The sequence below is a fragment of the Girardinichthys multiradiatus genome, chromosome 15 (assembly GCF_021462225.1).
Source record: "Girardinichthys multiradiatus isolate DD_20200921_A chromosome 15, DD_fGirMul_XY1, whole genome shotgun sequence".
NCBI lineage: Eukaryota > Metazoa > Chordata > Actinopteri > Cyprinodontiformes > Goodeidae > Girardinichthys > Girardinichthys multiradiatus.
The window spans coordinates 36,102,046-36,229,499 of record NC_061808.1 but is presented as its reverse complement, the minus strand read 5'-3'; the positions used below and the strand labels follow the sequence as shown (position 1 = coordinate 36,229,499).

Genomic DNA, 127,454 nt, shown 5'->3' with positions numbered 1-127,454 from the left:
GTGGAATCCGGTGAATGAAGCCGGGAAAGAGCATCCGGCTTAACGTTTTTGGAGCCTGGTCTGTAAGAAATGGAAAGATCAAAACGAGAGAAAAACAATAACCAACGTGATTGGCAGGGGTTCAGTCTTTTTGCCGTTTGCAAGTAGGCCAGATTTTTGTGATCGGTCCATACTAAAATGGGATGCTTAGCCCCCTCCAGCCAATGTGTCCACTCTTCGAGAGCAAGCTTAATTGCTAACAGCTCCCTATTTCCCACGTCGTAATTCCTTTCTGTGTTTGTAAGACGACAAGACAAAAAAAGCACATGGGTGGAGTTTTCCATCTGTGGCTGACTGCTGAGATAGTACGGCACCAACACCTGTATCTGAGGTGTCTACCACCAAAATAAACTGTCTGGAAGAATCGGGATGAACTAGAATGGGTGTCTGAGAAAACCTCTCTTTTAATGCTTGGAAGGCCTTGTTAGCTTCGGGTGTCCAGGAAAACACAATGTTTGTTGAGGTCAAGGCAGTGAGTGGTGCGGCGATTAAACTAAAGTTCTTGATGAATCGTCGATAAAAGTTTGCAAATCCAAGGAACCGTTGTAGCTGCTTGCGAGAGTCTGGAACAGGCCACTCCAGCACTGCCTTGATCTTCTCAGGATCCAAGCGAACCTGTCCACCCTCCAGGATGTAACCCAAAAATGTGATTGAAGTTTTGTGAAATTCACACTTTTCAGCCTTTACAAACAGTCTATTTTCCAAAAGTCTTTGTAGAACTAGACGGACGTGACGGGTATGTTCTTTAATGTCTTTAGAGTAGATCAGGATGTCATCCAGGTAGACAAAAACGTTCAAAAAATCCCCAAGTACGTAATTGATGAAGGACTGAAACACTGCAGGTGCGTTACTTAATCCAAATGGCATAACCAGGTATTCAAAATTGCCCAACCGGGTTTTGAAAGCGGTCTTCCACTCATCCCCCTGGCGGATCCTTACTAAATGGTAGGCGTTACGGAGATCTAATTTAGAAAAAATGGTTGAACCGTGTACTGGTTCAAAGGCCGAGGATAGAAGAGGAAGTGGATATTTGTTTTTGACAGTAATTTGGTTTAACCCCCTATAGTCAATACAAGGGCGTAGTGAGCCATCTTTTTTCTCCACAAAGAAAAACCCAGCTCCGAGTGTAGATGAAGAGGGGCGAATTAATCCTGTCACCAGAGATTCATTAATATAATCCTCCATAACTTTTCTTTCTGGTCCTGAGATGTGATAAAGCCTACTGGAAGGCACAGGGGCACCGGGAAGCAAATCTATTGTCATAGGGTCTATGCAGGGTTAAAGACAAAGCTTTGGATTTGCTGAAAACTAACCTGATGTCATGGTACTCTGGAGGAACGTTAGTGAGATCGAACATCTCGTTATCTGCAGGATCTGACTCAGAGGGGAGTGAAGCTACTGCTGATTGTAAACAAGAGGAAAGACAGTTAGTGGACCAGGATTCAATTCGGCTTTCTGCCCAGTTAATGTGAAGGTTATGTTTCTTGAGCCAAGGGAAACCCAAAACTATTGAATTCAACGCTATGGGAAACACAAAAAATGAAATCTCTGCCCTATGATTTCTCGAAAGGATTAAGGTCAACGGTTTGGTTCTATGTGTGATTCGGGGTAATCTTTTCCCATCTAGTGAAGAAACAGACTGAGGTATGGGAAGTGGCTCGGTCTCAATTTTAGCTTCAACAACTAACCTCTGATCAATAAGGTTCTGGTCGCTACCTGAGTCAATGAGCGTGGAAAGATCCTGAAAAGAACAGTGAGAAATTAATGTGGCAGGCAAACTAAATCTGGGGGTAAGAGGACGGTCCATCAGTATCCCCTCATTTACTGACGGACCTGGCCTTTTGGTCCCGAAGGACGAACAGGACAGTCTGCAAGAAAATGATCAGTTGAGCCACAGTAAAAACACTGATTTGATTGGCGGTGTGTCATTCTTTCCTCTGGGGAAAGCTGAGTTCGCCCGATCTGCATAGGTTCAGTTCCAGAATTCTGTGAGGCAGAAATGGAGCGAATAGTTTCTGGTGTAGACCTAGAGAAATGAGTCCCAACTGCATTCCGTTCTCATCAGGATCTTTTTCTCTCTCTCATTCTGTTATATAATCTGACGGCTAGCTTGATTAACCCATTCAACGTTTTAGGCTCATTGACTAATGCTGACTCATCCTTTAATGATTCATTTAACGACTGGAAAAAGGCTGCTCTAAGAGCGCAGTCATTCCATCCAGAAGCTGCAGCCAGGGTGTGAAAATCAATGGAAAACTCAGCAACAGACCGGTCTCTTTGTTTAATTGACCATAGACTTCGAGCCTTAGCGGTTAAGTCTTTCTCACTAGAGAAAACCTGTCAAAACTCCTCAAATTCAGAAAATGTGCAACCAAAATCCAAACAGTTAGAAAAACGGGCCTCTGCCCATTTCAAAGATTTTCCAGAAAGTAACCTAAGTACAAAAGAAATCTTAACAAAATCATGTGGGAAGGATTGTGGGGAGCGATTGAAAACTAGAGTGCATTGTAGAAGAAAACCTCTACAATCTTCTTTCTCACCAGATAATTTTTCAGGATTCGGGGAAGTGACGACATGCGAGTGCGGAAGTTGCTGAGAAACCGGAGAGGCTGAAGCGCCCTCTACTGCCGGGGCGGAGAAATTACTCAAGGTGTGCTGAAACAAGGAGGCTAGATGTTCAATCTGCTGATTGGTCTGTTTCTGCTGTTCAAACAGAGAATGGAGGGAAGAATCATGTGTTATGATTTGGTGATGTTCAGATAAAATTATCCTGAACGTTTCTGCTGGGTCTGGTTGGCTAGAGTGTTCTGTCATATTGTTTTTATCGGATTTGACCCACATGCAGAAAGCAATCCAGGAGACAGTTTTACGGTAAAGTGTTTATTTGCAGGGTAGAGATGTGGGCAGGGAAACTGGAACCGGGAAACCAACTGTAAAAATAAACAGGATGGTAAGCAGAGAATACTCAGGGTCAAAACTAAAGAATGATAATTCAGCCTTACTGGGTTGATGGAATGATCCGTCAGAGGGTGGGGAGCGGAGAGACCAAATAGTTGTTTACCCGTGCCAGGATGATAAGATGGTCCAGGGTTTTCAGAAGTAGGTACAGTGGAAGGAGGAGGGTGGACAGGGTTCTTGAATGGTAATCCAAGGAGCGAAGAATTCAGGAGGCTGCCAACCGGTGTGGTCCGATGAAGTAACGAGAGGTTAGAGTCTTTGCTCATGGAGCTGGACAGCTTCTTTCCAGAAGTTGTTGATCCAGGCAGAGTTCCACACGAAAAGGCAAGGTCAGGTTCTGGTAATCCTGTAAGGTAACACAATTCAAATTACTAAAAGTTCAAGGGAAGAACAAGACAAGGTAACGTGGCTGGAGCTGTACCACTAAGGGACAACACTCTGGCAGTGAGTTGCTGGCAGCCTCCTCCTAATATACTCCTCAGCAGGTGATCAAGGGAATGATGAACACCTGTCACCTCTCCTCCAGTTTCCATGCCATCTAGGGGCTAAGCACAGTAACAGCACAAAACAAACGGACAAAGCACAGATCCTGACAATAACAGCTTCAACCTTGGGAAGGTTTTCAATAAAGTTTAGGAGTGTGTTTATGGGACTTTTTAAAAATTCTTCCAAAGGCCCATTTGTAAGGTCAGACACTGATGTTGATCACGAAGACCTGGCTAACAGTCTCTGCGCTAAAAAGGTATTCTATTGGGTTCCTATCAGGACTTTTTGCAGGCCAGTCAGGTTCTTCCACACCAAATTAGCTCATCCATGTCTCATGGACCTTGCTTTGTGAACTTGTGGACAGTCATGTTGGAACAGGAAGTCTGGAGGCGGTGGGTTACACCCTCTGCACAATGTATGCCTCAGCTTCCACAGACACCACTCTGTGATTTACATGACCTACCACTTCTTGGCTGCGTTGCTATGATTCCCAGTCACTAAGACTCTGTTGTTAACGGCTGACTGTGGAATATTTAGTAGCAAGGAAATTTTAACAACCAGATTTCATGTAAAAGTAGCATTCTGTCACAGTGTCACACTGGAATTTACTGATCTCCTGAGAGTGCACCATTTTTTCAGCAGCTGTATGCATGCCTTGGTGCTGAATGGTATACACCTGTGGCCATGGAAGTGACTGGTGCACCTGAGTTCAATGATTTAGAGGGATGACCTACTTTGGGCACTATAGTATATATTGTGTTCCAGCATGTGAAGCAAATATATGAAAACCTTCCACATGTAAAATGTTTTCCCACATATTTCATGTTACTCCATGATTCTTTTTTAATGAATGGCATAAAAAACAATTAATGTAACATAATTTGAACATGTCTAGATTATTGGATTGATTTGATTGCAATATAAAACATTTCATTGACCTGATATAATTGTCAGTCAGTCAGTCATTTTCTACTGCTTATTCCATAGTGGGTCGCGGGGGAGCTGGTGCCTATCTCCAGCAGTCTATGGGCGAGAGGCAGGGTACACCCTGGACAGGTCGCCAGTCCATCGCAGGGCAACACACAAACAACCATGCACACACTCGTTCACACACCTAAGGTCAATTTTAGAGTGACCAATTAACCTAACAGGCATGTCTTTGGACTGTGGGAGGAAGCCGGAGTATCCGGTGAGAACCCACGCATGCACGGGGAGAACATGCAAACTCCATGCAGAAAGACCCCAGGCCGGGAATCGAACCCAGGACCTTCTTGCTGCAAGGCAACAGTGCTACCAACTGCGCCACCGTGCAGCCCCCCATGTGAAACACCACAGTTAGTTGCCTGCTGATTAGTGAATCAATGTGTGAGTGGTTTTGAGTGTGGTTGGTTGAATGAGAGAATCCCGGCCTGTTTACCCATATTACTGTCATATCCCCAGAGCTCTGTGTAGGTTGGTTCCCATTTCTGTTCGTCTTACCTCCTCTCTGTAGGGTGTGACTGCTAGGTGTGGCACCACTGATGAAGCTAAGTTGGTCGAGTGTATTTCATTTGCAGCACCTTGCTGCTATTTTCTCTGTAAAATCCTTTGGCAGCAGCAGGAATGGACTTTCTATTGGCAGCTTTTCCATTTTGGATTACGTTTATTCACAGTACAGAATCTGTTGTGTGTCTTAAAGTTAGAGCTAAAAATTGTAGACCCAGATATTTTTTTTGTCCAGTTGCTATGACTGCGTACCCTGTACCTAATGATAGTTCAGCTCTTAACTGAGCAATCCCACTTCTTTTTCAGCTTGCAAGTAGAAACCTTTAGAACCAGAACATTTTATTAATCCCACATGCTAAATACGATATTTTGTGTGGTAGTATTTTAAGCTAAGGCATGTGTGACACAGAGTTTTGCTCTATTACCCCTCTACTTTCATACTGATAAAGTGGTCCTGATACATGATAGGTTTCTGAAAAATGGCAAGTTAAGTTGAATCTTGATTTACTAATATAGCCTTTAATTGGGACTTAGAAGCTACAGATAAAAGACAAAAACAGTCAAAAGCAGTGGGATCTCCCACACCATGATTGCAACAAAAATTGTATTGCAGTTGAGACAGACACCCACATCCGCAGCAACACTTAACAATAATACTGCCATACGTGCACACATTAAGAGCAATGAAGGGGAGCTGGTGGTGCGACGGGGGCCTCCTGCCTCTGCACCACTTTGATAGGGGATGTTGGTGTGGAGATGAGTTTGGGGACTGCTGCAGGACCCTGGATTTGAAGGGTGGCTACTATGTCGGGTTGGTGGGCACCAGTCTTGTTTTGTTCCTTTCTGTGGCCTTGTATTGTTCCACGTTAGGTGTATGGCCACCCTGTGGGTATACCTTGGGCCCTGCTGTATTGTTCATGCCAATCTAACTACTATGTACCTCCAGGTGACAAATTCATACACACACACACACACACACACACACACACACACACACATAAAACACGCATATTTAATGCTCACTTTCTACAGATGATCCACATGGCCCTGTCTTTCAGTGTTTAACCCTATTTTTCTCCTAGACATGGCTACTGTCTGAGCTTTTACTGTAACTATGTGCTCTCTTTCAGACTCTAACCTTGAAAACTGGCTCAAAGTTGATCTGTTCTTTCTTTCTAGATGAAACAACTAAAGGAGCTACATCCATTAACATTTACTTTTCCTTCCCATAGAAAGTACTCCTGGATCAGTGCTTCTTTGTTCTCTTTGTGTCTCTGCTCTGTTCTCTCTAACCCCCAGTAGGTCGTGGCAGATGGCCGCTCACACTGAGCCTGGTTCTGCTGGAGTGTTAAAAGGGAGTTTTTCCTCTCCACTGTTGCTACATGCATGCTCAGTATGAGGGATTGCTGCAAAGTCAACGCCAGTGACTGTCCACTGTCTCTACATGCTCATCCAGGAGGAGTGAATGCTACAAGTCTCTGACTGGATGCAATCTGCTGGGTTTCCTTAGATAGAAAAACATTTTATCCAATTTGAATAAATAACTGAATCTGACTGCACTGTTCAATGGTTACGATTAATTGGAATGTATGTACCGGACATGAAATCTATATGATTCAATTGAATTGACATAGCCCATTTCAAAGTTACCCACCTTTCACACAATGCAACAGGAAACGACACTCTCCAATTATTTTTACCTCTGCCTTCCTCCCTCCCTGTTGGTTGGAGTAAGGGGGAGTCAGGTTTAGCCTAAACCGGCTCAGTTATGGTTGAGGTGCAAACACACCCTCCATTTCTGCTACCTGTATGACCCCTTCTTTTTCCAATGGTTATAATCAGTCTGACAGAGAGAGGTATCCCAATCCTTGTGGTTTTTAGTATAACAATGGCCACCAGTGGCTCTAGATGGACAAACTTAATCAGTTTATTATTTTACTTAGTACCCCTACACATAGCTCATTCTAAAATGGCCAAACTCTAACACCTACTAGTTTAATCTAACCTCCCCAACAACCCGGCACGATTCCAAACCCTTTGTGAAGTGCCTTGAGATGACATGTGTTGTGAATTTGCGCTATATAAAAAAACTTAATTGAATATCCCAGTCATACTGGGTTTTGCATGTGTTTTTCTTCTCCACATCGCTGCAGTATGCTGTCTCTGTTGTTGCTCTCCCAGCCCCTCATCACCCCATCCACATTCCCTTTGTTCTCCACCTCTTTCCATTTTGGTTATTTAGTGTTTATATTCCACACCTATCTAATTTGATGCCAGACACAGTCTTTACCTTTTAAAAATGTAGAAGAGGCCCAACTCCATCTGAAGCCACAAGTCTTCAGTGAGTGAATAAAACTTGAGTCGCATGTTTAATTCAATAGTTTTTGTCTATTCAACCCCTCTGCATGGTCCATACATGGGATGGAACCCGACTGACCGATTCAGCCAAATGAACCCCATGCAATGCATGTTACAGAACAAAAACACACAAAATCCTGAAATTATGTAGAAATCATAGAACATTTTATTTCGATTACAGTACCTCAACACCTAAACACAGAAATGAACTCCCTCTGCCTTTTCAAGAACCTAAAACCACAAATCAGTCCAACATAAGGCAAATGTGCAAATAATTTCCTTGTCAGAAGAAGATGTACAGGTACAATCACAACAGTTGTATGCATAAAACATTTTCACACACAGCACAACTAACAGTTCACATTGGATAACCAGTCTCACATCCATGTTTCGTTTTTAGAGACAGAATCTTGTCCCGTTGAAATGTGAAATGATCTTCAAGGAACATGTCCAACATTCTTCTAACTTACGGTCGGTCTCCTTTGTGTATAGCCCACCTTGGCACAGTCACAGATACTGGAATATACCAAACAGAACCTTATTGTGTTTCACATCAATAGTGCAAATGGAGAAAACAAGGTCATAGTGAACAGATGACACCAAATCATCTAAGAGGTGGCAATTATTTTGGCAAGATAGGCGTGACTGATGACCAGCAGTATAACTGCTCATTTGTTGTGGCAATGATACCTGTTATTAGCTGTTTTGCTGTGTCACACTTTACAGGTCCTCTGATTTGTCTTTGCCAACGTACATCAGAATAATGAACATTCATCCCCAATACAAGCAGCTGTGAAATAAACCAACCCCAAAACAGCATGAAAACCTCCTTCCATCAGAAGGCGTCTACTGTATAAAGTTTTTAAATGACAGGCTACTGACCAGAGCTGTATTTTAGGTTTGCAAGCAGCTGGTATGTCTACATTAGGCTTCAGTGGACAAGTGGTGAAATCAAGAGTCTAGTGTTGCAGGTAGTTGGCACATTGTTGTACGGAGTCCATCCAACATATTAGGAGGTTTCTTTATATTCCTACCTGACCTGATGCAAACCCCAAAGGTCCCTCCTATCAAATCCCATCAAGTGCCAGTAAAAATGTCTTAAGTCTCTGTTGTAACTATCAGATGCTCTGGAAACAGCCTGTAACTCATCATTAAACTGTGATGTCCGGGGTGCAATAAGAGCAAAAACACTTTATGATGCGCCGTGTCTGTTTTAATCTGAGAAATATGTTCACCAGCAATATCTGATTCATATATGTTGAGGATTATGTACAGCAACATTGCTTGTAATTTAAGTGCTGATTGCATGTGGGCAGCCAGTATGAAGATCAAGACTGATCAGGACCAGGATCAGCTGATCTTAGTTCTGCTGGATCTCTGGACATCATGCTCAACTATGTTGTTCAGGCTTAGTCTCGAGTCATTCTAATTGTTTCCCATGTGTACTTTGTGTGGTTAAGACTGATTATTAACAGCGACTAACAGACTTCCACAGACTTGAGTCTTCCAAAAGTATTATGGCACAACTTATCAATGCAACGGACATAACACCCATTCAGAAGTCGGTAAAGCATGTGTCAATGTACACACGGATGAAGCACACATAGTTCACATCTCTACATGATCACCCAAGAAGCACATGTCACACTTTGCTTAAATAATGCACAGAATATTTAGCATAGTCTTTATCTTCCATTATTACCATGAAGTGACTTCCATGCACACCCAACATAAAAGGACAGCATTGTGCTAGTTGTGTAGCAACAGTAACCTGCACAGGGCAAGCCTTTACCCTCATGTTAAGGTTACTAAAATATATACATATAACCCATAATTAAAATAGAAAACTTCACAATAACAGTGTTGTACAGAAAAACTAATAATGAATGTGGTTCTGAACGGATGAGTACATCTGTTTAGTTGACAGTATTTTTGAGGTAATCAGTTCACGGTAAGACAGACAAACAGAAGTTCACCTTATTTTAGAGCAGCTGGGAGGATTCAGCTGTTTCAAACAAGAGAGGAACACAGTTATTTTTTTGTATTTCCACAGATTTGGGACACTAAACCACAAATCAACTTTCACATGTAGTTACTGTGGCTTACATTCACATGGTTTCTCTGAATGGGTGGATGAGTGTATGGGCCCTGCGATATTAGGGTCGACTGGGAACTACGGGCAAAAAAACAGAGGCAAGTCCTCTCCTGAGGCAGGGGTTCTAGGGAGGACTTTCTTTCTTTTCCTTATTATTATGTTTTTTTCCCCCTTTTAGGACAGATCCTCACACATCTTCAACACAGAATCCGGAGGCCTGGGGTAGTAGCCGACAGTGCAGGGCTTATCTGGGGAAAACCTGGGGAACTTGTAATCCAGGGGAAGATCTAGACAGAAAAGAAAAAACTAAATTAACTTCAGGTGATTGAGTGGAATGTCTTGATAATGCTTCATTGTTGGTTATTAATTATCAGTTCAAGATTTGGTAGAAAAATTCGCTTTATTTTGTCCAGAAGGCAGCAAATGTTCAGTCCTGCATAAATTAGTTGGAGCTCTCAGCTGTAAAGAAACACCTAACTCCATTTTTAACAGCAACATGTTTTAGCTACACGTGCCCATAGTGTACTGAAGAAAATATCCCACACGTTGGAAAGGCTTTTATTAGCTATAAATCAAGTAATGAGAGAAGTAAAGCTTCCCAGCGTTGATCTCCCTTTAGGTTCTGCAATTCTCTGTAGCTTGTTGGATATCAACTTCTGGGCCAAATCCTAACTAATTAGGGACCCATTCGTGCCCTTACAGTGCTTGATGATGATCCCAGTTTGCTGGTTTCCATTTCTCTACCTGCTTTTTGAAAACTGACCACAGGTTCAAATTTTAGCTTCCTGGGCACACGTGCAAAACATCAGCGATCTAATCCTCCAGCCTCTCAGTTATCCCTTCTCCCCTGTGCTGCATTATGCTGGAAAATTCAGTGATCATTACAAATTGCTTCTGAATTGTTGGAAGTTGTTGTTCTTGGAAAATGTTTTGATCTTTCAGAACTGTTATGTCACCCCTTTAAATGAGAAGAAATCCCACAGATGGACTATACCTGGATGCTTTATTGTTCACCTTTCCTCTAATCACACGTGATTTCCAGATGTCTCAACCAGGAGGAGAACCTATCAGAGAAAATAATGTCGTACCCATGACATTCTAAAGCCCTTTTGCTAGCACTGAACTTCTCACTCCTCGAAGTTGTTGATGGTCTAAGAGTCATTTTTTCCAAGTACAACATTAAGAGCAGTTTTCTACCACGTGAAGCCATTTTAATGGAAAGTGATGATGGCAGGTCAGGGTTGTTAGACTTTAGCTATCGTGGTGTTCTACTCATGAGAGATGAAGTGAGTGACAGATAGATAGATTAGCTCCCTCATTTGCAGTAATCGAGATGTTGCTCCAGTCTGTGGTAATAAACAAAGAGGTGAGCCAAAATGTAAAGCTATGGATTTACTGGGCCAGCTACATCCCACACCTCACCTGTTCATATGATATGCATAATGACTAGAAGAACAGACTGAGATTTTTGAATCAAGTGTTTTAAATAGGCTACCTTCATAGGATGATGCGGGTCAACCTTTGAGATAAGGTTAGAAGCTTGGACATCCATATTGAAAGGAGTCATCTAAGGCTGTTTGGGCATCTGACCAGGATATGTCCCCCTCCTATGGTTTTTGGGTTTCCCCCTTGAACCTCTTACGTTCATGACAAGCACTGATAATGTAAGGATGAATGGACTGATGGATGTGAAAATGATTGCAAACATTTTTTTTTGAGCTAACTATTGCAGGAATAGGTAGATGATGATTTCAAATATTTCTGTCCCTTTCATATAAACCAGTGATTACAGGTGGAGGCTATAGCGCTGTTGCTTTGCAGCAGGTCCTGGGGTCAAGTCCCAGCCAGGGGTCTTTCTGCATGGGTTTTGCATGTTCTCCCCATGCATGAGTGGGTTCTGTCAGAGTACCTCTGCTTCCTCCCACAGTCCAAAAACATGACTATTAGGTTCATTGGTCTCCTTAAAATTGCTCTTAGCTGTGAGTGTGTGCGTATGTGGTTCTCTGTGTTGGCCTGTGATGGATCAGTCCACAGTGTACCCACCTCTCACCTAATGACCGCTGGAGAAAGGCATCTGTGGAGCTGCAAGGATAAGGGGTTTCAGTTGGCCTATTTGACAGCTCCAGGAGTATGGAATCGGGGCCCTTTATTAGGGGCCATCTGGTCCATGTACGAGTGGAGCAGGAGTTTGGTCCGCATTGCCGGCACTAAGTCGGACCTGTTCCCGGTGCATGTTGGACTCTGGCAGGGCTGCCCTTTGTCACCGGTCCTGTTCATAACTTTTATGGACAGGATTTCTAGACGCAGCCAAGGGCTGGAGGGGGTCTGGTTTGGGGACCAGTGGATTTCGTCTCTTCTTTTTGCGGATGACGTGGTCCTGCTGGCCCCCTCTAGCCAAGATCTACAGCATGCACTGTGGTGGTTCGCAGCCGAGTGTGAAGCAGTTGTGATGAAGATCAGCTCCTCCAAGTCCAAGGCCATGGTTCTCGACCGGAAAAGGGTGGCTTGTCCTCTTCAGGTTGGAGGGGAGTTCCTCCCTCAAGTGGAGGAGTTTAAGTATCTCGGGGTCTTGTTCACGAGTGAGGGAAGAATGGAGCAGGAGATCGACAGACGGATCGGTGCGGCTGCCACAGTAATGGGGACGCTGTGCCGGTCCGTTGTGGTGAAGAGAGAGCTGAGCCGAAAAGCAAAGCTCTCTCCATGAACTTTGGGTCATGACCAAAAGAACGAGATCCCGGATACAAGCGGCTGAAATGAGCTTCCTCCGTAGGGTGGCCGGGCACTCCCTTAGAGATAGGGTGAGAAGCTCTGCCATCTGGGAGTGGCTCGGAGTAGAGCTGCTGCTCCTCCACATCAAGAGGAGCCAGTTGAGGTGGCTCGGGCATCAATACCGGATGCCTCCTGGACGCCTTCCTCGGGAGGTGTTCCAGGCACGTCCCACCGGGAGGAGGCCCAGGACACGCTGGAGGGTCTATGTCTCTCGGCTGGCCTGGGAATGCCTTGGGCTCCCCCTGGAGGAGCTGTCTGGAGAGATGGCCGTCTGGGCGTCTCTGCTGAGTCTGCTGCCCCCGCAACCCGATCCCGGATAAGCGGAAGACGACGAGTACGAGTACGAGTATTTGACAGCTTCAACCGTGCTGATGGTTTTGTGTCATCACAAAAACTGTCAAACACATGCCTTGACTTGTTTCATTTTCTAGATTATCTGAAGGTATAATAATTAAATCTGTTGAGAGAACCATTTGTTTGAAAATTTTTCCAAATTTGTCAAAGGTAATTCACTAATTTATTCAAGATAAATATGAGTTCTCAATTTGATGATGTTGCAGGATCACAGAGGTTGCTGTCCTCAACTTCACCAAAAAAAGAAAAAGAAATACAGTTTGTTGTTCATTCACAAGGCAAAGCCAACAGTCAACTAGATCACATGCTTACACATACTCTGTTCTTTGAACAATACATTTTATTCCATATGTTGCAATAACAGCCTGATGATTTCCTGCTCTTATGGGGCATCGCAGACTTCAAGCTCCCTGAGATAGGTATCATGTGTCTAAAGTTTTACTGGAAGAAGTCATCAGAATATCAAGTTGTTTAAACATTTAAGATGTAGTCATGTAAATTATTGACTGCCGATTTCAGAGGGAACGTTTCCTGTGCCTTCATGAAGTTCACAGTTTAACAGTTCATATGGAACTGTTAAATTATTTATGGATTGCGTGAACCTTTCAATCAAGTAGTATCAGTAAATATGGCTGACATGGTAGACTAATGGTGCTGGACTCATGATGGAGATGAAGACCCATGCTGCAGCCCTGTGTTAGGGTTTGGAAGCAATTTTATCTGCGGTTTTACATCTGTGTCTAGCTAAGTTGCTGCTTTGATTTGTGTGAATGTTTATGTGTTGGCAAGGAATGATGGGGAAGCTTAATGTGGCGGTTTGGGAGATTTTCATTTCAACCACTGGATCTTTAACATGAGGCTGTTTTCCTCATGTAACACTACGGGTTCTCATGCATCCTCTTCATACCACATCGGTACATTTACAAGAATTATTACACACACATTTACTCTGTTCTGCTGGAAGAAAATCAGAGGTGATTTGACATTTTTCTAGACTCCTGATAAGTAAAACACAATTTTCACATTTTCTTTAAGTGATCTATTATGACCATTTAATGGTCGCAATTTGAGAACAAAGAAAGGTCTTAGAATTTATTTGAAATGAACATGCTGAAAATACACATTCCTGTATTTTTCTACATACTGCCCATGGATGGTGCCTGTAGGCAATCGTAGCTGATTTCTGCAACAACAATACCTAAGAGGTACATTTTGTGGTTGCTGTTCTGCAAGAAAAATTTGTGGTTTCATGATAGGCTGCGTGGTGTCTCCCACGGTTACCAGCTGAAGGAATTGCTGATGTTGTCAAGTGCTACACAAGCACCTTAAGATTAGGAATATTTTCTAACATGTAGAGCTTTTCAGTGCCAGCTGTGATCTGAACTGCTTGTGTATACTGGAAGTTCCTTCCATCACCGAGAAGAACATGTTCCTCACTTTTCACAAGAGTTGGTTCATATTACAAACATTTGTTTGTGCTACAGGTCTCTTAAGGTCCCACTACATTTTTTTTATCTGACTGAGGTCTGCACTTTGACTAGGCCATTCCAACGCACAAATTCTGCTCTTTATCAGCCTTTCTGTTGCAGATTTGTTGCTGTGTTTGGGATCTTTGTGTTGTCAACAACCTGGTTGGAGCTAGGCATAACTAGTGGGCCAGATGGTCTCACATTTGACTCTAGTATTATTCAGTATACAGATGTATTCATAACTGATGTAGTAACTGCAAGCAAATGTCCAGGCCCATTGGAATGGAAAAAAGCCCAAATTATCAGTCCTCCACCATGGTGCTGGACAGTTGGGTTTGGTTTTCTCCAAATTTGGTTATGTATATAAAGGTCAAACATCCACTATGGTCTCGCCTTGGTGCCTTATCCCAGTTTTTTTTCCTAATTGCTCTGTCACAAACAGTCTCCCATGTACCCACTCCGGTTTCTTGCAGTTCCTTTGATCATGGCAGCATGACATCAATATAAAATCAGTGGGATATTGGACCCCGGGACGATTACTTTCAAAGTTTCTGTGGTTGTTTGTCCATTCTGAATTGTTCAGAAATGGTCTTAAGAGCCTTTCCAGGTTATTGAGTGTCAAACATTGCTTCTCTGAGGTCATTGCTGATGTCTTTCCTTCTCGGCATTGTATTAACACATTTCTGTATGTCTTAGTCTATCTGTTCACACAAATAACATTTGATGTGGAGCAGTAACCATTCTGGGAGTGGGTACAATCACACAGTGGACAACAATTGTGTTTGATAGACTGGCTTTGATTTGCATTGACTGGAGTAAAAACACTTTATATGATGTTTCTCAGATATTTCTGTTTCAACTTGCTTCATTTAACCAAAATTTAATCTTCATGCTTTTTTTGATATGTTTTTCACCCACATACCTGCTATGTGTTCCACACTGGGAATGGCCATGGTGCTGTATGAGTGAATACAGTGACAGCACCACGTCAGTATCTGGTGCTCCTCGTCGCCTCCTCCACTTCTGTGCACGTCAACAAAGTAGGAGCCCCACTGGTTGGACACTGCAGAGGGTGACTTCATGCCCTGCCCCTGCGGAGACAGTTCACACAAACTGAACTGTGCAACTTTGTTTGAAGACTGATTTACAGACACGTTTAGGCCTGTTTAAGGAAGCTGGGAATTCCAGGGAGCACAGACTTCAAGCTGGCTTCAACTCAGATCACAACTCAGATCACTCAGATCAAGTCACTGACTGGATGCAATTTGCTGGGTTTCCTTAGACAGAAAAACATTTGATCCAATTTGAATAAATAACTAACTCTGACTGCACTGTTCAATGGTTAGGACTAATTGTAGTGTATGTATCTGACTGTTGTGAAGTGCCTTGAGACGACATGTGATGTGAAATGGCGCTATATAAATAAAACTGAATTGAATTATTCCAGGTACTCAATGAATTATAATTTCTGAGAAATCCCTCTTGCAACATCAATATCCTTTACTGGCATATACTGAAGTGATGATTAGCTATCAGAGAAAGCAGGATGTGGTGCTTCTAAAAACGGATGTAAAACACATAAATGTTATCAACATAAAAAAAACTATTTGCACAGAGCAGTCAATTTAGTCTGGAACAGTTGCATAACGCAGACTCAGTGGGAGGACCAGGAGTTAAAAAGGTCACATATCATGTTGCCATAGAGACCAATTCCTAAATAGAAATTGAGAAACTTGAGTAAAAAAAAACTGTTGCAGAATGTGGGGAGCAGTCACAGTTACACTAACACTGACAGTAGTCTTTTAATCAATAATCCCAGCAGAAATAGAAGCTTGCATGAACTTATAAAACATGACACTGCCATAAGGATTACCCTCCTGAGAGGCCAAGAGGCAAATTGGTTGCTGTGATACGTTAAACTAGGTTGTAGGGCTGGGTCTGTGCAGAGGTAGAACATTACCAATCCCATTTTCCCATGTTCCTGTCGTTGGGTACTATCTTGGTGTACTTGTACTTTTTGAGCAGTTTTTTAAATCTGTATTTTCCCTCTTAGTATTACTATATGCTCTATTCTTATTATACTGAAAATAAGGCTGACCTAAAACAAATAGCATTAACATGATTTTAACTGATGAGTGTACATGCAATGAATACACAAACAAGCCAGTTAGTTGATCATGACAGGTGTCATGTTGGAAAAGTACATGCTATAAAAATGATTTATTCCATTAAAGACATGTGATGTTTTTGTTTTTTTGTCACATGGTTAGATCAAAAGGTTTTTTTAAATCAGACAAAGAAAATGTTAGTAAATGTAAAACTTTTCAGATGATGACATCATCTGAAAACCATGAGGACAAAAGCCATAAACAGGACACAAAACCATGAACCTGGCTGTAGGTGAAAAAGCAGATGCCCTGGATATTAACTGCCAATGAGTCCACTACATTAGTCTGCTGCAGAGAAATTTAGGCCTTCTCCTTTCTGAATTGCTTTTATTCATTGACACTAGACGGTTTTTAAACATGAATGGCCGTTTTAACGTCATGCACAGCATCTCCACTGGATTTATGTCCAGACTTTTACTAGGGCGCTCCCCATCCTTCAAATTAGCCCATTTTCCACTGAAAGTCCTGGGATAATGTCATACTGAAAACTGTAGAAAATCACAATTTTTTAAATAAAATTCTGTTGATGCATTTGGGTGGTACAATCCACTTTTACCAATATGATAGGATACAGTTTTTTTTATATTTGTGAAGTTTGGAGCATACAGATAGAGAGATTTTTGTCTAATCCTGGGTTCTCTCTTGTCTTCTCCCTAGCCCACAGGTTTTCTGTAGGATGCCGGTCTGGGGATTGAGACAGCCATGGAAGTTGATTTTGTGTCTGGTAAGTCATTTCTGTGTAAATTTGACCCTATGTTTTGGATCAACATCCTGTTGAACAATGACCCATTTTCAGGGACCCGTCCAGTCCATTGGGTTTTTATTGAAATCTCCTGGTATTTCAGAGAATTCATGATGCCATGTGCTTCAACATGATTCACATTATTTTTGGTACTCACAGAGTGACACCTTATACTGTGATGCAGAAAAAAAGTGAAGTGAAATCCTTCTTCGGCCACATTTGTGTTGACTTTTCATGTTGCTTATCGGAACTTACTACTAATTATCCTCCTCTGCTCGGTGAGACAGAAGGCTGCACTCTGTTACGTGTAGTTTCCATTCTATCTCACTTCTACCTGGTTAAGTATCAACTGTTTTACATATTTTCATCAATATTGAGTTTTTGGAAATTTTCAAACACAATAGAGCATCGAGTGACAGTGGGATAGAGTGTGGGAGGTGTGCTCTGGAAGAGCAATGGTTGCTAAAAGGAAACAGCTTCCTCAGTGAACTTACCTCAAACTTTCCTCTCTTCTCCTGCGGCTCCACTTGGGCCTCGTTGGACATTGCCGCGTCACTCTTCGGAACGCCCTCTCCCTCCATTTCCTCCACTATCATCACAGTCTCCCACTTCCCAAAGGTGGTGGCGGGGAATATGTCGGACCTCATGCTATCTCCAAAATACGCAACCTGCAGATTAGGATGGACAAAGAAACCTTTAATTTCACCTGTCCTGAAGACTTTGCAGAACCCTCCTCTCAGCAGCAAGTAAAGCGAATCAGGACGATGTAAAGCAGACAGACTTTACATGTAAAGCAGAGAGACTCTGCAAGTTTTATCACACAATTACAATCTTCGGTGAATGTGGGGATTTACAGTGCCTCGCAAAACTATTCAAACCTCTTTAATGTTTTCACATTTTGTAACATCATGTTACAACCGCAACCTTTAATTAATTTTTTGGGGGATTTTATATGAGTGACAAACATGAAGTAGTGCATACTAGTAAAGTGGAAAGAAACATTTATGATTTAGAAAATGTTTCACGGATATAAACCCAAAAAGTGTGGTGAGCATTTGTATTAAGTCCCCTTGACTCAATAATAACGTCTTTTGGGACATGTCAAGCTTATTCAGATTGGATGGACTGTAACATTACATTTCAGATCTTTCCACAGACCCTCAATTGGATCTAGGTCTTACCTTTGACTAGGTCATTTTAACATGAAAATGATGTGATGTAAATATACCATCTGCTTTGGCTGCATATTTAGGGTCATTCTGTTGTGTAAGTACACACCGCACTTTGTGTGAGAGATGGAACTAACTCCAACCACACCACAGAAGTGAAAGGACCAGGTGGAGGATGTAAGACATTCCAGAAGCTGGGCTGGGATTACCCCCACCCCCACAGGGCTGTACAGGACCCCAGGCTGGTCTTTTCATTTGAAAAAAACAAACTGATGTACAAATCGGGTATCTATGAAGCAATGGCGGCAGGAATCACATTGCCTACAGACTTTCCGGAAACTGCCCACAGCTGGGCTGGAGCTATTATTTGTGCCTACATTTATTTACATTGAGTTAGCCTCAAAGCTAGGTCTGATATAGGTTTGTAATACTGATGAACAACGTCTATCACATTTAAAGTCTGGCAGACTCTCTTGAAGAAGTTGACCACACTTGAAATCTGTATGATCATGTCCTGTCAGGCCTGATGTGACCCCGCCTTTCTTGGCACTGTACTTAGACTGACCCGTAATCTTCCCTGAATGCCTCTATTCAGCCCACCTGCTTTAAGCTCTGTCAGGTGAAAGTGGAGAGAAGTGAAAACACAGAGTGCCTCGTCACCTCAGAGGACTGTTTAAAGAAGCTCTAAGTGCAGGTTGACACCAGATTCCATGAGAGTTTTCTCCACGTGGCTGGAGAACAGAGGGGGCATTGAGCTGAGAGCTGAGGGGAAGCGAGAGGAGGAAGGGACCTATAGAATGACGGTCTTTGCCAGCTCAGCCTGTGCAGGTTTGCATTAGCCTAGTTTCTAATGACACCGTTGGTTTTTTCTATTCTGTTTGCATAAGGCACACAACATTGAGCTAAATTCTAATGTTATTTGCCTCATCACATGCTCTACTGGGATAGTTATCAGGGTGAGCCAAAATAAGGCAATCCCCTCCCCCCAAAAACATGCATGTTAGGTTAACAGGAGACTAGATTCCTTTCTTTGTTTTATGTTTCTCTGTGAGGACCCCCAGATTAACCTGCCTTTAACCTGTTGCCTGCTGGTAACCTAGTCTTTTCTGCCATTCTGATCCTTGAAAACAAATGTACTAATACATCCCTAAGCTAATGTTAGCTTGAGAAGTAGCAATGTAAAATGTAATGAGCCCCTTTACTTTACCAACAGACGTGCAACGCTAGTACCCATTGTTTGTTTCAAAACATTACTGCATTAAAAGATGATGGGTGACAGTCTCTGTTATTGCAGCACTGCTGCTGCAAGAAGTGCCACAATTTGGGCAAATGAGAATGGGTCAGTTTGTATCAATTTTGGTGCGAATGAGAATCTTTTAATAATTTATTCTTATAATATTGATTAAATTGAAATATTATTTTGACATCCCTACTTTCAATAAATGCAAACTTTGTGAATTAAACAGAAACAAAGAACTGCACTCTGAACACTTCTACTAGTAGTGTTGTCATAGTAACTCGGTCTTATGATGAAGTGATTGCTTTCAACATTGGTTGGTACAATGTAGGCCACTGCTGGAGTATTTCGTAAAATGCATAAAGCAGATTTTGCAGTTTATATAAGCATGTGTCTTTGTTCAAAGAGTGCCAGTTGTGGATTGCAGCTGTAGAAGTCTTCATTAAAATTTTTGGGGTTCAAAAACTTAAGGGTAACCAATCTCTAAGAGAAAAGGTCATGGATTTTTTTTTATTTATTTACTGTCTCTTTCTTTAAACGATGTAATCAAATTTTGATTGTTAACGCTGGGCATCACATTACTGGTTAGGTTTAGACTCTAAAATCAGAGCTAAGTTAGAGTTAGGACAAGGACATTAATTAAGCTTAAACACAATGTTGCAACACATACCATGGCATGTTACAAAGTATGTATCATTTGAGGTTTGGCAAGATAACACAACTTGCCAAACCTCAAAACCTTTACATGATAAGTAAAGGTTGCATACAACAGAAATGTTAACGTAGCTATCAGTTGTTTTTAACATGATGATCGGAATGAATCTTTGCAGGGACCAAACCAAAGTACTTTTTAGGCTAAAAATTCTTTATTTGAATCAAAATGTAATGAAATAATCATGGGAGACATTTCTTTCAGTCTGCTGAAGTTGTTTCCAACTGGTGGAACACAATAGAACAATTAGCAACCCCCTGGAAAATGTAAGCTTTTAGATGTTGTATAGGCAGCCGTGATAAAAAATGTCCACATGACGAACATTTTAGAAAACCTGCAAAATGTGCAAAAACAGAATATTGTTACCGGACAAACTCCAAAGAAAATTCAATAGATGTCTTATCTTTTTAGATACACTTCACCTCAAAAACAGCAGACTGAGGGTGGTTAGTGAACACTGTGTTCAATTCGCTGCTTTTGGAATTAAACAAAATATGACAGGACGTAATTTATGCCAGGGTATCTGTCAAAAGAAACAAACATGAAAAATCCTGTAGGTGTCCTGTGTTTGGTATTGAAAAGTAAATATTGCAATGTTGAGTTTATTCACAGAATAAACCCCGAGTATGCTGAGGAAGATCCGGCCTTTCAACAGTCATGCCAAGATCCACGTTCCTCCTCTTCATTATCCCCATGTGAATCTCTCTGAGCTGATTTATCATGGAGCCTCATCCCTCTTATTCTCTGCCAAGCACTAAAGTTGGGAGTCAACCTCAAAGCGAGCCATAGATACCCTTCTACCAGATGCCTGGCATCTTGCTCCTGTAATGGTCAAGGTGGGTGGCTTACCATGGGTTCTTGTTTTCCTGTCATGGTCTTCAGCAGCTCGTGGAGGTGTGGCCAGTTGCCCTGGGAGTACCAGCCGGGCTTGTCCAGCAATGGCAGCCCCTCCACTTCTTCCACATCATTCACTGTTGGATCAAAAACAGGATTAGCCAGCATGCATTACCTCTTTTATATAAAATCTTACTCAATTCTGCATAAAACCATATAAAGTAAGCACTCTCATCAGCTAAGATGCTCAAAAATATGAAGCATGTGTTGAGCTGTGTTTAAGTGGAATAAACGGCTAAACTAGAATTTCTGGGACCTAATCTCTCACTGCAGTATTAGAACAGTGAGCCTATGGATTCATGACATGTTCTGCTATCAAATCCATTTAGTAATGTAGTTATGTCCAGGAGGAATATCACTAAAAATACTGAAAAAATAAAAGGTTTGAATCTTTTAGGTGAACTGATGCTAAATCTGTTAACACTAAATTGTAAATGTGAGGTTTTAAACAGACACACTCACTGGCGACTTAATTACTGTTGTTTTCATAACAGCAGTCCAACTAGACTAAGCTGATCAATTACTGCTTTTCGTAAAAAACATGGTGAATGTCCTTGAAAAGGCAATGACCCGATACCAGTAAGTCAGCAGCATTTTGGTTCCAGACCAACAAAATCAAAGTTCTGGACTGGCCAGTCCAATCCCTGGACCATACTCTGACTGAAAACATGTGGGGTAACATCAAAAAATACAGATTCACAGGAATGATAAACCCTAAAGAGTTTTCAGTTTATACAGTAAATATTTGAGTTTGTAAAGAAAAATGAAGATGTTGTCTTTAGGCGATCGCCTGCCTTCTTTCCCTTGTAGATCTCTGGGTTTCAAATACAATGTGGTACAACATCACAGGCAAAAAATCCAATTGTGCATCATCCATTTGTTTTGTTAACAAATGGCGGGATACAAGCTTCTCAGTTGGGCTTTGCTTGTTTAGCCTTTGGTTTCTTATTACTGCCACCCACTGGACTGGAGGTGTACAGCAGTTTTCTTAAAATGTATCCATACAACATTAGGTGAATTTAAATACATTTCCCATGGCCTTTCAGAGCAGTGGAAACTGAAAGCACACAAATTAGCCGGGATTACTTTTACGCAGGTAAAAAAAAAAACCTGGGGCTATGTGCACTGCATTACTCAGACAAAGTGACAACTCAGCAGCTTGAAACATCCCAAACAACATGCAAAGCAGAATGTTTGAGTTTGAAACCCCCTGTAGCGTGCTAATAAAAGAAAACGAGATGCTAAGGATTAAAACCGATGACCTGGAGGACAGGTCCAGATGCAATAACATTCGCATAACGATCTTACTGGAGAAGGCTGAGGGTTCTCGTCCCACTGTCTTTATCACAGTGTCTGACAGAGTTTTGGATCAGAAGTGTTTGCCACACCGCTAGAGTTCCTAAATATCAGAATAAAATGCTAATCCTTAAACTTGCACAGGAGACAGACCATCTCATTTACCGTGATATAGAAGTCCATATCTTCCACTTCTACAGCCTTGATGTCTCCAAAAGGAAAGTCCCAGCTTAGGAGCGTTGGCTACCCATACAGGATATTTTTCTCCCACCTAGCTTCAAATCTCGGACAAAATCGGACAAATGCTAATATATCTCACTCCTGGAGAAGTGAGATCCTTCTGCAGTTATGACATAATTTCAATTTTATATGCATTTATTTGGCTTTTAGCAGTTTTTTTTTTAGTTTCTCCTTATTTGTGATTTGCTCTTAGCTCCACATTGTATTTCTCAACAAATAGGAATTATACTGTTGCACTTTGAAATGTTTACCTGTATTTTACATGATCATATTATTACTTTTGTCTCATTAAATGTTAAAGGTATTAACAATGCTGGGAAGAGACAAAAATTTGCTCCTATCTCAAAGAGTTAAAAGCCGATGTTGCCGTCCTTCAGGAAACATGTTTGAAACAGGACCAGAACAAACTACTTAAGAGAAGCTGGGTTTGTCAGTTCTTCCAGAACTCAAATGCAGAAATTCCTAAAACTCCCTGCTAGTCAGATAAAGTGATCTCTAAACCAGCATTGCGCTATATCACCCTAACCACTTGTTTTGTACTCTGGTTATTATGGTTTCACTATAAACCCCTAACTGGGATGCTAGGGACTTTTACTAAACAAGTTGCTCAGCCCAAGCACTTTAACTGTGTTCTTAGTTCTACCTTAGATAGATCATCCAATTAATCGGAGCCATTTTCAACATCTGCAAAAGTTATAAACAACTTTATGAGTAGGTCAGATTTATCTGATATTTGGAGATTTAATAATCCCAACAAGAAAATGATTTTGTGGACCATGCAGCTGTCTCATTTTACAATTATTAGACAGTCCTAAGCTCAGACGCAATGTGCTTTTTCTGGTAAAGGAGTAACAAGGTTAATAATGCTAAGTTCAATTATTTATCATGTTCAGTTCAGGAAATAAATCCACAATATTCTCTCACCAGGAAATAAATCCACAATATTCTCTCACCATCCCTCTCCATTTTTCAAGAAAAACTGCAACTACAAACGGACTATGACTTACTATCTAAAGACAGGGCCGCACAAATAGTACTAAAAGCTTGCCACAACAGCTATAAATATGGAGATAAAGCCAGCAGACTACTAGCCCAATAAATAGGTTGCTTAATATTATCCATACATTTCTTTTGTACAAAGATGTATTGATTCGCTTAATGTTATGCTGGTGGCAGCAGGGGGAAAAACAGGGTGAGAGAGAGCAGTAGTGACAGGCATGTTCAGACTAAGCCCTTCCAATACAGTCTCGGACCAACCCCAGCATACAACATACATCTGCCAAAACTGTTTCCAAGACCTAACATTTCCTCTCTGAGCTGATTGCACTCAACCATGCAAAGTGCCAAAGCAGCCAAAGGTCACCATGCAAGGTTTTCCACTGGGTCACTACTAGTTTTATGTTTGCACCAAAGGAAAAAGTCATTCTGCAAAATCCACCTGGGGTGGGTGGGGGTGGAGTTGTATTTTCCTGCAGAGGCACTGTTGTAAATACACAGTCAAACAATTCACTCTATGTGCTGAGAGAGGTGGTGGCACGAGAGTTCACACTATTAAAATTCTACAATATTTCCTTTTTAAATTCAAGTATGTTTCTACTATAAAGTTGCTGTTGTAGTCCGAGCCATTGCTTTAAGCTCCATATGTTACAGGGTGATTGCTTTGAGCCTGACAACCGATATCTATATTTAAAACTCTTATTTTGAAGTAAGACAGGAAGACGTTCTTGAGCAGAGACAGAGTTCGCAAAAATATGAACAATGAACTGGCTAACAATTTACAGGTACATGAACACCTAATATGGCTGATCCCTCAGCCATATTAGTGCTTATGTGAGAAGGTCTGTACCCTGATGTTAGTAAGCCAACATAAACATATGGAAAGTCATAAATTGTGAATTCTGCCAAATAAACTTAAGCTCGTTGCCCACCTCACGGTAGACAAGCATTTTAACATTGTGTAGAAGAAAGCAAAACCAGCAGCCCTCACTAACAGCTGTATTGTTGAAATGGAAAATCAAAGTGCTGGTTTCCAAGAACCAATTTCCAATTTTCTAAATGAGATTGTTGTAAAGTAAAAGCACACAAATAGTGTGTTTGTTAGCCATGCTATGTTATTATCATACCAAGCTTGTAGTCACGTGTGATATAGAATTAACTACAGCATTGATCAAGGATGTCTGTAGGACAAAAGACCACTGCCCACCATCACTGATCTTTCTTGAAACCAAGGCTGTATCCTGCAGATGGCCTTAAAACTTGCAGTCAGTACATGCTTATCATAACTTGTCACAATAAATTAGAAATGGCTAAAACAAATCACCTGGCAAAAATTGATCCAAAAAAAAGTCTTGGTTAATTTTTCAGTGCTTTTTTTTAAAGATGTTTTGGGATGTCGATAGATTGGAAATGTGACCTTAAAATGCCATATACTGAACCAGTCCTTTCAAAATGAGCCTGATTTTAGATTCACTACAGTGATTTCAGAGACATAAAGGCCCACATGAGACGCACCCCACGGAGTACTACCTAAACTCGGCAGGGCGCAGTTTACAGCTACTTGTTTGATGTTTAGAGTTGCTATATGTGAGATATAAGGCTTTGTTATTGATAATTACAGGTAGCTGAATATAAAAACTACTTCTTCGGAGTACATTGTTATGGAAAGAGTTAGTTATGTTGTATGAAGATCTAATGTTCCTGAATGCGGTGGTGCTGCAACACTTATTTTGAAGGACACCGTCTGTCTCTACTATCAGGAAGTAGCATATTTATTAGGTTGACAGCTTGAGCCTGCAACTCTCAAGACAGTATAAGTGCATGTTGACAACTGAGAACAATACTTAAGTGTCTTTTAATAATCAATCAGAGCAGTTTCTATGTTTCTTGTGAAGAAGAAATCCATTTTGTAATTAGGAATGTTCATATACATCTAAGCCACAGCAGTGCACAATAAAATCCCTTTATTGTTTCATGCAAGGTGGTAGAGAGCAACTCCAGCATGGATCCAGTTTCTGGACAGTTCCCAGGTATCTCTCCAGCTTCAGTGTCTCCTCACCTTCTTTTACAATTTAACACTTGTTAATAGGGCTAATATTTTGGTCAAGAATGTTTTTTGTTTTGAACTATTTTATTACATTTCAGTGTTACTATGAACATTTCTTCCCTGTGCTGTCCATTTGTGACTTTACCTGGTGACAAAAATAACAATATAGTAAGAATTCTTAAAAGAGATTGGGTTTGTGTTCATAAGTCTCTTGTAGTTACCTTATACACAGGGGTGAAAGTGAGCCGGTACGGTCCGGTACTGCGTACCACTAAAAGATTCTGCGCCGGTACGCAGTACTGGGAAGAGGGAGGAACGGCTGTCTGCTATGAAGCCGTCATCCAGAACCAGTTACGGGTGCAAAAATTCACGACCTCACAAAGAACATCAGATCCGCTACCAAAAGCCAGTCTAAAACATAAACTGTATTGCACCGACTACGCCAAAACAAATTCCTTGTATGTCCAAAAACGTACTTGGCAATAAAGCTTTTCTGATTCTGATTCTGATTCTGATTCTAAATATAGCTTTTTTCCCCTCATTCCAAATTGTTTCTGCTATGCTGGAGTCTCAGTGCTCTTGCTTTCCTTCTCTTCCCTCGGAGCTCGAGGATTTTGTGAACGGCCAGCCTTTAAAACGAGCACCGCTACATTTAATTTCTGTCTGCTCGCTGCTAAATACCCCAGTTAAAAGCAAAAGGAGAGTAAATAGTTGTGTTTTATGTTATTTTGCTGAATTACAACAACACAGTACAGCTCGAAAACACCGCTTATGACCAGAGATTTCACATACACTACACGAGAGCACATGTGCGCTTACCCCCAAAACAGAACGGTTGCCAAGGAGATTGTTGCGTTCAATTTAATGGACTGGGAAATTTTACACAGGTGGTGCACAGACATACAAAAACGCCCCTTGCATTAGGACAGGACGGACAATAAATCACTTACCTTCTACAGACTTTTAAATAAAAACTGCGAAAACAACCGAACTGTCAAACGTTTTATTTAAATGAAATCAAAACTTGACCACAATGCAGAGAACAATAACGTAAAGTAAAATATTGATACGTTTTAATTAGTTTGAGCTTTGACCTGGACACACACACACACACACACACACATATATATATATATATATATATATATATATATATATTTGCATGCATACATGCCCTCAGTGCCTCCCCAGTCCCCCTCTCTAGCTCCGCCCCTGAGTACCGGCGAGAATTTAAAACTACTTTCACCCCTGCTTATACACCAATTCATTCAGATGAAGGGTCAGATGCAGGTGGGTAAAAACAAAATTTAAGATAGTTTTTTAAACCCTTCCTTCCAATAAATATCATTTGTATTTAGAGACCGAACCAATAAATAGTCATTTGAATTTAACTAAAGCTCTCTCCACACTTTAAAAACAGAAGTTTCTTGAGTAATAGACATCTTAAAAAAATATACACTTGTAAAGTCATGAGAATATGATAATTTGGTCAGACTTAGAAAATGAGACTATACATTTGTTTTCAGTCAGGAAAAAACAACTTACTTCCCTTATTTTTTCTATGTGGTTACAATGATTTATAAGATCTTAAATCATGATCATTGAAGATTTATTTTCCAAAAACATTTATTGACTAACAATGATAATCCACAATTATGCTAATTAGGTTCTGAATCCAGAAGTTTCAGCCATCTTTTTGCTCTTTTAACTCAAAGCAGATCAACCATGGTGGACTTGTTTTCCACCAACACAGGACTGGTCTTTCAGCATGAGGTTTAGGGAATCAGAAGCCATCCATCCATCCATTTTCTATACCGCTCCTTCAATAGTGGGTCACGGGGGAGCTGGTGCCTATCTCCAGCGGTCTACAGGCGAGAGGCGGGGTATACCCTGGACAGGTCGCCAGTCCATCGCAGGACAAATCAGAAGTAATCAGAATCAGAAGCTACTCACTGAATCCGGTAACTACATAACTTACACCCAGAGGAAACCTAGTATTCAGCATAGCAGTTTTCCAATACCGAATTCCTAACTATTAGGTTATGGTGGTTATTGCATGGTGGTGAAGAATTTCCTACCAAAGTCATCAGTTTAAAGCCTACAGAAAGATGTTTTGGCAATTATATATTATTATACTGAGATGACCATGCTCTGTTTAGTTTTTAACCAACAGGTCTGTAAAATAAACTTTATGGGCAGCATTCTTTCAAAAAACCTCTACTGGCTGCTGAACATAGCTGAAAATGTGAAGAGCTCAGACTAACAACTCTTCCCAGCTTCAGAAGGAATGGAATGCAGAGAAAGGACAGAAGTGAATGTTTTTTCCTGCCAGGGTGGCCAGGCTGTGGGTGAAGGGGAAAGGTGAATATTTCAGTGAGTAAATCATCTTGTTTTCACACATAATGCATTCCCAATGTTAGCAGAAAGATGAACCAGATGATGTGAGCATTCCTTCAGGGGCCCCCTGTGCCAGGACACAGCTTTCCCAGCAACATTTAAGATCAGAGGTCTGGCTTACAGAGAAAGGGCCAGACAGCCTGGGAAGGTTAACAGAAGCATGCAGACTGTTAAAGACCAAACACATTTAAAATCTTCACATCACTTTTTTCAACCTGATGAGGTAAAATGCTTCTTTATCATTGGAGGAAACAGTAAACTATAACAGATCTTACTGAAGAGTCTAAACTTCTACTCAGACTCATTAAACTATGGGTCAGAGAAAAAAGGTGAAATAACTAACAGTAAATTAAGCAAGAATGACCTCATTGTCTGTTTTCCCTGCTCGGTGGCCAAATTGGAGGAACCAGGAGCAATAATAGCTCCAAAAGTTCCCTTTCTCGGGTCCTTTATTTAATGATAACAGTTTACTCAGCAAAATAGGAATCCTTCTGTGACTCCACTGTGCAGTGTTTGGTCCAGATATTATAATTATACAATGACTGGTTGGGCATATCAACACAAGATTGTAGCTTTCATTACAAAACTAAAATCTCAAAGACCACCCATGTCAACTATAGTTCTTCGCAGCACTTTCCTTAAAGAACCTCAAAGAACATCCAGAGGACTGAAACAGGAACAGATCTGGGTTTTATCATGGAAAGCCAGGTCCAATCAGAGGATTCAGAGACCCAAAAGTACATCATTTCCTGGGAAGCTCCCAATCCTTATAACCCCTTAAAAAAGCCTAAAGAACCATTTGGCCAAAATAAGCATCTTGATTTCAAAGGGCTAAGAACGTTTTGCTGACACAGCTGGAGATTTATGGATATAAAAATCATTATCTGCTGTTTTGTCAACTTATTTAGCTTCTTTTCTTTGTTGATGCTTATAATCTCCCCTCTATACAACAACTACTCTTTGCTACTTCACAAACCTAAACCAATAGTTCCCTTCATGTCAGTTGGTGAACTTTGTGTGGTAAATAGTTGTTGGTCATGGTGTTAACTCATGTTTGACCAGGCTTTCCATTTAGTGCCTTTTAAAAAGGCATTAGGATTGCAAAGCCAATGGCTAATGTGGCTAGGCTAGCAATATATATCCCTTCAGTTGTTTGATGGGGCTAGCCTGATCGGCGATAGACATGGCCTGGTAACTGGTATCAAGATTAGCCAAAATTTTAAAAGTTACCATTTCAGAACAGCAAAAATTTTGTGTTATATCATTTTTATACCTTTGAGTTAGATGCCAGAGAACCAGCGACCAATTTTCTCTGGCTATATAGAATAACACTAACACACTGCCTGTCATCTGGCTGAAACAAAGGTAACACCTTTCCAATACTTTACAAAAAAGACAAATGTGGTGGTTTAAAATATTTCCAGTCATGAAAAATACAGACAGTTATGGTGCGTAAACTAAAGGAGTGCCACCCATCAACTTTGAAACAGAACACTGCTTTACAACCAGTGGGCAAAAAATGAGTACAGGTACATTTAAAAAGAAATTGAATATTGTAAAATTATTTTTGTGACAAAATTCAGAAAGGGAAACTCACATCATAATATACAGATTCATTACACATACAGTAAAATATTTCAAGCCTCTATTACTTGTAATTTTGGCGATTATGGCTTACAGATAATTAAAACCCAAAATGCAATATCTCAAAATGTTTTTATATTACATAACATAAAAATAGGATATTTTATTTGTTATGAGGGACAAACTGTCTATTTCAACCGAGACTACACAACGGAGGTCCAAAAGAAAAGGAAGCAGTGAGAGACATCATCAAGCAGCTGACGGAGAGGAATGTGAAGATGAGGTCTCCCTATCCAGCCAAACTGAAAGTGTTTTTGGACACGGGAACAAAGACATTCACCACAGTGGAACAAGCGGCGCCTATACTGAAGGAGATGGGCATCAATGTGAAGGGCTGACTGGAGAAAATTTACCAGATGGTGGCGCAGACCACATCGGTAACCGGACATAGGGGAAAACGGAGGCAGCGTGGAATGACAGAGGCGGACCTGAGGGTCCTCCTGAAGTGATGACGTCATCCGCAAAAGTACCATTAAATATCATCTATATTTATTTAGGGAGACAGAGAATTATTGAGGAGTTTACAGAAGCAACTTAAAGTCAAGATAAGAGACAGCAAGGAGGTGTACAAGAAGAAGCTGGAAAGCAAGCTCCAGCAAAACAATATCAGAGATGTGTGGACAGGGATGAAGAAGATCACAGGCTTCAAGCAGAAGGATGATCAGACTGATGGAGGTCTGGACAGAGCCAATGAACTGAACACATTCTTCAATAGGTTCAGTTCAGAAACAAGCTTCGCATCCTCCTCTCCTGCTCACAGCCAAACAGACATTCCACCCTCCTTTGACCCACAGGACCCACAGCTGTCCAGTAACACCTCAAATTTTTTATCTTCCACCTCAGCCCTAGACCCTTCTGCTTCTACATGTTTGCCTTCAACCATATCAGAAGGTGCTGATGCTTCCTTTGCTTCCCCCTTCCACCTGTGAGTCTCAAGATGTCAAGTGAAGACGCAACTGGAGAGACTGAATCGGAATAAGGCTGCAGGTCCATATCATGTGAGCCCTAGAATCCTGAAGGCCTGTGCAGAGCAGCTCTGTGGATTCTGCAGCACCTCTTCAACCTTAGCCTGGCCCAGAAGAAGGTTCCGGTGTTGTGGAAGACCTCCTGTCTTGTTCCAGTACCAAAGAAAACTCACCCATCAGTCCTCAATGACTATAGACCTGTTGACCTGACATCCCACATCATGAAGGTCCTAGAGAGACTCCTGTTGGCCCACCTGAGTAAGCAAACAATAAACCATCAGGACCCCCTTCAGTTCGCTTATCGCTGTGGAGTTGGAGTTGAAGATGCCATCACACACCTGCTTCAACAAACCCACTGTCATCTGGACAAAGCCAGCAGCACTGTGAGGATCATGTTCTTTGATTTCTCCAGTGCATTTAATACAATCCAACCTGATTTGCTTTGTCAGAAACTCCAGAAGACTCAGGTGGAGGCCTCAACAATCTACTGGATCAAAGACTACCTGACAAACAGACCACAGTTTGTGAGACTGAAGGGTTATGAGTCTAACCAGGTAGTCAGCAGCACAGGAGCACCACAGGGGACTGTACTCTCACCATTCCTTTTCACTCTGTACACCTCAGACTTCCAGTACAAGACAGACTCCTGTCATCTGCAGAAATACTCGGATGATTCTGCAGTCGTGGGGTGGATCAGAGATGGACAAGAAGCTGAGTACAGGAAGGTGGTGGACCGCTTTGTGGCATGGTGTGGAAACAATCATCTCATCTTGAAGGTGACTAAAACAAAGGAGATGATTGTAGATTTTAAGAGAAACAGGAATAAGTCAAAAACTATTTCTATCATGGGAGAAGAAGTGGAGGTGGTGGAGGAGTATAAATACCTCGGTGTTCACCTGGACAACAGACTAGAGTGGAGATGCAACTGTGAAGCCACCTACAAGAAGGGACAGAGCAGCCTGTACCTCTTGAGGAAGCTTAGGTCCTTTGGTGTTTGCAGCAAGATGCTGCATATCTTCTATAAGTCTGTTGTGGAAAGTGTGATCTCTTCTGCCATCATCTGCTGGGGAAGCAGCATCAGACCCAGGGACTTAAAAAAGCTCAACAAGCTGATAAAAAAGGCTGGCTCTGTTCTGGGGACTCCTCTGGAACCTCTGGAGATCATTGTGGAAAGACGGATTCTTCATGAAATGTAGAACATTATGGAGAACCCTGAGCATCCTCTTCATGAGACTGTCGTACAACAACAGAGTGTCTTCAGTCAGAGGCTTCTTCAGATCTGCTGTAAGACGGAGCGCTACAGGAGATCCTTCCTGCCCACAGCCATCAGCATCTACAACGGCTCTTTGAGGAAACCTTCATAATATGAGCTATAACAACATTTAATTTCCCTTTGGGATTAATAAAGTATTTTTGAATTGAATTGAATATGTAGGTATGCACAATTGCAGGTATCTATAGAGAGGTTAATTGTCACGAATTGTAAGGAAAGGAGTGGGAAGGAAGGAAGAGAAGAAAAGAAAAAGAGGGAAGAAAAAAAATAAAAAATAAAAACGCTAATGGTTACATAATTCATTAGATTAGAAGAAAAATGTGTTCCTTAAGGAGTAGCATCGAGGATTTTTGAGGAGGCTGAATCTTTAGGACTTTAGACAACTATTAGGAAGTTGTTAATGCACTAAGTGCTTTTCCTTTAGAGAGCAGGCCACAGCTTTCTGATGATGGGACTCTTGGAAAATTTATGTTCAGGCAGTGTTTGGACGTTCCTGTTCTAATAAGTGTGTTTATACTCTGTTTTTGTTTTTTTCTTTTTCTTTGAGGTTATGGTGTGTGTAACGTATTTTTGTTTTCAAAAAGGTGACGGGTCCAACACAACTTTAGACATAATAATAACATGAACAAGCTAAATATAGTATCTTATAACGTCCACGGATTAAATCATCCAATTAAACGTAATACGATTTTGACTCAATGAAAGAACTTACAATGCTCGATAGCTTTATTACAAGAGACACACCTAATCGAGATCGAACACAGAAAACTGAAAAGGGAGTGGGTAGGTTAGGCATTTTATGCTTCATTTGGAAAAAGGAGGGGGGTAGTGATCTTGATCAAAAAAGGGTTATTGTTTGAAGTTGATAAAGAGGTTAAGGATAAAGAAGGAAGGTATGTGATGGTGGTAGGACATATAGGACATATGACAATCTCAGTAATAAATGTATATTTCCCAAATGAGAAGAAAGATACTTTCCTTTATCAAATAGTCAAAATAATAACTAATGATGCAAAAGGACTAATTCTGATGGGGGGTGACTTCAATATGGTTCAAAACAATATATTAGATAGGTACCCTTCAGATTATGGACCGCAGACAAAGAGATCTAGAATGATGAATAATATTACCAAGGAACTTGGTCTTATTGATGCATGGAGAAATATCAACCTCAAGAAAAGAGACTATACATTCTACTCACATCTGCACAAAAATTACTCTGGAATAGATTACCCGTATATATCTCAGCAACATATGCAGAAGGTAATAAAATGTAATATAGAAAGTATAACTATTAGTGATCACGCACCTATTGTGTTAACATTAAATACAGATGATGAATCGTGTTTCAGATATTGGAGAATGAACGTGTCAATTATATCCTATGAAAATATTGTAAAGGAATTAAATTAAGCACTTAAGGATTATTTCGAAATAAATGATAATGGTGAGGTCTTACCAACAATTTTGTGGGAACGAGGCAAAGCGGTGATAAGAGGGAAAATAATAGAAATTTCATCCAGACTCAAAAGGGTTAGAATGAAAGAAGAAAGGGAATTGGAAAATAAAATCAAAGTTCCGGAAATTAAACATAAATTGGGGGATAAAAATATAATGGGCGAGCTTATAAAGACAAAAAATAAATTAGAGGAGGTATTAACTGTTAAAGCAGAAGGATCACTACACTTTACAAATCAAAGATATTGTGAAATGGGAAATAGGGTGAGTCGTCTACTGGCATTTCAACTTAGAAAAGTCCGAATAAATAGATATGTTACTAAAATAAAACATCCCCTCAAGTTTGCAGGATAGGACACAACCCAGAGAAATAGCTGAAGCGTTTGCGGAGTATCATAGAAAACTATATGATGATACAGACACAACAACCCAAGAAAAAGAAATATCCTCTTTTCTCAAAGGAATTAATCTTCCAATGCTGTCAGAAGAAGAAACACCGGAAATGACTCGACCAATAACTTCACAGGAAATTTTGAGTGTCATTAAAAATCTTAAAAATAACAAATGTCCAGGGACAGACGGACTGCCAGGAGAGTTCTACAAAACATTTAAAGAATAATTAACACCAGCCTTAAGTAAGGTATTTAATTATGCACTAACAACAGGGAACCCACCTAAAACGTGGTCTGAAGCCATTATATCAGTAATAAAAAAGGAAAAAAACCCAACTATGTGTGAAGGATATAGACCCCTAGCTTACTATGCAATGACTTAGAAATCTTAACGAGTATAATAGCGCAAAGAATGCAAAAATATATAAACAAATTGATCAATCCAGACCAAATGGGATTTATACCTGGCAGGCAGGGAGCAAATAATATTAGAAGTTAAGATGCGTTTCTTTAGCACTCCAATCATCACATCTAGATACAGTAGTAGGTATTTCTCGGTTTTGCTGGAGAAATTGTGGTGGGGTGGGAGACTTTACTCATATATTTTGGGATTGTCCAAAATTGGTCAAATTCTGGGAAGATGTACAAACAGATATGAAAAACATTGCTTTCTGACTGTGAAGACATGTATTACATCTACCTGGCTGAGTCCACATCCTCCCGGCATTATGCAGTGGAGAGATAGAGTTAAAAAGATTTATACTATGGAAAACACAACAGCTAGACTACAATTTAAGGTGAAGATGTTTGAATCAAAATGGAAACCAACAAGAAGATTCATATTGGAATCCTGACTCCATTATTTACATGCTTGTACATTAGTATAAGGGACTTTGGAATAGAGTGAGTGCCATTACTACTATGTACTATGAAGCTTTTTTGTCATGTCTAATGTTATGACTTTCATTGTAATTATTGGGGATTTAAATGTTCATAGCTGTAGTTAATGTATATTAACCTTTATTAATGGGGGCATTGTTTATCCGAAGGAATTGTATTTGTTAGTCTTTCCCTTCGCAGATAGTCCCCAGATGATTTCAGGCAGAGTCGAAACTAAACAATATGTATAATTAATGCAGATTAAATGTCCATAAGGAAGAATTGTATAAATGTGATGCAAATAAGATGTAAAATGTAAACTGGGATAAGGATGAACCTGTATACATGTTAATATAAGACAATTGCATAATAAATAAAAAGTTCAACAAAAATAAATAGGATATTTTAAACAAAAATGTCAGGCTTCTGAAAAGTATGTTCATTTCTATGCACTCGGTACTTAGTTGGGCTCCTTTTACTTGAATTTCAGCATGGCAGCATGGCATGGAGGTGATAAGCCTGTGGTTCTGCTGATGGAAGTCCAGGTTGCCTTCAGGTCATCTGCATTGTTGAATCTGAGGTCTCTCACCTTCCTCTTGACAATACTCCATAGATTTTCTATAGGGTTCAGGTCAGGACAGTTTGCTGGCCAATCAAGAACAGGAATATCATGGTCGTTGAACTAGCTGTTGGTACCTCGGCAGTGTGGGCCGGTGCCAAGTCCTGCTGGAAAATAAAATCAGCATCTCCATACAGCTTGTCAGCAGAGGGAAGCATGAAGTGATCTAACATTTCCTGGTAGATGGTTTCGTTGATTGTGGACTTCAGAAAACCCAGTGGACCAGCACCAGCAGATGACCCCAAACCATCACAGACTGTGGAAACTTCACACTGGATTTCAAGCAATGTGGATTCTGTGCCTCTCCACTCTTCCTCCAGACTCTGGAACCTTCATTTCCAAATAAAACGCTTCCAACGTCTCTGGTTCAGAAGTAGCTTGACGCGAGGAATGCGACATTTGTAGCCCATGTGTAGGATTCATCTCTGTGGCGTAACTTTTGATGTGCTCCAGCCTCAGTCCACTCCTTGTGAATCTACCTCATATTCTTGAATGAATTTTGTCAGACAATCCTCTCAAGGCTGCGGTTCTCCATGTTGATGGTGTACCTTATCCTACCACACGTTTTCCTACCACTCAACTGTCTATAAATATACTTGGATACAGCACTCTGTGAACAACCAGCTTCTTTAGAAATGACCATTTCTGGCTTACCCTCCCTGTGGAAGGTCTCAGTGTCTTCTGAACATCTGTCCAGTCAGCAGTCTTCCCCATGATTGTGTAGTATGACCCCGACTGAGAAACCATTTAGAGGGTCAGTAAACCTTTGCAGGTGTTTTGAGTTAATTAGCTCATTAGGGTATGACACCATGAATTTCTAGTATTTAACTTTTTCAAAATATTCACATTTTCTGAGACACTAAATTTTGGGTTTTCTTTATCTGAAAGCAATAATCATAGAAAGTACAATAGATAACAGCTTGAAATATTTCACTCTATGTGTAATGAATCTATAGAATATATGAGTTTTACTTTCTGAAATGAGTGACAAAAAAACATTAAACTTTTTTTACAACATTCTCGCTGCTGCAGCCTTTACTGGAGTCCATGGACGCTGTTGCAAGCTTGAATGGAAACTATAGTTTTAAAAGGGACTGGTTTGTAAAATGAACAAAGGTTTGACTGAGCTGTGTCTCGACATGGGGTTAAATCAAAGAGAGGAAAACAGCTGGTTTCTTCACAGAGATACTTTAAAAAAAACTGATATTTAATAATTAAACTGAATAAGCTTGTAGTTCATCATGAATTGACTGCATGGGAGTCTTTGTGAAATGATTTCTTTTGTTTTTAATGAGTTGACTTTGGAATAAAGCAGTTCAAAGCTTTTAATTGAATCTTGTAAAGTGCCTACAGTCGATGTTTTCTTTTGAATTGGTAAATATGAATTGGTCAGTAAAATGAACAAAAAGCCAAGCCAGAAGAAACGGTCCTTTTCACCATCTTACAGTTTCTCAGTAGTCTTAATTTCGTCCATTTGGTTTCCCCACATTCAGCGCCATTAGAGCAAAGGGTAAAAGAAAGATTAAGTCCGAGGATCATGTATATATTGCATACATGATCCTCAAATTTATATATTTGTATATATTGCTTTCTATTTATTCATATCCAGGTCAACGGGATCCAATTCAAGGGATTCTGCATGTTCTCCCATGTATGTGTGAGTTCTCCTTGGTACTCTATATTTCTCCCACAGCCCAAAAACCTGCATAGGAAGTGACCCGGAGTCCGGTGATGGAGTGGTGACCTGTCCAGGGTCTTTCCTACCTCTCACCTAATTATTGTTGAGATCGGTACCAGCTCCCCATGAACATGACTCATCATAATTAGGGGGAAAACAAAATGAATGAATGATGATATTTTAACTTTGTACATTGTATGCTACAGCTCACTTAGCCTACTATATATAATGTAATTGTTACATTTTGTAAGTTTTATTTGTGTAAATAGTTTTTGGTTGTTGTCTGGTTAGCTTTGAAGTGACCTGTGTTTTAGTTTAAGTTTCTTGTTTAACTCTTATTTGTACTCTGTGTTTTTTTCATGAGCTGCTACTTGGTTTGTAGCCTGGTTTTGCCCCTGGTTGAGCTGGATCCTAACAGTTCTCCAGAATACACTGAAGTATAGGCTGAATAAGCACTGTAAAAACTAGTCACTTCAACCATACATACAGTATGTAACTCCTCACAAGGACTCATTCTTCCCATTTTACTTTTTATTCATTCCATACCAGCTATGCATTATGTCTACTGTAAGATGCACTCCCTCATCACCTACTGTACAGACTACAGACATTTTTTTAGACTATAGACATTTTTTTTTACAGAATATAGACATCAAATTTAGGGATGTTTTGTTGATGGAAATTGCATTGATGTGTCTGTATGACTGCACTGTATGTGGGAGCATTTGAGTAAATAAAACGTCCTCATTTCTGATATGTTTTTAAGTGGAAGTAAACTGCTCAGAACACTGTTTCTTCTATTGAAAGGTCCTATTCTTAAAGCAGATGCTTGACTTTTTTAGCTGTATCAGCAACAGTCGCAGAATGACATCAGCTGGGAACGTCTGCTGTGCCACAGATGTCTGAAATCATCTGCGTTAACATCTTGCTGACTTATTTCCAGTACATGACCAAGCGCTGTTCTCTGACACTAAAGCTTTCTTCATGTTCTCTAGTGACATTAGCTCACTAGGCATAAACACACTATTTTTTATTCTGAAAGATGTTTGGTACAATTACCCCACCCACCACCCCCATCTCCTGTTGGTGGCTTCACTGATAATCTGAAGAAAGGAAATTCCAAAAGGCCTATTCTAGACCAAGAGAAACATCTGCAGAGCAGAAAGTAACTGTGAGCACAAAGCAGAAAGCCTAAAGCCACTTAAATCCTGGAATATTTAGTTACTGGTTCGCAAGATTACCCAGTTTAACCAGTGATGGTGGCCTAATAAAATAAATAAGATAGATATCTGTGGAACATTTAAAATTTTTCTTTGGTTGTAGTCAGTTAAATTTCAACAGCGATATGTAGCAAAATCCTCCCATCAGGGACTAAATCAACAAGGTGTAGATAGAATGTAAAGTGTAAAAATATATAAATATATATATATATAAAATATAACCATGTTAGTCACAGTTTGATAAGTCATTCTGTATGGTGATCATAGTTCGGTTTAATTTAATCACAGCAATACTAAGGAGGAATCCTAAAGATAAAGCTTCAGGTATTTAACTTAGCCAGTTAGATGCTTACTCTTTTCCCAGGAAAATAAAGTGCAGGTACACAGATGAATGGAGTGCTACTCACCAAGGGTCCTAAAGGGCCTCTGCTGGGGTACCAAGGAAAAAAAACCAGGCTTCAGGGCGTTTGTGATGATGACGTCAAACAGCTCCTCAAAATCCTTCCTGTAGCATCCAGATAAACAACATGAGCTTAACTGAGACACGCTGGCCGCTGTAGAGAGAAGAATATCTGCATGAGGAGTGAAAAACAGTCTCAACGGGCCCCCAGTCCTGAAGAAAAACACCGAGCATCTAGAGAACCAGACAGTGTCTTCAAGGGAACCTACGGAAGTACAGTTATGAAGCAGAGCAGGTTTCCTACAGTGAATCATAAAAACAAGTTCATTTCTGCAAGAGAAGTAAACTTTAATAGAGTTTCCTAAAGCTTTTGTGAGGAAGAGCAACATGGCAGACAGTATCTTGGCCTTCAACCTGAGATTTATTTGACCTAAACCTCTAAATGAAAGGTTGTGAGCTGTGGTTACATACATGGAACCACTTGTCAAACATTGGATATTGAACTTTACTACACCCAGTTCTGTGACAGGCAGTACAGTAAGAGAGAATGTAAAAATTACCTCATTCGCAGAAAACAAAATTGTCTTTTGTACACATCACTCATCACAGAAACTGCAGAAGCATTCCCAGTTTTTTACAGCTGATGCAGTTTATGCTGACAGAGCTGAGGGAGGTCTTTGGTGAGTTTTTGTGATCCATCAACCTCCACCCATCTCCCCTATGGCTTTCCAGTGCTGCCCGGTTCTCTCCTTGTCTGCTAATGGTTTGTCCTTGAGATAGAGGTGGTTCTACTGCTGTCCAACTTAGACTGCCCCCAGCTATCAACTGAACACTATCTTTGCATGTCTCCCAGTGCCTCCACCTCAAAGCGCTGTCTAGACAGCCTTTAACAAGGGTTAGGGTTTATTTATGGGGCACATGTTAATAGTAGATGCAGGCATGCTTACTGCTTATTTCATGAAACCAGAACACCTGTTAACTGGTTTATTAGCTAATGGTATATACTGGGGTAAGTGAGGTTTGGGAATGTCCTGATTTAACATTTTTGTTCTGTTGTTTTAGAACTATCAGCTCAATAAGCTGTTGGACTGATTCTTGTATTTTAACCAAATCATCCCCCTCCCTCTATCTGCAGCCTTTGCACCAGGGCATGTACTTCCTACTACCTCTCCTTAGGACACGGGACGGTGACTTTTACAACCCCAACAGCCATTTTTGGCACATAAAACTTACTTGACTCTTTTTTAAAGTTTTATAAACACCTACTGTATATATTGTTTAACATTTATAGTTAAATTACAAATAAAACATTTATACACAATTTTAGGTTATAGGACTAAAGAAAATGTCAAACTTTTACAAGAAGACAATAAGACCATTTTTTTGAATGGAATGTTACCTATTCATAGAAATGGAGAAAAAACATGTAGTTTGCAGCTTAATGACAAGATAAAAAAACATAAACAAAGCAAAAACCTTGTATCATTAGTGTTTCTGTTATGGAAATACTATGAAAGTTTTTCATGAAAAACACAGAAATGTCAGAACTTGCCTTTTTAAAAGCTTTATATTTAAAAATATTTCTCATCTTATGAAGAGCCACTCTGGAGGGCCTAAAAACCCTTGCATTAAGTTTTTTGAGTCAGCAGACATGTTATTAATCCAAACAGCAGACATCAACCATGTAGTAGAAGGATACTGATAGCCACACCTCATTGTTTTTCTTTAGTTATTTGAGATTTCGATTCATTCTTAATGAAATAAATATCTTTCAATTTGTCTCTCCTGCGTTTGTCATGGTTGCTGAATCAGTTGGTGACAGCACATAACATATTCTAATGCTTCCTTTCAGAATAATACAGTAAATGTCATTCACATTTTTACAACAGTTGGTTTAATTTACAATTAAACAGCCATGACTGGTAGTAGTTATTAAATGTTTACATCAATAAGTTTATGACAGTCTATCTCAAACCTAAAATAAAGACAGTTGCTTCTACACACTCGGACTTGAGTGACATCCCATTCTTAATCCATAGGGTTAAATATGATGACAACCCACCTATGCAGGTTTATAGCCTCAACCCTTCTGTGAAAGTTTTCCACGAGATTCAGGAGAGATTTTATGAGAATTTCTGATCGTTCTTCCAGAAGCACATTTGTGAGGTCAGACACTGATGTTGGGCAAGAAGGTCTGGTTCAGATTCTCTGCATTTTTATACAGCTAGAAGTAACTGAAATACCTGAATTCAATGATTAAGCGGGGTAGGCACTATAGGTTATACGAACTAAAAATTAAAGATTACATTACATGTTTGTAGGCATATGGTAACATTTAACACTCCTTGGAATAACAAGAGATCAGTGTAAAACAGGGAAAGTCACCATCATGCCATCAAAACCTTACATGTCCATAATACCTGAAGATAACATGAGGAGAGGGAGAAAGCAGGATATCCAGCGATCACTGGTGTTGATATAACATCATGGAAGGGACAACAGCGGAAAAACAGCAGATCCTGATGTCCCAGAGATGTTTCCCACAATGAGCCACTCTTCTTTTTAATGTCTTTATTTCCATTTTCATATATAAACAGTATATCTTAACAACATACATGCGCTTTAAAGGTAAATGAACATCTGGATGTGCTCCTTCTTCATTTCTGACTTTAATCTCTCAGGACTTTTGACTTTTATGTTGCAAATTCCTAAATTAAATCTCAGTATTTGTGAATTCTTTTTCAATTCAAATATTTTTTCTCTGAAAAGTTATTCCTACACAGCCCCTTTCATTTTTCTTATGTTCGTAATGGCCTAAATATGCCATTGTGATATAAAAAGATATTATGACATGTTAAATATTTTTGATGATATTTTAAAACTCCAGATGGTTGGAATTCTGTCATCCTTGGAAACGAAGAACTCTTATGAGAATTTAGCTGAAAACCCGCTGAACCCAGTTTGATACAGCTGAGAAAGAACGTTGGCTCCCAAATAAAGACTTCCATCATTTCTTCACAGCAAAAAAAAGACAACTATGGTCCAACAAAAACGGCTGAATACAGATGTCTGTGTCTGAATTTAGATGTCTGTGACTCAGATCTCCTCAGTGTCCGTCCAGGGACCATGGGGCAGGCCTGTGGGTCCTCACACTCGCTATTGCATGTTTTTGTGGAGAAACCTTGTATACAAAAGCGCGTCCACACTCATACTCACAGGTGTTAAGCTTCCAACCAGAGCTTTAAAGCATTAGCTGTGATGCTCTGCTTGTGAAAGTAAATCTGTTGGGCAATTTCTTGGCACTCAGACAACAATTCTGAGCGATACTCTGCCGGACAGGACACGGTAAAAACAAAAAAAACAACAAAAAAAAAAAACCGGCTGAATACAAAGAGCAGCTTCTCTAGGCCCGTTGCTGTCTTCTTTCTGCACGGCTCTGGCCTAGCTGTGTTATTTCAGACAGCGGTCTGTCACCATCCTGCAGTTGACTCGACACATAAAGCAGCTCCAAGTCAAGGAAAGGATCTTCTTTGACATTTCACATAATTTCTCAACAGTGAACTGACCTAACACTACAGTTAAAAATAAGAGTATTTTATTGTCTTTATCGCAGTTCATGAGTTCTTGGGCTTAACACCAGAAAAAACAGGAAATGTTATTCAGCTGAGGAACCCAATTTAAACAACACAAACCTCTCCATAAAGCAACCATTGGAGGATAAAGCTGGCAATGTTTCCTGTGGAGCTATCACTGCACAAATCTGTATCCTCTGGCTATGTACAGCAGTGACTGGAACATGACGAGCACATACACACACAACCATCACAACCAGTTTCCTGAAAAACAGAGAGCATCCCAGCCACTCACACTCACTGCCTTGTGTATCCCGCAGCACTGGATGTGTGTGTGTGTGTGTGTGTGAGGGCAGTGGGGGGGAGGATCCATAGTTTAAACAGCTTCACCTTCACATGCTTGTCACTTCAGCTTGACTTCTCCAAGTAGATCGGCCGCTGATGCGTAAAACACTGGATTATGTCTGAAAAGGCTGACTGCCTCAACAGGCCACAGAGGTTCATTAAAACATCACTTCTTGAGAAGAAATGTAGGCATGTTTGCGTATGTTCACTGTGGACATTAGACACAGTGATTTATATTATTACGTTTTTTTTTTGTCATAGTTTGACTGAGTGTAAAACAAGGCTCACGTTACAAAAATAAGCTTAAACTACAGGGAGTGCAGTACTGACCAACAGCAGCTCATAGTGAACAGAATAAAGGCATTGCTAATCATAAGACCTAAGACAGTAATGCTTTTCGTGGCACACCTAACGAAAGTTCTGCTTATGTAACAAATTCCGTTAAGCCTTTATCTGCTTTGTAAAGTGATATGTCTGTTTATTTGGCAAACACAAGTATGAAAGTTTACAGTTAAAAAAAATAAAAACTGTTTATTACTGCACCTATTTTACTACATTTCAAGACAGATATATTAGGTTTTCAGGTTGGTGTTGAAGAGAATCCTCCAACTGTTTAGGATAAAATTCTGACTTCTGGAGGCATTCTAGCAGTTTCTTTGCACCAATTTGGAATTCAGAAAATCTGATTTCCAATCACATGGAGCACACCTTAAATCCAGCCTCAGATAACCATCAGATCTTATATTACTATCAACGCACCTTTAGCAATTTTGTCAGGACTTATTACTTATGTTCCCCTTTTGGACGTGTTGTGAATTAGAATAAACCCTGATCCTGTCTGAATACAGCCAATATGGTGTATTTCAACCACATGCATACTGCGTATTGGCCTTCAATCCTCATAGAATTATTTTGTCTCCATCTAGTGGCCAGAATGTGAACTGCACGAAAGTGGAAGCGCATCCTTGACAGATCACATGGATAGTAGCTAATGACCTTGGTAAGTGGTCCAAATCTAGTGTGCAAAAAAGCAACAAAAAACACCAGCCAATTGTTGTCTTCTACTGCCGATATAAATAAAAAATTATTTGTATACATGAATATTTGTATCCGTATATTTGTATGTTTGTTATGTTTTCGTGACATTAGGCAATGATGGAATGCAAATATTCATTTGCATTCCATCATTGCCTAATGTTGCTCATCTACATCACAGCTTTACACTAATTGTTGGTGTGATATTTAAATTACCAATCTGTAAAAGCAGGGCCTCTAAGCCTCTTGTTTCTTTCCCTTGATGCATTAACTCCCTTTTACATCCAAACACATGTAGGTGAGGGGAACTCTTCATTCTAATTAAAAATGGCAAACTTTTACTGGCTGATCCAAATTTACTTTGAGGTCTGACCAGCTAATGCTGATTTTGGCTGAGTTCAATATTCATTTGATGTACTATACCATACAAACTCCCCTGAGTTCATTTTGTTTTAACAACAATTATGTAACAAATAGTCAGTCAGTCATTTTCTACAGCTTCTTCCAGTGGATCGCGGGGAATCTGGTGCCTATCTCCAGCAGTCTGTGAGCGGGAGGTGGTGTACACCCTGGACAGGTCGCCAAACCATGAAAAGGAGCTGCCGGCATTAAATGAAGAAATTCCCTTTTTATCCACCAAATGTCACTGTTATCTGACTTTTATAAAACTCAAAACAAAATGTGCATTACAGAACCTCGTGTTCATTGTTGTGTTCAAAGAAAAAATATCCAATTTTTAGTGTTGATGCTTTTTAAGTACAAGGAAAAATTATTTTGACTGTTTTTGACTGTATTTAAACCGCCAATCTGCAGTCAGAGTCAATCAAGAGAAAACTGGCTGATTTCTGACTGAATGGATTATCCCTTTATTGTTATTTTTTGACTGTAAATGATTGTCAGTGTATTCATGTCCATCCAGTAAAAGATTAAAAACAAGTTGAGCTTTGAATCAGTTTGATCCCTCTTAAGAAGACAAAAGACTGCTTAAATGGAAACTCAACAAACTAAAAGTAAACATGATCCAGCACAACGTAAAATAGAGTGTGATGACACATGAAAGTGTCAGAGTCAGTATTTTTCCAAGAAAGTTGTAGAAAGAGTGAAAGTAAGCCATGTTAAAGAGCGGTTCATTCTCTTACCCCAGGATGTGTTCACAGATGAGCCTGCAATAGTCACTGTGGGAGCTGGTGATGAGGATGAGAACCTTCCCGGCGTTTTTCATGCTGCGCAGCCATGTCTTCACGGAGTCTGAGCAGGGCTGCAAATAACGGCCTGGATCCCTCTTTATGCTGGGGAAATAAGTCCCTGCATCTTCTGTATAGAGAAACAAATTAAGTAAGATAATTGAGTTAGATGTAAGCAAAGTATATCTACCTATTTGAACAATTAAAGTTTCATTTTTTCCCCTTTAACCAACTGAAACTTGTTATCCCGTGAAGAAAGTCTTAAAGTTCAAATCAGAAGCTGAGCCTTGTGTTTGTATTTTGCTGTCCTGAGTTTCAGCTTGTATCCTGTATGACCTCTTCTCTTTTCCAATGGTTATAATCAGTCTGACAGAGAGAGGTATGCCGATCCTTATGGTTTTTAGTATAACAATGACCATCAGTGGGCTCTAGATGGATAAACTTTATCAGCTTATTATTTTACTTATTGCCCCTACACGTGGCCCGTTCTGGGGTGGCCGGGCTCTGGCACTTGCTGGTTTGGTCTGACATCCCCGGCGGCCCCGTGCCGTTCCGGACCCTTTGTGGGGTGCCTTGAGACGACATTGTTGTAAATAAGTGCTATATAAATAAATAAACTGAAACTATCTCTGTAGTTATGCTGCTATAGGCTTAGGCTGCTGGAGGACATAATGACCACTTTCACCCTCTTTGCTACATTCTCACACTACTCTCCAATTCTGCATTATTTGCTGTTATTTCAGTTTTTAACTTTATGTTTTCTCTCTTTTCTCTTCCTAGAAGCTACACCTGGCCTGACTCTGTCTACCTGTGACACCTTTCTGGAGAGGGGCATCGTCCATGTTTCTGCTGGCAACAACTTAATGCTCACCTTCTACAGATGATCCACATAGCCCTGTCTTTCAGTGTTTAACCCTTTCTCTCTCCTAGGTATAGCAATTGACTGAGCTTTTACTGTAACTAATTATATGTGCTCTCTTTCCGACTCTAACTTTGAAAACTGGCTCAGAGTTTATCTGTTCTTTCTTTCTAGGTGAAACGACTAAAGAAGCTACATCCATTAACATTACTTTTCCTTCCCATAGAAAGTACTTCTGGATCAGTGCTTCTTTGTTCTCTTTGTGTCTCTGCTCTGTTCTCTCTAACCCCCAGTCGGTCGTGGCAGATTGCCGCTCACACCGAGCCTGGTTCTACTGGAGGTTTCTTCCTGTTAAAATGGAGTTTTTCCTCTCCACTGTCGCTACATGCATGCTCAGTATGAGGGATTGCTGCAAAGTCAACGTCAGTGACTGTCCACTGTCTCTACATGCTCATCCAGGAGGAGTGAATGCTACAAGTCACTGACTCTATGCAATCTGCTGGGTTTCCTTAGATAGAAAAATTACTTTGTGTAAAAAAGAAAAACAATTTAAACAGACAAACACATTTTATATCGTCAGGAGCAATGGCAGAACATAGGGGTAAGCCGATTGGGGCTTTGCCTGCATAAAGGCAGGTGCTGCTCCGGCCAGTTTGGTCAAGAAAGGAAACACTTTCGATATGGTCCACAACAAGTTCCCAGAACCAAGCAGGTGAAATTAGCTTTCCCTGTAGGGTATACTGGCTTTAAGCCCGGCACACGCCGTGGGATTTCAAAAATCCTACATGACAGGAACATGTCACCCTTTGTGAACGCTATTTTTAAAAATTTTCAAAAAAACTCCTATTACTCTTCTGAAGGAAGAAGCCATATTGTGTGATTTACGGCAGCAGTGAGGAGCTCCGTGCTTCAGAGAAAGCTCAGGGTGGAGCTGCTGCCTCTTTACATCGAAAGGAGTCAGCTCCCTGCCACCAATAAACCAAATAATATGGCTTTTGTTACTTTGCATCACCTCTATGCTCTGACTAGCAATGAATGCCAGGTTACAAGCTAGTGCAGCACTGACTTAGAGGATATGTGATTCATTCCAACCAGGGGGAGATTGTATTTACAGGTCCAAGCTATTTTTGTATCTGGTACTTGGCACACAAACAACCTAAAAAAATCAAGAAAAATCGAACTTCAAATGCATCAATGGAGCTACTGCTGCCTTCAGAAACAGAAAAATAAGGTTTCTGTAAATGCTACTTTTTTCAAGCTAAAGAAGATAAATAGTATGTGAGAAGTGCTATTTTTTTCTTTCACAAACAGAAGAAAAGAGGCCTTAGCAAAATGTGGTAGTGTGTGTATTCAGGAGCAGAAAGGTTTACCTTGGCAGACAACGGTGGCTTCTCAGGAGCATCACTGTCTGCTCAGAGTGACACACAACATTTACCCTGTGGTTCAAATAATGTTAATTCGGTTTTTCTGACTTGACAGAACATGAGGTGGCTCTGCTGTTTTCCTGTTAGTGTGGACATTAAAAAGCTCCATAAACTCATGGAACACTAATGTTATTTTTGAACGACTCTTTAAATTTGCTGTTGTCAATCTGCCTGGAAACAAACTACTCCAAAGACAGAGATGGTAGGGATGTCTGGATTCGAACAGCAGGAAACATATGCACAAAACTAATTGGGAAGAGTAGTCGCCTGGCAATCTGAAAGTTGTGGGTTCCATTCCAGCTTCCTCCTGCTACATGTCGATTTGCCTCTGGGCAAGGCACCTAAGTTGCCTCCTTGCCTGCGTATCGGTGTATGAATGTGGGTGTTTGTGAGTGCGATTGGGTGAATATGGCTTTTGTTTAAACCGCTTTCATTGGTCGGTACCATTTACTAAAACAGTAATGTGACTGCCATTTCTCTTCCTGCTCTTCAGAATTGAGCACAAGTTTTAAGTGGGGTTAGGATCTGGGGAGAATCCGGGCCATGGGTCTAAAATGTCAATGTCCTGATCTTTGATCCACCTCATTATCAACCCTAAGTGCTTCAGTAGAAGGCAGCTGGACTTCTCTTGTTTCCTGAAGATGTCTTATGTCTCAATCAAAAGACTTGTTCAGTTCTGAACGTGGTTGGAAGTTTATCAAATGTAGTCATAACAAGCACAGTTATAGGACCATTAAGGTCAATAATGGGGCAATTAGTCCTGTTAGATCCCCGTGAAGACATCTACAGCATTGTCCTCCCCACGAAGAGCACAGAACTCATCCCACACAGTAGAGATTAAATAGTTCCTCAGAGCTGCTTTAATCTCCTCAGACCATCCCTTCACTGTGCTCGTCACATAGTTTTAATTAGAGCCCATCAGAGAAGGGAGAGGAGATGAGCTGTATGCCTCCTTGGTGTTGGTATACAACAGGTCCAGTGTTTTAGTGTCTCCACATTAGAGACGTTTACCTTGGCAGAAAGCAGCAGCTTCTCAGGAACATCACTGTCTGCTTAGGATGACACACATTTACCATGTGGTTCCAATTCAGTAAATTTAGTTTTTCTGACCTGAGCCACCAGGAAGTGGTTCTGATGTTTTCCTGTTAGTGTGGACAGTAAAAAGCTCTATAACTCAATAAAAATTGCCGTTGACTTCAGCAGAATATACAGAACCCTAATGTTCTTTTCCAAGGACTCAATAAATGTGGAGTCTTCACTCTGCACTGGAAACACACTCTCAACTTGTCTGTCCAACGTCAAAGACAGTGATGGTAGAGATATCTGGGTTCGGACAACAACAGGAAACACTAAATATGCACAAAACAGCGATGTTGCAAGAATGTCAGTTTAGCCACCTTCATGGCAAAAGGTTTGCAAGAAGTTCTAATTAGTTTATGGGTTTTCCTGTTTGTAGATTTGCTTTTTTTTGTTTTTGTTTTTTACCCATTCTTATGGCATACTGAAGAAAAAATGATTAAATCCATCAATATCATGGAAAGAGTTGATATTTGTCATGTTGACCTTCCTTTTATAACTTCTGTGACTGTCTCTGACATGCTGGATATAAACTTCTGGACCACATCCTGACTGACGAGGACACATTCTTGTCTTATTTGTGCTTCGGTAATATTGGTGTGCTGGTGGGGAGGCGGGACAGCGGCGACACGGTGTGTGAGCCGCTGCTCCCTGGCTGGCTGTCTAGACACAAGTAACATCAAAAGAAAAAAACAAAGTCATCCACAAAACAGTCAGATCCATTATGGGTCAAAATAATCATGGACACTGAAAAAACAATGTGAAAAAAGAGATAGCTCAGGACTGAGCCTGAGATGCCAGCTCAGGCAGTGCCATCACCAAATTGTCTTGCAGCAGTTTTCTTCTGTCTATCCTGGGACTTGTTACACATCTTCAGCCTATTCTTGATATTTTTCTTGGTCAGCATAATAACAAAGATTTAAAAACAACCCCACCTAAACAACTGGAGGCAGAATCTTAAAAAGAAGCTTTTCAAATACAAATTCCACATAGTTTGTGCTGTCTTTGATTTTCTAAGGAATTATTTTTTTTCACATCAGTATTTGAAACACAAACATGAATTTTACTAACTTCACACTCTGTGGATAAAATAATAACCAAAGACTGACCTCAGGGGCTAAAAAAGCCCTGAGCAGCCCAAAACATTTTCACATGTCATTCTTCTCTATTCTTGTCCCTATAGTCCATATGGTCTAATCAAGGAAAAGTTATGGCTCACATTCTGCAGGATTTAAAATTGCAACCATCATCTTCAGTGCAATAGCAGATTAAAAGCTGCTCAGTTGTGTTGTCAGCTTTACATTCATATGAAGCTTGAAAAGTATGCACATGCTGCCCTCTGGAGGTAGAACACAGAAGCATTTTAAAAAGCTCAGCTGAGCTCCTAGAACGGCAGTAGAGGTCCCAACCCAAAGATGCGACAAACACAAACCAGCAAAGCTTACTGTTCCCACCGGCAGCCACATCCTCCCAAAATGGAAAGAAAAGACTGATATAAATAAGTGTTTCATGTGTAAATATTTGACAATAAACACATTTCTCTGAAGTCCTAATACTGTCCACAGATCATTAGATCTTCATCTAAACATAAAAGTGGGTCAAGCCAATGAACATTTGACCCTGAGTTTAGGTCTGGCTCCTTGTCTGAGAGCCTGTCCTGCCTCATTACTCACAGCCAGGGAGGTCAGCTGAGAGAGGAGTCTCCAGGTATCAAATCCCATATCGTAGAAAGTATGAGGTTGTAAACAAAAACCGAGCCCACAGGGTCCATTGCGTTATGTTTGACAAATGCTATTTTACAAAGACCCATATCAGCACTTTAATTCTGCTGTGGGAATTTACTGCCCACAAAGATGGCTTCAAGGGGGAAGCAGGGTCCACTCAAAGTTATTGGAATTCAAATCAGAAATGTAAACCAATAGCCTCCTACCTTCACAATCTACTGCATTCTGCTTTATTATGTTTGAAAGCCAGATGTGCAAAGAAGTGCTTGCAGGTAGTTCAGGTTATTTTACCAAGTTTGGACTGAAACTGCCATTTTGTGTTGGGAAAAAACTCACCTTATTTCAATTCCATTAATGCAGTAGATGGCTAAACATCTGAAAGCATGAAATTATGTATTGGAAGTGACAGCTTTATTGCTTTCAGTTATAATGATACGATGAAGAGCGTGTCGGCAAGTTGGAGTGGGTGAAGATTAGTCTTAGGGGAGGTTTGGGACAGAAAGATTAAAAGGGAAGGTTTAAAAGATGATAGTGAGACCTGCTATGATGTTTGACCTGCAGATGGTGGACAAAAAAAACGGCTAAAGATTTGTGGATTTTCATATAAACAAAATTGACACAGGATTTAAAGACGAACTTCAAGCAACACAGTTGGCAAGGCTCAGAAGCTCTGGACATGCAGTACCAACCCTTAGAAGGAGCAGCTATGAGACAGAAGAAAAATGAGGATGAATTTGAACCCATATGGTTCTAATTTTCTGAGGAGCAAAGGAAGATTAATGATACTGAAATTTTACAAACTGTTTAAAAAACTGTGCTCCTAGAACAATAAGTTCAAGAACGATCAACTTTTCTATTTTCAGTACTAAAATAACTGCTGCATGAAACAGCAGTTCCTACCCCTGTTGTCTGTAGACTATCATGAGATGTAACAAGGAACACCAAGAGTTCCTGTTGCTTCTCAGATTTCCCTTTAGCCTGGATCCAAAACAATTTGCAGGAATAAGTTATGGGAATGCTCTGAGGCTAAATGTTTTATGGGTAACTTACCTGTATTGCAGTGATTATGATAGCAAATTAAATGAATAACACAGTTGGCAGTATGTGTACACCTCTGGTACCATGTCAGGTCATAGCGCTGCAAAACCAAGGTCCCACACATCACCATCAAAGGTTACCCAAGGTCACGCTCTATGGCTCCCCACACTATGAGGCCAGGAGTAACATCAGTTTGTCTGTGCACAACATTGGCAGAATAGGTTCTCTTCTCAGTGTTACAGCATTACTTCATACTGCAAAACCCAGATTTATTGGTGAACATCGTGCACCACATTCGTCTTCAGTCTAGACCTCTAGACCACCACATCACTGAAAACACTGCTGTCTCTGGTGTGATAGTAATCCCAGCCAACCACACGGGACAATGAACCCATAGTTTAGCTGATGCAGGATGATTTTCACTGTATGCCACTTTTTCAAGATAGGGTCACACGGAGCCCAGCACCCATCTTCACAGCAACACTCTCGATCTCATCCGGGTGGATTTCAAGGTGTTTCCCAGCCATATGGGATATGCAGTACTTCCAGTGGGTATGGGGTCTGCCATGGGGTCTCCTGTCAGTAGGACCTGGTGCCTGGAAATACCCCCTAAGAGAGGCACTGAAAAGATGCCCAAACAACCTAGATTGACTTATTTTGATGCAGTAGGGCAATGGGTCTTCTTTAAGCTTCCCCCTGAATGACAAAGCTTCTCACCCTATTTCTAAGGCTGAGTACAGCCACCCCTTGGTGAAAACTTATGTCAGTCAATTGAATCCAGGATCTTTTCCTCAACACCCCAGGCATGGTATACATGGGGTCTTGTTTATAGATGAATACTTATTTCAGGGATACCACTATGGTGTCATCTGTTTAGGCAAGCAAAATGCTCTCTAAATATGCAGCTAACTAAGTATCTAATGATTCCAATGTTGAGTCACTGCCTCTCATGCCAGGTAATGTAACATATGACCAATTCCCATGTGAATCCGTAATGCATTTCTGAGCAAATTCCATCAAGTGATTGTAATGGTATCTAATGAATCATCTGGGGGGGTGGTGACAGACACTTGCAGTTGGATCCTCCAGCAACTGCCACTAAACAATCACTAAACTTGATATGTCATCAATTAAGTTTTCTAGCGGCAAATGTGCCAGCCATTTGCAAATTGAGTCACTAGCATACCCGGACCTTCTCTTGATCTGGGTCAGCACCCCCTTCCCAGAAACACAGTCCCTACCCAACCCTCCTGTTCTTTCTGAACAGCTTGTCTCAACATTTAGTGTGCTGGGCCTCTGGAGACAAAATTAACACAGGTCCTGCGGAGAAGCGCCAATCTAAACCGCTGGTGTGTGTGTGTGAGTGTAGTTTTGTGTGTACATGGTGTAGTACAATGTGCTTGGCTGTGAATGTAGGACTGAAGTGCCCTAAGGGCCTGTAGGTCTGTGGCCCGGCACAGTGCCACTCAGGCAAGGCGCCGGGCCTGGATAGCTGGAGTGCTGCCCAGATTCAGTGAGAGAACCACAACTGGCAGCAGCTCAATCTTTCACACACACATCAAAGCAGCCCGACAGGATACACAAATCAACAGCTGCAGCACAAATCTGGGTCAGGCACGAGAGCGTTTCACAAACAGCCACACCAAAAGTGATGAAGGGGCAGAAAGAAGAGGTGGTGTCCTTTTCTTCATCCAACGGTAAATCAGCTTGGAAGATAAATGCCAGGGAAGTAAAAACGAAAAAGAGATGCACTAGATTATTTTCTCATTCTACATAATAAACATCAATCTCTTTAACTGTATGAAGCTCCTGCAGAACCTCTAAGAGGGGACTATAATTTACTGTGTTTAGGGTTGTATGGCGTCCAGACAATATCGCGTTTTCCAACACCTGTCTGAGCAAGTAGAACACACTGGGCAATTTTGTCTGTGGACTTTCCATTTTTAGCAGATACACCACAAATTGCTGCATCATGTCCCTCACTGTGCACATTTTTAGCCTTTGGAAAGTGACAGATCTTATTGTGATAAGAGAGATGTGATAGAACTCAACAGCCACAGAGGTCTGAATTAGTTTAGTTGTTGAACAAAAAGAAGTATTTAGTTATGTTAACACAGGTCCTGCAGAGAATCTATCTTTCCATTCTGGTTGGACTTCTTTTAGTTAAGAAAATCAGTTTCTGCTTGTTTAGATTATTGGACTTGATGAAAAATAAGGATAAAGTTTGACAAAGAAAGTGTGCCTATTTTGCATTTAAAATAATTATAATAACAATATAAGTCATTCCTGTGAAGGCCATCTTATCGTCATACCGGCAAATGAATTAACTAGTGAATATCACTGGTTGCTGTAGACTGTCATTCAGTACAACTCAAGGCTTCTTCCTTCATAACCGAGGGTATATTACAGGAAGACAGCTTGCTAATAGGTAAACATTACATGCATTTTTGGACTTACTGGAAACGTTATCTAATAAGTAAAATTTTTTTGAAAACACAAAGAAAGGTCAAGCGTAGCATCCTACTAAACAATATGTGAATGTTTGTTTTCATCTACAATGAATCAGTACAATGTAGAACCTTTCACTTATCACATCTACAGAGTGAAATCTTTGCAGATAATTCTTTGCAAACTAGCTCGAGCTCAGTCAAATTTGATACAGTGTCTTTAAACATATATTTTCAAGTATTGCCAGAGATTCCGAGATAGATTTTGGTGTGTACTTTGACTGTGCCATTCTAAGAAATTAATATGCTTAGATCTCAACCATTCCACTGTAGCTCTGGCTGTATGATTAGAGTTGTCGTGCCTCTGTAAAATGAACCTCCACTCCAGTCTAAGCTCTTTGGCAGACTCTAGCCGGTTTTCTTCCAGGATTGTGCTGTATGAACTCTGACTAGCTTCACTGTTCCTGTAGAAGAAAAACATCCCCACAGCATGATGTTGACTCCATCATGTTTCTCAATGAGGAGGATGTTTTCAGGGTGATGTGAACCGTTAGTTTTCCTCCACACATACTCTTTTACATGTAGGCCAAAACATTCAATTTTGGTCCCATCGGACCAGAGCAGCTTCTTCCACATGTTTGTTGTGTCCCCTACGTGGCTTATGACAAACTGCAAACAAGACTTCATATTGCTTTCTTTTGGCGATGACTTTACTCTTGCATTACAGTTATTAGTCATACACTTGTGGAGTACACAACCAATAGCTGTCATGTCAACAGGGGTTGGAAGCATTAGGAGATTTAAAAAGAACTTGGAAAAAGGACCCTGAAAAGCACAGGTAGCCAGTGATGTTAAATTAAAGTGGGAGTAATGTGCTCAGATGTTCTTGCGGCAGTCAAAAGACATGTTTCAGCATTTTGCACCTGCAGATGCCTAATTGGCACATTACTAACTAAAGTGTGTTACAGTAATACAGCCTAGATTTAACAAAAGCATCGATTACTGTTTTAAAAATGTGCCTTGATAGAATGGGCTTTGTTGTGGCTAACTGCCTCAAATGAAAAAAGCTAGATCTTACAACAGCTCTAACCTGCCTTTCAAGTTTAAGATTTGCATCCATCTTAACTCCCAGGTTAGTGATGATTGGTTTAACATATTGAGCCTAAAAACCAAGATCTATGGTGGACGTCTCAGACATGCCACCAAAAATCATCCCTTCTGTTTTTGCATCCTTAAATGTAAACAGTTCAAAGCCATCCATGCCTTTATGTCATCAAGACATTTGAACAGTGAGTCTACTAAGAAACCCTTTGTCTTTTAATAGGGAGATAAATCTGGGAGTCATAGCAGTGGAAAGAAACTCCAAATTTCCTGAAAATAGAGCCAAGGGGTAGCAGATATAGAGAAAATAGAAGGGGGGCTAAAACTGAGCCCTGTGGGACACCAAATTGAAAAGAAGCAACACAGGATACAAAATCACAAAGTTTAACAGGGAAAGTTCACTGTGCCAAATAAGATTTGAACCACTGCAATGCAGTGGTCCTGGCCATGGATATAGAGCCAGAGATCAGACAGCTGAAGACAGTGCTGCAGTTTGTCACATGCACCTCCACAGTGTATTTTGATTTGTTCATAATCCTTTAATCCTTTTAAAGGCTGATTTCTCAGTTACTTTTGAAGTTATTGTAATGACCTTTGCACAGTTTTTCTACAAAAGCATGTCTTTTATCAAGATGCGAAAAAAAAAAAGGTTCTCAGTTTTTATTTTGCATGGTTGTAAAGTTGGATATCTTAATAGACGTATATGCAATGCACACTTTGATCCTTTAACACTAGAACTCCCAGATTTCTAACACTACTAGAACTCCCAAGCCCGTCAATTTGATGGCGAGCATTCTGGATGCCATTGCGGTGATAATGTCATCGCATTACATTGGACAGAATGCTACAGGTTTTCTTGCACGCTATAAAATTATGGTTTTGACAAGAATTAATAATAGTATTTGATCAAAACCTATTATGTTTTATTATTATTTATAAATAGTACTGAAAAATAATACAGAGTAGCAGGTACATTTAAAAAAAAAGCTTTACTAATCTGACCACAAGCTGGACAGCTCCATGTTACGCCCCCTTTCACTTTGCGGACATAAACTAGTGCTAAAAATGCCTTCAGCTCATCCACACTCATGTCTGAGGAGGAATCATCTCCTAAAACTCTGCGGGCCTCAGCCACCCTGCAGCCCTGAACGTGGAAAAGCATTTCGGCATCCACAAGGCAGAGGAACGTGGTCTGGGCATCTTGGATCTGGCGCTCTGTCAACACATTCTGGTTCTGACGCCTCCCTCTACTTTCTTCCTCCCCTACCACTGTCCACACAGTGCCATCCTTTCCTATTTCCTCCTTCTTCCCAGGTGTGCGCTCGTCATGTAATGAAAACGCTGTAAAGCGCAGAATAGATTGTTGTTACTGGGCTACTATATATATGACCTAATTTATTATTTATTTCTTTTTCCATTATCAGTACCTTGTTTTTAAGTTTCTCTCCTGCCAGGGAGCTGGTTTGCTAGCTGGGCACCAGGCTCGTCTCCCTGTCTGTACCTGCGCTGATTGTGGCACTGTTGCTATAGTTTATATATTATTAGTTTACTAATCTATAAACTTCCCTGTGATGGACTGGCGACCTGTCCAGGGTGTACCCTGCCTCTCGCCCATAGACTGCTGGAGATAGGCACCAGCTCCCCCGCGACCCACTATGGAATAAGCGGTAGAAAATGACTGACTGACTGATTGACTGACTGACTAATCTATAAACTATAACTTAAAATGATAAAATCGTTACATAAGCTAGTCTTTTACTACCTTGAAATAATGCGCCACAACCTCCTGCTAATGGGACGACTCGTGTTTTTTAGCCGGGGGAGGCTCACTCTCTGACCCGCTGTCACTGGAACTGAATGCTGACCAAGAGCCGTCAGAATCCCTCTCGACCCCAGAATCACAATCATGTAATTTTTGAAGCATTTCTAATGCCTCGAGCAGAAAATATCCTTCTAGAAGCCATCTGTAGGATGCCAACAATCTCCTTCTCAGACTGCGTTCTAGAGTGGTGATTGCTAGGCAACGCTCGCGCGTATACTCAACCGCGGGGAAAAAAAATATCATTGTAAATAATACGGCCGTCAAAATAGCGGCTGTGGTAGTTAGAGGTAGAAAAACTTAGATCTTTTATTTACTTAGTTACACACAAGACACAGGTTTAGAAAAAGTCAGGATGCCAGGAAGATAAGAGTTTTAATAAACCAGTGTTATGGCATGTCAAACTTTCAAAACCATCAAATTGACGGCCCTGGGAAACATCTGTTTCATGAGTATTACAAATATCATTTTCATCAATTAATACAATTTAAATAATAATACAAAATGCTATAAAACTGGTTTTATAGATAGTTTGGATAAAAGTGACCTCTGAAAATCCCTCTAATTTGTTAAAATCTGCCTTCTTCATGCAAATAAGAAAAAGATATATATCACAAATGTTTTATTACAAAAAAAAAACGTTTTTGATCTTCATGTCTTAGCATATCATTGACAAATAAAGATATATGAATAAACATACCTGTATTTAGTCTCTGAGTCTACTGAGACTATATACATTACATATTATACACTAGCGATTGAAGGTTTTGGACTCACCTTACACAGTTACCTTCTGCAATAGAGTGAAACCAGTTCATCCATGTTACACAACATGTTACAAAATGCTTGCTATCAGTAGAAGCATTTGAATTTGAAATAATTACAATTATCATTGTGGCGTTTTGCAAGATAATGCTTAATAACAAACTATGGAAAGTGATTCCCTGCTTTGTTTTGTAAATTTGCTCTGATAGTTGAAACAGTTTTTGACCCAGCATTGTGTCCCTGATGTCCTCGTCTCTCTCATCACATCCTGAGATTTGGCCATTGTTGTCACAACAAATCAACACATCAAAATATACACATGATAAGTGTGATCTGTGTCTCTGTATCTATGGCCCTAACAGAACTGCTGGAACTATCCTGAGATTACACACACATTGAACTCTGACTTGAGAAGGCAATTGGTTGCACTGGGTTTTTAATTGTAAAAACAAAAGATTAAAAAAATGCAAAATTTTCCTTCCTCTTTACAACTATGCAATACTTTGTTGGGTCTGCAACATATAATCAAAATAAAATACTGTGAAGTTTGTGGTATTTTATGTAACAAAAGGTGAATAGACTGAAGGGCTGTGAATACTTTTGCAAGTCACTGTATTTGTTTTGGCTGAATTTGGGTAGGGCTAAATTAAAACTAAACTAAACTAAAAAAGATGTTGATGAATATTTAATGTTTAGATGGTGTCTTCTATTTTGGCAGAAGGTACCCATCTGTGTAGAGCAGCCCCCTGCTATACACTATATAAACTGCTCTTTAAACCTAATATATGCCAAGGAACCATATTAGCCCACCTGTCTAAGTCCTAAATAGACAAATCATACTCAAAACACTCATCTGCATAAGGTTGTGAATGAATGTGTGTGTTTGTGAGGGTGACTGGTTGAATGTGGCTCCAGTGTAAATCGTTTAAGTGGTCAAAATGACTGGAAAAGCACCATTTAAATTCAATGCATTTACCTCAAACACGAGGTTGGTAAAATAGCTTTCACATTTCTCAAAATATGATGGGGCAGTACATTTTCTTTCTCTGTTACAGCAACATACTAAAAATTATGTTTTTTATTTAATTCATTATAAGATCTTATAGAGGCCAGATCATTTTTATTACTGTATCAATGTGGTATGTCTTCCATACGTTGTTAATAATATCTTAACATAGAGCGTTAAAGGCAAACTCCAATCTCCAACATAATGAAGCGACGCAACGGCAGTGGAGATAAAAAGGCAACATCCAGAACAATGGCAGCAGAAGAGAACAGAGACAGTGGTTTTTGGACAACTGTGCACAGATCACTGTGGGGGACAGTGACGCCAGTTGCACAGTCACTCTCCCCTCAGAGCAAACGTGAGGGACAGTGCAATCTGTCATTATACTAAACCAGGGCTATATTTAGTCAGAGCTATCTTAAGAAAACTGTGTGGATTTATACTTTAACGTCTGAACTCAGAAGGAGCATCTTAAAATACCTTAATGGGTGCAGAGGGCTCTAAATAAACTGAAAATGTGCTGATTCCTAAATATGCTTTCATGTTTCAGACTACAATACTCAAGTTAAATTGCCCCTCTACTTTAATTTACTGAGCATAATCCCAATTGCTGCTTTCTGCTGACTCAGTAAACATTGTCAAAACAGCACAGAGAGCAAAATGTGCAAACTCCAGAACAAGTTCAATCAAGCTGGTTCTATTCACAAGGGTTTGAAGCCCCCTGCAGTGATGTGAATGCTGGGTCACAGCTTTGTACTGGACTCTTAGAGGACAGCACATGTGGAGCGTAGAATCCTATATTTCTACCTTCAACTTTGGTGTTTTTAAATATGAACTTGCGAAGTAATATACAATGCTGAAACACACCACAGCTACCAGAAAATACTGTTTAGATGAAGGTGTCAAGATACAATAAAAAAAATGTTCTTCAGCAGAACCCCAAAACACAGCCCCTATAGCTTCCTTCTTTTATCCTGGTGGCCTGTTGTCAGTGATAATGGGGGCCTGACTGTCCTGATTTTAGGATTTTAGGAACAGGATTCATCCACTAAGGCTACTAGGTAACGCCGTCTATCAATGTACAGGTCCTTCTCAAAAAATTAGCATATTGTGATAAATTTCATTATTTTTCATAATGTCATGATGAAAATTTAACATTCATATATTTTAGATTCATTGCACACTAACTGAAATATTTCAGGTGTTTTATTGTCTTAATACGGATGATTTTGGCATACAGCTCATGAAAACCCAAAATTCCTATCTCACAAAATTAGCATATCATTAAAAGGGTCTCTAAACGAGCTATGAACCTAATCATCTGAATCAACGAGTTAACTCTAAACACCTGCAAAAGATTCCTGAGGCCTTTAAAACTCCCAGCCTGGTTCATCACTCTAAACCCCAATCATGGGTAAGACTGCCGACCTGACTGTTGTCCAGAAGGCCACTATTGACACCCTCAAGCAAGAGGGTAAGACACAGAAAGACATTTCTGAACGAATAGGCTGTTCCCAGAGTGCTGTATCAAGGCACCTCAGTGGGAAGTCTGTGGGAAGGAAAAAGTGTGGCAGAAAACGCTGCACAACGAGAAGAGGTGACCGGACCCTGAGGAAGATTGTGGAGAAGGGCCGATTCCAGACCTTGGGGGACCTACGGAAGCAGTGGACTGAGTCTGGAGTAGAAACATCCAGAGCCACCGTGCACAGGCGTGTGCAGGAAATGGGCTACAGGTGCCGCATTCCCCAGGTCAAGCCACTTTTGAACCAGAAACAGCGGCAGAAGCGCCTGACCTGGGCTACAGAGAAGCAGCACTGGACTGTTGCTCAGTGGTCCAAAGTACTTTTTTCGGATGAAAGCAAATTCTGCATGTCATTCGGAAATCAAGGTGCCAGAGTCTGGAGGAAGACTGGGGAGAAGGAAATGCCAAAATGCCAGAAGTCCAGTATCAAGTACCCACAGTCAGTGATGGTCTGGGGCCGTGTCAGCTGCTGGTGTTGGTCCACTGTGTTTTATCAAGGGCAGGGTCAATGCAGCTAGCTATCAGGAGATTTTGGAGCACTTCATGCTTCCATCTGCTGAAGATGGAGATGAAGATTTCATTTTTCAGCACGACCTGGCACCTGCTCACAGTGCCAAAACCACTGGTAAATGGTTTACTGACCATGGTATCACTGTGCTCAATTGGCCTGCCAACTCTCCTGACCTGAACCCCATAGAGAATCTGTGGGATATTGTGAAGAGAACATTGAGAGACTCAAGACCCAACACTCTGGATGAGCTAAAGGCCGCTATCGAAGCATCCTGGGCCTCCATAAGACCTCAGCAGTGCCACAGGCTGATTGCCTCCATGCCACGCCGCATTGAAGCAGTCATTTCTGCCAAAGGATTCCCGACCAAGTATTGAGTGCATAACTGTACATGATTATTTGAAGGTTGACGTTTTTTGTATTAAAAACACTTTTCTTTTATTGGTCGGATGAAATATGCTAATTTTGTGAGATAGGAATTTTGGGTTTTCATGAGCTGTATGCCAAAATCATCTGTATTAAGACAATAAAAGACCTGAAATATTTCAGTTAGTGTGCAATGAATCTAAAATATATGAATGTTAAATTTTCATCATTACATTATAGAAAATAATGAACTTTATCACAATATGCAAATTTTTTTAGAAGGACCTGTATATAAAACATTGAGAGTGGTGCGTTGAAAATAGTTATAACTTTGCCAACAGTGTGCAAATAAGGTGAAACTGTTACTACATTTGTGTAGGAAGAGCGCTTTCTGTAAAGGGGAATGCACATGATGAGCAATGGGGTGCGTATTTTACAGTAATGGTGGTCATATGGCACTTTTACCAAACATGAGGCAAATATGTAGTGAAGTGAAACAAGACAGGACAAGTTACTGAACTCTATCCTTGGAGAGTTCTAACAGAAGTGTTGATGCTTCTAAACACGCCTCGCCTTGGAGTGTGTGCCGCCGACCAGATGCAGCCAGAAAGGGTTGTTAAAGATAACAGGGGTGTATTATTTAAAGTGGGTCTGCCACCGCTGATGTGCACTGGCCTTAAGACTCTTGTTCAGCTGTCATTCCTACTGTTTTCTCTGTAGTGATGTATAATGTTTAGGAGGTAGACTGCAATTAGTATAAAGGACAGGTATAAACACCAGCTCAACTGTTACTGTTACTGCAATGTTTTGCATGCAACCTCTATGAATGGCATAGGACAGACCAATCAACCACTGGAACGTTCCTTGAAACGGCAGCAACCATTAGAACATATTGGATCAAATCGAAGAGGGTCTCTTATCTGTCAAGTAGTCATTGGAGGAACAGAGAAAGCTAATAAGCTCAGAAGCTATTTAAGTTACAGGGTCATCTGTTGGGTCAGTGCAGGATCCCTTTCTACTGCTGTCCTTCTGTCTCTTGCACCATATTACTGGGGTATAACATAAAGACCACCTAACTATTAAAAAGGATAACCCCCACCCTGCCTTCTTTAAATTCTTCATGATCCAGTTTTACTGATCACTAGCCCATCTATGTCCTTCAAAACTGACCTGAAGCTGTCCACTTTAAGAATCAATGTACAGTAAGATGTGATATCACTCTAATCATAATAGGCTGGATGTCAGCCTTTTGATGTAGAGGTGTTTGACTCTGTAGCTGATTCATTTTTTACATAGCCTAGACCACTCTTAGAAGGTCCTCACCCCTGACCTCATCTGATGGGAACATTGTGGAGATGCTATGACCCAACAGTCTAGCCATCATAATTTAGGCCTAGCTAAAGTTAGCCAAATTCAAATAGACATGTTGATTTTACAGTAATATCCCCCATATTGTTGCTGAAGCATGCTGAATAATTCATATTTCTTGAACGTTTTTTTACATTTTATCACATTACAACCACAAACGTCAGTGTATTTTGTTGGGATTTCATGTAATACACTAAAACAAAGTAGTGCATACGGCAAAATGGACGTGGAAGGGGAAAGAAAATGATGGCAAACATTTGTTTTTAGTCCCACTGAGTCAATACTTTTGTTGCAATTCCATCTGCAAGTCATTTGAAAATCTAAACACTGGGAGTCTCGCCCGTTTTCCTTTTGCTAACTGGCTTAATTTCAGTGAGACTGGAAGGAGAGCAGCTGTGAACATCAATTACCCAAATAATCTTCCCACAAATGTTCAACTGGATTTAGGTCTGAACTCTGGTTGAGTGATTCTAACACATAAGTAAGCTTGCATCTAAACCATTCCACTGTAGTTCAGGTTATATTGTTTAGGCCTCTAATAGGTTTTCTTCCAGGATTGCTGTGTAATTATCTCCACAAATCATTCCATCAATTCTGATCAGGAAAACAAATACCCTAAAAGCATGATGCTGCCACCACCATTTTTAACTGTGGAGATAGCAGGTTCAGAGTGATGTCCAGTGTTCATTTTTCTGCCAAACATCTGACCAGAGCATTTGCTTCCACATGGTTGCTATGTCCCCTACATGGCTTTGCTGCAAACTGCAAACATGGCTTCTTATGGCTGTTTTTTAACAATATCTTTCTTGTGATGCCCTTCTTCCACATGAGCTGTGGATCTCTGCAGCTCCTCCACAGCTGCCATGGCCCTGTCAGTTCAGGTGGCCAACCATGTCTTGGCAGGTTTGGAGTAGCGCCGTCTTCTTTCCATGTTCAGATGATGGATTGAACAGAGATCCAAGAGATGCTTTAAACTTCTCCACAACTTCCTCCCTGTCATGTCTACTGAGTTCCCTGGTCTTCATGATGCTGTTTGTTGCCTAATGTTCTCTGACAAACCTCTGAGGCCTTCACAGTACAGCTGGATTAATACTGAGACAAAATTCCATACAGATTTACTTATTAGGTGGGCACTTAAGGGAATGAGTTGTACCGAATTTTATTCAGAGGTATTAGAACAGAAATGTGCACTACATGGATTAGATTTTTTTATTTGTGAAATAAAACATGTATCATTTTCCATCCATATCCCAGTTATGTACAATTTTGTGCTAGTTTATCACATCCAAATAATGTGTCAGCATTAATGTCTGAAATATGCTGATCAGTTTTTAATCCCCAGCAACAGGCATTAAACCTGTGTGAGATACAACTGTGCCATTTGCTGTTTGACTAACAATTGATGAAAATGGAAAGAACAGTTAATCAGGTTTTGTTATTGTTTGTTTGTGACTGTACAGAATGGGCTCTGACTGTTATTGTTGTGGCCAAAACACGTTTAACTTATCTAAAAGGAAATCACTGGCCACATCAAAGCAAAGCCAGCCCTGCAACGTCATTTAGAAAGCCAGTCATAACAGTGTACATCTCCACCCTGGTCACTGACGTCTTCCTGCACAACAAATGTATACATCTGCAGAGCTGTGCCAGAGGGACAAACTGACACAAATAGCAGTTCATTTTAAAGATGGAAACAGGCTGGCATTGACCCCAGCAGAGATAAACTGCCTTGTATATGTTGCTTGTGGATTCATGGTGTTTATATCAGGCTCTGTCCTTAGAGACACAAGGAGGGCAGGTCTTTCCTGAACACACCTTTGCAAACAAACATACATGTTGTCTAAAGGACAGAGTTTGATTTGACCATCCCAATTTTTCCCTCTGATGGTAAAAAGTCTTGCAGAGAGTTCTGGACTGATGTGGTGTGTTGATCGTATTTAAGGTTAATCATGTGACCTGGTTGAACCAACACTTGCCTTGCAAGAGGTCATACCTTATGTACTTGTCCACATTTTGCCACATTACACTCACAAATATCATTTCTTCAGTATCTTATGTGGTAGATCCACACAAACTGTAGCATAATTCTGAAGTGAAATGAAAACAATCAAAGGTTTTCTATTTTTTACTGGTTCATTTTTTAAAGTCTGAAAAATGTGCCATGCATTTATGTCCAGCCCCCTTTACAGGATTCCCCTAAATAAAATCTAGAGATGCAAGTTGCCTTCAGAAGTCACCCAATTAAAAGAGTCCACCTTTGAGTAGTTCACTCTCAGTATAAACACGGGTGTTCTATAAAGAGGTTTGTTGCAGAGGTTTAAATGAGCTCATTAAATAATATCCCAATCTTTGAACATCTCGGAGAGCCCAGTTCAATACATCATCTGAACAGGCAAAGCCTTAAACCTACCAAGACACGGTTGTCCACCTAAACTATCAGGCCTTGCAAGGAGAGCATTAGTCAGAGAAACAACCAAGAGGCCCATAGTGACTGTGGAGGGGCTGCAAATACCCACAGTTCAGATAGAAGAGTCTGTCAAAGGACAGCTATTGGTCAAGCACTCCACAAATATGAATCCTTATGCAAAAATGGGAGGAAAGGCCATTGCTAAAAAAAGCTATGGTAAAGCCCTGCACTAGAATAGCGCTTTATCTAGCTGCTTATTATTTGCAACAAGCCATGTAGTGGGCATAGCAAACATGTTCAGGGAGGTGCTCTGCCCAGATGAGTCTAAAACATAACCTTTTGGTCTACTTGCAAAAAACAAACTATGTCTCGGAACACCAACACTGCACATCACTCTGAATCCACTATCCCCTGGGTGAAACATGGTGGTGGCTGCACCATGCTGAGGGGGTGTTGTTCTTCAGCAGGGACAGTGAAGCTGGTCAGAGCTGATGCTAAGATGGATGGAGTTTAATACTGGGCAAACCTCCTTATACTACTTATATAGTTTATGTCTGTAAACTGTGAGCACTTTAAACCACATTCCTTGTTTGTGCCCATATTCTTGGCCAATAACGGTGATTCTGATTCTGGAAGAAAACCTGTTGGAGGCTGCAGAGGACTTGAAACTGGGCCAGAGGTTCACTTTCCATTCAGATTTTTATTTGCTCAAATGTTGAAAACCATGTATCCTTTTTCTTCCACTTCACAATATGTACTACTTTGTGTTGTTCTGTCCCATAAAATCCCAATAAAATGCACTGAAGGTTGTTTTTGTAATGTAACTAAACGTCGGAAGATTTAGGGAGTGTGAATACACACTGTGTGCAACAGACAAGCAGAGAACCCACTAATCCAACTTAAACTGATCATAACAGATCGTTTTTACTTGATAGTAGTTAACATAAAAAGTGCCAACTTATAGGATGAATCTTGACAAAAGAAGGCGAATGTTACACTGCACTAAGGCTGGATGGTGCTCAGATGGAGGGTTCCAGCTGTAGAAGTTCATTTTAAAGCCAACATTTCTTGTATTTCAAAGGCTGTGCTGTGGCTGCATTTAAGCTGCAAACAAAGGCATCAAATTAACTCAACTTGCCACTTTGCAGACTAATTTAGACCAATGGCTTGTGGCACGGATGACTTCAGTGTCTATTTTAAACATTTATGAAGCCATAAAAACATGGATACAGTTGCTATGTCAACATGCAAAAACCAAGTGCCTGCTCTCTGCTTGACAAGGCCTTCTACGCAGACTGTGGGTGAGCGATGTATAGGCAACACAACAACAACTCAAGTTCGGAACAAAAACACAATAATATAGTTACTAATTAAAAGGTTTTTTCTATGTAGAGCACTGACTGATAATCTGGTAACTAGAAAAGCTAGAAAAACATTTTCAAGGTCTTTATTGCTAGACCGTTTAACGGTCAAGCAATAAACCACAGTTGTTATGGTCTAAAGTGTGAGCACCCAGAATGCAGCCAGGCTATCACATCCAGGGAGCTCTGAGCTACACACAGTCAGAGGGTCATTTAGCAGAGGATGCTGAGGTGAAGTGGTCAGACACATGCTGGATTTGATTTAAGCATTTAGGTATTTTTGCAGCCTAATGGCATGTTTGCAATGGAAGTGCAGTCTTATTTTGGATTTGTTGGATTACCTTGAAAACCAATGCACATGTCCCTTCACCAAGGCAGTCCCATTTTTTTTGTAAAAACAAACAAAAAAAACTGTGGGAATTCATTTTTGTTTTTCAACTAAGAGCTGGAGGATTTAAATAAATGAAATCATCCAACAATTTTAAAACAGACACAATCATCCATACAAACATCCATGCACACACACATTCATATCTAGAGAGTACTATTTTTTATGCATATTTTTATACTGTGGTAGGAGCCTGGAGTACCCAGGGTGAACCCATGCATGCATGTGAGAACATTCTAACTCTGTGTCAGACAGGACTAACCAAGGACCTTCTTGTTGCAAATCAACAGTGCTAACACTTCTACAGCCACAAAACAATCAGATTTCTTTTAATTCCACACCCTATAATGCACATTTCGTACTTAAAGGTTTTGCTCCAAAAAAGCTAACCAGCTGAGAATGGGGCTGACCAGTGGAGCATATATAGGTCAGACCCTAAAATGGGGGCTGATCAGATGAGAATCAGGCAGACCAAATGATTCAAAGGAACACCCAACGGGTGGTGTTGGAATCACAACCTGGTGTTATTTTGACTATACTCCCACTACTGTCTTGATGGCAGCATATTTATATATCACTATATTAAAAAAGTGATTAAATGCAGTTAGTGCATTTCTCTCACTTCCTGCTTTTTGTAAGAGCAGTATTTGTGGGGCTCTGATTGTAGTGACATGCACTCAGTCTTAGAATATATTGCCAAAAACACTGCAAGGGCTCAACTACTTTTTAGTGTCATAATTATCATTAATACAATACAAAATAATTTGATTACAGTTTTAATGCCATATCGCCCATCCCTAATATAAATTATATCCATGACTGTATTGCCATAACCCGCTGATCATTTGGACTGATAAAAACAAAGGAACAGGAGCCAAAAAGTGTAGAAACATTTCATAACAATGCTGAAGCTGTATGTTTAAATCCAGAAGTTGGCTTTCCTGGGATGAAGTTGTCCTACTGTACTCTGCATTTTTCCAAGGGGAGTTCACAGTAGGTCCTATTTAAGCATCTCTAATGGCTGTAATAGTGTTCACTAAATGCACATTTACATCCATTTACACTATCTGTTCATCAGCTGTGGTCTAAATAAAACCAGAGATATTTACACAGCAAGTGAGATAAAAACTATTCATGACCTGCTCAGAGATGCTGGGTTAAACTGGATTTAGAGAGAAAAAAATGAAATTGCCATGAACTTCCACACATTCTTCCCACTGTGCTAAGAATGGTTCAAGGAGACTCTTCTCAGCCCAGTACCTAAAAAAAAATCTTAACCGACAAAAACAACAAACGTGAACAACATGAAGAGCCTGGTGAAGAAAATCTGCCCACATTCTAGTATATTTAGGACATAAACCACCAGGACTGTTCTGCATTTAATTGTCAGTACAATTAAGACCAGATAGGAGCCCATGTGTTTGCCATGACCCAAGACAACAGGGACTTTCAGTTCAGTCACAGTTCTCACACAGAGGTGAAAAATATCATCAATAACAACTGATGTAGGTTCTGTTATGCTGGAAGAAAACACAAAACCATGAGCGTGTGTTTCTGTCACCGGTCAACATGAAGATTTATGTTGCAAAGAACAGTGTTCAGACACAGGTTGGCCAGGTCCCTACTGCGTTCCATCTCTACCATAACAGCCAACTGAAATTGTCTACAGTGTCTTGCAATATACTCTCACCTGTTGAACTTTTTCATGTTTTGGCACCTTACAAGTTTTTAACAAACAAAAATGTTTGCTGCACTTTTCAGATTCAGCCACTGTAAAGCAAACCTCCACCTACGGTCTTTTGTATTTGGCCATTTTCCCCATCAGCTATAACCAGCTTTCCTATCCCTGTGAAAAGGTGAAAGTTTCTGTTTTAGTAAGTTTGGAGAGGTGCAAATAGCTGTTGCATAATTATACATTAGTTCATGTTTCTCTACTGCTTAAAGTCCAATTAAAATACAGTAAAGTTTATGATTATCTTGTGACAAAATGTGAAAGAGTTTGAGAGATGAGAATTTTTACCTCAATGATTGATCTTATTTTCTAGGTTTTGGGAAACATGTTTGCTTGTTCCGCTCTATCAGACTCTACCAGATGGTCATTGCATCTGAGTGAAGAGTCCCTTGGCCTGCATGTACGTTATACGATGAAGAATGTTTGGAGGATCTTCCCTAGAGTCTGAAGAGTTCTCCATAAGAAAGATAAACAGTACTAACACACAGTTGAAACGCTGCCTGTTTATTGATGGCCTGCAGAGACTCCACCATTTAACCAGAAATTAAATTTTATCGCTTTGCAGCGTCTCTAAATTAATTTTAAAAATGAAATGAAACGCAAATTTCTTTGCCAGCTGCTTTCCGTTTTTGTCTGTGTGCACCATAATTATTCTGAGCCCTGCGTAATTTTGTAAACACTTGGCGCTTACTCCACAAAAACACACACATAATAGTGCTGGAGCTGTTTAAGACTGGGTTTGGCCTCTGACACCTTTTCTCACCACTAACACCGCCTCCATAGTGAGTTGGCAGCTGGTTCAACTGTGCATCCCAGAGACACTGTGGACAGAGAGAATGAATGCAAGGGGGCTGGGGATTCTATGGTAACTATGAACATTTGGTGCAACAGACAAAACAGGAGTCTCATAGTGATGGCTGAAGCCCTGCTGCACAACACCTATCATTGTTTCATTGACCTTTACTTGACCACGTTCTGTTTCTTTCCTTTAAACTAGTGGTTCTGACTCTGAGAAGCATGTGGATTTCAGTTTACTGGTATTTTTGGCATTGAAAACAATGATTTATTTGGTCCCATGGGGACTCTTGGCCAGGTAGCCTGCCAGACCTGTTCACGTTTTGGTCAAACTCTGTTTTTAGTTCCCAGTATAGACCTGTGGAAACATGAAACACTGCACAATACAACAAACCAGTTTCCAGTCCTGGGTTAGACCAACAGGATGCAGTAGTTACCAGCTGCTGAGTTGTGAACAAATCTCTGATTGTAAAGCTGTAGCATGTTGTGGGGTCACAATGTTGCCAAATCCAGTTAGAAGGGCCAGGAAAGATTTTCCAATCATTTAAAACATGAATGTAACCAACATCAGTTAACATGGGAACTTCATGTTTACTATTTTGGAAGCTAACATTTAGTTGTTTTGTTGTTTTTATTGTATATATTGTTTATTTAAAAAAAACGTAAAAGATGTTATTGGATTGGATTACAGATTCCACCTTTATTTTATTTTATAGCAGGTCGACATTCACAGGGTGGTCATACACTGTTACAGGACTCACTTCATCTTTATTTTACCTACAACTAAACATCCTATTATTTCTGCTACCACATTACGGATTTAAGTGGTTAAATCAGAGTATTTTCTGTTACAGAGACTTAGTAAAGTGCTTGCATTTTACAAGCAATCCTTTGACAAAAGGAAACAAAGCTCAGTCATATAAAACATGAATATTCAAAAATAAAGAAGTGGTCAATGTGCTATTGTGGTTATTTTGGTAGACAGGTCACTCCTAGGAAGGTTCTCCAATGTTCCATGTTCATGTTTTCTCTATTCGTGAATATGGGTTCTCACTGGTTCTCTACACTGTCTTTGTTACCCATTCCTGACTAGAAGATGTCAGTGACATTGTTTCTTATTATTTGATGCAATGCTTTTTTTAAAGATTTTTTTTGCGGCACTAGTGGCCTTTATCTTTGTCATTTCTTGAAAGTAGGCAAACAGGAAATGGGGTAAATAGAGGGGGAAGACATGCAATACTGGTCACTGTGGCTAGGATTTGAACCAGGGGGACCCCTGCATCGAGGAAGCTCTTTGAGATTTCTTTTTTCTACTTCATGTTATCTTGCAGGTTCTATTTAAGTGACTTTTTAAATCGACAAGTCTGACAATAATCAGATCTGGATATGGTTTGTGACACTGAAATTAGCTTTCCAAAATGGGGTTAATGACAGCTAATTCATGTTTTTTTTTTTTGCTTCCACCTCTCTGCCTGCTCAGATGCTTTTCTCCTAAGCTCCCTGCTTGCTTGCATTCTTTTACTCCTAACTTTTTATCTCTTAGCCAAAATTATGGAAATATTGGACTATTACAACTTCTTACCAGGGACTCCAAAGGATTATTATTATTATTATTTTTTTTCAAAGGACTTTGATGTTTTTATAATCGAACTCGAAAGCAGGACAAGTTGACGCCAGCTAATCAGCACAAAATGCCTCCCTTCACCACAGAGGACTTCGACAAACTTTTACAGAAATTGGCTGTTTTGGAGATGAAAATCCACCGACTAGAAGTGAATGTGGAGGTGAATATGGGGTACAACGATGATTCAACTGTGCCTGTGATCCCAAACAGTGACAGCCAGCTCAACAACTCAGCCGGCAATCAGAACACTGAGAATAAACCTACCGGCAGACCCCCCTGGCATGTTTTAGGGCATGTTTTAGGGGCATGCCCAAAAAATCAAGGTGGACGACTCACTGGAAGATCTCAGCAATTAAATAAATTAGAATGGCCAGAATTACAGAGAAATGTCCCCGTTTCCCCTGGGAAAAGGAGACTTTGACAGCGAGCTGCTGTCACAACAACTGATAGGAGTGAGACAGCTGGAAATAATGGTGTTCTCCTCCAAAACAGATTTGCTCCACTACAGAATGAAAACCAGGAAAATGATCCATCTTCTGAGATCAATAAAAGGTTTGAGAACAACCTTCATTCTAAACAGTCTTCTCCTAAGCTGCCAGAGAAAAAGCGCCCCACCAGACCAAGAACCCTAATAGTGGGCAACACAGCTGTGGATGGGGTTAAAAACGTCTGCAACAAGAAAAACACAGAAGTTATGATTGGTACCAGTAACCTGATGTCTGATATCTCAGAGAATATTCTTGCAATCACAGAAAAGCGCCCGTCTCTAGAAAACCTTATTATACACTGTGGAACCATGGATGACGTAGCTAAGAAAAAATCAGAAAGACTGAAGGAGGATTTCACTCGTCTTCTGAATATTGTTGGAGGTCTCAACATCAAGGTGTTTCTCAGCGGACCCTTTGCACTGATTTTCTGTGGAGATGAGATTTTTTCCAGACTTCTGATGATTAATAAGTGGTTGGAAAAAACATGTGCCACCACACCTGTGAACTTCATCAACAACTTTAATATTTTTTGGGAAAAAAGACAACTCTTCAAGCAAGATGGTTTCTACTTGAACAAGCCAGGAGCCAGACGTCTCACATCTAATCTCTTCTATTCAGTAAATAATCCACCAGCAGCTTTGACCTTCAGCAGAGAACATGGAGTATCAACAACAATGATAACGCTGCCTCCAACAGCTCCAGCAGAGACAACCGGCCTGTTGGCTGAGAAAGAGAGGTCATCACAAAAGGTCTCCCCGTCGAAATCCACAGGAGAAGTGGACACCCCATTAAGCCCCCATCCCCCCAAACCCAGACCCAGACCGACACCCCCGGTAAACCCCCCTCACCCCAGACCCTGAACCAGACCGCACAGAACTCTCCCATCTCCCCACTGAGCCCGCTTTTTGCTTTACTGGATTCTGATAACATGAAAGGAGCTCTTAAAAGCAGGACCCAAATGGCTCTGACATCTTCTCCATTCAACACCCCCCGTGGCCGAGGCCCTGCTACCGAACCAACATCTTCCAAATGCCGCAGAGCCCCACCACCTCCTAATCTATCTCCTCCTAATCAGGACCTTCAAATCACTTCTCTGTGATACAGTCTGGGCCCCAGTGGTAACTCTATCAGAAATGAGCATGTCCAGGAAAAACATGGGCCCCTAATAGGAGATAGTTGTAAAATCTCTGTGATTATACGTGACAGAAAGAGCAAAGCCAAAAGGATAAGAGACAGTAATAAACAATCAACAAAAGCCATAAACTGTCAGGTACAACCAGACACAGAGTTAATATCAGCAACTAAGTCATATAAACTGGCGTTATTGAACATTAGATCTCTGTCAGGAAAATAATTTTTAATTAATGACTTCATTACTGACCACAATCTTGATGTTATGTTTTTAACAGAAACATGGTTACATTAATTTAATGAAGCTCCCATTCTGATAGAGGCGACGCCTCCCAACTCTCTTTGTGAGAGAAGACAATAAAGAAAAGGTGGAGGGGTGGCCACTTTGTTTAAAGATTTACTAAAATGTAAAAAAGTATTTCTGGGCAAATTTGACTCTTTTGAATATTTGGCTCTCCAGGTAAAGAGTCCGGTCCGAACCATGTTCTTGAATATTTACAGGCCTCCTAAGTCCAAAACAAACTATATCAGTGATTTTAATGAGCTTTTATTTGTGATATGTGTTTATTATGACTGTTTAATTATTGTGGGAGACTTCAACATTCACATGGACAATCCTGAAGACAGAAGTACAATAGATCTATGTGACACTCTTAGAAATGTTGGTTTGACTCAACATGTTAAACAGCAAACGCACAAACAGGGACATATTTTGGACTTGATCATCACTAAGGGTCTAAACATTTCCAAGGTGTCTGTAACTGATGTTGCTCTATCTGACCACTTTTCTGTTATTTTTGAAAGCATCATCTCCAATGACTCAGTTTGCTAAATAGACATAAGAAAACGCATCTTTAAGGACGGTGCTGCTGAAACCTTTAACCAGATTTACTCTTCTACCTCCACTTTGCCCTGTAACACTGTAGATGAGCTGGTAGAAAACTTTCATTCTAAAATATCAGAAATCATTGATTCAATTGCTCCAATTAAAGTGAAAGTCATTTCTGGGAAGAAAATGTCTCTGTGGAGAAGTGCTCCACCAGTCAGAAGTGAAAAAAAAAGAAGTGTCGAAAAGCTGAACGCAGGTGGCAAAAGACTGGACTCCAGGTTCACCGTATTATCTATAAAGAGAGACTATACAGATATAACCTACAACTGAAAAATGCAAGGGAATCCTTCTTTTCTGAGATCATCGGCAAAAATATTAACAATGCTCGTGCATTATTTGCCACGGTCGACAGGTTAACAAACCCTCCTGTAACTGTAGCATCTGAACTCCACTCTACCAGGGCCTGCAATGAATTTGCTAAATTCTTTACTGAAAAAACCCAAAAGATCATAGGGGCAGTCAGCACATCCACATCAACTCCAGTACCAATGTTGTCTCCAACAAGAACTGATTTTGACAAAATTTCCCAATTTCACCAAATAAACTGCAAAATCTTAGAAGAAGTCGTACACCAACTAAGCTCTTCTTCCTGCTGTCTCGATCTTTTACCTACAGCTTTCCTTAAGAAAGCTTTGCATGTAATAACATCTGATTTAACTCAAATAATAAACACCTCCCTTTTGTCAGGTGTTTTCCCCCAGGCCCTAAAAACAGCAATTATCAAACCTCTATTTAAAAAGATGCTACTACAGAACTACAGGCCTATTTCAAACCTCCCCTTCATCAGTAAGATTATTGACAAAGCTGTGTTTCAGCAGTTAAACAACTTCCTAACAATGACCAACCGCTTCAATGTCTTCCAGTCAGGCTTCCTGCTCACCACAGTACAGAGACTGCTCTTGTCAAGGTGTTCAATGACATCCGTATAAATGCAGACTGTGGAAGAACCACAGTGCTGGTATTATTGGACCTTAGTGCAGCATTCAACACTGTTGGTCACTCCATTTTATTAGAGCGCCTGGAAAACTGGGTCGGCCTTTCTGGTACAGCACTCAACTGGTTTAAATCCTACTTGAAGGACAGGGACTTTTTTGTGTCAGTAGGTGACTTTACATCAGAGAGCACAAAAATCACATGTGGCGTTCCCCAAGGGTTCATCTTAGGGCCCCTCCTATTCAATATCTACATGCTCCCCCTAACTCAGATTTTAATAAACAACAACGTAAGTTATTATAACTATGCAGACGACACACAGCTATACGTTACGATGTCACCAGGTGACTATGAACCCATTCAAGTGCTGGGTAAATGCTTAGAAGAAATCAATGCATGGATGGGCCTAAATTTTCTTCAGCTGAATCAAAACAAAACTGAAGTAATGATTTTTGGACCAAAGGAGGAGCGTTTAAAAGTTAGCAAACAGCTTCATTTAATACAGCTAGAAACCACCAATCAGGCTCGAAACCTGGGTGTAGTGATGGACTTAGACCTGAACCTTCAGAGACACATAAAGGTAGTAACTAGGTTGGCCTTCTATCACCTAAAGAACAACTCCAGGACTAAAAGACTAATGTCTCAGCAGGACCTTGAAAAACTAATTCATGCGTTCATCTTTAGTAGAATTGATTACTGCAACGGTGTCTTCACAGGTCTGCCTAAAAAGTCGATCAGACAGCTGCAGTTGATCCAGAATGCTGCTGCCAGCGTCCTAACTAGAACTAAGAAAGAATCACCGGAGCACAAACTCTATTTTAAATAGAGTTTAAAATACTTCTGTTAGTCTATAAATCACTGAATGGCTTAGCACCAAAACACATTACAGACTTGTTGTCAGTGTATCAACCACCCAGACCTCTCAGGTCTTCTGGCTCAAATCTACTCTGCAGAACCAGAACCAGAACCAAACATGGAGAAGCAGCTTTTAGTTCTTATGCTCCACTAATCTGGAATAAACTGCCAGAAAACTGTAAAAGTGCCGAAACCCTAAGTTGCTTTAAATCAAGATTAAAAACTTATTTGTTTAGAGTGGCCTTTGACTGTATCATTTAGGCATGATTAGTTGCGTTTTCAGTCCAATTTTCCTTTCATTTTCTTGTCCATCATTCTATTCTTTTTATTTTATTTTACTTTTTTAAATTACCTCTGTTGTTTGATTTTATCATTTGATTTGTTTTTCTGTGTCTGTATCTGTGTTTATTTGCTTTGTAATTGTATGTACAGCGGTTTGAGTGTCTTGTTGCTGAAAGGCGCTATATAAATAAACTTACCTTACCTTACCTTAATAAGGAGGCATAAATCACTGTTCACGTAAGGTCAGGTTGGTTTGGATAGCTTTTCTCCCTTTAATAAACAAAATCATTATTTCAAACCTGCATTTTGTATTTACTCACGCTATCTTTGAAAGCCTTCTCATCGTACAGTTCCGCCATACAAGCTGCTTTAAAAGTCTTCTTGGGTTTTCCCAAGGTCAATGACTCAAACGGGCCATGTGAATGATTGCAGCACTATGTTCTTTGAATGTCAATTTTGAAGTCACACATCACTATGCTTTGTTCGAAACCATTTCACTCTAGCTCTGGCTGTATGGTCAGGGTTATTTTTCTGTTGGTAACCTAACCATATCTTCTTATAAATTCCCTGTGCCTACTGAAAAAGAAGAATCCCCTAAGCATAGTGCTGCCTCCACCATGCCTCACAGTGGAGGCAGTGTGTTTAGGGGCATAGTTTCCTCCCCACATAGTGTTTTCTATGTGGGCCAAAAGGTTTTGGCCCCCTCTGACCAGAGCATCCTCTTCCACATGTTTGCTGTCTCCTATAGTGGGCTTCTGGCACACTGGCAACAGGATTTCTTATGGCTTCCATCTACCTACTCATTCACAGAGCCCACAGTGTGGAGTGCTGCACAAACAGTAAGTTTGCACTTTACAATGTGTGCCAATTTGTTCTGTGTGTTTCTGTACATTTAGTTCCGCAATCTACTGCCTTGTGCTGTTTTTTCTTCATATCATTGGCTAAGGTGTGTAATGGTGTGAGCGTATCAAAACATTTCAGGAGTTGCTGAGAGAGACAGATTGTAACATATACTCTTAGCTGGTGCAATTTAAACTGGAGTGGGAGGAACTGTAAAAATGAAAAGGTCTTTATGGCACTCCTTCAGCTTTGATAAAGATCATTAGCTTTAAAGTCACTCATTACCTGCTCCTAAAATAAATCCTGAAATTACAGCAAAATCTTATTTGGTAACTTGAGAGTTCAGCGTCTGGAGCTTTGATTCTGCTTTCACATGGATCCTGCCTTTACATCATGTTATAATAACTCAGATAGGAAAAAGGGCTTAAGAAAAGTAATTTGGTTCCTATTTTGAATTGCACTTAGCCTCAGGTTGGTCAAGCGTCCAACCATGATTTTTGACTCCGAGTCCCCATAATTGCAGCCAACGCAGCCAGGAGGTCCAGCTTTAGTCCTTCCATTCATAAAGCTCTACGTGCCTTTTAGTGGCACATTGGGTTTATTAAAACGTTAAATCTCAGCCTCTGTCACTTCCCAACTCAAACACTCTATCATTAACTGCTGCCTTCTGCTCTCCCTTACAGGCTACAGCTCATCAACCTGCAATTATTTCCACTTTCACTCCGGCTCCAGGGCATGCTCAAATCTCTCGGACCAAATAAAGTCCAAGCAACCCGGCAAACTGAAAAACAGTGCTAAAGAAATCTAATCACAGCTGAAACGTCCCTGCCAAGACCAAGCAATAACTCATAAGATTTACATGATGCTTAGATCACAAAATGCTCTGCAGCGTTTCCTCTTATTGTGGCCATATCAATGCAGCGATTGTATGATGAAGATCAGATCATGCTGGATAAATAACTCTTAGTTATAGCTAGAGTGCCAGCTAAACTATAAAGCTTGGGAGGTGTTTGCAAGGACCACAAGAGGCTTTAATAGGCGAAATAAACCATGAACAAGGCACAACATGGTGGTTAAATCCCAAGTGATCCATAATGGAATATCCATTGCTGACATCTCGGCACCAGATACTACGAAGTGCATAGAGGTAGTGTGTAGTCAAACTGACAAGCTCCTCACCATGATAAGGAGAAAAAAATAAATAAGCTAATGCACATCTTTAAATATTTCGAAGGCTGCCGGAATGGGAACCCCCTTTTAATAAGGAAGGACAGCACTTAGACGTCTCCTATAACATTTCACATGGCTGAAGCATACAGAGAGAGGAATATTCAGCCATTCCTTATTGCACAATCTCTCTAGGTAATCCAAAGTCATCTGTCCTTTTACATATATCCTTCTCTTATATAGAAGTATATAAAAGTTAAAAAATATATCACAAAATAAATGTAGGCTGGATTTTTGCTTCATTTTGCTTTATTTTTCCAACGCAAGAAAAAATAAATTTATTTCAATGTTTTTTACACATTTTAACCAGCCTTACCAATAATTGTGGAGTGCGCTATGGGTAAAAGTTTAAAAGAGTTCAGAAAAGGGCTCCTGCTTAGGAAAAGGTACAATTACTATAAGGCCACCCCTGGATTTCCCAGTCTGACACAACATAAATTTTGTCCAATACAGAAGTCCACATAAGACCTCCAAGTCTGTCTGCAGCCGACCGTGTGAAGGCCACAATTTGGTGATAAATCATGATTTAAATCACATTCAGAAAGGGGTGTGAAACACACAACTGGCGAACAAAATCACAAGTATGACCACGAGAGAACACCATGAATGGTTGTTTTAAAGACATTCTTTGAAAGGAGTAGTAACCCCACCACTTTTTTTAGCAACAGTGTAGAAACACTAGAAAAATGGCCACATATTTAAATGAAAACATTAAACTATGGTAATAAAAAGTAGCTGAATTGCTTTGTTTAGTGATTTGCTAGGTAACACATGCAAGATACATTTGACAATCATTTTCAAATTAATGCAGAAAACAGAGGCTGGGCATCCTGCAACACAAGTTCTATCATCATTAGAGTTCATTAAAGTGTCTGAATGAGCATTATGTCACGTCTGGAGTGAAGCTGTGGCATGTTCAGATGTTTGGAGGGGCAAAACAATGGTTAGAGCGGACCCTTCCAAGGAATACCACCCAGCCCGAAACTAGTAGGTGCCTGAAGGCTCTGAGATTCCATGCTGCTCTGTGTCAAAAAAGCATTTTGCACAGTCCATCTCCAGTCCTAATTACATGTTTATGCGCTCCGACTGCATTTTGCCATGCAAACCGGGAGCTTATCCCAAAACAGTATGCGAATCTAAGTAGCTGTTTCCATTGAACCTCACGATAGCCAGATTTAGATGCAGAGATAATAATTCTGACACACCAAGAAAGGATGAAAAAAAAAGCCTGGGGAAAGTGTGGCAATGCCACACAGTGGTTGCAGCCACTTTCATGGTGAGATGCAGTGGCGTATCTGCAGCTGAGAAACTTGTTAAAGGTTGACTCCACCCCCAGACTACTCTGTCATTTCATTCAGAGAGTTTACCGAGGATGCCTACGGCTCAGGGAGTGCTCATCTGCGGCTGCTGAGCTGGTAGCAGATTAAATGATACAGTTTAAGAGGCTTTTCCAAAAGTAGATATAAGGCATATTACATTGTAGCTCTATAGTTGTGGGCAAATCTGGGCTTTTCTACGTGTAGATGGATGGATGGCCCATCTATTAGTTTGGTTACAATTCCGTTGGCCTCTATTTGTATCTGTTCAGATGAAAAATGTCTATGTGTGTTTTCATCTGGGTCTATATCCAAAAATCTATAGCAAAGTAATTATCAACATATTCCATATTCTGTATATCGTATAGTAAGAGTGTTTTGGATCACCTCTCCGGAGCTGGAAGACATAAATCCTGAAAATGGAACAAAAGCCTTTTTAAAACATCACTTAGTAGCTGAAGATATGCAGAAATATGACCCAAAATTCATAATGCAAGTAATCATACTTGTATGTTCACTTAAATATTCTTAGGCTACAAAATTCAAGTATTAATGTTATCATTTTCGCTTGTGTTTTTCTGTATCTTATTGTTTTGTTGTGTAATTTCTGTCGCTTGGGGCAGAATTTTTATTTGCTGGTTGTGATTAGTTGTTTTTCCTTTAACCGAAGGCAGCATTTGCGAGAAAATGCTCTAAATGGATGCAAATATCGGTAAGTGGTCTGCCAGTGGTGTGGTTCATTTTAACATATTTCATTTGTCAAGTTGTGAACGCAGAGACAGAGCAGACAGAGCGTGACTTGAGCCAGAACATGTCTTGAGAGCATGTATGAGATTTAAACGCGCACACCACAAATCGTGTTTGTTTGTTCACAGATACATGTGCAAATAATGACGCAAATAAAGTCACCAGTACTGTCACTACGTGTGAGATAAGATGATACAATATGAACGCTATGAGAGGAGGTTTCAACCAGATTTATTGGATAACTAAGAATCTCCATTTTTTTTTTTTTTTATAAATTAAAATATCACAAATCATAATCAGTGTTAATCCTGGTTTGACAACACTAATATATGGCAAAGTCATGCTTGTCTCAATCTAAAGGACCTAATGCCAAAAAAGTATGACAACACATCCAGGTCATGAAGTGAGATGTCATAAAGTAATATTCAATATATGACTGTATTATCTGTACTGTATGACGTCTTCAATATTAAATTAAGAGTTTATTTATTTCAGTAACTAAATTCACAAAGTGAAACACATTATGTAGATTAATTACATACAGATTGTTGTTTTTAAGCTTTTATTGTTATTTGTGATGATATTCTGCTTACAGCTGATGAGAACACATTTATGATTAGAACATTATATCAGACCAATAAAAAGACACGTTTAATGCAGGAATATGGGCTTAGTGAAAAGTATGTTTAATACCTGCTTAAAGGTTGTTATTTTCAAAATGTACTTTTGCTGTGACAAATGAGCCTTATCATAACGCATATTCTAATATCTTAGATATGACCGTATAATACTGGGTTCACAAGAAAAAGACAAGATCTTAGCAGCATTTTTTGGAGAAAACTAAGAACAAATCCCAAACTGTGTTTTAAAGAATCTGCTATTAGTAAGGAATGATTCTGTCCAAGTTTGAATAGTCCACATATAAGCTTTTATTCTTGTCTGATTCTAAGGTGGCCCTAATGCCTAAAAAAAGCAAAGAAAATGTTTTCACAAATAGAATAAAAGATACTATTCATCTTGAATTGTGTTCAGTGTAGGATTATTCAGTTCAGGTTGGATCAGTCCAGGTATTTTAGATTTTGGAGAAGCAGAAATAATTAAAGTAGTCCAGATTTATTAAAAAGTGTAAAGCAACCCTTAATTTTAGTACAAATAGGAACCTCTGTGGATGTACAAAAAGACAGAGAACCAAGAAACCAACTGTTATCTGTCAGTATTAAGAAAACATTGCTTCTGGTATGTTGAAAAGATATCAGATGGTTTAATATTAACCGATGGGCAATACAAAAGGTTTCTAACTGCCAAAGTATTGACAGAGTGGTCTGATGGGTGAAGAGACCTTCACAAAAAGTCGTACTGTTGCAGAAAATACTACTGTGAATAGGTAGGCTATAGCTTCTTTGCTAAACTTCTGAATGTTCCAGTAAGCGCTGTTGGAACTAAAAATCCAGAAGTGGAAAAACATAATTTCACTGTAAAAAAGCTACAGCCAGGTGTCCCTGATAAGATTATGGATAAAGGAATACACAGAAGGCACACTGCCCTGCATATTTTCCATATTTCCCTGCTTCAGCACACCTGATTTCAATTGATGGCTGATTAACAGGCGTTTGCTGAACTGCAGTCATCTGAGTCAGGTGTGTTACAGCAAGTAAACATCTAAAGCATGTAGGGCAGTGTTCCTTGAGGACCAAGCTTGGCCTTAGCTTCTCAGCCCTGTAGCTTAGGAAAGTTGCTATTCCAAACTTTTTTTTACCTTTCACTAAACTTTCCATGCATATGCTTAAGTGCAGTATACTGAACATCAAGCATCTTTCACAATCACCTTTTATGGTTTGGTGGTCAAGTCAGCAATCTTCTCTATAACTGAATAGTCCATATTGTGGCCATAACATTTCTGTATAAAGAAATATGTCGTTTTTATATAGATATTATGTAAAGCCAGAGAAACCAAGGTGGGCCCCTTGTAGTTTTATCATCTAATTTCATTCTTAAGGCCATATACACACATTAGTTTGAAGCACTTTATTGCATCAACACCACAGGTATACATACAGCCTGGATCACTGAGCAAAACATGCTATGTTTCTCAAAACTGTGTCTTCTTCTTTTATTTCTGTGTTAGAGATCTGAATGAATGTGAAGAGATATTCAAAAGCCTCTGTGAGCCACACTGGTTTACTTGTTCTGAGAATGAAGCAGATTAGCATCTAACAACACCTCACGTCTGCCTCCTAGTGTCTGAACGTTTTGTTGCTCTCTGCATCACACCTCACTCACCGAAAACAAGGACTCAGCATAGCAGGGTTTTTGATGCAAAATCCAAACTTTTATACAGATGATTGGATTTTTTCTGCAACCTAAGCTAGAAACAGACCTTTTTTTTAATTACAGGTCAAAATATGTGATTTAAGGAAAGCTACAAAAAAATAGTATGTGGGAAAATATGTTTACTGTGGGTTTTATCCTGCACAGTGTCTTCAGACAAGACAGGAAAACAGTGTCAGACTCATACAGCCTTTAATTTTCCAGAAAACATCCTGTGTCAGACTACTTGGTCAATAAAGGCCTACTTTTAGACTTTACAAATAAAACAGTTTGTGTGTTTAGGAAAAAAAAAGCACTAAACCTGGAATTTCAACAGTTATCAGTCAAAAACAGAAAAGGGCAGAGCAATTTCATAAAGACTGGATCTGATGTGAACAACTAGTCAAATGAGACTGAAGGAATGATGAACAGCAGCAGTGAACAAGTCATTCAGTGGGAGTGGGAGCACAGGGAGAATCCCTAACCCCTAACCCTCTCCACTGCTCCGCACAGACAGGAGGAGGAGGAGGGAGAGAGGAACGTCACTCCAAAGTGACAGGCCTCCTCAGGACACGGCACCCATCATTAAAGATGACATCAGAGCAGGGAGGGTCTTCCATGCGAGGTAGATGATTCCACGATGCCAGAGAGCAGCTCGGTATAAATACCTAGAGCCCAGCGTGTTGGGAAGCAGCAGCTGCCACTTACACTGGCAGACCGACTCTACGTCTAAGGATATACAAGAACCGCGCTGGGACAGCAGCCTCCTGACCCCCCCACCTCGCCCCACACTTGTTACTTTGGAGCGTAAACCTTCACGGTAAGTTGGGCTTGATTTTGGGTCACTGCATGATGGAGGGGGAGATTCCCAGCTGCAGGCTGGCTCTGAATCAGGGGAAGGCTGGTGGTAAAGTGCTGATGGTTGCAGGTAGATTAAATTGGATCAACCATGTGTTTAACTGAGTTTACAGTGGGAGAAGCAATGCTGTGCAAAGTGTGCTGACAGACAGGCTCAGCATCCTATAAAGCAACTTCTATGGGTCAGGCACAGCAAAGTTAACAGCATTGTTAGAGCTCAGAAGGATTGTTTCTGCATTTTTCTGTCAGTTTCTCACTTTAGCACACATGGTTTAAGTGGTTTAAAAAACACTTGCTTTGCTCTTGTTGTCATGGTGTGGGGAACAGGTTTCACACTGCAATGACATTGCATGTCTTTCTATGTTGACTGGCATTATACACAAAAGATGCCGCAGGAACAAACACATTTTTTTTTTTTTCTAATTCCTTTCCTGTTTGTATTTGCAGGTTTAGCTTCACAAGATGGACCTGAGGGTAACGAGCCTCCTTCTCGTTCTCCTGGCCTTGGCCGAGGGAACCCCTGAGAGGTACTATACACCAAAAGTGGCAAAGGTCCCCTACCCCGTCAAAAGTCACTGTGAGTCTCTTTAAGTCTTGCACTTTTTATTCATTCTTTTTATTTTATCACACTGTAGTGCTTGCAACAGGTTTGGGGGGTAAAGGTACTGCAGCTGGAATAGAAAGTCATCTCCAATCTTTCATAAATAAGTTATCTCGGCCTATTGGACATTACAAATGATCCCAAGCCTGTTTCATGCTCCATCTGCTCCATGCTGGATCTGTTCTTGTTCAATCACCGACAAAACCAAGCAAGCAGAACCATTAAGAAAAAAATGTTAGAGCTTGGTAGAGTTTTTGTAGTCAAAAAGTTTTTACCAAACTATAATAATAAAAATCAGAGCAAATACTCTCAAATAGGTCTGTACTGATGCTGCCTTTCTCCACTAACAGCGTAGAAGACCTAACCCAAAGACATTAGTGGTCCACTAGGTTGCTATGATCAGCCCAGGAAACAAAGTACCCATCGGCTGTACTAATCAGTGCCGCTACATTCATCTAAGTTGAACTGTAAAGTCTAATTCATACTATAACGTCTCCCACTTTTCTAAATATCCTACATAACCGGATCAAACCCTGAAAAAGAACTTCTTCTAAACGTACAAATAGGTTCTCAGTAGGCTGTAAAATCAAATCAATAATACCATCACCCCTAGCACTATTAGCAGTAAAACACCTTTTATCCACACCCAGTCAGACTGTTGGCTTTTAAATGTCAGTGCCACCCTAGTTCATTAAGGCCCATCTAGCAGATCACCTGCAAGGTGGGGTAAGCTCTAGATAAAAAGAATGGCAGAACAAAAGGCTGTCGTTTTTGATAAAGTAATAAAATAAAGAACAAAAGAGGTTGCCATAAGGCAGCTGCCTGCTAGATGCCTAGTGTATTTTATCACCCAAGTTAATGATTCAGACGTTGCATTCAGTCTTTACAGAGTTGTTGATGTGGTTTGACTGTAGGCCTCTACAAGAACATAAAACTGCAAATAAAGGTTGAGTGCTCGGATTCAACCAAACTCCAAAACAGATGCAGGCCTGCCCCACCCAGAGGCCTCAGAGTATCCAAATCACACCACAAACCCAGAGAGAAGCAAATAATAGAAGCTTGCAGAAAAATGATCTCACAGGTCCAGTCTAGCAAAGATTTCTGAGGATATCTACTGGAGCTTCACTCCACAGCAAATGCAGTAGAAATACAGCAAATACTTCCTCCTGTGGATAAAATTTACAAATCAGAATTCACCGTAACTACGGCCAAACACCTGAGCTTGGACAAATGGACCTTACACTTTATTTCTAAGCCAGTGAAGTTCCGATCCAAGGTCAGCCACTGGGGCTAGCATCATCACTTTCAGTTTGTCTTATTACTGACTGCCAAGAGGTCCACTTCAGGCGTAATCATCTCCGGTGAGGATTCAGGCAGCAGCTGCCATGTGGCTGGAAATGACAGACCTGTCAGAGTATTTTCTTCAGTAAACATCATTTCAAGTCAGACCAGAGCTGTTTACCGGAGCCTTTCCTTCTGCCAATCACGATTTAATGACAACACAATATTTTAGCAGCTGTCACGAATGCAAACTTAATGCTTTTTATCACAGTAGCTTTAAAGTCCAGGTGGGTCATTTACCTTTTATTTCAACACACAACTGATACATAAACCTTTTATTTAGTAACCATTTACATATGGATAGGCCAAGATATTTTATTTTCCTTGAAATTAACCTATGTTGCAACAGATTAATGGGAAACGTTTTTATTAGCTCGCTTGTTCAGAAACTGAGATCATTCAATCAAACATATAACAGAATGAGAATAAAATCTGTCACCTTATCAGTTTTAAGGTAAACAGTTTAGAGGGCAATATTCGATGCGTCAGTTCAATGCATGCACCTGCACCTTCTGGTACGAAACATAAGCGGGTGATGCTGATGATGAGGAATGCTGACTATATCCTCAGTGCAGGGTAGAAAATGGAAGGGTGTGTTAGAGTGCAGCCACACGGAAGTGCAATGGGCAGGAACTGGTTGGTGTCTGCAAATCAGCATTCCTGTGAAGGTTGTGGGATGGGAAAAAAAAACACTGCTATCTCCACAACCCACTCCACAATCATAGGGAGCAGTGTTTTCCTCAGGTTGTGGTGCAGCACAATAGCATAGCTGCAGTTATACGAGGAGGAATGAAAGGCCAAGGTTGCTTCAGATTAAAAGAAACTTCTAAAATATATCTCCATTTCAGCTGCTTAATTCCTTGGACAAAGTGGTTGCTGACACTTTTAGTATTATTATTTTTATTTCATACATTTTTTTTATCTGTATTTTCCAGATGATAAAAATAAAAGAGCAATGATTTGTGACATCACTACAGCTGCACTGTATAGCAGCCTAATGCTTTATCTGCTGGGTTCTTTTTATTCTTCAGCTGTTGTAGGACGAGAAGGTCCTCAAGGACCCCCAGGTGAACAAGGACCAATGGGACCACCTGGACCTCCTGGAGAAAGGGGTATTGGACACACAGGACCTCGGGGCCCACCAGGAACACCTGGAGCCCCTGGCCACTCTCAGGCAGGCAAACCTGGTACCCCAGGTGCTCCTGGAAAACCAGGAATCCCTGGTGCACCTGGTGACAGAGGTGCAACCGGTCCAACTGGACAAATGGGACCAAGAGGTTCACCTGGCACACCTGGAACCCCTGGACCTGCTGGACTTTCAGCCGTTGGAAAACCTGGACCAGGAGGGCTTCCAGGTCCAATGGGGCACAGAGGAGAGCCCGGTTTGAAGGGACATCCTGGTATCCCTGGTCTTCCTGGCACAAAAGGAGAGAGAGGGATTGGTGTTCCTGGGGTGCAGGGTTCACCGGGTCCAACTGGCCCAATGGGCCCATCTGGCATGCCTGGCAAACCTGGAGTTGGCAAGCCTGGTGCCCCTGGCTATCCTGGAGAATCTGGTAAGACTGGAATGCCAGGAAGAGATGGTGCCCCTGGGCCAACAGGTCTACCAGGTCTTAAGGGTCACACTGGGGCTCCAGGTATAGGAGCACCAGGAAAATCAGGCCAGAATGGTACCCCAGGTACACCTGGGCCTATGGGGCTTAAGGGTCCACAGGGTCCTGCTGGTCAGCCAGGCTCCCCTGGCATGCCAGGTGTTGGCAAGACAGGTGAACCCGGAATACCAGGATCCAGAGGAGCTCCAGGAAGTCCAGGAACCACTGGTCAGAAAGGAGAGCCAGGTCCAACTGGATTTACTGGTCAGCCAGGTGCTTCCGGCCCAATAGGCCCAGCTGGTCCACAAGGTGCAAGAGGATTTCAGGGTGACTCAGGGCCAGTAGGACCCAAAGGTGATGTTGGCATGGTAGGTGCACCAGGCCCAAGAGGATCCAAAGGTGAGCAGGGAGCACAAGGCTTTACTGGGAAACCAGGTGTTCCTGGTGCAGTAGGTCCCCCAGGAGTTTCAGGTCATCATGGAGCTCAGGGTCCAAAGGGTTCACAAGGACATGCTGGCTCTCCAGGAGGTCCTGGTGCAAATGGTGCACCTGGACTTAAAGGACACACAGGGGCCCCAGGAGCACCAGGTAAAAGCGGTGAACCTGGACTACCAGGACAATCAGGACCAGTTGGCCCCCCTGGCCCATCAGGTCCCCCTGGACTTAAGGGCCACCCAGGTCTCCCGGGAGCACCTGGTCCAGCAGGCCTGACAGCAAAGGGAATATCTGGTCCAATGGGTCCCCCAGGACCTCCAGGTCAGAGAGGCCATGATGGTAACCCTGGCCCTGCTGGTCCTCCTGGTCCACCTGGTCCCCCAGGAGAGATGATGTACCACCATGAAAAGAGCATGCCAATTAAGTCCCATGAGGTTGTGATGCCTCATGAAGTGATGAAGGCTCCCATGTCTGCTTTTAGTGCTGTGCTGACCATGGCCTACCCCCCTGCTGGTACCCCTATTCAGTTCAGCCAGGTTCTTTACAATGGAGAGAACCACTATGACCCCCACAGTGGTGTGTTCAGCTGTCAGATCCCAGGCCTTTACTATTTTAGCTTCCACATGCATGTCAACGGTGCCAACGCATTGGTGGCCCTCTACAAAAACGAGGAGCCTATGGTTTTCATCTATGATGAATACAATAAGGGCTTCCTGGATCAGATGGCAGGCAGTGCTGTTCTTATGCTGCATCAAGGTGACAGAGTCTACATCCAAGTTCCCGATGAGGAGAGCAACGGTATATTTGCTGCAGACAATGTTCATTGTGGGTTCTCTGGGTTCCTAATTGCCTCAACGTGATTTAATGAATCCCTATAAACCTCAAAACCTTCCAAACACTAAACTGCTCGGAGGAATAACTCAGTTTACACAATTTAAAATAAGGATTGTGAATCAGTTTTACAATTTACCAACCTGACTCAAGTTATAAGGTTTAAAAATACAACCCAAACGCATATTTTCTCAGAAATTTAGGGCTCAAATATATCCCGTCCCCTGTTCACCTTGTGTCTTAGAAATACAACTAAACATGGAATGATATTGGAAGATTTCTTAAGTGGTGCTCTACAATTGCCTGGAACATTTACAGTGGATTTTTATTTGTGTTTGCTTTCTTTTGTTTTTTTTAAATTCATGTCTGTTTAAGGGTTTCCTTTAAATTTACAAACACAAATATGTAAAACTGATGTAATATATGTTATCAGAGATCAGCACATTTACACCAGCACTGTGACTACAAACAGAACATTGGAGGAGAATTTCAAACTGCTTTTTTTGTAACTATGTCCCATTGGATGTGTTAAGTTATGTACCACTTACTGAGAAAAACATGGAATAAAAGTACGACTTTGAAAAGTATCTGTGACTTTGTTTTGTCTTTCGAACTCAATCATCAGTGTATGTTTAAAATGAACTGGATACCTTTGAATGCAGATGTATTATAATTATGATCAATGGCAGCCACCATGTCTTTCCAAAAGTCAGAGTTCACCTCGTTCCCTCGCTGTTAAAAAAGGAAAACAAAAAGGGGATTAATATAAAAGTATTCAAATATGATGCCCCGCAGAATTACAACATATACTGTAGTACCTTGTGTAACATGTCCACCACTTTTCCACAGAGCAGAGCACCTGGCAGATCAAAGTAATTGTCATAGAAGTAGTATTTTGCTGCAAAAATACACAAATAACAGTTAATGGTGTAGTGATGAAACTCCTGCAATAGGAGCAGCAAATATTAAAGATAACATTTCAAAGAGAAATTACCGTAGGTAGTAACCTTCCCACCTGATCTTGTGAAGGAGGTATTTAGGCTGTTGAAGTGCTTCCACTCCCGTTGTGGTCCGTAATGTTTGATGATTTCTTCTGTGCTGAGGTCATTGGTTCCATGTGTTGCCCTATTCAAACAAAAAAAACCAAATCATTAAATAAAATGTTTTAGAATTACAGTTCAAAAACCAATGGGACCTGAGTGTAAATTTTGTGACAAATGAACATACCGTAAGACAGTGCCATCTTCAGCCAACTTCACAAGGTTTCCGTCCTCCAGGTCCACAACTAACCCCTTAAAACTGGAAAAAAATGGAAATTTAAAAACAAGCCTAAAATTAAAGGCCTTAGCTCATGACTCTTCACATCTTTCAGTGTATATCTGACCTTATGTTTTCAACATCTAGCTCAAAATGTGATTAGAAATGTCATTAAAATGATTTTTATATGGTCATTTAATTAGCTCCTCTTCATTGAAATTTGTAATGTGGTGAAATAATAACTGGAAGGAAAGCTTGAAGTAAAAATTCAGTTATTCATTATTTCAGCACGGTAACTATTGCAAGTACAAATACTGATTATTTGTTTTAATGATTACCATGATAGAACGTTTTACAGTTAATAATATCGTTTTAAAATGAAACTACCTTTAAATCTACTCGAAGAAAACTTCAACAATCACAATTCCATGTTTTTAAAGCAATGTTTTAGATGCTCCACAAAGCAGAGGCATTTCAATCGCCAATGATGTAGCTGCTGTTTTAACTATATAATTGTGAAATAAAGGCTTTTTTAATGCAATAGGAAATAACATGAGCAGTCCTCTGCCATCAGCTGCTCCTCAGCTCGTGCTACGTAAGGTGACTCCAAGGTGGATGTTTGTGAGCTTTGTCTTTTTATGTTGTTTCTAACTTTTCAGAAATCTTGGACTCCCAGCATTGAACTCGGGTGTCTACATCTATTTGGTAGGACTGCCAAAATAATTTGCTCAAAGGACAACCTACTCAGATTAGTAATCAGGCCACAATTGTACAAAAAATATATACATTTTGCATTTAAGATGAAAAACCTTCTTTGTCTGTAAACATGCTTTATCAAGACCTCAAGTGGCATAACTTTAACTTCACCTGGTTCAAATTCTGTAAAACAAATTTCCTATTAAGTACCTTTTGCTATCTGATTAATAATCAATTAGGGTTGCAGCCCTATTGAACACAATAACATTGCTTGCAGTATCTTTTTTCTGCTTGTGAAAGCACACACGTCTGAATGCTGGTAGCATTGCTGGTTTGCAGTAAACAGCAGTTATCAGATTTTTTTTGTGCTTTTTTTATGGGTCATTAGTATTTTAAAACTATCATCATATTAGAATGTAAAGTATATAGCTAAATTTGAATCGACCAATATGATTGGACAGATTTGATTCAGTATGTATGTGTTTAAAAAGTACCTGTTTGTCTTGTAAAGTGTCTCAGGCTTGCAGTTGTTGTGAAATGCTTCAATAAAGAGAGACATTTTCTGAGAAACAGGATTCTTGATTTTCATCGCCTGTAAGCCATAATCATCTAAACTAATCAAACCAGAGGAAATGCTTGAAATGTCCTCTGCCAGCTTGTAAACCCTCCTACTGCTGGAGACTTACCAGAAATCCCAGACAGCAGGAGTCAGATTCAGGAGGTCTTTGTCGTATCCCTTGTGCTCCACCAGATACCTAGCAAAGCTCTCATAGATTAGCTGTAAAATGTAAAAACATGGAGCATAAGGTCAGAAAGTGGAGTCGTGAAATAAATTGTCGTCACACAAATATGTACCACTGAACACCAACAACAAACAGGTTTGTCTACAAATGACAACACCCCACTGTGATTCTTCTTGTATTTTCTGTTTGGGGCAGGTATCGACCCTGGTGAACTCCCAGGTTTTGCTCTCAGTCTGCTGATGAGTCCGAGGTTTCTGCACCTCACAGCTTATAGTTGGAGAAGAAATTCAAACACTGACAGAATGTAGAATGATGATGTGGTGAATGTAGCCAAATCAGCAAGTGGACAATATAGTTGACATTTGAATGAAAACACTTCGGAGCTGCTCTGATATAAAGTTAATGAATTGCCTTGCATAAGTATTCAAACCCCCTGGACGTTTTTAACTTTTGACGCGTTACAACATAGATTTAATGTGATCGACACAAAGTTCAACCAACACAAAGGAATGAAGCAAAAGAAGAGCAATACATGGTCCGCAGGAAAAATTAGTTTCTTGCCAAAGTCTTATGACTGTCTTGAACTTGTGGTTATATTATGTCTTTATTATTCTCGTGAACATTGTGTAGAATCTGCTCCTGTTCAGAAGATTGTCAACTACAGTGGGTACTGAATCTGTAACAGAACAGACAAATAAAGTCAGTTCTCGTAATAACTTGACTTGCCGAGAAGCAGGTTCTAACTGTTGGTTTCAGGAATATATTTTGGATTTCTCCTGTATTTGGTTTAAGGCATTGTACTAACTGTGTAAGCCAGAGCAAACACACTGACACTCCGGTGGAAACTATTCTTGCACGATTACTTTAATAAACCTCATCGACTGATTTTTACCATAGCAGTGCTTGGATGCTATTATTTTTTTCCACTGGCTTTTGTATTTTTTTTTACATATGAAAATCGGAAAGGTTTCTTGTTGGTTTGTCTTTATCCCTAAACGTTGCATTAAAACAAGTGGGGCTATCTCTCCCAGGGTGAAGGAGAGCCCAACTTGTCCGGACGGGATGTTTTTCTCCGGATACACGATGGACTCCTGGCAGAAGTGGAGGATTGTGTGTTTGTCGATAAAGTCAGTCGAGGATGTGGAAGATGTGTATTTAATTGGATGTTTGATATCAGGATTTCTGCTTTTTGGAGTCAGCGGTTACCTGGCATATCGAGAAATTCAGAGAATGTCAGCAGTTGTTCTGGCCATTGTGAGGCTGCCTGGCATGTGTGATGGGATCTTCAGAGCGATCAACACTCAGACTGAGATGTTACGTGAGCTGAATCACAGACTGGATGTGATCCTTATACAGGATCGCAGGCAGGTTGCGGTTCCTGGACTCAGGGGTGAAATGGGATAAATCTTGGAGAAAGTTGTTCGCTCGGATCTGGCGAAAGACCAGGAATTTGGCTGTTTGGATTTGCCTTTGAGAAGCACCAGCGAGACTCTCAAGGATGACGGAAAATTAAAGAGTCAGCCAAACCCAAATAATTATTGTTTTTCTGAATCTGGCTCCCCTGCACGGCCTTGATGGCTGGCTATCATCAACTTCTCCTGGAAGTTATGTAAACATGACGCTCTGCTCCCTCTGCACCCTCCCTTCCCTGAGAACATCTGTGGACCTGCTCAGAACTTTGTGGCCGGTTGATGAACATTCCAACGAACCATCAAGGACAATGGCCTCTGTGACAGTGCTTCATGGACTTACTTGCACACACACACATGCTCAAAATAAACATATGCACCCCTCACACCACCTTCACCGTTCCCGGCATGATGTTGTTTTGTCAACTTGTTGCTTCTTTGTTCTGAGGTTTTTTGCAATCTCAAACTGTATCCTGCTAAGGATAAAGTGTGAAATATGATTTTTTTCCCTCTACTTTCCTAATGTGGCCTCTTTTCTCATCTAGCAAGGGCAGCGCCTGTGAGTGGGCAGCAAAGCCTCGGTGACCCGTCCCCCCTTGTCTTGTGTCATGATCTATGTTTGGATGGGTTGTACTGGAATTCTAATTTTCCCTCGGGGATCAATAAAGTATCTTTGAATTTGAATTGAATTTGAATTGAATTTGAATTGAATGGTAACTCTGGAAGAACTGCAGAGATCCACAGCTCAGTGGGAGAGTTTCTCGACAGGACAAATGTTAGTCATGCACTCCATATATCTGGCCATCATTGAGGAGTGCTAACAGCTAAGCCATTGTTGAAGAAAGCCACAAGCCATGTAGGGGAGACAGCAAACATCTGGAAGAAGGTTCTCTGGGCAGATAAGATCCAAACTGAACTTTCTGGACCACATGTGAAATGTTATGTGTGACTGAAAATGAACATTGCACATGACCCTGAACACTGCACCCACACTGTGAAACATAGTGGTGGCAGCATGGTGCTAAGGGGAACTTTTCATCAGCAAGGACAGAGAAACTAGTGAGAGCTGATGGGAAGATGGATGGAGCTAAATACAGGACAATCCAAGAAAAAAAAACCTGTTATAAGCTGTAGAAGACTTGAGACCGGACGACAACAACCCTGAAACATACAGCCAGAGCTACAATGTGCTTAGATCAAAGCACATTCATATGTTAGAATGGCCCAGTCAAAGTCTGGATCTAAATCCAATTACGAAATCCATGGCAAGAGTTCTCTCTCGTTTGCTCTCCGTTCAATATGACTAAGCTTGAGCCATCTGTAAAGAATTGGATGGGGGATGCAAGCCACACTGTAGTCAATTAAATTTCTGTTTGTAAGTTTCTTATTATACTGATAACAGCAGGATCTGACATGACATCAACCTGCTATTTTAATATCTAAAACACAACTTGTTCATGTGAGGGTCTACAGAGCAAAACAATGAACAGAAGAAGCCCACAAATGCGCCACGGATGACTAGAGACCTGGTTATAAGAACATTCTGAGGTTGCATACAGTATATGAGTTATTACTGGTATTATCCTCACTAGGAAAAAAATCAATGTCATCATATTATTTCCATTTCACAGTGCAGTGGGTACATGTGCAAAGATGCCGTGGAGAACGTCTTTATTTGGTATTAATAATGAGTTTCCATAATGCTGCTCGCCAGATTATGAAAACTCATTCGCGAGAAACTGTGCAAAACTGGGTGCAAATGAGCCCCAGGCCTGGTTAAACTGTAGGCCATAAACGGCAGCTGCGAGATACCAGCTGTTCTCTATGGGAGCGAAAAGATGTCAGCAACCGAATCATCACAGAGGGTTAGGATCGGGTTCCCGCTCGGCCTCGAGGGGATTCTACGGCACGCATTCACGAGCTCACCGCCGACGCTCCAACCTGTGAGTCACGCAGAGTGACTGCAGCAGCGGCTGCGTCGCTTCACCCGCAAACACATCGCAGCACTGACACACGTCCCCAGCAGCGCGCCCTCATGGAGCAGGCTGACCGCCGAGCGTTTCTGAGGCACCATGCGCGAGCACAGGGCGAACCGTCACGGCCACCGTCCACTTATGTACCAGCAGAGCGGCACTCACCCTGGAGGTCTCCTTCAGATGGTAGCGGCACAGCGTGTGGTCCAGATCGAAGCCGATGACGTCGCAGTCAGACAGGCTGAAGTATTCGGACATTGTCGCGGTTCTGAGGCTGGCTCAAGTTGCGCGCGTGGGAGGGAGAGTGAAGAAGCGCTCGAGAGCTGAAAGTCGCGCGCTGGTTTCCAGCACTCCGTATGTGACGGTGACACTGACGGACAGACAGCGGGGGCGGGATCGGGCTCTGCAGCCGCTCCGCTCGGCTTCTGCTCAGAGGGAACCGCTGAATCAAGCACACCGTTCCCGTCCTCTGTTTGCCTCAAAGTCTGATCATGATGTTGACGGCAGGAAGTTCTCCATATGGAAGCAAAAGTTAAACTCCTGGCAGTCAGTAGATGGCAACAGAGAGCCGACAGCGTGCAACACTTCCGGATGAAACCGTAAAACACGAATAATCGATCAAACTCATGTTTGTCATACTTTGGAAACTAGCGCCATCCCCTGGAGAAGTTCTATGGAATTATCGCTTTTAAAGATAGTAAGGCCGTGGAGAAACACAACTATTTCAAAAAACTAAAACAATGTGTAAAAAATACCATCCAGCTCCATTTCAATAAATACAAATATGATCAAATAGTTGATTTATTTCAGTATTTAGATTCATAAAGTGTAACCCACTGTATAAAGTCATCACACATAGACACACACACAGTTCAACTGTGTATTTATGGTAATTTTGATGAAAGATTTGTTTCTCGGGAAATTAAAACATTGTATCAGACCAACAAAAAAAATAAATAAATTCAAAATAGACTCAAAAGTATGTCCATATGTTGTCCAGTGTATGCTTTTAATGCCTCCTTTTGCATAATGTACAACATTAATGCAGAATGGAAGAGATCAGCCTGTGGTTCTGCTGGGATGTAATGGAAGCTCGGACTGCTTTGACAGTGGCCTTCAGTTCATCTGCATTAATTCTCTTTAGGGTTTAATTTAAGTACAGTGACACCATGGTGGTTGAAACAAGTTTTGATATCTCTGGCAGTGTGGACGGATACCAAGTCCTGTAGGAAAATGAAATCAGCATCCCCATAAAGGGAGGCAGAATTAGCTCTTAACATTTCCTAGTATATGTCTGTGCTGACTTTAAACTTGATAAAACCCTGTGGACCAAAACCAGCAGGTGACATGGCACCCCATATTATCACTGGCTGTGGAAGCTTCACACTGGACCTAAAGCAAAGTGGATTCTGTGCCTCTCTACTCCTCCAAACTCTGGGACTTTGATTTCCAAATAAAATGCAAACTTGACTTTTATCTGAAAAGAGGACATTGGACCAACAGTCCAGTCCTTATTCTTCTCAGATCAGCTAAGGTTGATGTCCGCTTTGCATGTAAAAGTCCTTCATGTTCTCCCGGATATTAGGATGTCTATAAATTGTTGGGCCTTTTGATTTTCCAGTGGAGTTTAAAATAGATTTAAAACAGTTTAACCAGGCTGTATTTTCCACTATCTCCTCCTGAAACCACCACCTTAATGCTAAGTTGAGAATTTATTCACATTAAAAGTCTTTTGCTCATAGTTCTTATAATTCGAGACAAACAGGCTTTGTCAAGGGATGAGAAATATTTTATAGTAAACTAGTGGTTTATCACTAACTCTGAGCTTTCTTTATCTTTCTGCAAGAGCTGCTAACAGGATGGCAAGCTAGCAAACATGGTCAGGTTTGTTTAAAGAATAAATTAAGACCAAAATCAACTTCAATTTACTAAATAAATAAACTGTGCGAACAATCTAATAACAGTAAACATAAATCAGTACTGGTATAAGAAGCTTTAGCGTGAATATTCTGTACCTTTTCAAATTTTTCAGTAGCAATTTAATAATCGAACTAAATGAACTGGTTTCCAGTTGTTATGAAACAGCACAGATGTAATATCCTAATTTAGCCACACGGTGGTGATAGCTACTTTTCTTTAACCTCTACCTTGATTTCCTCAGAGTTTTTACTTGAGTATTTTCTGAACTAAATGCAACTTTAATAGACATGTTCGTTCTCGGTTATCTTATAGTCATTTTTGACAGTAACAGTACAGAGTTCTGTTATCTTTAGCTGTGCTATAAACAGTTCTGGAATGTTTTAGTTTATGTCCAACACTTCTCTGTAAATGATCCAAGTCCAGTTAATGTGTTTATCACTGAAACTGATTTTAGTTGAAGAGTTTCAGACAAGTATAGTTTAACTGTTTGTATTTGGAATCTCATTATTTCGAACCTGGTCCACATCCCATCGACCATAGGTCAGGGTTGGAACATAGACAGACCAGTAAAAAGTGAATATTTTCCATTTCCACAAACATGGTTTGTACAGAATGACTCTCGATCAGCCCTTCATTTCTTCTGAAAGGTTCAAGATCTCAAAGACAACAGATCAGGATAATGATTTCCTGAGAAGAGATTCAGCTGTGAGACCTAAGCAGAACATGTCCACATGGCAATGAAAATGGAAGCTGTGATTCTCCTGCAACATTTAAAGACAATCTACTGTTAGCAAAAAGCTAATTTAACTTATTAACAAAGTCTGTCAAACAAATCTCTGAGGAAGAAACAGAGAAGATAACAGATCAGAAAGAAACCAAACTGCATTCCATAGATCTCAACCATACAAAATCTCCTGCAGGCTCCAGGTGACGGTATGACAATGGGACTAGAAGGTTTCCAGTGCTTGGTCACTGGTGTTTGTTAGCGTGACAAAACACTCAGGTATTGTTCTTATTGTGCATTAAAGAGCTGTGAATTTGATTCATGGTTTGTTTTGTAAAAGACAAATTATACTATTGGACTGGAGTTTCACATTAATTCCCACAGCTATGCCCAACACAAAGCCATGTTTAGACTTAAATGTTGCCATTTTATAAATTTTATGCTTGAATGCCACAGACTTATATGCAGTTTGAGGTTTCCTTTCTAGAGCCATCATATTTCAAAATATGTCAGTCAGTCATTTTCTACCGCTTATTCCATAGTGGGTCGTGGGGAAGCTGGTGCCTATCTCCAGCAGTCTATGGGCGAGAGGCAGGGTACACCATGGACAGGTTGCCAGTCCATCGCAGGGCAACACACAAACAACCATGCACACACTCATTCATACACCTAAGGGCAATTTAGAGTGACCAATTAACCTAACAGGCATGTCTTTGGACTGTGGGAGGAAGCCGGAGTACCCGGTGAGAACCCACGCATGGGAGAACCCAGGACCTTCTTGCTGCAAGGCAACAGTGCTACCAACTGCGCCACCGTGCAGCCCTGATCCCTAATCTGAGATTATTTAATATTTAATATTAATAATTTAATATTTTATCAAATAATATTTTGGTCTGTTAAGGGTTGTCCTGTGAATATCAGCCCAGTAAGGCGATGGTATTAGGACAAAATCAAAAGGGTGAGCCAAGCTCTGACATTATTGAACAGCATAAACTCTGCACACACATGGAATGAATTCACACAATTTCTTAAAATACAAGAATTTATTAACAAAAATAAGTCAACTCAAAGTCAAACATATTTCAATCAACAAACTCTTTACTACGCTAAAACAATCCAACTAAACTACCTAGCAGAATTAAAGAATAACGAAGACTAATGGGCTATGTACAATATAAACAAGTTGATTAAAGATGATTGGAAACCATGACCAAAAGATTGATGCAACATTACCATGTAATATTTATGTTTGAGAACCAAGGATTATCTTGAAGAATCTGGATGTGAAGTTAAGTTAGTCTTGGAACTAACTTAGGAAATAATCAACGTTTAGACAACCATTCACAATGCAAGATCAGATAAAATAATGTTTTAAAGAATGATCTGCTGAATAAAACCAACCTTCTGGATGACTAATTCTCAATGGTGTCTCATTAGCTGCCTTTATTTATTAAAATAATATTAAAATAAATATTATTAAGGGAATGGTCAAATATTTAAGGAAATATTTTGGAAAGTAGCCAAATCTTTCTGGAGAAATGGGACTTAATGGTGTTTCATTAGCTGTTAGCAGTTAAAGCTAACAAAAACTGATAGATTAGCATCAGAATCAAAAACATACCTTTAAAATACCATCAATAAAAAGGGTTAAAATGCATAAGCGCGGACGGCGCGTTATGATCAATCTTCTGTGTTTAAAATCACCCTTCAAGTAAAGTTTGTCTTAACTTCAAAATCACACAAACACAACAGAACACAAAATTGAGCATGTGTGCTGCAGATAGCCTGCTAACACTAAGATAGCAGAGTTTCACACAAACAAAACCAAACTTCATAAAATGAAAAACGTTCAAATCATAAATCTTTCTCTATTACTCTGCCCAAACCCTAACCTCGTATGAACCAAGCTGAAGAGTTGTCCGGGCGACAACGAAGTTTGACGAAACATCCACTTTGAACGAAGGTTGGCTTCAGCTAACCTCTGAAGTTGTTTGGGGCGGCTTGCTGTCGGGCCGACCAAGCTGCATGTTACCACAGTGATGCGGTCTGGTCTCTGTTGTCCTCTTTCCAGACTGGGAAAACCACTCCACTCGGCTTTGTGGAGACAGCGTCTCTGCAGGGAATTATCTGGAACAATTCATTTCCCTTTGATATGAATGAATACTGGGTACACAAACAATAATTCATCCGTACTTAACTCAGTGCATATGATCGATGATCGTATGACACCCTTGAATCCAGTTTGAAGATTTTATGTGTGTTTGCCAGCAAAGAGACATTCGTGCGCTGCCTCTCTGGCCAGCCTCGCACGTAGTCCGGGTGGAAGAGAAAGGACCATTGGAAAGGGGGTGCTTTTATACAGCCAGTGGCATCATAGGAAGTACGTTGTTACCCCCCCCCCTTTTCCAAATGTTGGAAGTAAGTTAAATGCAATTTATTTTGAAAGTTCCAGAAACGTCTTTCATGTTGTTTCCATGGCTGTGGGTCCCAACACAATCATTTTTAAATACAATAATTCTCTGGGGTGTCTCTGAAGTCTCAGGTTTACTGGTGTCTAAAATTACATTTATCACATTGTTTAATTACACTACTAAACCAAAAAACAAAATCAGTCAGTGCCAGATTGATGCAGTGGCTTAACATTCAGCAGGCATGTATGGTTTTTATTGTTTGATTCATTACTCACAATGTTTAGTATTAAGCACCTCTCTGGATGAAGCACCTCTCCGTTAGAGGTACATCGACCAGGTGGATGGATGGATGGATGGATGGATGGATGGACAACAAAGCAGATTTGAAATTTGAATTTACATGATGATCATTCAGATTTCTTCAGTGTCTTATGTAAATTAGTTAATAAGTGAGGGGTGTCGGCCCCAGGTATTAACATGCTCAGTGACACTGTGGGATCTGATTAAATGAATTTCACCAAAAATGTAAAATGCAGTTACTGACAAAACAAATTAAGAAATGGTCAGTTTTGATACACATGTAGATGACTTCTGGGTAAATTATTTGCACTGCAAGGAGCTAACACACAGCACCAGAATCATACAGTTCTGGCTGGTAATGATGTTGAATGCATCTATGAGGCAGCCAATGGGCTCACTGTTAATTTTAGTGGCTCAGCATGAGCCCCAAAGGCGCTGTTTTTAACAAACTTGACTAAGGCAACCTATAAAAACCTCCTAAAATATCTTAGAACCAGGCAACAAGACTTTTTACCACCAATGAAAAACCAAAAATACAGTGACTCAAATAATTGAATGTCCACGATTTAACTAGAATTTTATATTCTTTCTTTAATTAGTAACACCTTTGCAGGGGTCAATAACAGCTTAAATTCGGCAACACAAAATAATTTCAATAATAGAAATAAATCAATCAACTCAACCTGTCTTTCCCTGATGCTGAAACTGGTGAGTTTGGAGAGGCTTTGAAGACGGAGGCTCATCCATGCACCTGATGGAGAAGATTCTTCTGGTAACAACGAGTGGTTTCTTGAAGGGAATACGACTTAATCTTCAGTTTTCTTCCTTTAAGTGGCAGGCACTGATGCTCCAGGCTTTGATGGTTAAACAGGATCTTTGTTGTTATATTTCTCAGAAGACAGTAGTTTCCAGAGGCTGAAGAGTTGAAGGAAACCTGGAGACATAAATGAGGTCGATTCAGGACTTCCAGAAGCCTGAAACTTAGAGAAATCAGTTGTTCACTGATCAAGTTCACTTCTGTTGTCTGGATAAAAAGGCTTTTGATGAAATCAGATTCTTAATTTTGAGGCACAGTCCTTTCTAGGCCCACGGGTTGATCCTCTTTTTAATGCAGTCGATCAGCTGGGCTGTGTCTCTGTTCCTTTTCCATCTAAGCTTCTTTTCTCTGTCCGATCTTGTTCGCTGGTCTTCTGTGAGAAAACAACCCCGTTCCCTCCTTCAGCATTGCTTTTATGGTGCTTGATGCTTTCACCAGTCAGCCCCTTGTTAGGCTTCTCAGTTATTGCGCAACCTATTCAGCTCAGCTTCTTGATTATTGCTCAATACTTTAGTCATGGTCATCGTGACCTACTGATGCTGTTTCTTGGCCTTGGAGATGCCGGTAATAGCCACGCAGCTGGCTGTAGTCGCATCCTCCCTTCCTCCCGTTTAGACTTCAAAAGGTTCGCTGTCAGCATATAGCTCGGCTCTCATCACTCCTTGTCATCCTCCAGTTCTTTCCCTAATCTGCTCAGTCTTAAACTTTACACAGTATTACACATTCCATTCTTCAGCTTTCAGAATTTCCTTTAAAAAACAGTTACAAAACATGACTTCATTCTTTTTATTCACGCTTCACAAATGATTAAAATTATATCTCTTTCATATATAGCTGATTGAGAATGTCAAACCTTAATGTTTTTTACTCTCATTCTCAGTTCTTACCCACATTTCAATCATACATCTTTTAACTTGTTAATCAAAGGTTACTAATTTCATTTAATACATGTGAAAGAATGTAAAATCCTCATACATCATTTCTTTGGATACACTTGTTTAAGACAGATAATATATGACAGATAATATGTGGCTCCACACAGGCCTCCAGTCTCTCAGCTCCAGAATATGAGAATATGCTTGTTTCATTCCTCACTGCTTCAACTGTGTTTTAATAATTATTGCATGGATTACACATAAGGACATAAGGATATTTATTGTAACTTTTATGGAGTTAACTGTGAGCAGTTACTAAATGTTGCATGGATTACATGGAAAGATCTCACCTTATTTTGACAAGACACACAGTTAAACATCAGTCTCCAAGCAGAAAAGGCTTTCACAATACAATTGCTTGTTAGCATCTATAGTGAATCAGCCAAACATATGGCAGCAACTTTATGCATTTATGTATCTAGATTTGTTGAAGTTAACGTTAAAGTACAAACCAAGGATCAGAATATGAAAGGAAGGGCGGTTTACGTGATTTTGAACATGGGATGCTCTGAGTATTTCAGAACCTATTGATATACTGGGATTTTAACACACAACAATACCAAGAGAAAATTTCAATTCCAGCTTCCTCCTGCCAAATGTCAATGTGCCCCTAGGCAAGGCACTTAACCTCAAGTTGCCTACCGATCTGTGAATCGGTGTATGAATGTGTGAGCGTTAGTGAGTGCAACTGGGTGAATGTGGCTCTAGTGTAAAGTGCTTTGAGTGGTCTGCATGACTGGAAAAGTGCTATATAAGTTCAGTCTGTTTACTGATGGTTGGGTAATGTTGTGGAGGATATTTTCTTGCCACATTTTGGCCTTTTTATTATAAACCAAGCATTGTTTAAACACCACAGCCTTGCTGGGTATTGTTGGTGACCATGTCCATTCCTTTATGAACATAGTGTTCTGATCTTCTAAAGGCTACCTCCAGCAGGATAATGCAACTTTCACACAACTCAAACATCTCAAACTGGTTTAGGTGTACATAATAAAGTGGCCAGTAAGTGTAGCCCTTCTTGAACTATAAGTTCATCTTTTAGTGAAATGCTTTGAACCTTTCCTGTCATTAACAGGCTGACATTAGGAGTAACACAGCAAGTTGGAGGAAAGTTACTGCAGTGTAAAGCGAGACATAACAAGAACTGCTCAATATTATTGGAAAAAATGTAATGTATAGAAATACAAGATACTTTATTTAATACATCAAGAATCAGAACCATACCTGCTGGAAGTGGGTTAACCAGGTATCAAAAAATCAACAAGGATGCGGACATCATGGGACAAATGACCAACACTGCGATTAAGTCATAAATGTTAATTTAACAAAGATCTCACATTACATTCATCAATCTCTGCTTTGCATGTTTGTGCACAACAATGAATTAGCACAGGTTTAAAAAAAAAACTTTACAAGCTTTTAAAGTTTAACACTGTTAATCTCGGCTGCTGTTATTGTGTCTGTCTGGCAGGTTTGAATAAAAATGAGTCCATAGATCAGCTGTACGTTTCTTGTGTGTCTCGCTTTTAACAGTGTCGCTTCACGTCGTGTTCGCCTCCGCGTGAAATAGAAAAATAACTTTGGCAAACTTCATAAAAATCACCTTTTACTGGCCTCACCCAGTTATAAACCGTTTCAGTCTTTGTTGTAGCTGCATTTTCTTTTCTGTGACATACTTTCCATTATATTCTAAAGTCTGCTGATGTCAGCTGTACAAGAAAATCCTTTCCTTGTTGTTGTATTTTACCAGCGTCGTGACGTGGGACGCTGATGCGTATTTTGATTGACAGCTGATGCGGCTCTGGGATGATGACTGGAGCTCTGCTTTCTACATTTCAGAAAAGCTCCAGTCGAATAGTTTTTTGACCCAGTCAAATGCGGGACTTTGTTTCTGTTTGCGGGACACCGGGACAGGTGTGTAAATGCGGCACAGTCCCGCACAAATCGAGACATCTGGTCACCCTAGCTGGAAGTCATACTGGTCTGATCTCTAAAAAAATGATAAAGTCAAAGTTTAATGAAGGCATATATAAAACACTTTAAATAGATGGACAACTTCAGTGTTACGGTTTTATTATAAGTAGGATATGTGTAGGATCACGTGTTCTCGCAAGGGTGACAAGCAGGGGCCATGACGTCAGCACAGTGCAACCTTAGGGGCCACTCCCCATTCCTCAGCAGGTGCAGGTGATTTCCTCGTAAACCAGGAAGCTTCACAACATCATTTTCAGCCATTCCTCTCAGACCTGCTTGCTCCTCTGCGGTCAAAGATCTCTGCTGTCCCACAGTGGGACCATTAATACCACTGTGCTCCATGGCACAATGAGGGCAGCAGGAGAGCCTCCTACTAAGTAAGTGAGTGGCTGTGATTGAAGAGAAGAATCCATCATGGGGACTGACGAGAAGTTGACTTCGTGCTGGGAGAGAGTTGTTTCGTGCTGTTGTTGCTGCTGTAACGCCTCCAAGCAGGAGCAGGACCGCCGTCTGGACACTAAAGATGTCAGGATCATTACGAACCCAGCGGTGGCAGATAAGGGGGAATTTGATACAAACAGACCCTTACCTTCACCCCCGGGGTTCAAAATGCCAGATAGGGAACGCTACATTGCCCTGTTTGATTACTCTGCTCGTACTGCGGATGATCTGAACTTTAACACCGGAGATATTCTGGAGGTCCTGGACTCCAGGGCCGGGGAGTGGTGGCTCGCCATAGCCATCACCGGGATCTCAGTCAACAAAAGAGGATACATCCCTGCCAACTATGTGGCCCTTCTGGAGAGCATTGATGCTGAGCCGTGAGTATTATCCCCTTACAGTAAGCGGCTGTCTACATCAGACATCCCTTGGTGATTATCTCTGATGTTCTGAACTGGTGATGGGATTTAAGGTACCTTCTGAGATCAGGTGTTACACCAAATTCTGTGACCATCAGCTAATAACTAGCTCCAAGTTTGGTATTTATTGGTATTTATGGGCCTACACTCCTAAATTATTCCAAACTAATCATAGAAAAAGTATTAATACTATGAAACTTTGGCTTAAGCTTGTTTAAAAAAAATCCCATACATAGGCTTAATAAGATGGTTTTGGAGACTTACCCCACCCACAAAGTACTTGTATAAAAAACAATGAATGGACTCTCGGATCAGAGCTGGTTCTAAAAGCTCCTGGGCAGGAGCCGGCAGATGGTTGGTCATCTGACCTTTCAATCAGAAAGGTCAGATGACCTTTCTGATTGATGAGGCAATGCTCAGTATTTGGCTCTACTTCCGCAAGCTGTTTTTAGTCTGTTAGACTCTCCTAACTAGCAAAATCTATAGAAAAAAAGGTCAAAACTTGGAATATTGTTGTTGATTAATGCAGCCAAAAGGTAGGCATCCCAACTTCCCTGGTAAATCATAAACCAAGTATATCACTAACACGACTCAATGTGCTAAATAAGCCCTGGAAGCAGGTTAGCAGTTCTTTTCGAAGTTGATTAGCCTGATTTGAAATATTTTATAACTTGTTACAATCTCTCATAAGGATTATGGTGACATTCACAAACGTAGTCAAATAAACGTTGTGTTATGGAAGGACCGGATACTGAAAGTAGGAGTTTTACAGTTGGTATTAGTTTTAAAGGACAGTTCAAAGTAGACTTCTAACACACCAATCAATATATTAGATGGTGGAAACCTGCAACTTATATTTCTGTTTGATGTTGACACGTGAAACATTCCTGTAAGTTTTACTTCTGTCATGCAATGCCAATAAAAAGCCATAAAATGTAATAGCAGGCCATATTTATTTTTTTCTCTCTTTGGAGCTGAATTTTGTCTCTGGTGCCATGAACAGAGTTGATCATTATCCCAGACTAGGAAGTATTGGTTTCAGGTTAATAATTCCACCAAGAATCAAACACACAAGAACAACAAGGCTCTAAAACCACTTTCCTAATAGTTCCTGGACATTGCACTCTTCAATTATTTGGTTATGAACTTCGCTTGGGAACAACTGTAATTTAAATGCTCTAGATGAATTCAGGTTTCAGTTCAAGGGCTTCCTGTATTGAACTATTTGATAGGATAGCTAGATAGATAGACAGCTAGATAGCTGCTTTAGTGTTGGAAAAAGTAAGCTCATAGGAAAATCCAGCAAAGATGAAGGTTGCGACCTAACCAGGAGGTTGGTTCAACTTGTAAGCACCCAGCTGGTAGCTGGTTTATCCTGAGAGTTTTTACAAGAATAATATGGTTTCCTTATTTCGTCCAGGCATGTGTTAGGTCATAGGTTTGCTCAGTACCAAACCTGATTAACAGGCTGAAAAAACTTTCCATGACTGAAGACATACCTCATCTCTGTTAACTGTTTATCACAGACTCATGGAATGGTAGCAACAAATCATCATTTCAGCTTATCAGTCAGGCAGAAAGGTATGCCTTACCTCTACTGATGACTTGATCTCCAACATCATTGCTACAGTCTCGCTGGGATCTCGTGATTCAATCAATTATGTTGCATAAACCTGAAATAAGGAAGATCATGTTCTGAGTTTTTCTTTAAAGTTAGACTAAATGCTGCCAGGTAGTATTATCCAGCTATGTAAGGAAGACAAGCCCCTGAGAAAGAAGCGGAGGTCAGACCAGTTTGCTGGGTAGTCCAGCAATGTGATACCTTGATCATTAAAACGGGTATTGGTACTTTTGACAGTGTGAGCAGTTGTTGCTATCCAGTGGGAAATTAAATCAGTATATGCATATAGCTTGTAAGCATCAAGGGCTCTACAATTGGCTGATGGATGTACTGACTCTGGGTTCGATAATACATCGTGGACCAACACAAAAAGTGGCTTAACACAAGAAATGTGACAGTTGTAGTCTAGTCCTGGATATGTCTTTGTGTGGTAGCTCTTAAGTTGTGACTCCAGCTTTAGACCACACCTAATGAATCACCCCCAAACTCCAGAATTGGCTTTGTTTCATATTTCTCTAAATGCAGCAGTTATACCTCTTGGTTTTGCATCTTTTTCTTTCCCCCTTTTCCCTTCCACTGAATTTTTCATTAATATGCTTGAATCAGAAATCTATGAACTTCTTTAGCCACTATCTTTTGTGGCTTACCCTCCTCGTTGAGGGCATCTGGCATTGTCTGCTACACAGTTGTCAAGTCAGGAGTTTTCCCCATGTAGGCCCCAAAATGATCATAAAATAAGATTTGTGTATAACAATCTTATTTTATTGGGCCTATGTAATATTAACATTAAAAAAAAAACGCAATTTAATTTTTTTTATTTTGCTGTAAACCATAATCATTGACAGCTTGAAATAAATCAGTCTGTGTCCTGAATCTATATTAGTTTCACTTTTAAAATTTATGAAGTTTTTAAACTTTTCAATGATTTTCCATTTTCCCGAAATGCATCTGTATCTGAGAGATAAAAATGGTATTTCTTTTCACCAGTATCCTTGCCATTACTTTGCTGATATTACTTAACAAAACCAAAGGAAAACTTGGAAATCTGAGCATCAGATCATCATCAGTGTACAAGTTTTAAATGTTGAATTATTACCTATTATACATATTGTGTTAATGCTAGGGGTGCACTGATTGATGGGCCAGCCGATCGGCCCAGGTTTCCTTAATTTTGGGTGATTGGCCAATACTTACAGGTGAAACCGATCTTATCTATTTCCACAAAGGTCTGGAAATCACCTAATCTCCCCTTTTGTTCTTCTGTGAGAGAGGACTGACAGACCCACACACCAGGTCACGTCTGCATGTGCGTGGTTCACAACATAAGATTGGAACATTGAAGGTGTGTTGTGACATTATGACAACTTACAGTGTCAGTTATAAAGAAAATTGGTATGGGCCAAAATCGGAATCGGCAGGTCAGGCTTTCAAAAGATCGGTAATCGGTAATTGTCCAGAAAACTGCAATCAGTGCACCCCTAGTTAATATTTAATGCTAGACAAATGATAAACTGCAAACCAGAAACACTTTAGTGCACTGGTGTAGAACTATTTCTTTTTAGTTTTCCACTGATGAATGGAACATTCTTTGTAGTTATGCAGAAATGTAAATGTCAGATGTGGTTAATATCTGAACAATTCTAAATAACACTTCACACTTTGAAAAAGTCACACTTGGGAAATAATCTGAGCTCAAGATCCCTCTAAATTCAGGCAGCAACCAGTGGCCGATTTACTCAGTGGAGATTAAGATTGTTCTAACTAAACAAACCTGATTATTTACAATCCTCCAGCTGGTCAAGGGTGATGGAAATACACACCTTTCCTGTCTGGGTGTATCAGCAACTCCAGTCCAAAGATTTTTAATATGCTTCCCCTGGAAATATTGTTTTGCTGCTGACTCAGCTTTGAGGCAGTTAGTCATTGCAGGAAATATAAAAGTATTACACCTGAGATTGTTTTAAGAAGTATGTCATCACTGATTTTAAAAACTGGCTTTGTTCTTCTCATTGAATGTGCACATAGCTCACAAAGAGCCATTGGGTTTTTTCATCTGATGCAGGGAATGTTGAAGCCCCTGTTGGAAATTCGTTTAATTCCGCCCTATAGTTTATGGAGGATGTTTGATTCAGGCATCCGTATTTCCCTGTTGGTCTCATGGTGGTTAGTGACAGTTCTTAAGAGAATGCTGGCTCTCTTCATTCTGCTTATTACTAGTAAGCCAAGTGAGGTTTATTTGCATAGCACTATTTATACACTGGCTAACTGAAAGTGCTGTTCAGGAAAACAGAGAAATGGAAATTAAGACGTTTTAAAAGCACAAAACTCATTAAAAAAAAACTAAAATACTCAAAGCATCACATCAAAATGTTAAAATGTAAATTCAGATGGAAAAAAGTTAAGACATGTTTGAAATCAATCTGGGAACTTTATGGATAAACTGCAGTAAACAGTAATATTTTCACTCCTGATTTTAATGAGCCAATAGTTGAATACTAAATACTGTGTGCTTGCTGAGTGAGAATGTCTCTGATGACCTAAGGGGTCTACATAGCTGCTGGTGTAGATGACTTTACAATAATGTAGCATACTGACAACAAATGAATGCCCACATTTTTGTGTCATAACATATTTTGTTCTACTCCATAATCCGAGCCAGGGGCATCATGTTGTTGAATAAAAGTGGCCAGAGAATGGAGCCGTGAGGAACTCCATGTGTAATCTTTGTTTGCTTAGATCTAAAATTACTAAATGACACAAATGTCAGCCAGATGATCTGAACCAGGATGAATGGGTTAAATAAATGGAAAAAACAAATTTAACAAAAAATAAATAAATAGAAATAATTAGAATTTAGTTAAAATAAATAAGGATCTGTAACTGAGGAAACACAAATTTGAAGTAACTGAAACCTTTACCTGTGACTTTCAGATGGTATTTTCCGGGCATGAAGCGGCAGGATGCAGAGAAGTTGCTGCTGGCCGAAGGGAATGAGGAAGGTTCATTCCTAGTTAGAAACTCTGAAAGTCTGAAAGGAGAGCTCTCCCTCTCAGGTAAGCAAACTATGCTCTTAGTCTGGAGATGTTAGCTTGGGCTGTGGTTTGCAAGCCAGTCATTCAAACTTGGGTCTGTTCAGCTTTTTTTTTTTTCTCAGACATGCACAAAAGCATAGAGCAAGTGTTCAACATTTAGGTGTTCCATGTTATTTAACCGGGTGGCTTTTGTTTGCAGTACTTCATAAAGTGCAAAAAACCAAAATGTTGTGTTGGCGGACCTCCCTCAAATGATAGAACCAACTGCATTCTTCCACTTTTTTCATATTGTTTTCTCAGTTAGCCAACATGTACTGTCTGTGTCCCAAAACACGCATCCCCAACAATCCCAGCTGTGTTCAGTAAGTTGCACTGCTGCCAGTACCTGATGGTGTGAAGGTTATCAAGGTGAATAAATACAGGTTGCAGTTCCCATAAAGCTGATGTTATATAACTTTATCTCTCTAATCTGTTATTATTGTTTATCCTTGCTCATTTCAAGCCCTCTGTTCCTCGGTCTGTTATTAAAAGGCAGATAATGACCTAATTACTTTTACAGTACCTTTTGTGGTGGTGTTCTGTTGTTTACTTGTTTTATTTAGCAAAACTTTTAATATTAAAATGAACAGATTAAAACTTGTTGAATTGTATTATTATTGTATTATTGTTTTCTTCCTATGTTGGGTTTAGTTGGTAGTAAAAGTTTCTGCTGCCTCACTTGGGTATGTCTGGGCCCTATTCCTGAAGGAACATGTCCAGAACACCTCCCCTTTGGTCCCCTTCAGACGTCACAGAAACATGCTTCCTGGTTTACTCGGATGCAAGTGGACAGCTTTAAGAACGCCTGTTCACACTGGGCATTGTCTGACCTGGGCTACCTCCTCTACATGAAATACAGGTCCTTCTCAAAAAAATTAGCATATTGTGATAAAGTTCATTATTTTCCATAATGTCATGATGAAAATTTAACATTCATATATTTTAGATTCATTGCACACTAACTGAAATATTTCAGGTCTTTTATTGTCTTAATATGGATGATTTTGGCATACAGCTCATGAAAACCCAAAATTCCTATCTCACAAAATTAGCATATCATTAAAAGGGTCTCTAAACGAGCTATGAACCTAATCATCTGAATCAACGAGTTAACTCTAAACACCTGCAAAAGATTCCTGAGGCCTTTAAAACTCCCAGCCTGGTTCATCACTCAAAACCCCAATCATGGGTAAGACTGCCGACCTGACTGCTGTCCAGAAGGCCACTATTGACACCCTCAAGCAAGAGGGTAAGACACAGAAAGACATTTCTGAACGAATAGGCTGTTCCCAGAGTGCTGTATAAAGGCACCTCAGTGGGAAGTCTGTGGGAAGGAAAATGTGTGGCAGAAAACGCTGCACAATGAGAAGAGGTGACCGGACCCTGAGGAAGATTGTGGAGAAGGGCCGATTCCAGACCTTGGGGGACCAGCGGAACCAGTGGACTGAGTGGAGTAGAAACATCCAGAGCCACCGTGCACAGCCGTGTGCAGGAAATGGGCTACAGGTGCCGCATTACCCAGACCTGGGCTACAGAGAAGCAGCACTGGACTGTTGCTCAGTGGTCCAAAGTACTTTTTTCGGATGAAAGCAAATTCTGCATGTCATTCGGAAATCAAGGTGCCAGAATCTGGAGGAAGACTGGGGAGAAGGAAATGCCAAAATGCCAGAAGTCCAGTGTCAAGTACCCACAGTCAGTGATGGTCTGGGGTGCCGTGTCAGCTGCTGGTGTTGGTCCACTGTGTTTTATCAAGGGCAGGGTCAATGCAGCTAGCTATCAGGAGATTTTGGAGCACTTCTTGCTTCCATCTGCTGAAAAGCTTTATGGAGATGAAGATTTCATTTTTCAGCAAGACCTGGCACCTGCTCACAGTGCCAACACCACTGGTAAATGGTTTACTGACCATGGTATCACTGTGCTCAATTGGCCTGCCAACTCTCCTGACCTGAACCCCATAGAGAATCTGTGGGATATTGTGAAGAGAATGTTGAGAGGCTCAAGACCCAACACTCTGGATGAGCTAAAGGCCGCTATCGAAGCATCCTGGGCCTCCATAAGACCTCAGCAGTGCCACTGGCTGATTGCCTCCATGCCACGCCGCATTGAAGCAGTCCTTTCTGCAAAAGGATTCCCGACCAAGTATTGAGTGCATAACTGTACATGATTATTTGAAGGTTGACGTTTTTTGTATTAAAAACACTTTTTTTTTATTGGTCGGATGAAATATGCTAATTTTGTGAGATAGGAATTTTGGGTTTTCATGAGCTGTATGCCAAAATCATCCGTATTAAGACAATAAAAGACCTGAAATATTTCAGTTAGTGTGCAATGAATCTAAAATATATGAATGTTAAATTTTCATCATTACATTATAGAAAATAATGAACTTTATCACAATATGCTAATTTTTTGAGAAGGACCTGTAAACACATCCACCTCATACTGTGGATTGTCTGGCAAGGAACAGAGAGCAAACAGGTCTTCTCGGGCCTTGTGTACGCAGCGTACTTATGCACAAAAGCCTTGTGTTTTTTGTTTAATGATTTACGCACAACATGGAATGTACAAAAATGAACGTTGCGTGAAAGAGTGTGGAAGCCACTCGAACTTTTTCAGTCGACAATAATATAGTACAGAGAATTAAAACTTACCTAAATCCACTGAACTATGACTCCATTCAGTTTTATTTAATTGATGGAGCATCAAACCTGATGCTTTTTTCATGAGTTTGATCTTTTATGGTTTCAACCCGAGCAATCAAACTGAATCACATTTAGCCTCATACAATAACGCATCACACCTCAGAAAATGATGGAAACAACCTCCGTCGGATGTAAACTGTAAACCTTCCTGTGTTTTTGTCACCTGTAGATGGAAATGCGCGTCGGTCTGAGTTCTGGGGAGCAGAAAATCATGTGAATCATCTAATGGAGAACTTTCATTCTCTGAAAAAGAAAACTGTGTTTGATCAGCAGACTAATTCCAAACAAGTCAGGTGTGATTATTCCTACGGTGGACAAGCTGGAGACAATCACACATGTCCATAAATAGCTGCGTACTTGTGGAATGATGGCGTTGGCACAGCTGGGGGATGGAAGAGAGCGTTATACTCTGAGATCGTACTGACCTCCTGGCACATGATGATGCATGGCTTATCAGCCGGCTTAAATTGCCCAGAGCAATTATTTTATATGCTTTTATTTTAAAGGGGGATAGGGTAAAAAGTCTGCTGCTTAAGGGGAGTTACCTTTGGTCAGTTGGTGGTCCAGATTGTGTTCAGTTTTAAACTAATGCAGATCAAAGAGTCCTAAAACCACCTCTGGAGGTAGCTTGAGCCATGCCATCATCAGTTCATCTTCAGTGCGTTCACAGCTGTACTGTACCTAGAAAGCCCTTTCATAGGATTCTCTGAGAGGGGATTAAGGTGCATGTTTTTTTCTCTATGCGTTTTGTGAAAGAATCAACGTGGAAACGGAGGTAGAAGTTAGCCCGCTTATTTTAAGGCCCTGCATCACCTGACCATAAACCAGCCTCACAGGTCAAGGTAGTGATGTAATGATGGCGACTTTAAATTTGAATTATTTGCTCAGCCAACAGCAAGATTGCTACACCGAGTTTGTTTGCTGTTGTTGTTTTGAAAAGAATGATATGGGGACACTTCTGATACAGATTTAATGCCTGGTGCTGACATCAGTGCCGCACCACATCTTCTGTTGTCCTGCACTACTGGCATTATTTCGAAAACTCACAACTGTATGAATCTCACTGTCTCCACTTCTGATTTATGAATTGCCAAGTACAGCTCAGAGGTGGCTCGTCTTTGTGGGTGTATGACAGAAATCATTTTCTGAAAGAGACTAGTGTGGGTGGATGGCCCAGGATGAATGTTAGTGCTAGGTCTGAGAGAGGCTCACACCGATCTCATGCCTGTCTACATCACTTCTCTTATTAACAATGACTTTGGTCTGAACTGTTCTCGTATGACTGAATTTGGCTCTGTGCATTTAAGAGTTAGCCCCAATAAAGTTGCCCCCGTGCTCAAAAACAGCTAATTTGTGACATTTGTATTACTTACCATTTTAGGCTGTGTTATAGAATTAGTAAATCCTGCAGTTTTAGAAATCATAACTACAGCTCAACTCTCTTCTTTTGATGATTGACCATTGCCCCAGCCTTGGAGGAGATAATGCCCATCATGGTTTTACATTTGGCTGAAAACTGCTTTAGTCTATGCTGGAGGTCTCTCAGGAAGGTCAATGGAACCACATCATCAGAGCTGCTCACTAAGGGTGGCAAGAGTATGGGCTGTGGTCATTCTGATCGTACAAGGAATAGAGTAGGTGGAGATCAAATCTGCAGCAATGACATGGAATTGGCCTCATTACAGATATAAGTTCACATGTATGCAGATTTTATTTTTGTTTCCTGGAAGAGGAAATACTTTTTCAAACAACTCAAATGTAATAAAATGTTACTGCTCTGTTTACAGCTTATTTTACTGCTTATTTATTCTGTTTAAGAAGAAAATCCCTTGATTGGGGTCGAAACCATAATTTGTGACATGCAATAAGGGCGTGTTGCAGTGATCAAAGTTTCAGTCACAGAAGTTAGTGACTTGATCACTTCCCACACCTATCGGACCATCTTATTCCGGTTTTGCAAATTAACCTTTACAACCGATATGCTGATAAGCAGCTTTTGGAGACAGGCTATGGAACCTTGTTTATTTGGTCCTGGTGGTAAAATATTTATTCCACTTGGACTTTATTTCATTTGGATTTTATGTGATAGATCAATATGAAGTAGCACATACGGCCACTGATTCTCAAATGGATTTGGTCAAGTCTTTGACTGTTCTATCCAAGTAAGCTTTGATCTTAACCAGCACATTTTAGGTCTAGCTGGATGTTTGGGGTCACTGTCCAACTGAAAGGTGAACTTTCTCTCCAGCCTCAAGTCTTTCACGGCCCCTAAAAGGTTTTCCTCCATGATTACCTTGTATTTAGTTCCATCCATCTTCCCATCAACTCTGACTAACTTCTTGCTACTTTTCCCTAAAGGCCCAATTTGTTAAGTTCATGATTTATAGTTTCCTCTCAACAGATTATGCCACCTGAGCTGTGGATCTCTGAAGCTCTTCCATGGGCTCCTTCTCTGATTAATGGTCTTGTTGCTCAGCTTGCCTGTTAAGAGAGCCATGTGTTGATAGTTTTGCAGCTATACCAATGTCTTCCTATGTCCAGATGGATTAATCAGAGCCCTGTGAGATCCCAAAAGCCAGGAATATCGTTTTAGAACCTAACCCTGCTTTAAACTTCTCCACAACTTTCTCCCTGACCTTTCTCCTGTGTTCCTTGGCCTTCATGATGCTGTTTGTTCTCTAATGTTCTCTAATGAACTTCGAAGGCCAGAAACAGAACATCTGGGTTTAAACTAACAAGAAAATACATTTGAGTGGTCTTGATTAACCAGTTAGGTGACCTCTAAAGGCAATTGGTTGCACTTGATTCTATTGAGATATGTCAAGAGTAAAGAGGCTGAATGCAGATGTTATTGATTATTTATAAAACCAGGGATCGTTTTCCCTTTCTGTGGCTAACTTAAAATTCAGGGCAGCCAATGACTATTTTTATGTATTTGGTGAAAAGGTTATTTGTTTCCATTTGTTTTTTTAACCAGGAATCAGAATTTTGTTTAAGTATAAAACATATATGAACAAGCAGGCTGGCCGAAGCAGCAGCTTCTTTCTGTGCCTCTATAGATCTGGTAGTGGAGACATTTCAGGTGACTCTCATGGATTGCGCTACAGATCAGCTCTGTCTGAAAAACTGCATCTAAACTAGCACCATGAAGCCCAATGTTTAAAAAATGCAAATATTGGCCTAATTGTTCCATTGGCTGATACCTATAGTTCTTTTCTAAACCCTTATTTTTTGACCATAGCAACCTAAGATGGAACAGAGTTCAATGGGGATTCAAGCCTCTCAAGGGTGTTCTAGTGGGGAGAGGTCATACTTTAAATTGACCACGACTTTGCTTTTGCTTATAAATTTTATTCACATTATTTTGAGTCATCTTACAGCACTGATAATCAGCAGTGTTTTTAAATATTTAGTTGCCTCGCTTTACATCTATATATATATAGATATATGTGTTTTAGGTCCAGGCATGCAATGCAGATGGAGGGGGGAGCATAATCATGTGCATGCATAGATTCAAACATACATAAGTTTAATTTAAAATAATTTTTAGACTTGGAAATTGAACTTGACAAAAATCTTCTTGAACAAAAACGTTTTGTAAGTTTTCAGTTTGTTTTTAGAGAATTAAATGTTATTGCATTCTTTTCCAGTTTTGCATGAAAAAAGGGTAAAACATTACAAGCTTCAAAAACTGGATAATGGTCACTACTACATTTCTAAGACCAAATCCTTCCCAACACTGAAGGAGCTGGTGGAATATTACTCCAGACAGCCTGATGGGCTCTGTGTGAGTCTGGGCAAACCATGCAGAAAGGTAAACTACAGCATGCAGGAACATAGACGCACATCACATCTTTTTTTTTGTTGTCTTCTTACTAACTTTCCTGTCTGTGCAGATAGAGGCTCCACAGACCTATGGTCTCTCCTACAACACAGTGGATCAGTGGGAGATTCCTCGCAATTCTATCAAACTACTGACCATGCTGGGAGCTGGACAGTTTGGAGAAGTCTATGAGGGGGTGTGGAATGAAACCACGTCAGTCGCTGTGAAGACCCTCAAACCTGGTACAGGAAAATAATCACATTCATGGGATTTTTCATTATTCTCTAAGTAACTTGACAGATTTCTCTCAGGTTTTAGGATGCATCATGATATTAAATAAGATACATCAACTCACTGAGTTCAATAAAGATGAAATCAGTTAATCTATCCAGGGACTTTAACCCCTTTACAGAGTGGGATATTACTGCAGAGATGTCAGTATGTTCGAGGGTTCAATACAAACTTGGTCTAGAATTGAAAATGACTCGAATTTAATTAGAAAGATATAGAACAGTTAATAATGATTGCTTTTATGGCCTACTGTATCAAAGCAAAGAAAAATATTCAAAACATTTAGGTCTTTATTTTAAATAAGGCGCATAGGAATCCAGACAAACAGAACTCCTCTCTTTCAGGCACAATGGACCCTACAGAATTTCTGGGAGAGGCTCAGCTCATGAAGAGGCTGCGGCACCCCAAGCTGATCCAGCTGTACGCTGTGTGTACCATGGAGGATCCCATCTACATCATCACAGAGCTGATGAAGAACGGCAGCTTGCTGGAGTACCTTCGAAGTAAGTCTGCCATACTTTCTTCTTCAAACATGATGATGTGTCCGTGTCTGCGTCTGCAGAGCTTCTGATTGGTTTTAATTGGGGGCGGCTCTCTCTTTAGCTGCTTCTTGTAATTGGAGGAGATTTGCACAGTTTATTTTCCAGTTATTCATAATGAGTCATTTTATTAAGCTGCTGGTTTCGCCATAGCTGTCCCATTCCAACATCGTCCAACTTGTGCCTTTCTCTGCAATCTGCCTCCTCTTCTCCTTTCCTTTCCTTCAATTCAATTTTCAATTCAGTTTATTTATATAGTGCCAATTCACAACACATGTTGTCTCAAGGCACTTCACAACAGTCAGGTACATACATTCCAATTAATCCTCATCATTGAACAGTGCAGGTAAATTCAGTTATTTATTCAAATTGGATAAAAAGTTTTTCTATCTAAGGAAACCCAGCAGATCCAGTCAGTGACTTGCAGCATTCACTCCTCCTGGATGAGCATGTAGAGACAGTGGACAGTCACTGGCGTTGACTTTGCAGCAATCCCTCATACTGAGCATGCATGTAGCAACAGTGGAGAGGAAAAACTCCCTTTTAACAGAAAGAAACCTCCAGCAGAACCAGGCTCAGTATGAGCGGCCATCTGCCACGACCGACTGGGGGTTTGAGAAAACAGAGCAGAGACACACAAAGAATACAGAAGCATTGATCCAGGAGTACTTTCTATGGGAAGGAAAAGTAAATGTTAATGGATGTAGCTTCTTTAGTCGTTTCGTCTAGAAAAAACGAACAGATCAACTTTGAGCCAGTTTTCAAGGTTAGAGTCTAAAAGAGAGCACATAGTTACAGTAACAGCTCAGTCAATCGCTATATCTAGGAGAGAAAGGGTTAAACACTGAAAGACAGGGCCAAGTGGATCATCTGTAGAAGGTGAGCATTAAGTTGTTGCCAACAGAAGCTTGGACTATGCCCTTCTCTAGAAAGGTGTCACAGGTAGACAGAGTCAGGCCAGGTGTAGCTTCTAGGAAGAGAAAAGAGGGAGAACATAAAGTTAAAAGCTGAACAACAATATCGTCTCAAGGTACCCCACAAAGGGTCCGGAACGTTGCGGGGCCGCCGGGGAGGCCAGACCAAACCACTGAGTTTGAGAGCTCGGCCACCCCAGAACGGACCACGTGTAGGGGCTCTAAGTAAAATAATAAACTGATGAAGTTTATCCATCTAGAGCCCACTGATGGCCATTGTTATACTAAAAACCACAACGACTGGGATACCTCTCTCTGTCAGACTGATTGTAACCATTGGAAAAGAGAAGGGGTCATACAGGTAGCAGAAATGGAGGGTGTTTACACCTCAACCATAACTGAGCCGGTTTAGGCTAAACCTGACTCACCCTTACTCCATCCTCATCTAGAGCAGAGTTAAAGGTCCTGTTCAGACCTGCAGTTAACATGCATCATGGCTGAATCAGTTACAAGGCGAGAGCTGTAAGCATGACTCTTCACATGTAGGGTTAAAATCCCCCCGGATTCATCAGATCAGTTACCTGCTGTTAACACCATCAACAGGTCTACTGATGTTAGTGTAAACTCACTGAGTCGGCTGCACTATATTATTCATAGATGAGTACCGCTGAGATGAAAGGGTCACATTTTTGGAAGGCTATTTTGGCTTCAGACTTCGTATATACAGTGCTGTAAGAATTATCTGCCCCTCCTTAAAGATTTTTTCAGTTTTCCCTTTTGTTACGTTTTGAATCCTAAAGCGTTGGATGAAGATAACCTGAGCAAATACAACATGCAGTTTTCAAATGATTTCATTTATAAGGGGTAAAAAAAAATGGCTGTCCAGATGACCCACCTACTTAGACCAATTAGAAAACCCGTCTGACAACATTAAGTAGGCTAAAATATCAGATGAGATGAGAAACAAAGTCACTGACCTTGTTTTTGTTTTTTTGTTTTTTTACCCCGGAAACTGTTATAACGCCGTTTCTAAGGCTTTGGTGCTTTCTCATTACCCGCCAATGGAGAAAACACACAGGTCAACCTGCCTTCTAGTGGCTGGCCCAGAAAAATTACTCCAACGCTGCATTGCTCATCCAGAAGGTCACAAAATAACCCAGAACAGCTCTGCAGGACTCGCTACCTCAGTAAAGGTCCGAGTTCATGATTCAACAATCCAAAAGAGACTGGGCAAAACGTGGTGGCCATGGAAGAGTTCTAAGATAGAAACCACTGACTAAAAGCCCATCCAACATTCTCATGTTGTTTAAGTAACACATTTCAAGAAGGTTGCCTAACTTTGCCATGTGTCTTTCTCTTCCAGCCCGTTTTGTGATCGTTTCCAGCCTTTTACTGGTTTTTTGGTACCTGCACTGCAGCCAGTCCTGTTGGTGCTGATCAGGGCCAGAATATGACTTGAGCAGACTGCTGTTCACTGATTGGTTATTTGCGTGGTCAGCTGTTTGAGAATGACTGCAGTATTTAGCGGCAGCTCCATGGGGCGAGGAGAAATGAGAATGTGTAAAAAAAAAAAAAATAAAAACCTCAACTCCCACCTTAACATGTGAATATTACACGCTCAACAGGGTACTTTTAGGTTTCTGCAAGTTTAAGAGTATAATGTTTCTATTTCCAAATCCTAAACCATTCCGTAAGGTTGAAAGAAAAGAAAAAAGTCACATCAGCTTTCTGAGTTACATACGACCTAAATCTGACCTAAATGCTGATCACACATTAAATCAGCTGTTCATACACACATACATTTCCCCCAAAACACACAAAATAGAACCACCATATAAATGCTCATGCAAAAGTCCATATAGACAAAAGGACCTCGCTGTGGGAGATCTCTCAAAAACAGTTTGTGATCAAAGTTCTATTTCTGAAAGTTTAGAAAAGGTGGTTTCCAGATCATTACATTTTTTTTTGTGTTGTGCAACAACAAACTGTAACAGGATAAAGGTTTATTTTACTGGTCGTACTGCCTACCTGGTTAAACATTCTGTAATGATGTTATTGTAAAGGCATGTGGAATATGCCTGCGTTCTAGGAGCAGCTGAATGCCTGACTCTGTGTGAGCTGTGTTACTAGAAAATGAAGCAGGACCTAAACAATTTCATCAGGTGTTGCTGAGCCTGCGAGGAATGTCGGGTACATTTTGTACTGAAGTAAATACTCTTTAGACCTGTTGCAATGCCTAACTGGTGCATCGGAGTTTCTCTGGACGTTTTTGTTTTTCTAAATATAAAAATGTTTTATCATAGGAAACAGATTTATTTTGTCTATCCCTGCTACCAAAACCATCAGCTGCCTGTTTATCGGATGGTTATAGACATAAATGTACAACGATGACTGATTAGGCTTAACCTAAAACTCACTATTGTTATTGATTATGTTCATTTATTTCTACAGAGGATAAAGGTGCCATCCTGCGTATCACGGACCAAATTGAAATGGCAGCCCAGGTGGCGTCCGGCATGGCTTACTTGGAGCAGCAGAACTACATCCATAGAGACCTCGCTGCCAGGAACGTACTGGTGGGCGAAAACAACATCTGCAAAGTGGCAGATTTCGGCCTGGCCAGGGTTTTTATGGTAGGTTTGACATTTGAAGTTGGATTCTGCTGAAAACAAGTCTTTGACCAGCTGCTACGGTCCACTTTGCCAGATTGTGTTTAACATTTTTGGGTTTTATTACCAGCCAAGGTGAAATAAAAGATCTCTTGGGTTTTTTTTTTTTTTTTTGCAATTGATTGTAGAAAGAAAATGAAAATGTGTATGAGGCCAAAGAAGGGGGTAAATTTCCTGTAAAGTGGACTGCTCCAGAGGGTATCCATGATAACAAGTTCACCATCAAATCAGATGTTTGGTCCTTTGGAGTCTTACTGTATGAGATCATGACATTTGGAAAGATGCCTTACCCAAGTAAGATTCAAATATCTTCTATAAAATCATTCCACCAAGAACAGTGTCCTGTTGGACCAGCACTTATGTTCCATCTTGCTTTTTTCTCCAGCCATGACAAACATGCAGACGGTCCAGTGGCTTGCGAAGGGCCACCGGATGTCCTGCCCCCTCAGCTGCCCGAAACCACTGCACGCCATCATGATGGACTGTTGGAAGGACAACGACCAGGAGCGGCCCACGTTTGAGACGCTGCAGTGGCAGCTGGAGGATTTCTTTGACATGGATGTCACCTCCTATGTTGACAGTGCTCGCTATTAGAACAAAAAGCTCATGTTGTCTGTTAACGAAAGATGAAAAAAAAAACTTGTAAATCAAATTCACTCAATTCAGCAACAATTCAAACATGACAGAAAATCCCACCTAATCTGGTCTGATGAAGGATTTAAAGCCCTGTAGCTAACAGTATAGATTTGGAACTAGAGCAACACTCTTCTTCACTTGTTTGAATGCACTTCCAGATGGGAAGCTTATCCGCTTAGCCTGATTCACATTTGACTGGTAGAAGCGTCATTCAGAATAGCTATCCATTGATCTGGAGCATCCGGTTCTGCTGGTTTCATCCACGCCACGCATTCTTTCCACCTGCTACCAGAGGTTACTTGGGATGACCTGAGTCAGAACCACCTGAAAGTTCTGTTTGTTTTAAGTCTTTGACTTGTGGTGTTTTTAACAGATGGTTTGCCATCATTTGCAGAAACGTTTAGTCAGGCCAAAACAGAGATTTATATGTAATGTTGTTAATTAGGATTCACCATGTTGTTTTTCTACTCTTTAGTTGTGGATCATCTGACTCTTCTTCTGTTGCTCCTTGCTGATTTACCCCATTCTTAGAAGAAATGTTTAGTCACTTGAAAGACCAAGTTGTCTGTGTTTACACTGTATCCCTGCTTCATAATGTCTCAACAATGACTGAGCAAATTCTTTTCACATGTAAAGATTCTCGGTTGCTCTCGGACCTGTTGGCAGGGAGGGATTCCAGACTCGTTCTCTGAACAAGTAGATCCTGTTTGATGATGTCACAGCCTGAGGCTTTTAGAGTTCTAAACAGAATCCTGTTATTTGTCTGTACTCACCTCTGAAAGAATGTTCCTGTATTTTAACTTAATTAACCTTTATGCATTCCATAATTAAACAAACTCTATTTATGATTATGTGGTTGGGTTGTTGATGTGGATGTAGAGCACTGATCTAAACTGAAGTGATACAGATGAAACCAGATGTTTACATACTGTATAAAAACAAAAGATTGGGTTTTCTTACTGTTTCATGTTAAATCAGCTTAGCTTTGTTTAAGTCAGTAAGAATTACCTGAATTATTTCTATTCTAAATGCCAGAATGAAAGTTCTAAAATTCTTCAGTCAGAGGTTTACATACAACTTGGTGTTTGGTAAAACTGCCTTTTAAACTTGGTCAGGTTTGTAGACCACCTTGCTCAGATCTTTTCAGCTCTGCCTACAAATGTTCCATGGGAGAGGGCTTTTTGATGGTTACTATAAAACATTGACCTTGTCCTTAAGCCACTTTGAAGACCGATTTGTCCCCAAGCTTTAACGTACTTGCTAATACCTTGAGACCACTAATACCTAGTGTTTGACCTATTGCAGATTCTCTTAAAGTCTACGATCATCTCTTTCGTTTTATTCATGTTCAAGATGAGATGATTGTTTCTACACCATGCCACAAAGTGGTCCACCAGCTCCCTGTACTCAGCTTCTTGTCCATCTCTGATCCACCCAACGACTGCAGACTGTAATCTGGGTTTTCATGTTATTTTGGAGTTAAATGATTCTTCCTTGTTGTTGAGCCTTTCAACCCACCCTGGTAGGGGACATGTTTACTGTGGATAATGACACTAGCTGTGGGTAATACAAGCATTTCACACCACAACACAAAACTCATCTCCTTCATGAACTTGATGGCTGGACATTACCATGATGACTATACTTGTTGATATTTGAACCCATGAACATGGCACCTTCAGGTATCTTGTACTTGTAATTGTACTCAAGGATGAACCAGACCTGTGGAGGTCCACAGTTCCCTTTTTTATTTTAACATCTTGTCTGAACACAGAATGTGTGGGGTCTGCAGAGTCATGGCTACCTTTTTCCTTTTTGTTTTTTAAGCAGTTCATTTAATTATGTGGCATTGACTGTAGGGCTTTGTTTGACCAATGAGCAACTAGTTATTCCAAGCTTCTGGTCTGAACCCTTTTCAACATGTTAATATTTCCAAATTAGGAAGACAGGTGCCAAATTATGAACTGGTGATGATTATCAAACTGCATGTAACTTCTGATGTAATTTTCCCAAGTCCCCACATCGTGGTGCTATCACTCTGCCTTGCACTCTTAGTGATAAAAGGCATAACTGAAGCAAGAGTACCTTTAATCTTTAAAATGGATTTACCTCAAAGTCATCTTTGGCAGAGAGCAGGATTCAACCTTTAACATCTGCACATTTAATCTGAAGGAACAGCAAAGGCCTGAATGTTTGCTTCATGCTGAACATTCAGATTCCTATATTGTGACATTAATTCCAGCACAGGAACACAGCAGTGTCGGGCCAGCTTACTTGGGTTTATTTACTGAAACTGGTCATTTACAGGCAATTCATAGCAGTTTCCTATTTTTATATTAATGGTCTTGGTTTTATATTAATGTCATTTCAGACATGACTAGATTTTGGACACACCAGGCTGTTGTGGAGGCTTGATGTGCATCCAGAATGGGATGTTTAGCAGATTTAGTATTTTCCCCAGTCAGTGAAGACAGAGGACATTATGGGTTAGGGTTAAACGAACTGTTGCTTCAAGTCCCCTGCTGGCCACAGGAGAGATGGGCCAAGAGTTGTAGATGTAAACAAAAAAATCCTCATAGTTAACAGTCCTAATTAAATTCTGCTAATGAAGTCATTTCTGCTGTTCATGAGCTGCACATGACTCACATCACATGCAGACGGCAACTGTTTGAAAATGTAGATCAAGCAATTTTCAATTTTTCTTGTTAATAGAGCACTAAACATGTCAGTTTGGTTGTCTCCGCGCCCGCTGCTTCCTTTTTCCACCTCTAGGGGCCGCGGAGCTGGAGGACCGAAGGTGTGAGAGGTGTTCTTCATTGACTTCATTGACTCATCACTTCAGAGGACTATATGAGGGCGGTTCTACTGCAATTCTGCACCTGAGTGTTTTTGCCCTTCGTGGTAGTTCACCCTGGCCATATACCTTGTATCTTGTGATTGTTTTATGAGGATTTTTACTAACAGTCTGTTTACCTTGTCTTAGGCACCTCAGCCTTGCTCCTTGTTGGAGATCTCAAGCAAACCTCTGATCACAGTCTGGACTCTGGATTCATTCCATGCAGCAGGCCACCCTGGATACCTCTCTGGTTAAGCAAACCCTGTCCACCCTCCTACGGTTCCTCCTGGATCATCAAGAAGCCCCAACGGAATCAGCACTACCTCACTGTCCCAGACTCGCAACCATCTCCCCCCTGGCAGATCCCCCCCACCACCACCCGAATAGTAAGCCTAACCACAGAATGAGCAAGTCTGTATCCTGATCTGAACTCACCTTGTTGTTTTCCCTTCCAGTCAGATAGCCTTCCTGGAAACTTCACGCCTTGTACATTTCACAAATTGTTGATAAATTCTTTAAACGTTTCTCTGTTTGAGTTCTCTGCATGTGGGTCAAATTGGCCTTGAAAACGATGACAAAACATCTCTACGGAGTCTGTATTATAACACTGGACAAGAATCGGACTAAATGACTCCTTTTTTATTAAAGACTCATCCTATTTACTTTCCCACAATCACCATCTAAATCATGCAGGGACATGTCTAAATCTAGTTAATCTTTTACTGAGCAGCACAGGAAGAACTCTTCTATCTATAGCACCAGTTTGCTGGTAGATGAATTGTACCAAAACTGTAAACAATAATTATTTAAAATCAAATGTAGGCTTGGATCTTCAGCTGAGCAAACTTAACAGGAGACGCCTTCCAGCAGCTTCTTGCGACACTATGTTCCTGAGTGGATGGCTAAGGATGATAAATGGATTATTTGCTTATTCTCAGCTTGGTTAAAGTTGAAGCTAAATTCACTTTATTGGAGTCAAATTACCATTTTTAGTATCTTTGCAAAAATATGATTCCAGTGAGATAAAGTAGTGAAGCAGAGAGGAATGACCTTCCTTTTGTGTTTGTGGTTTGATTAAAATCCTCATTGATTTGAGAGAGAGAAGTAGAACAAACCCTCTCTTTCCCTCCAAGCTTATGGCTAAGTTTTAAATGTATGCTTAAATAATTTTTATAAAGATTTTGTATTACTACTTGTTTCTGATAAATATGTTATGGTCTGTTTGTGTGTACTTTGCAGATGTATTTTGGTAATGTTTACCACCTTGTTTTATGTATTTACACTTTTATTATTGTTTTTATGTTTTGAATGACAGCACACTGTGATGTTGTGTGCTTGGAATATGCTAAATAAATGAAACTGACTGGACTGAATTTCTCATGTTCTTACCAGAAGTGTAAACTCCAGTCGTCGGACTCGGAATCGAGTCAAACTCGACTTGATAAAGTATGAATATTTCGGGGACTTCAGTTGGACTGGTCTGGACCGAGCCGTTTGACTTGAAAATACCTGAGACTGAGACACAATCTAATTTGAATGAAAATTGATTAAAAGTGATACATTTGTATTTAGCGGATCCTTTTTATTTGAAGTGTCACTCATACATTCCTTGAATTAGTTAATGTTAGTTTTGTTTATTCCTACCCAGGTAAGAGTAGCTTCACATAATCCCCAGATCTAACACAACAGAGAAACCATTAATATCACTGACTGTGACCCTAACCCACAAATTACAGGGTGATAAAAAAGAAATGTTGGAATGATTACAGTAACTCAAAACTTGACTGTCTTCAAAATGAGTATTTATTAGAGTCATACAACCCCAAACATCATATATTACATGTTTTACAAAAGAAATGTTTAGTATTTGTTAAACTAGGTGTTCAGGTATATTTAATCAGTCAGTACTTTGGCTGTTCTTGAGAAGATTTCTTGATTTCATTTGTTCTGTTTGTACTAAAATACATTCATTCATCCATTCATTCTGTGGTTCATTTTAAGTTGGATATATTGATTAAAATGTATTTTGAAAAGACTGTAAAATTTGGTTCTGTTGTAATCAATGAATAATTTATAAATGTAATAGTTAAACCTTTTTATAATTAGATTGAAGAAAAACATGTTGAAACAAATGTTGGGAATTCAAGTTACATGGAGGAGTTGAAGGAGGAAGATGACTCTGATGATGATGAGGAATGGAGTCCTGAGGGAATGGCCACAACAAGGGTTCAGATAGTAGGGTTAAAATGATGAATGTGAGAAAGAATCAGACAACAAATGTGAAACAATATAGGATTGAAAATTCAAGACATTCATCATGGTAGAAGACCTGCTTTATTGAGTCTTATAACACGTTTATAGGAGGAGCTGACCTAAATATTTAGCTATAGACCTTAAAGGTAGACCATGTGCTAACTGTCCCTGTGGAGGTCATACATGTAGAGATTCATCACAGAGGAGAAAAAAACAATTGCAGTCCTGGACCAAAGCTCTGCCATTGCAACATTTAGTGCAGTAGGCCACTTTTCTTTCTTCAACATGAAAAAATTGTCCCACACATAGGATAAGAAACTCACTGTTGGTATAAGAATAGATGGCATTTTACATAAATCAATTATTCAAAGTTGGAATAAAGTGTGAGTTACTTAAAGTCTATAAAACAATGGTGGAGTAAATGTTTCTAGGTTTTCAGATTTAAGCTGTAGTCTTCAGAGAAATCAGGGTAGCATTACTATTACAAAATGACTGTGTTAAAAAAAAGTTAAAGTACCTGTTACTGCAAGCTGTAGTATACTTATTACCTTGAAAATCATGGTTGTTAGGGAAGCAGGAAGAAAATGAAGATGATAATACAATATAGTATTTACATATTTATTCTGAACCCCTAACCTTCCCAAGCTATTTACCATTTCGCAGAGAAAAGTATCTGCATAAACTAGATAATAAATGAACAGCAGTGCAAATAATCCATCTTCCTCTTAGTATTTCAAAAAAGTACGGGGCAGAGGATTGACCCGTCCTCTTGCATTAGAAAGCTCCTTTTTTCCTCATTTACTGTAATGCCTTGCCATAATAAGAGTGTTTTCTAATGGAACTCTGTAAAACCACAGCGGATTTGCTTAGAAATTACCTGCAGACTTTGGCTGATTGCCCCTCAAAAGCAAAACAAGTGGATGAGACAGCTTTAGTGAGAATTATTTAAATGATTCGCTCTTGTCTGCAGAAAAGAAACGGGGCTTTGAGTTCACTGGCAGCGGGATGCTAAATCTGTTGGCAGCCAACATATTTCTGAGCATGCCGTTAATTCCCTCATTCACAGACACATGTCAACACTCTGGATGTGCTCCGAATCATCTTCTTTGTCTCTGCAGGCATCCATAATGACTGATTTGGAATAAATCTCACTATATTCGGAAAGCTTGTTTGGAATATTCTTTTATTTAAACCCTCTGATTAACACGTGGCCCTCCAGTGGTATAAACATACAGTCATGTAACAAACAGGAAAACCTATTACGGTAAATATTCATTTCTTTCACAAGTAACGTTCACATATTGACCTCTGATTTTTTTATTTATCTCTGGAGAAGAACATGTTTTAATTAACAGCAAATATTAATATTATATTACTTATTAGACAAATATATAAAGAAGTGGAACAACTGGTTTGATCTTGGCAATATCTCCATGCTACTTTATTCTGACATTCCCCTCTTCTGGCACAGAGTCCAACCCATGCGACAATCCAGCAAAAGGTTTAAACAAGAATGTTCTAGTAACCAAGATCACATTACATAGAACCAAAGAAATGAATTCTGACATAACTATGTGTCCCTATGAATTTAACGAAAGCAACATAAATAAAATCCAGATGTTTTTAACTGCAATTCAGTTTCATTAACAACAAAACACAAACTTCAGTCGTTGTACAGTTCATCAATATTTCACTTAGAAATAAGTCACACATCATCCTGATTTGTCTTGTATGAAGATAAGTATTAGATTAATGGAAATCCAATGTAATACACTCTACAAAGTTAATCTAATAAATAATTCCTATCAAGTATGAAATCATAACTCTGATTCTTTATCAAAAATATATTCCTTACTTTTGGCATATCTTGAACTGTCAGCTAGCTTAATGGCACGAGGGAAAACTTTCAATCTAATAAATCACCACTATTTCATGAACCTTTTAATAGTAAAACACATAAATCTAAAAGTCATGCTACATCCTTAATTATTATACAAAAAAACATGTTATTAAGGCAACAATCACTACAAGCATTTTGATTCTATTGTCTCTTAAACAGTATTAAAACTCAGGAAGGGAGGTGCTGAGCGTTACCATGGAAGCAAAGGCATGAACCAACCTGGTAGGTGGGCGGAGTCAAGCAGAACTAACCTCTGATTGGCAGCGTATGGGCGGACCCACAGTTTCTTCATCCCATCCCACATTAGTGTAACTTAAACTGCAAAACTGTTAACATGCACCTACCTGAGAAACAAGCTGCTTCTTAACTCTCCTGAAAACTCAAAGTTTTAATCAATCTGGGATTTAGAAACATTATTCTAAACATGGATTATTGTTTCATGCAACATATAACCAAACATTCATTTCAACAAAACAAAGACAAAACATCAAAGACAAACAAATGGCCAAATTTGAAGCTTCAAGAATTCAAAAAATGTTTTTAACAATCTCTTTTCAGAATATGTTTTCCCAGCCATATCTTTTAATGCTATAATTGATCCATTTTGTTATGACAATCTACAGGATCCTTTTTAAGATGAGTGCACAAACTATTTAGAAGCACAGCAACAGTTTTCTCTTAAATAAATCCACATTCACTGATGCTGAAACCTTTTGCTAATTCTTTGTACTGTAACTCTATAATAATAATAACTACAATCCTGAGAGTTATTGTTATAATTATCTTTTTGTTTGGCTCAATTTAATCGCAGCTGCATTCAAGAATTTCTCTGCTCAGGTTAAATGTAAAGAAGTATTTTAAGCCGGCGTTGACATTTTTATGGTATACCCAAACAAAACAAAAACTGCAGTGTTTGATTTAATCAGAAATTAAGATAAGAAACTTGACTCCAAACTGGACTTTTTTCCACATAATGTTTCAAAGGGAGGATACATATAATTTTCCTTAATTTGGCTATTTAAATTTTGAGAGTTGGGGAGAAAATTATTACTAGAACCCCTCTTTAATAATCTAAATGCTGATAAATGTTCCAATATTTTATGATTTAATAATCTGAAATTACTCTGTGTATCTTTGTACTCCTATGTATTGTTTTAATCTTTAAACCTTAAGAAATCAAACAAGGAGACTGGAGTTTGAGCCGACCGTCCTCTTTAGTATTGAGAAGACCTTTATTTCTTTTCTTTTCCTAAAATGAAGGATTTTACTTATCTTTATTCCGTTATAAAAATCCTAACCTTGGTTCCAAAACAAAACTCTTCAACCCCAATCTGTGTCCCCAGAATAGAAATTTTGAGTATTATTGCATTTCAAAGCCACCAAATGACTGGAACCCATCATTGGCTTAGATCTGTTTTAATTTTTTTGTGTGATACCACTGTCCAATCAGATTCTTTCTTACCTTCAAAAATAACCCAATTTTTCCCATTCTCATTTTAAAGGTTTGTTTTACCAAGGAAAATGTGTTTAACAAAACCAATTACTCTCAAAAGTTTTAAAAGTTTTAGCTGGTGATATCTTAGAAAACAAGTGTTTTAATA

At 40.2% G+C, this 127,454-nt stretch overlaps 3 protein-coding genes across 5 annotated transcripts; 2 read left to right on the top strand and 1 right to left on the bottom strand.

Annotated features, from left to right (window-relative positions):
• Positions 1–7,469: 7,469 nt before the first annotated feature.
• On the bottom strand, positions 7,470–93,556 carry nt5dc1 (5'-nucleotidase domain containing 1). 3 transcript variants are annotated; one of them, XR_007041769.1, is made up of 13 exons: positions 92,823–93,556; positions 89,219–89,310; positions 87,807–87,878; positions 87,574–87,704; positions 87,398–87,477; positions 87,230–87,311; positions 44,531–44,705; positions 38,447–38,544; positions 20,891–21,012; positions 17,418–17,591; positions 14,936–15,104; positions 9,433–9,708; positions 7,470–9,331 (listed from the first exon to the last, which is right to left on the bottom strand). XR_007041769.1 is itself a non-coding variant. In XM_047387719.1 (12 exons), the coding sequence occupies exons 1-12, from the start codon at positions 92,913–92,915 to the stop codon at positions 9,596–9,598; spliced, it is 1,401 nt and encodes a 466-aa protein (XP_047243675.1). In that variant the 5' UTR covers positions 92,916–93,556; the 3' UTR covers positions 7,470–9,595. The 3 variants fall into 3 exon arrangements, 2 of the variants coding, with proteins under 2 accessions (XP_047243675.1, XP_047243676.1); XM_047387719.1 differs by having other exon boundaries at positions 7,470–9,708; XM_047387720.1 differs by having other exon boundaries at positions 7,470–9,708; positions 87,595–87,704; positions 92,823–93,552.
• Positions 81,402–87,166, top strand: col10a1b (collagen, type X, alpha 1b). The gene is made up of 3 exons (XM_047387718.1): positions 81,402–81,741; positions 82,227–82,356; positions 84,753–87,166. Exons 2-3 carry the CDS (start codon positions 82,242–82,244, stop codon positions 86,606–86,608), a joined length of 1,971 nt encoding a protein of 656 aa, XP_047243674.1. The 5' UTR covers positions 81,402–81,741; positions 82,227–82,241; the 3' UTR covers positions 86,609–87,166.
• An 8,345-nt stretch (positions 93,557–101,901) lies between the features above and the next one.
• On the top strand, positions 101,902–119,712 carry frk (fyn-related Src family tyrosine kinase). The gene is made up of 8 exons (XM_047388719.1): positions 101,902–102,559; positions 107,151–107,272; positions 113,643–113,806; positions 113,889–114,057; positions 114,451–114,609; positions 118,011–118,192; positions 118,357–118,522; positions 118,614–119,712. The coding sequence occupies exons 1-8, from the start codon at positions 102,153–102,155 to the stop codon at positions 118,820–118,822; spliced, it is 1,578 nt and encodes a 525-aa protein (XP_047244675.1). The 5' UTR covers positions 101,902–102,152; the 3' UTR covers positions 118,823–119,712.
• The last annotated feature ends 7,742 nt before the right edge of the window (positions 119,713–127,454 follow it).

What these genes read in the sequence shown, in the direction of transcription:
- frk (XM_047388719.1), top strand. Translation starts at nt 102,153, where the DNA reads ATGGGGACTGACGAGAAGTTGACTTCGTGCTGGGAGAGAGTTGTTTCG. An exon ending in TGGGCAAACCATGCAGAAAG is followed by an intron (nt 113,807 to 113,888) that starts GTAAACTACAGC and finishes CTGTCTGTGCAG; the next exon opens with ATAGAGGCTCCACAGACCTA. An exon ending in TGTGAAGACCCTCAAACCTG is followed by an intron (nt 114,058 to 114,450) that starts GTACAGGAAAAT and finishes CCTCTCTTTCAG; the next exon opens with GCACAATGGACCCTACAGAA.
- col10a1b (XM_047387718.1), top strand. Translation starts at nt 82,242, where the DNA reads ATGGACCTGAGGGTAACGAGCCTCCTTCTCGTTCTCCTGGCCTTGGCC. An exon ending in CTACCCCGTCAAAAGTCACT is followed by an intron (nt 82,357 to 84,752) that starts GTGAGTCTCTTT and finishes TTTATTCTTCAG; the next exon opens with CTGTTGTAGGACGAGAAGGT.
- nt5dc1 (XM_047387719.1), bottom strand. Translation starts at nt 92,915, where the DNA reads ATGTCCGAATACTTCAGCCTGTCTGACTGCGACGTCATCGGCTTCGAT. An exon ending in CCTGCTGTCTGGGATTTCTG is followed by an intron (nt 87,879 to 89,218) that starts GTAAGTCTCCAG and finishes ATTTTTTTCCAG; the next exon opens with TTTTAAGGGGTTAGTTGTGG. An exon ending in AGAAGAGAGGAAAGTTTGAG is followed by an intron (nt 15,105 to 17,417) that starts GTAAGTTCACTG and finishes CTGTCTCCGCAG; the next exon opens with GGGCAGGGCATGAAGTCACC.